The sequence below is a fragment of the Emydura macquarii genome, unplaced genomic scaffold (assembly GCF_026122565.2).
Source record: "Emydura macquarii macquarii isolate MOO-44397 ecotype Brisbane River unplaced genomic scaffold, CSIRO-AGI_Emac_v2 contig_1132, whole genome shotgun sequence".
Classification (NCBI taxonomy): Eukaryota; Metazoa; Chordata; order Testudines; family Chelidae; genus Emydura; species Emydura macquarii.
The window spans coordinates 65,968-206,167 of record NW_027131269.1 but is presented as its reverse complement, the minus strand read 5'-3'; the positions used below and the strand labels follow the sequence as shown (position 1 = coordinate 206,167).

General features: G+C 48.1%; 6 protein-coding genes and 11 non-coding genes across 17 annotated transcripts in view; 8 read left to right on the top strand and 9 right to left on the bottom strand.

Annotated features, from left to right (window-relative positions):
* The window catches only part of LOC137152013 (killer cell lectin-like receptor subfamily B member 1B allele C), a 16,375-nt gene extending 13,260 nt beyond the window's left edge, over positions 1 to 3,115 (top strand). The window contains exons 4-6 of the mRNA XM_067546490.1: positions 1 to 55; positions 402 to 511; positions 2,954 to 3,115. The exon at positions 1 to 55 is cut by the window's left edge and continues 100 nt beyond it. Of these exons, the coding sequence (XP_067402591.1) occupies positions 1 to 55; positions 402 to 511; positions 2,954 to 3,074 (286 nt within the window). The 3' untranslated portion in view covers positions 3,075 to 3,115. The remainder of the gene's footprint in view (positions 56 to 401; positions 512 to 2,953) is intronic.
* A 3,978-nt stretch (positions 3,116 to 7,093) lies between these two features.
* LOC137152009 (C-type lectin domain family 2 member D-like) lies at positions 7,094 to 23,352 on the bottom strand. The gene is made up of 7 exons (XM_067546484.1): positions 23,213 to 23,352; positions 22,676 to 22,723; positions 21,744 to 22,030; positions 19,723 to 19,821; positions 13,885 to 14,066; positions 12,750 to 12,853; positions 7,094 to 9,489 (listed from the first exon to the last, which is right to left on the bottom strand). The coding sequence occupies exons 2-7, from the start codon at positions 22,681 to 22,683 to the stop codon at positions 9,339 to 9,341; spliced, it is 831 nt and encodes a 276-aa protein (XP_067402585.1). The 5' UTR covers positions 22,684 to 22,723; positions 23,213 to 23,352; the 3' UTR covers positions 7,094 to 9,338.
* Positions 23,353 to 43,325: 19,973 nt separating this feature from the next.
* TRNAI-UAU (transfer RNA isoleucine (anticodon UAU)) lies at positions 43,326 to 43,399 on the top strand. Its single transcript has one exon. It is a non-coding gene; the product is annotated as a tRNA-Ile (tRNA).
* A 1,935-nt stretch (positions 43,400 to 45,334) lies between these two features.
* Positions 45,335 to 45,408, bottom strand: TRNAN-GUU (transfer RNA asparagine (anticodon GUU)). Its single transcript has one exon. It is a non-coding gene; the product is annotated as a tRNA-Asn (tRNA).
* Positions 45,409 to 46,409: 1,001 nt separating this feature from the next.
* TRNAI-UAU (transfer RNA isoleucine (anticodon UAU)) lies at positions 46,410 to 46,483 on the top strand. Its single transcript has one exon. It is a non-coding gene; the product is annotated as a tRNA-Ile (tRNA).
* Positions 46,484 to 48,412: 1,929 nt separating this feature from the next.
* Positions 48,413 to 48,486, bottom strand: TRNAN-GUU (transfer RNA asparagine (anticodon GUU)). Its single transcript has one exon. It is a non-coding gene; the product is annotated as a tRNA-Asn (tRNA).
* Positions 48,487 to 49,488: 1,002 nt separating this feature from the next.
* Positions 49,489 to 49,562, top strand: TRNAI-UAU (transfer RNA isoleucine (anticodon UAU)). The gene has a single exon. It is a non-coding gene; the product is annotated as a tRNA-Ile (tRNA).
* A 1,913-nt stretch (positions 49,563 to 51,475) lies between these two features.
* TRNAN-GUU (transfer RNA asparagine (anticodon GUU)) lies at positions 51,476 to 51,549 on the bottom strand. Its single transcript has one exon. It is a non-coding gene; the product is annotated as a tRNA-Asn (tRNA).
* A 1,003-nt stretch (positions 51,550 to 52,552) lies between these two features.
* Positions 52,553 to 52,626, top strand: TRNAI-UAU (transfer RNA isoleucine (anticodon UAU)). Its single transcript has one exon. It is a non-coding gene; the product is annotated as a tRNA-Ile (tRNA).
* A 1,919-nt stretch (positions 52,627 to 54,545) lies between these two features.
* TRNAN-GUU (transfer RNA asparagine (anticodon GUU)) lies at positions 54,546 to 54,619 on the bottom strand. The gene has a single exon. It is a non-coding gene; the product is annotated as a tRNA-Asn (tRNA).
* A 1,003-nt stretch (positions 54,620 to 55,622) lies between these two features.
* On the top strand, positions 55,623 to 55,696 carry TRNAI-UAU (transfer RNA isoleucine (anticodon UAU)). Its single transcript has one exon. It is a non-coding gene; the product is annotated as a tRNA-Ile (tRNA).
* Positions 55,697 to 57,615: 1,919 nt separating this feature from the next.
* On the bottom strand, positions 57,616 to 57,689 carry TRNAN-GUU (transfer RNA asparagine (anticodon GUU)). Its single transcript has one exon. It is a non-coding gene; the product is annotated as a tRNA-Asn (tRNA).
* Positions 57,690 to 58,692: 1,003 nt separating this feature from the next.
* TRNAI-UAU (transfer RNA isoleucine (anticodon UAU)) lies at positions 58,693 to 58,766 on the top strand. The gene has a single exon. It is a non-coding gene; the product is annotated as a tRNA-Ile (tRNA).
* A 15,501-nt stretch (positions 58,767 to 74,267) lies between these two features.
* On the top strand, positions 74,268 to 81,274 carry LOC137152012 (C-type lectin domain family 2 member D-like). The gene is made up of 5 exons (XM_067546489.1): positions 74,268 to 74,373; positions 75,064 to 75,162; positions 77,456 to 77,619; positions 78,587 to 78,690; positions 81,088 to 81,274. The coding sequence occupies exons 1-5, from the start codon at positions 74,286 to 74,288 to the stop codon at positions 81,236 to 81,238; spliced, it is 606 nt and encodes a 201-aa protein (XP_067402590.1). The 5' UTR covers positions 74,268 to 74,285; the 3' UTR covers positions 81,239 to 81,274.
* A 716-nt stretch (positions 81,275 to 81,990) lies between these two features.
* LOC137152008 (killer cell lectin-like receptor subfamily F member 1) lies at positions 81,991 to 99,873 on the bottom strand. Its single transcript, XM_067546483.1, has 7 exons — positions 99,837 to 99,873; positions 94,080 to 94,193; positions 90,673 to 90,771; positions 87,516 to 87,665; positions 86,544 to 86,698; positions 86,148 to 86,260; positions 81,991 to 83,035 (listed from the first exon to the last, which is right to left on the bottom strand). Exons 1-7 carry the CDS (start codon positions 99,871 to 99,873, stop codon positions 82,915 to 82,917), a joined length of 789 nt encoding a protein of 262 aa, XP_067402584.1. The 3' UTR covers positions 81,991 to 82,914.
* A 10,619-nt stretch (positions 99,874 to 110,492) lies between these two features.
* LOC137152007 (C-type lectin domain family 2 member B-like) lies at positions 110,493 to 117,735 on the bottom strand. The gene is made up of 4 exons (XM_067546482.1): positions 117,603 to 117,735; positions 115,600 to 115,790; positions 111,533 to 111,636; positions 110,493 to 110,707 (listed from the first exon to the last, which is right to left on the bottom strand). Exons 1-4 carry the CDS (start codon positions 117,733 to 117,735, stop codon positions 110,602 to 110,604), a joined length of 534 nt encoding a protein of 177 aa, XP_067402583.1. The 3' UTR covers positions 110,493 to 110,601.
* An 18,800-nt stretch (positions 117,736 to 136,535) lies between these two features.
* LOC137152011 (killer cell lectin-like receptor subfamily F member 1) overlaps positions 136,536 to 140,200 on the bottom strand; it is a 6,583-nt gene continuing 2,918 nt past the window's right edge. Inside the window, exons 3-6 of the mRNA XM_067546488.1 lie at positions 138,647 to 138,817; positions 138,366 to 138,520; positions 137,565 to 137,677; positions 136,536 to 136,659 (exon numbers count right to left, since the gene is read on the bottom strand). Coding sequence (XP_067402589.1) covers positions 136,536 to 136,659; positions 137,565 to 137,677; positions 138,366 to 138,520; positions 138,647 to 138,817 — 563 coding nt within the window. The remainder of the gene's footprint in view (positions 136,660 to 137,564; positions 137,678 to 138,365; positions 138,521 to 138,646; positions 138,818 to 140,200) is intronic.

The window sequence follows — 140,200 nt, the reverse complement described above, 5'->3', positions numbered from 1 at the left end:
GGACTGCGCAGCGAAGAGCTCTGAAATGCTTGTGATCCAGGACAAGGAGGAGATGGTACAGTAAATAAAAATGGCTTAAACTGCCCCTGGAGAGATGAGTGTCACTAGTAATAATATAACACAATGGGCTTGCAGCAAAACAACAACAAAGTTTAGGATTTTTCCCCAGCTCCATGACATTTGGCTTATGAAAAATCTACGCCAGCGTGCATTAAAATATCATTGATATGTACAGGGGAGGGAGGGGGTGAGACTGGAAAAGGGAAACAGCACAAATTGGGTATAAATCGATTGCAGAGCTGTGTAGCAGGGTCTTTTTCTTCATTTGCAGAAAGAGCAAAGAAGCCAGAGAATTATAGCAGGTTATATTCACCCAGACTTCTCTGTCCTGTCACTTACAGGGGTATATACTGAATATTACGCACATGAACAATGTTTGGCTTGGACTCAATGTTACATCCCCAGAGAGGAAATGGACCTGGGTGGACGGCTCCATGTTAGACGAAACACTGTGAGTTTTCATGGTTCCTAGTTTGCTTTGAAACTTTGCATGGTGCACAAGTGGGAACATGAGATTATTGCTGCCTCGTGCTTTTGGGAACAGGGACTGTGTGAGAGCACAAGTAAAGTGAAGCACCAGGCAGAGTCCTGCACATGGAGAGATGGAGAGAGCCTCAAGCCCCGTGTGTGCTTGCAGGAGCATAGGATAAAGGAAGGTCAGGGTGTGTTTGGAGAATGGGCATGTCTGGGAAGACACTAGTTTAAGCATAATCCTTGTCTTGATAAAGAGGCACTTAGCTGTTGGCTCCTATGTTAGCTCTTAGCTGTGCTACTCTGGCTGAGTTACGGGGCACTTGTCCAGCAATGTGCTCATTAATTCAGGGTCAGGGTCCCCTCTCCCGCCGAGCACATTTTACCTCCACCCCATGGCTGGAATGAGGGTAGGGAAAGTGGCAGTATATTCCCAAGCCCCATCCACCAACCAGACCCAGCCCTTCAGACACCACTCAGTACATATTGCACAATTGTACAAAATATGACTATCCCAGCGATGCTGGGCTCAAGCTTGGTTCCACTGTGTGAGAGAAGGGTTGAATACACACATGGGCAGGGCCAATAGAGTCACAGTAGTCACATGCCCTAGACCCTGACAGCCACTGTCATGGGGTGAGGTCACAATCTTCGTTTTCATTTTTAAAAAAAGATTCAAGCCCTCATGTTCATGTAGCAAAAGCTTGAAAATGTGACCCAGCTGTACCAGACACAACAACGTCTGCCTGAGTCTGCAGAGAGCCTGTGACAATAGCTCCGAGACACAGGGACATGGGAACACCATTCACCTTCCAAAAGTGGCAGCTGGGCCCCCTTTCCCTTGCCCTGGAGAAGCAGGAACAACAGCAGCAGGACCACTAGTACTTACCCCAGCAACTGGTGTGTTGCTGCTTGGGTAGGGGAGTCAAGCATCTGCCCTTTTTCCCTCTTGCCACACACAGAGACCCCTGCTGGGGTCGGGTTGGAGGGATGCCCAGCTCACTGGGGCTGGTAGTTTTCCTCCCATTGAGATGTATGGAGCAGTTCCCCCCTCCAAGAGCAAGTGGATTAGGCTCTCTACAGACTCAGGCACGCGTCCCTGTGTAGGTTACACTCATTTGACAGTTTGAAGATTTTCACAGTCATGAGACTTTTTAAACTGTAAGCCAAGTTTCTAGAGAACCAGAGAGTTGCCTTAAAAGAAGTACCATTCACTGTCCTAGCCTCACATAGCGATGCACTACACTTCCCCCTGGGATGGACAGCTCAAGCTTTATAATGTATCTTTTTTGGGGGGGAAGAGGAAATAATGTTGCCAATTCGGAATGTAAAAAGGTGTGTGCAGCCCTTCAACTGCCAGGAGTTGAAAGTCGTGAACTGTGTCATGCGAAAGATCACGTTACCTCCGGATTCAGATTTCATATGAGACTTGGAAAACTGTAATAATCTGAGCATTATTCACAGCTTTACACCTCCCACAGGTACTTCCACTAGTCAGTATATGGATGAGAATTGCACCCTAACTCATCAGAAGAAAATATCTATTTTTTCCCTTTTTTTCTTTCAAACACCATGCACAATATTAACACTGCACACTAGTATATAGAACGGAGGAAACTGTCTTAGGGAAGATTACATAATTAATCAACAGCACTTAATTGATCACCTGTCAAATAAGAAAAGAATGAAATGTTTCTTTTAAAATTTTACATGGTCCTCTTTCAGTATGCGATGATAGATCCTGAGGAACTAGACTTCCTTGCTAATTTTTGTTACCACAGCTGCACCCCTGGCCAGAGTTGTGTGAACATGTCATGGGTGACTGAGCTCCAATGCACTCATGCCAGGGGACCATTCAAACTACTATGAATGTATGCTCAGAGTGTTCTTTTTATTTTGGTAGGTAAATGCTCAACACCAATGTTGCATTAACATAGAATTTTGCTCTTGGTATAGCATTAGAATTACTCCCTGTTGGTTATCCTGTCAGGCAGCCATGGCACGGGTGACGAGGTATGAGGTAAAAAGAGGGGAACAGGGTAGAAGCAGGGTTAAATATTGGGTTAAGGCACCATTGACTGTTGCTATACAAATGACAATTTTAACTTTGTCTTAAAAATACACCCACATCTACTGTGTCTTTGTTCTTGGAGACCAGCTAGGTGTAGCCTTAAAGCACGATTCAATTACCCCAGCCGTGTGGCCAACAATCGTGATGGATTTTGCAAGTGGACAAGTGTTTTCCAGAACTGAACTGAGCCTGCCCAGCTTTTTTCCCCGTCTGTGAGGTGGGGCTCTAGAGAAAAACACAGATCAAGGAAGATAGCAGCGAGACAAGGCACCCATCCGAACGAGGAAGAACTGCTAAAGATCTTGGTTGATAAATCTAAACACACAGTGACTTTTGCTTTTTGTGCCACAGGTTCCAGCTAACAGGAGACAAAGAGATGGACAGCTGTGGGATGATCAAAAAGAACCACACTATTTCCGAAATCTGCAGCGATGTAGCTAAATGGATTTGTGAGAAAGTTGCCCTGAAATAATCAATGGCATTAATGATCTGTGCTTGTATAACTAAAATTAACAGTATCCTTCTTTTTTCCAAAACAAAGCTATTTTTAAATGAAAGAATTCTGAAGGGTGAGAAAACCCCATTTTCCAAGTGAGATCCATGCACTTGTTTCTCAGGAACTGGGTCTGATTCCATAAAGAGGTGGCTGTCTCCTGTCCTGGGCATCTTGTGGAAGCAGACACTGTTGGGGGCACTTAGGAACAGTTTTTATTTTCAAAGCTGTACAAATAAATCAGAAAAGGCTGTTAGTGCTAAGCACCAATGTCACTTTTACAGATCTAAGCGTCATTTGCTCTCCTCTCAGAAAGACCCATTGTGCTAGATTCACAAAGGGACTCCCGTATTATGACACTGAGTGTCGCAACGCCTAACTTTTAGGTGCCTAGAAAAGCCTTGGGATTCACAAAGCGTGAGTTTGGCACCTACGCGTAGGAGAGTAAAGAGTTAAAAGCTGGACAAATGGTCAGACCTAAATTACAGAGAACGGGGTCGAGGCAAGGGTAAACCTTGTTTCTGTTAATTGGTATAAATTCTAGTTAGAGTCTGTTATGTCTCCTCTTCAACTCCGTTCCTGGCTATCTGCACAGGGATGAGTATCGCCATTCCTGTGCAAGGCCTTTTGGTGGGAAGAAAACATTATCTTCCTTCTCCCCCGGACATGTCTTTACTTCAAAGAATGTTAGTGTAAAATTAATAGATTTTAAGGTGATGTGCCTGACCTCTGTATGGTAATCCTGCAAACAACAAACAGGGGCGCGTATAATTATATTCATTATGTAGTTAATATTCATTTTATAGGTGTGAATATAACCAAATAAGGGTCTATGGGGAGTTGCTGAAAATGTATACATTTACATACTGTTATGGATAAAAGAATTGTAAAGTAACCCCCTCGTTACTCACTCGCGGCGTTGAGGTGGAATGAGCAGGCAATAAAGGGTTCCATCTCCCCGATTCACCCCCGCGAAAACCTGTTTGATTATTTCTAACACTGGGCTCCCCCTACAATGGATGAGGAGAGAGGGGTAGTTCAAAATGGGGTCCACCGAAGCCAGCACTGGGGGCTGGGAGCTGCCTACGCCAGGCAGTGGGAGATGCCCTGGAAAGGGGTGTGTCCTAAGTGCTGATGTCCCTTAGAGGGGTGGGTCTTAAACATGAGCTGGAGGGAGGTAACTATATCTGTTTGGGATTAGATCAGCTGTGAACCCTCCTCTGAAGTCAGATGCCTACGGTGTTTCTTCTTGAAAGAGACCAAAGGAAAAGAGGTGACCCTCCTTCATAGCCCAGCAGTTAGAGAGCTTACCCAGGGTATAGGAGATGTAGGTCCAAGTCCCTCCTCTGCCTGATGAGAAGAGATTTGAACATGGATCCACCACCCAGCACAGGAGTACTCTAACCCATGATGTATGATGGTCTCCCTGTACCTCTGCTCTTTAAGCTGTATCCAGTTGGGATAACTACTTAACTAGCCCTTGAAGCAGAGAGACAGGGATAGGCTGTTTAGCATGGTGGTCAGGGTATGGAGGTGGGAGACCCAGACTCCAGTCCCCCTCTACTAATGACTATTTATTTAATCTAAAGTGGAACACCTTGAAGAAGAGAGACTGAGGTAGCCCAGTGTTGAGCTATGTTCAAATCCCTGCTCCTCAGGCAAGGGGGGGGGGGGATCTAAAGTGGGGTTTTCCCACAGCCTAGGTCCATACTTTAAGCACTAGCCTAAAAGTGGAAACAGCTCAGAGGTGTAATTATAGATGCTGCCTAGGAAACTGTCACAGTGACGATTTAGGTGATGAGTGAATTTAGGCACCTGCAGGGTTAGACAGCAACTGAGTAGGCATTTTGTGACTGCCAGTGGTGCCTAAGTCTGGGCCATAATTTTGAACATTCTTCCAAAGGAGCAACATTTGCAGAACTTGCCTCTACCTTTGTGTTGGATTTAGGTGAACAGAGTTTTCTCCTATTTTCATACACACCTATCACCTAATTCTTTAGTAAAGGAAGCTGCTATAAAGAGATCTAAAGGTAGAGCAGCAGATTCCACACCTTCAGACAGGGAAGGTAAAATGATTGATGCATTAGGAAGGAAGGTCGTTACATATTCTACACAATTAAAGTGTGGCTAATTATTTGGTTGTGAGGGCTTGCAACCAATTTTTATCTCTGGGATAAAGTGAGTAACTTTGTAAAACTGCTACTAGAGGAACAAAGTAAGCTAGTCAATGCCATTGTCTCAGAAAGTCAACAGCTCGCTAATCATTCCCTGCATGCTGTATTTGACTTCTTGGGCACAGCTGGTAGGACTGCAGCATTAGCTACTTCATTGCACAGATATACTAGGCTTAAATCCGTAGGAGTGTCCCAGAGACTATAGCCAAAGTAGATCTGCCAAAGGATAGAGAAGGTTTACTAGCTCTAAAACAGAAGGCAGCTAAGAAGCTATCCACGAGGTCCCAAACAAGTACCTTATACCTTAGTCTGGGTATTTCCCGAGACTTAAAAAAGATGGAGGTCTTTGGCCAGTTCTAGACCTGACAAAGCTTCAACAAGTTTATCAGGAAGTTCCATTTCTGAATGTTAAATCCTCACTTATTATTCTACCCTCTCACCAAGAGACTGGTTTGCAGCATTCCACATGAAGGATGCTTATTTTCACATTGCTGTAAGACAATCACACAGAAAATAGCTCTGTTTTATGGTAGAGAATGAACATTTTTAATTCAGTCCTTCCATTTGGTCATTCTACTGCCCCAGTGTTCATAAAATGCATTTCTGCAATGCCTGCTCACTTGAGGGGGCAGAAAATCTACGTATTTCCTTACTTCGATGACTGCCTAACAAAGGCTTTGTCTATAACAGCCCTCTCCAAACATATCATAAATACATACATGCTAGTCAGAAACCTAGGGCTGATAACTGAAATCACTACTTCAACCTCCCCACAAAATACCGTCATAGCAGCCATTCTGGACTCACAATTAAGCAGAGCGTTTCTGCCACTGACCATTTTTCAAAACATAAAATTGTCCATACAAACTTTGTACAGTGTGCTACCTCAAAAGATAGTTTTCCCTCTCCAGCTGATGGGATTCTTGGCTGCCAAAATGTATGTGATCCCAGTTGCATGCTTGAAGATTTCAATGAATTAAAACAAAGCAAAAGTTACCATTCCAAACTGTGTTCTAATGGCCTCAAGCAGGTGAACAGATCCAGGAAGTGCACTCAGAGGGAGTGATGGATCTTGGCTACTCAGTCACCCTGTGTCCAGCGTGAGGGAGGCCAGCGTATGGTAACTGGGAGTTAGCTCCTAAAACCACCAGCCTTTCAAGCCCTCCTCTCTGGGCTATCCCAGCCCTGTCTTTGCCTTGCTGCAGGTTACCAATAGGCGCATCCCAAGTAATTTAAATCGTTCCACTGTGATGACCAGCCCGACACTGGCCACTCATAGAAATCCCAGATCCTTTGCCCCCAAAGATTGCACACCCCAGTTTACCACTTTTACCATAAACCACCATGAGGCTTGCCAGGAAGGAACTGAGGTGGCTGAAGGGCAGCAGCATCCCCTTTCCCAGCCACAACCCTAGAAAGTACAGGAACACGTGAGTACTCCACCATCTATGCTGCATGAGGCTGGTGCATCTCCAAGAACTCATTACATATTAGGGTAAAGTCTGGACTGTTGAACAGCTGTGTCCCCTTAATTCTCCAGCAAGGGGAGCATTTTACACTGCTTTGCTGTCAGAACAGCCACTCCTGGCCTGCTCACACAGCCTTCAGTATGCAAATTAACAGAACGCCAAATCCATGAGCACTCTGGATAGTCACTCATGAATTACATTAGAGGGTCACATCTGCAAAATCTCAGTCCCAGATTTTCCCTCAGAAATGTGTGTCTTGTCCTGCTCAGTACCCTCCAGACCAATACAAGCTCATAGAAAGTCCATCGTTTCATCAAAGGAAAATAATAATGCACCAGCCTTGTTATCCCCAATGGTGTTTCCCCACAAGTTTTAATCTAAACACATGGGTTAAGATAAAACCATACATTAAATAATTACAGAAAGATGGATTTTAAGTAATTACAAGTGATGATGTGTAAAAGTCAGGATTGGTTACACAAGAAAATAAGAGTAATACACAAGCTAATACCTAATAGGCTGCAATAAACTTCACAGGCTGTCTCCTTTCAGCCTGGGACCACACCCCCTTCATTCAATTCTTTGAGAGCTGCCGATGTCATGAGCAGAGAGATAGTGGCCTCCACTTCACCTTGCCTCCGCCTATCTCTCATTTTTATACCACTCTCCCCTCTTTGAGGATTACCTCCCCCTTCCAGGTGCAGGTAACAAGTCTCTTGTGGACATGAGGATTGAAGAGTCATTGTGATGAAATGTAAATTCCTTGTTTACACGTAAGAATAGCCACACTGGATCAGAACAATGGTCCAACTAGCCCAGAATCCTGTTTTTCAACAGTGGCCAATGCCAGGTAATCCGTCCCATCGCCCATTCCCAGCTTCTGGCAAACAGCAATCCCTGCCCATCTCGCTAATAACCATTGATGGACCTATCCTCCATGAACTTAACTAGTTCCTTTTTGAACTCGTTATAGTCTTAACTTCCTCCCTCCTCCGTGAAAGGAGAGCTGCTTAAGCAGGTGATGGCTCTTGAACACATGGCTGGGGTGCAAGTGTACTTTTGTCTCTGAAAAACTTGTTTAGGCCTGCCTTTCTAACTCTGGAACATTACAGCAATGTCATACAGCAGAAACTTATAACTCTATCTACAATGTTGATACTCATATTTTGCCAGAACGATCATGTTCAGCAGATTATGAGTTTTCAAATTATATCTCACAAGGCCACTTTGTACAATGCTTATCATAGGCTGCTATAAGTGGTGACCTTCATAGTGCAGACTGTCACAATTTTATATATAAAACAACAGAGGACAATTTCAAATCCACCTCACAGATTGTCCCTTAGATTACACTAGTTGGGTGTACTGGGGGAGTTCATGCACTGTTGGGCTCTTTTGCCATCCCAACACCTTTGGGTGTGGACCTGGGATTGGGTCCTGCCCCTACCTCCTGCTTTTAGTCTGCTGGGAAGCGAGCAGGGCAGTGAACCCATATTCCTCGAGGTGTTAGCTGTCTTTTCTGTGGTCTAGGGCATCACCCCCACTACGGTGGGGCAGCAGTTGACCCCTGACCATTTAGGGGAAGTAGGATAGGTCTGTCCCCTGAAAAATTGATTTTAATCCTACTCTAATTCTGGGACTCTGATTTCTCAGTCAGGTGGAGAAGGGATGCAAGACTCTCCCTTTGGAGCTGTATGCAAGGAACTTCCTTCCCATTGTGGAGTTAACCTATTGCTTCTATCCAAGCCAGAGTTCCCTCTTGGCTCCCTGCTCCTGGTGGGCTGCGATTCAGGGTCCATGGCCACCCGCTGACATGGAATTGAACTAGCTACTTGAATGCTTTCCCCTTCTCTCACTCTATGAAGGGCAGACAAAATTTCAGCTATCCACTTTACCTGTCTGTCTCCTTACACTCAGCCAGGGTCTCGGCCATCACAGGGCTCAGCTCTCCCTCCGCTTCCCCGTTGAAGGGGCAATGAGCTAGCCCACTTGATCCCAGAACCAGACTTTAGGGAGTTTACACCTGAGTCAGGGTGACTCTCACTTCTCCTGAGGAGCTGGGTAGAGGCCAGCCCCCACCACACTAGCATTCAGGTGTCTGCTTACAGATGGGAAGATGTGTGAGCTTTACAGCCTTTCCTTTATGTCACTGAGAAAGGAGAAAAGCCCATTGCTCTCGCTCAGTTGCATTTTGGTTGGCACCTTCCGTCTCAGCCTTCTGGGTCCCTGTCAGCTCTTGATCCACCTGCTTGGCTCTTACAGGGAGAACTAGGTTTTGTCTTAAGGTGACGCAGGCATTTCAAAGAAAGACGTCAAAGTGGAAGTCTTGGAGTAGAATCCTTGTGGGAATGAAGAACTAGAACGAATGGAATTACACTGAGCAAAGAAAAATACCATTCAGCCCTGAGCAGCGTGCCGCTCTAGAGAACAATCTTCTCTAGTCAACGGCTGGGAGCCTCACTGTTTGGAATGTGCACAGCCAGGCATGGACAAAGTCATGGGGATGGTCTGGAAGGATTAGAGAACCAGATTCCATCATCTTGGAGTAGTAGCAGATGTACCCCCTAATAAAGCTTCACCAGGTCTAGTTCCCCTGAGTCTCAAACTTTTGACTCCATTGTGCATCCCTTCCCCATCGTATAGGCATCGGGTTTGCTGCAGATCCAGCGTCTCCATGTGCTACACCTCGAGCTGCCGAACCAGTCCTCATCCATCAGATACACACAGTTGCCTCCTCCTCTTACTGGAAACCTGCAACAGAGACAGCAGGAGTGGGAAACACAGAGGGGTTGGGCATGTCCCATCTGTCACAGACAGGGCAAGACAACCCCCCAGAACAGGTCTGTGAGGGGAGATGCTGCGCTCACAGACATTAGCCCCACTTCAGACTCCTCCCTTGCAGAAGGGGAAACATAAAGGGGTAGAAAACAATTAGCAGGTATTGCAGGGCAGGAAGAGGGGAAAGAGGCTGGGGTTGAGAGATAACAGCTAGGGCTTCCAGTCATGTCTTTATGCTGGGTAGATATTTGGCATGACTTGCCCGCTATTCAGCTTTGCCCGATGCTCTCACCTAGACCCAGCTCTCTCTCCAGTCCCAGTCAGCCCACAGGGGAGAAATTCCACAGGCAGCATCAGCTCTCCATGAAGAAAAGTTTGCCATGATCCTCCCCAGCTCTGGGATGGTCAGAGAGTCAAGAGATGTTTCAAACCCTATGGGGCTGCCAAGACAGATTTCTGTCTAGTAGCTTCCTATTGAGAGGACCTCAAGTTACACCAACAGCGCAGAGGGGACCCTGTTAGTCTCTGTAGCTGGGAGGTGTGGCCTCCCTCTGAGATTGAGGCAGAGGGAGAGCCATCCCCTCCCCCCCCGGGGGCTGGAACCCAGAAAGACAACACCTGACCGGAAGCAGGTAGGCAGGGCTAGGCCTTTAAAACCCAGGCCTGCTTGCTCAGTCAGGGGCCAGTGGCCAAGGGAGAAGGACGCCTCTCCCTTGGTGCTCAAGCCTAGGGCCATGCCCAACGTCCACCCAGAGGAAAAGCTGATGGATCTACCCAAGGTGTGGGGCCCTGCAGATCCGGAGGAGCTGCCTGAACTGTACGACCTGGAGGAAAGCCTGCTGGAGCTGCCTACTGCCTGGGGACCTGAGGACTTAAAGGAACTGCCTTCTGCAAAGGATCCCACACAATTTCCGGACCTGCCGCCGCTTGACGGTGAAGAACTCGTGTGACTCCCGCAAGCCTTCTAACCCGGTGACCCAGAGGGAGACAACTAATCCCAGGTACTCTAGGGAGAGGATGGGAGGAAGAAGCCCAGGGAAGCCAACTACGGTGCAGCTGAGCCGACACTCGCTGTGAGTCAGCGTGTTTCAGCTGGAGCCCCGCTGACCAGTGATGGGACACCCCATCACTGACAGGGCCCTGGGCTGGGACACAGTGGAGATGGGTGGGCCTGCATCCCCCTCCCCCGCTTCCCTCACCCTGACCTGGGGTAAATGTCGGCTGAGCGCCAGGACCGGTCCCTTACTGCCTGCCCTACCCTGCCTAAGGGCCGAGCCATAGACTGCTGCTCACCCCGCTAAGGGCTTGGGCCTGTGTGGGTTTGCCTGCCTGCCCTATAAAAGGGCCAGGCCATAGATTGCTGCCCGCCCTACCAAGGGCTCAAGCCTGTGTGTTTCCCTGCCTGCTCGCCCCATCGAAGGGCAGGCTATAGACTGCTTCCTTGCCTTGTCCGGGGCTCGAGACTGTTTGCTGGCCTGCCCCCACACCCTCAGGGAGGCTAGGCTATAGACTGCTTCCTCGCCCTGCTGAGGGCTGTTTCCCACTGCCGGCCCATCCCTAGCTGAGGGCCGGACCACAGACTGATAGCATGTCCCAAGGGGCAAGAGACTATTTCCCCAAAGGAGCGGCCTGACCCAAGGCTCGCCCTACTGAGGGCTGAAGGCGGCCCCTTAATTCGGACTCCCCGAAGAGAGTAGGCGCCAGGAAGTGTGACCTCCCTCTGAGACTGACACAGAGGGAGAGCCACCGGCGCCGCCCCCTACAGGGGATCTTCTACAGTCTCCAAACAATGCACTGCAGAAAGGGTTAAAGGGTCTAACTTCCACACGGACAGCCCTCTGGAGCTCTGGTTAACGTCTCCTCCAATGGAGCAGCAACCTCCCTCGTGCCCAGGACTGTGCTGTATTTTAAACCCCTTGGGACTTCTGTTGTGTTTGTGCTAGATGCTGTTCCATGAGGGCTTGGTCCAGGGCTCCCAGGTACTACCTTAATACAAATAATCAATAATTGATAACACTACAATCAAAGGCTGGCTGCATCTTGGTTTTAATCTATGAAACATACATACTATGACACTGAGCCAGCAACTGTGAAGTACTAGCAGGCTAAATGACCCAAATTCAACTTTTAGAGACATATTAGGAGATAATGATTATATTTGTCTGTATTTACATATATATTGTTAGAGGTTAACAATGTAACCAAGCGTTTCCTGTCTGTCACCATATTCTATTAATTCAGAGATCAAAAGGGGATATTAACATTCAGATGAAACTTGGATGTAGTAATATCATTGTCTTTATTGCTCTTTGAAGTTTGTGGTAAACTACCTGTGAATGGCTATAGATTAGCAGTTACCTTATGGTAATCAATACAGCTAATTACCAGTGTGTACACAGGAAACAGGTTTTACTTCAAAGCCACGGTGATTCATCATTTAAGGAATATCTGCTGTCAGGGGACTATCAATAACCTGCCAGATGTCTATAAAAGAAGTCTGGGCTCCTGATCCTGTTATCTCAGCTCTGCTTAAATTTAAGAGAAAGTTAAGTTGCAAAACTGAGGTCTTCAACTCCAGTCTGGATTACCCTCATACTAGATATGGACTAAATATTTAGATTATAAATTGATTAACTGATTCTGGAAAGAACTTTCTGCTATGAAACTGACCTATGGATTTATTGGTTAAAAGATCATTATACAAACAGATATGAATACTCTCCCTCTTTTCTTTTTTTAATAAATCTTAGTTTGGTTACTAAGAACTGGCTGTTAGCGTGTACTTGGGTAAGATCTGAAATATTCATTGACCTGGTGGGTAATGCGTCCAATCTCTTGGGATCAGTAGAACTTTATACGAGATGAACAAGATTTTCAGTAATCCTCATCACATTTGACCTGGCTATCTGGGTAGGAGGCCAGGACTGGATTGCTTTAAGGGAATTGTACTTTTGACTTCTGGACAACCAGTAAGGTATTGTAGAAGCTGTTTTGTTGCTGGCTTGGTGAATCTAATTATTAGACTAGCCACCAGGTTTGGGGATTAACTGCCCCATTCTTTGCAGTTTGCCCTGACTGAGCAATCTCAGAGTGGCTCCCCACAGAGACTACAGTCACAATACATAAAAATAAGAACACAGATTTGGCTAGATGAGGAGCTATTGATCAGTCTGCAGCACAGCAGACACCTGTGAGCTAACACAAACAATATTACTAGAGGGAAAGGGACTCACTGGAGGCCAAATTCGGTGCCATTGGGCCATCTCCAGGGCTGGCCTGGCTCCCTGTGAAGGCCGATCCAGCGATCAAGAAAGACCTTGTAGAGCAATAGGAAATCCTGAAAAATAAGACAAGTCAGATTATATTTAGGCTGGCCCCTGGCTGTGGTGACCACCTGCCTCTGTGTGGCACCTGGTGGTCAGAAGTTCAAGTTTGGATGGGTCACCTGTAGTTTGCCAGCTGAGAGCCCCAAGTCAGATGACAACAGCCACGCCCAGATCATGCCATGGGGAGGCTGAGGAAAAGGTCCAGTCTAATGAGTCCAGCCAAAGACAGGACTCTGCAACAGCTCTCCTCTACACCAGCCCCCTTCTAGGTCTGGAAGGGGATGGAGGAAGCAAGTGAAGAGCCATTACAACAGCAGCTGGCAGCTCTGCCCCTCTGACAGCACCTCAGCCAGTAAGCCAGTTGCTGGCTGAGAATCCCAGTTTGATGAAAGTCCCGTCAGACTGGAACCTGCTCAGCTGGGAGCCTGAGGACATGTGCAAGAAGTGAGGGCTGCTCAGAGGCCATCTTCCACCCCTCCCCCCATCTCATCCCCACATCTATATTCAGACAGACCTGCCCTTCTGCAATCTAAACAACATTTAGCTTTGCTGGCACTGCTACCTCCATGCCAGGCTCCTTCCCAGCATGTTACACATAGTGCCCCCCGCTCAGCCAAGTAGGTGGGGGCTTCTCTGAGGAATGGCCAAGTTCACTTCCCACAGAGCCCAAGAGCCTTAGTTCTGCCCCAGGCAGGGTCATGGAGCCCCCTTCCCACCATGGAGTCACTGGCTGTGGTGAACTAGAGAGGCAGGTTCTCGACAGGCAGCCCAGTGGCCAAGGCCAGCCTAGCCCTACAGAGAGGGATCCTCCAGCCTTGGGCTCTGGGGAAAAAGGGGATTGGGCTGAGAGTGAGTGGGTTTCCATGACCCCTGACTATGAGCCCAGCTCTAACCAGGGCTGGGATTCGGTTGCCAGAAACACTCTCAGGTTTCCCAGTATAAGAAACAACAGGGCAATTTCTGGGACCTAGGGCTGAGTCTAGCCTGATTCCAGCCCTGCCAAGCCCCGTCGGTTGGGCTGAAGCATCTGCCGCTCACTCACCTTTTCCTGCTCACTGTCGATCCCAGCCAGGGAGGCGCTGAGTGAAGAGCACTGGCTCTGGCTGTAGGTCCAATTCCCTTCAGTCTCTGAGAAATAATAGCATTTCCCTCGGTATCCAATCCAGCCCTCTGGGCAGCAGGGCACAGGAGTCCAGACCGGAGCAGCCAGTTTAGATTTTTCCACTGAAAATGAGGTAGGTAATACAGGGTCAGAGACTGTGTCGTCCTACCCTGATTTTTTATCTGAGAGAATGAGGGGAGAGAATCCCTCAGATCCAGACTGCTAGCTCCTTACATCCCTGGCAGCTGTGCTGAGGGAGGATAGGAAGTAAGCCATTTGAAACAAGATGGGGGGAAAAAAACCTTCTCTTTCATAGCTTAATTTCTGGTGGTCAAATTCACTGAAAGTGCAGCCGAGAAGCACCCAAAAACAGCAGTAACACCAGATTCACCATGAAGTCATGAAGCAGGCAGGTAGGGGGAGTGTTATCCAATCACTGGCACAAACGAATATTGACACCTAATAAAGATGTAGTTCAATATGATCATGCGGGTCGCGGAGTCTACTAACCCAGGGACATCCTGCTAACCCAGCAGGCTGGCTCCCCAACCAGGTTCTTTGCTTTAGAGATGTATCTTGGGATGAAGATGGGATTGGACTGACATCAGGGAACACACCCTGACTGCACTAATATGTGCAAGCGACAGGCTCCCCGAGAAGCAGACACGAGAGCCAGCCCAACAGAGATGTGTTTAATGCAAGTGCCTGTAAGAGTAAGAATTCCAGGGATGTTCCCAGCCTGGGTGGAGACACTAGAACAGCTCAGAGCATTTTATCTTGTGCTTAAAAGAAGCCTGTGCAAAGTGTCGTAACGGGTTAAAATCACCACATTGTGCATGTGCCCCGAGTCCATGTTGAGAAAGGAACAAGTATTTAATTTATAGGTGATGAATGGAAAAGTTCATTGAAGATTGTTCATTATATTTCAAGGTTTTGTAACCATCTGTTCTTATAATTGTTCCTAGTTTTTTGTTTTGTTTTTTTTGTAGGCGATAAGGAGAAGTTGTTGGTCTCGAGAACAGACAAAGAGGTACAAGTTGTAAACCCCATGGAAGAGGAGCTCAGAGGCAGCAAAAACCCTGACCAAAAGTAACCAGTTGAACTTGAAATAGGGGTAACTTGAGAGCACAGCAGTTCCTAGGCCCAAATTTGGAAGTTTGAAGTTGCTGCAATTTTTACTTGAAAGTTATACCTGGTCAAGGATAGACTTCTGGCCTGAGGACCTCCCCAAGGAGGGAGGGACAAAGTGACGTAGGAATACCCATAATTGGTTTGGCGGACGTATAGGCTGGAGTGGAGATAAAAGGGTCGTCAGACAAAGCAAAAATTAGAGAGTCTTGTCGTGAGGACCACCGAGCCTCCCCAAGGGGCACACCAGAATCGTGCCTGCAAGAGGGTCTGATCACCCCTCTGGCCTCTCTCCAGCTCGTCGCCTACATTACCTTAGAATAGTCAGGTAACTGAGCTGATAACCCGTTGGGACTTGTCCTGCGGATCAAAATACACTGGGTGCGAATACGAGAGGTTCCACCTGGAGGAATATACCCTAGGTGTGGATACGATAGAGGTCCCACCTGGATGAAGAAACAGAGCTCTAAATGGAAAGACCAGGTCATGAAACATCTGTTATCTTTGCTGCAGTTGAGTTCATCTCTGTATGTGGTGAGTAGTGAATGTGAATGTAAAACTAGCAATAATTCTACCTGTATTCTAGGAGTGATTGTGACTGTAATTGTTGGAATAACTGTTTTTTGTACGTGCTTTATAATTGTTAGGGTTTTTTTTAGTTTTATATGTGACTTGAGAATTTGTAACAGAAGGAGGAAACAAGATTTGTGGTAAAACAAATTGCTTAAGTTTTTAGTTGTTGTATTAAGTTTGTATCTAACATTTAATCATTGTAATCAATTTCTGTTGTTTGTAGTTATATATAAAGTGAATCAGTAAGAGAAAAGTTTGATTCAAGTAGTTGTACTAGTAAGTTGTTAAATAAAGACTATTAAGTGGTTAAGAATTTGAGTAGTTTTCCAGATTTTTTCAGGAAGTTTGCCAACTTTTTCTAAGTTATCTTTTTCAAGCCTCACACTCTGTCTTAAAGGGAACATAAACGAATCGTCTTAGTGCCTCAAAGCACCCTCCAAACTGCTCCTGTAATTTGGGGGGCCGTTCATCCCTGGTAACTGTTGCTGCACAAAATTCCAGCATATGGCCCCCCCTCGCATCTGCCCATCCATTCGGGCTAACAGTCAACCCACGACCTGACCTTATTAGGGCATTACCATGGATACGGCTACACCTTTGGCTCCCATGTCATCTATGAGGAATGTAACTGACCAGGGGAGACGAAACTCCCCAGCAACCAGGAAAACTGCAAGGGTCCCCCGGCCAATCCAGTGCTGGCACGAAGCCCATATCATGTTCCTGGGCCAATCAGTTAACCCTTCATGTCCCATTTAGCTCATAAAGAGGGGTCTTTCCCAAGCCCCCTCGGAGAGCAGTATCGAAACCAGCCTGATCAGTTGGTCTGTCCTCCCCACGCACGTCTTCGCCCTTCCCCCCGAGCGTGAAACGAGTTTTGCCGGCCCGTATCGAATTAATCGAGTAATGCTGTGAATATTGATAAGGAGTTTACCATCAGTCTGTATTTTACAGCTACATTGTCTGTGTAACTGTCTGTGTGAAATCTTTCTGTTTTGCCAGTAACTGTCTGTGTGAAATCTCTCTGTGTGTTTGTGTGAAAGCAATCTGTCTTAACTGCTTCTGCCACTGTGCCTTATAGTAACCGTCTGTGTGATCCCCCCCCCCCCCCTTTCGTTTCCTGCAAGCAGCTAATTGTCTTTGTAGCACACTAGTAAGTGTCCCTCTGCTTAGTGAGAGACCAGAGTTTGATTCCTGGCAGGGAACCACTGTCTGTTTAATATTAGTTTAGGTCTTTATAGTTAGTTGCCTGTTTAATACCTTGTTATATCAATATGTTTTGTGCTTAATTGTTTTTATATCCTTTCATATTATTTTATACTTAACTGTTTGTTTAGATGAGTATAACTAGTTACAAATCTATATTACTCCTTTGTTTATAATACAACTCATTTATTCCCTAACTGACTCCTTATTGACTCTGGGGGATTGTTAACCTGTCAGAACAGTAACCTTATCAAAACACGGCACTTAGGCACTTCACAGAGTATTAGGAGCCATGTGAATTAGTTTTACGAAAGTGCTGTAATTCTCAGCTACATGAAATAATCACAAGGTGGCACCAGAACTTGAGAAATGGGAACCATCTATGAGGTTAAAGTTAAAAAGATTCCGTGCCAAAGGCACCTTTAAAGAGACAGTTCAGCTGGGATTTCCCCAATGGCCTTAAACTAGCTAGTTTGCCACACAACTCGCAGGGAATTTCAGTGGGCACCAGACTCCTGCAACCTGCTTTTGGAAGCCCCACCCTGGCCTTCTTCCCCCAGTGCAGCAGCAGGGACAGGATTACCCAAAACTACTTGGAAAGCTGCCCTGAAATTTAAGCCTTTCAGTGAAGGAGCAGCAGTGGGGTCAGCCATGACTGACATCAAGGACACATATGAAGGGCCAGTGCAGTCATTGTCATGGCCAATCCCTCGATTCGAGGATGATCTTTACCACAGAATTTACATAGGTTCTGAGATGACTCATGAGTCCAATCCTGGAATCACAGATCCACCTGCAATAGGTACAGAGATTTCCCAGCACGTCAGCTGCCTACCAGAAATGCTATGATAGAAGCTTGCACATGATTTATTTTAATGTTGGGAGACTGGTACGCCTTCAGTGACCACATAATTATGACAAGCTGTAGGTCTGGAGCCCAGTGACAGAAGAAGGTCCGAGACAACCGAAGATCTCCAACTTGCATGTGCCTTCATCTGTTTTCACAGCCATTGAGATCCAGGAGGTCCTCCTCCACCTGATCCACTGTTGGGGGAAACTTGGGGGGGAGGAGGGGAGAGAAATCTGGACAGTGCTTTGTCTGGGACCTCTCCTCACATCTGTTAGTCTTCAGCGACCCTACCAGGAGCACAAAACCTTGCAGAGTATTAAAACTATTAACCTATTGCCAGTGCAGTAGGTTAATAGTCAGAGGTAGGGTTATTGTATCACTAAAAAGTAAGCCAGGAGAAGCCATTCTAGACTCCTTACATTCACTGGTTAGGAACTTCCCTGCCTCCCTGCTTGATCTCAGAGGAGTTCTCCCTTTTTCTCTTCTCCAGGGTAGGTGGAATTATAACTCAAACCCTTTCATCTATTTCTCCATTACCTAATCATTTTTTGCACCTCAGTGGCTGATTTTCCAAACTTCTCCATGTGCCTTCATACTCTATGAGGAACAGTCACAAAGTTAAGCCTGAAAATGACCATAAGAAGCAAGAAAGGAAAGAATCTGACCAAAACATGCACAAGATATACATTTCCTTGCAGCTTTAACAGTGCAGTCTCAGGCAGACCTGTGGGCAGGAGTGCATCTGAGCAATGAAGTCAAAGGCAGTACTAGATTGTGTCTGATTTCATGACTGATTTAAGAGAGCTCTCAAATTTCATACCTTTTAAAGAACTGAATGTGCAGGATCCAGTGGAGAGGCTGCCAGGCCTTTGTCAACGCCCCCTTCAAGTCAAGGGGCAACTTGATGGCATCAGAAGGAGCCTGTCAATTCTGGCAGCCTCTTTAAATGGGTCTATTTCCCCAATTACCTCCTCTGCCTAATAGCACAAAAACGCCCTGCAGCACGTAGCCCCAGAGCTCACAAGATCTAGCTTACAATGGGTGAGCCAGAGACCACACATCAACTGCACTACACTAGGGAGCTGGGATTGACATTTCTCCCATAGCTGCCTAATTTCTCTGCACCCCAGAGCTCAGATACCATGGTGACAGGTGTTATGGAACGACCCAAAAGAGACCAATCCCACTCCCACTGGCATGCTTCTAACTTCTCCATACACATATTTCACATGGAACAGTAATGAAGAGCAGCCCTCAAACAGCACAGACTATGTGCACAGACATGGCCAGTTAACATCCCTGGGAAACCATCACTTCTGATTTTCTTCACTTGTGGGTTTATGTTCTCAGCCAGAGTGGAGGTGTTTACACTGTATTTTAAGGATTGTTACAGTGATACCACAGCCCAAGCCAGCCCTGCCCTGAAGAGGGGATGCAGGAAGGCCAGCTCGATAACAGCAGAGCAGCACATCCCACCTGTGGTGTGCTGCTTAGTAATGGCAAGAGGGTAGGCACAAAATCCAGTCAATTAATGTCTACACATGTTTAATGAGAGCTCATGTGAGTTCAAATTTTGCAGAGGGAGCCAGCAAGTGGTGGGGCAAGAAACATCCTTTATGAATCTGAGAAAAGTCGGCCTTGCGGTTTAAGGTGCTGGCGTTGGACTCCAGAGATGGTGGATCAGTTCCCACTTCACGTCACTTTGAAAATCTCTAAGGAGCTTAGACATCCAGGACTTTCAATGAGAGTGGAACACCTAACTGCACTTTGTGCCTTTAACCCTAACCCCTTTGATCTCTCTGTTCCCCACCTGTAATACAGTTCCCCACCTGTAATGATAATTAGAGATGATAATTGTGGTAAACCTGATACCATGGTGATGGGGCCATATAAGCATCTAGACAGACTCCTTTCTGACCTCACTGCTCAAGCTAGAAAGGTTGGGGAATAAAGATTATGTAGCTGCAACAGCTCCAGGGGCCATGGAAGCCACTGACTGGGGTCAGGAAAGGCCATGCACTTACCTGCTAAAGATACTGTCAGAGCAATGATGATGACCAAAACTGTAAGTGCAATTAACACTTTAATCACAAGTTTCCTGATCTTGGAGTTAGGCCAATGACCTGAAAGAGACAAAGCCATGAATGCTCCTGGGGCTGGGGAGTAGACTTTCATCAGTATCAGTTTCTGAGCTGTCTTAGAGCAAAGATCTATTTATTTAGATTCCCCAGAGTGCTCCCGTTCACTCCCTGGGTACAAACAGCCAAGCCCCACTCCAATCAAACAGCTAAGCACAATAAACTCAAATAAATAAATAGCAAAGGTATCAGATGGACATCAGAAACATCTATTAATTGCCTCCCTGCCCCCACACAGAAGCCTCTGTACTGAGAGTCTGAAACAACCCCCAGGTCCCTCAGACTACAGATTGGCCTCTCTGGATCCTTCTCCAGGGTTTAAACAACAGAGGGCCTCATCTCATCTCCTCTGGGACTCTCTGGAATCCCATTCTCACTTCCTCTGAAGAAGCAAGTTTCCTTTAAAATCTTTATAATCAGGACAAAGAGAGGATTTCAGTTACCGACAGCGAAACATCTTGACACACTATTTCTCAGGGGAATGACCACAGGCAACTCCCACGGGGAGACCAACCTCCAAGCCCGAGCGTATCTGACCTTTGGAGGTCTCAGCATCCCCATCACCTTCTTCCTGCACATCAGCCTTAGCAAATGGCTCTGGGCCACATTCTACAGGCACAGCAGCTTCATCAGCAAAAAAATGTAACGACAGGTGGAGATGTGGGGCCAGTTACCTGATACGCCGTTACCTGTTCATGCTCATGCACACCCAAGGCCCTGCTTCTGCACAATGTTTTTGGTGTACCTCTAACACATTTTACACAGAAAAGGAAAGCAAAAGTGAAGTGGAACAAAGGGTGATGTGCACCAGGATTTCAGAGGGGTGACTATCCCCATTCATCAAAGATGGCCCCTGTAGCACTCCAGTGGCGTACGGAGGATCTCCGGTGCCTGGGGACCAAGCCTACATTTGTGCCCACTTCCTCCTCTGCATAGGACAGGAGGGGTCTTGGCGCTGCCCCAGGGAGGAGGGGGTCTGTACCTGCAGGGGGGGCATGAGGCGTGGGGGCTGGCGCAAATGAAGGCTTGGCTCTGCCACCCTCTACTCCCCGCACTTACCCGGCATGCAGCACCCACCTCTCCTGCTGCAGCCCAGTAATCGCTCAGATGAGGGCAGCCTGACCCACCCCCAGCCTGTGGAGAGGGGCTGGGCTGGCCCTTCATGACATGCAGGGGGGAGGCGCTGAGAGGTGCCCCTCAGTGCCTCCTGTGTCCCCCACCTGTTTCAAATGAATAGCTTGAACCCTCTCCCCTTGCACACTTACCCCCACTCCAGCAGCCTGGCGCTGGCTTGGATGGGGGCAGACTCACTACCCGTCCTGGGAGAGGAGCCGGGCCAGCCCTTCACGACGCGCAGCGGGTGGGAGGCGCAGGAGCAGAAGTGGAAGCAGCCGCCCCTCAGCCTCCTGTCCCCTCTGCATGTCGTGACAGCCCAGTCCATTTACCCACTGCTCCAACCCCACAGTCCAGCGCCAGCTCAGATGGGGTGCCAGGTCAGCCCTTCACGACAGGTGGAGGGCGCTGGAGGCTGAAGGGTGGCTGCTCCCACTTCTGCTCCTTCGCCTCTCCCCCACGCATCGAGAAGGGCATGCCCGGGTCCCTCCCCCAGGCCAGGGGGTGAGGTTACCCCATGTGAGCCGGTGCCAAGCTGCGGGGCTGCAGCAGGTAAGTGCGCTCTGGGCAGCCCTTCACGATGGGCAGAGGGCACAGGAGGCTCTGCGCCCCTCAGAGCCTCCTGCAGCCCCCACCACCTGCACGTCATGAAGGGCTGGCCCAGCGCCTCCCCGCAGGCCGGTGCCCAGGGGCCTGGCCCTTCCTCCCCCTCAATATGCCACTGCAGCACCCTCTCAAGACCTCTGGCTATGTCCAGGCACACAAAGTACAAGTAGCAGCAACAATGTGGGTACCTGCTCCATAGGAGTCTAGTGAGGCAATCGATTTTCTGCTGTATCCAGGGATGGCAGTTGGAACAGCTGCATCCACCACTGAAAACATGCCTTCTTCTGTACATGCCTCAGGGTCTCTCCCCAGCCTGTTCTCATAGTCTGGCTCCCCTCTTTCGTCCACATCTCCATACCAGCTAAAAGGCTCTTTTAGCTGCAGTTCCTTGTCAGTGGGACACACTCCTTCCTCCATCTCTCCTCTCACACCAGGAGCCTGGGGTGTGTGCTGTGCAGCTTCTCTGAACTCCAAGCTGTAACAAGACAGTGAAAGAGGCAGTGGCATTTTTCTGTAGTTCCCTCTTGCTATTAGTTATTCTCCTCTCCTTCAAAGAAACCCAGAACAAAAACTGAATACCTTTCCCTCCATCCCCATGCTAGTTTACCTGAACAACTGCCCCAGCCACTATCAGTGAGTGACATAACTAAAAACGATCCCTGCCAGTCAGCTCAAAAAACTGGAGAGATGGGGTACCCCAGAGATTTGTCCCCCCACTGCCCACAGGAAACCACCTCTGGATCTGAGTGAGGGGAGGGAGCTCCCCCACTTACTGACAGCCAGGTGTCCTCAATTGTTCTGTTCACTGTCAGAAACATGGAGCAACTAGCAAAGGCAATAACTAAAATACCTCTCATCCCCTTCCCACACCACGGGTCCATCCAAACCCTGCCCCCAGTCCTGTCCAGTGGGTACCGTAATTAAATCCCTTCCCCGCACCCATCCCAAAGAGCTCCACCCAGGTGTTTGGTCTCCCACTACTGATGTGAAAGCCCCTATGGGTGGGATTGGGGGGAACCCCCTTCCCTGACACAGGGGTGTGCGTGCGGAGGGAGAGCCCGAGCCTGTTACTCCCACAGGCCAGGTGTGGAGGGGGATGGGGAAGGAACGGCTCTCTCACACATTCATAAGCAGTGCGTCTGGGGGTCTCTGCAGCCTGAAGCGGCACCTAGTCCACAGAGATGGGAGATCAGCACAGCCAGAGGGGAAACCTCAACCTCCATTGCTCCCCGGGCTGTGTCTGGGAGTCAGTAGGGGTGGGGGCCCCCGGCCCTGGCAGTGGGTGGGGTCAGCAAGGGAAGGCCTGGCCTGGCCTGGCCTGGCCTGGCAGTGAGGGGGGCAGGGAGGGAGCTCGCCCCGCCGCACAGCGAACGCTGACGGCCGCAGGTGGGAGGACGGGACGGGACGGGGCGCGGCGGGAGGGGCAGCGGCGCGCGGACGTTTCCCCGTTTCCCGCTGCGCGGCCTAACGCCAGGGCGGGGCGGTTTGGAACGACAGGCTCAGATCCCGCCCAACGCCCGCACCCAGGGGGCGCGAGGCGAGGCGAGGCGAGGCCCGGCCCGGCCCAGCCCAGCCCACCCCACCCCACCCAGGAAGTGACAGTTCCGGCGCAGCCCGCCTTCCGGCCCGGGATCTGCGCACCAGCCGCAGCGCTTACCGTGCCGGGCCCGTCCAGCGCCGAGCCTCCCAGGCAGCGGCACCGAGAGAGCCCCGGGCCGCCTACGGGGGTTCCGCCTAATTTGGGTCAAATGACAGCCCCTCCCCCTCCGCGGAAAGTCCCGTCCACGCCTAGTTGGCGGGTGTTTTGTTTTGTTTTGTTCAGTCCCGCCAAGCCCCGCCCCTTAGCCAAGCCCAACCAATCAGGCACTCAGCTCCCCGCCCACGGCCCGATGGGTTCGGGCCCCGCTCCCCACGTCCTGGTTCTGGTCCTGAGGCCCGAGCGGGCGCTTGCGCTGTGTCGGTCTCTGCTCTGTGCTAACAAACATCCTGCCCCGCGCCCGGGCTGGAGCCAGCGGATGCCTGGATCCGCGCTAGGCGCTGCTGTAGACGTGGCCTGGTTTGGGGTGGGGCGTGGACACGCCTGCTGCTGGGGTTAGCGCAGCACGTACGTTCCCGATGTAGCGATGGCTCAGTGGAGAGCAGAATCTCGCTCGCTTGCTGCAGCGGTGATAGGACCGGGGGGAGGGGGGCAGTGAGAAGAAGAGGTTCTGGCAGTGGTGGGGCTGGGGACCCTGCCCTAGCAGTGACAAGGCACTGTGAAGGGGGAGGCTTGCTGCGTCAGTTCTGAATGTAAACAAATTGCTACTGCCCAGCACGTAATTGGTTGAACCCTAGCTCCTCCTGCATTACAATTAAGCCCTGCTGGGCACGCTCTTCCTTCGCCTTGGGAGGCCGGCATTGTGATGGGGTCCCCCATGCATCCCAACTGCCTGCCCCTGGACTAGAGGATGGGGAAAGGCAGCAGCATCAGCAAATTGCGACTGGACAGCCAAAGAGAACACCTAGCTGTCAGTAACTGCTACCAGTAGTGTTGGAAAAAGATTCCAAGTGTGGTTCGTTACCTTGCACTGGTAAGAGACCCACACAGGATTTCAGGCTGGACAGTCTCCAAAAGAGTTTATTCTGCAGAAGGTCAGTTCCCAAGTCCACAAGTGGACAGTGGAAAAAGACCCCGAACAAAGAATTACAGACAGTTTTATACCTTATTATTACTTAAACATTCGTGACAAGACCATATATATCCCCCTTACAAGGGCACAAACCTATTTTCTCTATAACTATTGGTCTATATTATTATTCATAAGATACTTTTACAGATGTTTTGCAGCTAACTACAACTTATCTATCAAGGTTGCAGAGCTTGCTGAATTCAGCCGAGGCTTATCTCTCTCTCTGCATTCCTAAGAACTTTCCATGATCTGTGCACAGAGTGAAACAGCCTTGCCTTATAAACAAAGAAGCTGCAAAAATGGAGTAACTATAGTCAAGCAAACAATTATTTTCTTTCAGTAGCAAACTGACACCAGCAATGTGTAAAGTTACCCAGAACCTGGAGCCAGTGCCTGATTGCTCACTGTGGACTGGGCTGGGACCACCACATCCCCACGATCTTCACCTGTACTTAGTTATTTTAGGCAGTGCCAGCAATTGTGAAAGGTAGCCCAAAGGGGGTTCTGTGCCTTTCCCTACTCACACCCCCAAGGCTGGAAAAATGGCCATTCTCTGCACTGCTAATCAATCACAAGGCCAGGGTCAGCCCTCACTAACTACAAGTAACAAAGCAGAATCCCTGTTAAAAAATCCCTGTTAATGTCTAGACTTACGAAACAAAAGCCCAGAGAAGCTTTTCTTTGTTTTAAATCTAATAGACTGCTCAGCTGTAGGTTTTCCATTATCTCTGCTTTTTTTTTTTTTGCCTGCAAGGTAACAGATGCCCCAAACCTCTAACCATGTCTGATTTCCATGTGGGCTATGGGGGACTGAACTCATCACTAGCTGCCGCCTCTTGGAGAGGTGGACCACATACTACAGCGATGGAAAAATCCCTTTTGTCAATGTAAGAAGTGTCTAGAGTTGGTGCTACAGGGTCACAGCTGCAGCACTGTAGTTGCTGTAGTGTAGATGTTCCTAGAGGGAAAACTGTTCTGTTAGGAAAATTCTTCCCCAGCTCTGTGTGTTCCAGTAATGTCTACAGGCCCCAACCATATCAGGACTCCCTTGTGCTGGGGTTTGTATCTGTACACTTTAGAATCATAGAATCATAGAGTTGGAAGGGACCTCAGGAGGTCATCTAGTCCAACCCCCTGCTCAAAGCAGGACTAACCTCAGCTATATCATCCCAACCAGGGCTTTGTCAAGCCTCAGCTTAAAAACCTGTAAGGATGGAGATTCCACCACCTCCCTAGGTAACCCATTCCAATGCTTCACCACCCTCCTAGTAAAAAACTTTTTCCTAATGTCCAACCTAGACCTCCCCCTGCAACTTGAGACCGTTGCTCCTTGTTCTGTCATCTGCCACCACCGAGAACAGCCTAGCCCCATCCTCCCTGGAACCCCCTTTCAGGTAGTTAAAAGCTGCTATCAAATCCCCCTCACTCTTCTCTTTTGCAGACTAAACAAGCCCAGTTCCCTCAGCCTCTCCTCATAAGTCCTGTGCTCCAGCCCCTAATCATTTTGGTTGCCCTCCGCTGCACTCTCTCCAAATTGTCCACATCTTTTTTGTAGTGGGGGGCCCAAAACTGGACACAGTATTCTAAATGCGGCCTCACCAATGCCGAATAGAGGGGAATAATCACTTCCCGTGACCTGCTGGCAATGCCCCTCCTAATGCAGCCCAATATTCCATTAGCCTTCTTGACAACCAGGGCACACTGCTGACTCATATCCAGCTTTTTATCCACCATTACCCCCAGGTCCTTTTCTGCAGAGCTGCTGCGCAGCTCGTCGGTCCCCAGTCTATAGCTGTGCATGGGATTCTTCCTTCCTAAGTGGAGGACTCTGCACTTTTCTTTGTTGAACCTCATTAGATTTCTTTTGGCCCAATCCTCCAGTTTGTTTAGGTCACTCTGTATCCTATCCCTACCCTCCAGGGTATCTACCACTCCCCCCAGCTTAGTGTCGTCCGCAAACTTGCTGAGGGTGCAATCTACCCCATCCTCCAGATCATTAATAAAGATGTTGAACAAAACCGGCCCCAGGACAGACCCCTGGGGAACTCCACTTGTGACCAGTTGCCAGCTAGACATGGAGCCATTGATCACTACACGTTGAGCCCTATGCTCTAGCCAGTTCTCTATCCATTTTATAGTCCATTCATCCAACCCATACTTCTTTAACTTGCTGATAAGAATACTGTGCGAGACAGTATCAAAAGCTTTGCTAAAGTCAAGGTATATCACATCCACTGCCTTCCCTACATCCACAAAGCCAGTCACCTCATCATAGAAAGCAATCAGGTTGCTCAGGCATGACTTTCCCTTGGTGAATCCGTGTTGACTGTTCCTGATCACCTTCCTCTCCTCCAAGTGCCTTAAAATGGATTCCTTAAGGACCTGCTCCATGATTTTTCCAGGGATTGAGGTGAGGCTGACCGGTCTGTAGTTCCCTGGATCCTCTTTCCTCCCTTTTTTGAAGATGGGCACTATATTTGCTTTTTTCCAGTCCTCAGGGACCTCCCCCTGTTGCCACGAGCTTTCAAAGATAATAGCCAATGGCTCTGAAATCACCTCAGCCAACTCCCTCAGCACCCTCGGGTGCATTGCATCCGGCCCCATGGACTTGTGTATGTCCAATCCTTCTAAATAGTCTTGGACCCGTTCCTTCAGCACTGTGGGATGTTTGCCTCCTTCCCATTCTGTGCCACCCAGTACAGCAGTCTGGGAGCTGATCTTGTCTGTGAAGACAGAGGCAAAAAAGGCATTGAGTACCTCAGCTTTCTCCACATCCTCCGTCACTAGGTCGCCCCCTCTTTCTTTAAGGGGCCCACTCTTTCCCGAATCTTCCTCTTGTTGGCAACATGCCTGTAGAAACCCTTCTTGTTCCCCTTCACGTCCCTTGCTAGCTGCAACTCCAATTGCGCTTTGGCTTTCCTGATTTCATTCCTGCACGTTCGAGCAGTGTTTATATAATCCTCCCTAGTCACCTGACCAAGCTTCCACTTCTTGTAAGCTTCTTTTTTGCGTTTAAGTTCGCCAAGGACATCTTTGCAAGAGAGAGTTCTTGCCCGCAAAGGCCTGCAATGTAAATAGGCAAGGCAGTCAAAGGAAGGATAATGATTCCTATTTTACAGATGGGGAGCAGAGACCCAGAGAGTTTAAGTGACTTGGCCAAGGTCATGCAGGGAGTCGGTCACTAAATCCAGCTTGCCTGAGCCCCAATTCAAAATCAGCCTCTCTCTCTCTCTCTCTCTCTCTGACTCTGCAAACATTCAACGTTACTTAATTATAAGTTTCACTGAAGACATATGAAATATTTAACAGCAAGAAACACAGATTCTGGTCTAAGATGGAGCCGTCCACCCAGATCCATTTCCTCTCTAGGGATGTAACATGAAGCCCAGTCCAAACAGGATATTTCCCTTGCGTGACATTCTGTGTGAACTCCTGTGGAGAAAAGCTGCAGTGTGAATTTAGCCTGCTGTAAAAATGATCTTTCCAAAGGACACCAGAGAACATAATGCACGCATCTTCAAAGAGGCCTTCAGTTGGACCCAAAACAAGCAGTGGAATCTAAATAAATAAATATTAAAGGAGATAAATAATAATATTTTTTTAATAATTTAATAAATAATAAATATGAAGGGGATAAATAATTAAGAGAACAAGTCAGGGATTCAGAGTCATCTGGATCCCTTGTTAAACTGGGTGCAAGCAAACAACATGTATGTTAATATGGCTAAATGTAAATGCATTCATCTAAGAACAAAGAATGTAGGCCATATAGGATGGGGCCTGTATCCTGGGAAGCATTGACACTGAAAAGTTTTGAGGATCATGGTGGATAATCAGCAGAGCAGTGTGACGCTGTGGTCAAAAGAGTTAATGCAATCCTGGGATGCATAAGTGGGAATCTCGGGTAGGAGTAGAGAGGTTATTTTACCTCTATTTGGTACTGGTGTGACTGCTTTTGGAATACTATGTCCAGTTCTAGTGCCCACAGTTCAAGAAGGGTGTTGATAAATTGGAGAGGGTTCAGAGAGAGAAGAGAATGATTTCAGGATAAGAAAACATGCCTTATAGTGATAGAAAAAGTTCCTTGAGTCCATTTAACTTAATTAAGAGAAAGGTTAAAGGCTGATTTGATCACAATCTATAAGTACCTACATGGGAAAGAAATATTTAATAATGGGCTCTTCAATCCAGCAGAGAAAGAACTAACATGATCTAATGGCTGGAAGTTGAAGCTAGACAAATTCAGATTGGAAATAAAGTGTAAATTTTTAACAGTGAGGGTGATTAATCATTGGAACAATTTACGAAAGATCATGGTTGGTTCTCCGCCACTGACCATTTGTAAACCCACATGTAAATAAAGAGGTATTTTTCACAGCCCTGAGCAACATAGCTAGGTTGACCTAAGTTTTAAGTTGAGACCAGGCCTCAGAGAAGAATCTCCTCAGCTCTGCAAGTGGCAGCTTCTAGCACATTAGTGATTTTTTAGAAGCAGGTCAAGCTGTGTCAATTCTGAAGCTGGTCTAAAACAATGTGTTTGTGGGTTTTTCCCCCTGCAGAAAATTTAGATTTTTCAGAAATTAGAAAACCAAATATTTTAGCTGAAAATTGAAGTTTCTATTTGGAAATGGTTCCCTGGAGCCCCATGGGAGTTGTAGTCAATGTGCATCATTATCCCCTATGGTTTGGCTCCTCAGCTAGACTGCATCTCCCATTGATGCACCGTGATCCTCAGTTCATCCTGGAAGTCTCTGGCTATGATGCATCATGGGAGATGTAGTCCAGCTAGGGAGCCGGGCCAATAGAAGAGAAAGGGAGCATGAGGCATCCTGAACTATAACTCCCATGAGGCCCCACAGCGGCAGCATTTCCAATCTGAAATACTTTGGCTTTCAAACATTTGTTTTGGGTTTTGTTTTGTTTTTTGACAAATGGAAATTTTCTGCAGAAACTGATACTTTTCCAGAAAAAATTAGCTTAATTGAAAACCTAGTTTTCCATGAACCTGAATGAAAATTTTTGAAGAACTATAGTTCACTCTAGCTTAAGTCTACAGCCATAGGAGTATTTAGCCCTCATACAGGGAGACAGGGTGGGGTGGCCCATTGTCAAGCTGTCTATCCATGCTACACACACATCTGTTTTGTCGATAACGAGGATAGAAATTCTTGTGTTAGCTGTGCACCTCACCCTGCAGACAAGGTGCCTCCAGAAATTTATCACATGGAAGGCACAATTGAACCACTTTCACCTTAGCGGTTGCAGCGTCACTCAGGTTTGGCCCAGGGACCCTCTGTCATGACAGAGGGGTGACTGAGCCAAATTTCAGTGAGCGGCATTATGACTTGGCGTGTAGGGTCACAGCACCACACAGGTGTGGCCCGGCGGCCCCTCCATTAGTGGGCCAGAATTGAGTGATGCTGCAACGCTGTGCACCAGGTCGCAACACCACTCGGTTTGGGGGCTGTCTCAGACAGGGGGTCCAGGGCAAACGGCCCCTTTTGCCCACTCCTCTGAACAGCCCTGCCCCTACCAATGGTACACACTGTGGGTAATGTGTATATGACTGCGGGTGCAGATGCCACTGCCAGCAGACCTTCCTCTTACACATAATTCTGTTTTATGTGCAGTGATGCCAAGGGGATTCTGATGTGAGTAAGGACCTGGGTTACAGCAAAATAATAACACTGAGCTCTTACACTGTGCTTTTCATCAGTGGATCTCAAATCACTTTACAAAAGGAGGTAAATATCATTATCCCTGTCTTACAGATGGGGAAACTGAGACACAGGGAGGTGAAGCGTCTTGCCCAGCAGGCCATTAGTAGAACCCAGCTTTCCTGAACACTAGACCAGAGGGCTAACCACTAAGCTACACTGCCACAATGAAGTGTCTCTCCAGCTGAAGTTTCCACACCTCTTCTTTTTACATTACCATCTCATCCCGGTCTTGGATCACCAGGATGTGAGATCTCTTCATTGGACAGTCATCACAGCTCCCATTCCAGTCCTTATTCTCTTTACAAAACCAGTAGCACTTTCCTCTGTGTGACAGCCAGTCCACGGGGAAGAGTTTGCACTCAGAGCCTCCTACTGGGGAAAAGGGACATGTCATTAATGGGTCTGAAGACACTTCACAATTCAGCATTTTCCATGCAGGGCACTAGACTGCGAGTCAGGTCATCTGGCTTCAGTTCCCGGCTCTGCCACAGCCTGTACCGTGTGACCATGGAAAAGTCACTGCAACCCCTGTGCCTCAGATTCCCCATCTGTCATATTGGATGGTACTACTTTGTTCATCTGTCTTGTAAGCTCTTTGGGGCAGGAATTGTCTCTCTCTGTGTGTGCATGCAGCGCCCAACACAACAGGGCCCTGATCTCAGCTAGGGCAGGGACTGTCTCTCGCTATGTGTGGAATGATGGGTAGACATCTGATGTCCCTTCATGCCATGACCCAGCTCAGCCTCTGCCTTCTCTCACTGTATTCTCTCTCTCCCCTTCCCCACTCACTCTCTGCTGTGCATTGTTTCCTCTGTGGCACTGTATATAGTGAGAGCTACCCTGACTAGCCACTAGGTGTCATTGCTGCTCCCCTCAGTCCCAACTGAAATGCCTCTGGTGAACAACACCCCCAATGAAGAGAAGCTCTTGAGGATGGGTGGTGGTACCTGTGTGCCTAGAGTAGCCGGAAGGGATTTCTGGAGGAGGAACCTGATAAATGTCCCACAGCAGCCCAAAGAGCTAGACAGAACAGCGTACAGCTCCCATCATGGAAGGAGCCGGGGTTACCTGCTGGGCTGTTGTGTGTTTGCTGCTTGCACAGATTCTGTTTCAGACAAGTAAGGACATCCTCTGGGCTGCTGCTGTCTTCTGCTCTGTTTAAGTTTCTCTGCCTCAGGGGCATTTGGGGCTGTTCCGATCTGTCTTTTGAGAAAGCTGCACTGCAAAACTTCACCGCACAGCATCCGCGTGAACAGGGGTTAGATAAAGTGTCTAATAAAGTACTGAATAATATGGATCCCAGCCAGGCAATTTGGAGAAAGAAACTGAATTGTTAAAAATCCAGAGGCAAATTCTATTATGTTCCTATTTAAATACAAAAGTGAAACTGACATGTATCAATTTTTACCACCTCCTTTCCTATTATATGTAGTAATCTCTGAGCACTTCCACGTTTCTCTCACCTGGTTTTGTCTTTTTCCATCTGGCCCTATTTTTTTATTTTAAATTATTTTCCCTGGGCTCACAAGCTAATTTGCCTCTGCCTCATTAATTTCCTTCTTTGGCATCAGCATTTTATCTCTACAGATAGCATAAACAGGTTTAAAAAAAATTGACAGAACAGTTTTCTGTTGGAAAATGCAGTCTAATCAAAATTGAAACATTTTGCGGGAATATGTCCATTTCAATGAAATTTTTGTTGGGGGGGAAACTAAAGGAAATGTTTTGACATCATCATTTTGTTTCAATAATGTCATAGTGTTTCAATAAAGTCAAAACATTTTGTTTTGACTTTATTAAATTGATTCATTTCATTCCAACTCTTACATTGCAGTAAATATTAATTTTAATATATTTATATTTAATATTCAATATGACTCTATCAATTATATATATTATTATAATGTTTCAATATTGTCAAATGACTCAATTTCCAGTTACCTTTTTTTGGAATTTTGATCCTACGGGAAATTTCAAAATTTTGGCTTTTCATTCCAAATTGGTATAAAAAAAACAAAAACGGTCAGACTTTCCGACAGAACCAAAATTCCAGTGTCTGGCCGACTCTAATTGTTCTTCATGTCCTCTGAAGGTAGGTTAGTTCAGCTCTGGAATAGATTTCCAAGAGAGGTTGTGGAACCACCATCATTGGAGGTTTTTAAGAATCGGTTGGACAAGTGCCTGTCAGGGATGGTTTAGGTTTATTTGGTCCTGCCTCATTGCAGTGGGTTGGACCTGATGGCAGTTGTTCCCCAGTTTGTAGTTGTTCATTTGTTTTTGTTTTTTGGTTTGGTTTTTTTCCTTCCTAAGTGTAGTAATTTGCCCTTGTCTTTACTGAATTTCATCAAGTTGATTTCGGACCAGTTCTCCAATTAGTCAAGGTTGTTTTGAATTCTAATCCTGTCCTCCAAAGTGCGTACAATCCTCCCAGTTTGGTGTCATCTTCAAAATTTATAAGCATATTGTCTACTCCATTATCCAAGTAACTAATTATTTCTGAAAATTGTGGTCTCGGGTTTCACGGGGGAGGAAAAACACTCTTAAAAATGTAGGAAAATGGGATTGTAAATAGAGCTGATGGAAAACTTTCTTTTGTATTAAAAATGTTAAAAATATAAAAACTGTTTGTGTTATAAAATTTTTCATGGTTTTGAAAACAGAAACCCACCTTGTGTGAGACACAATGGGAGAGTATCAGGTATTGACATGCACATTCATCCTGTCAAGGAGTTGGATTAAACACACCTTGTGCCAACATTTTACAACCTGTACCAATCAAAATCTCCACAATGGCAAACTGAAAACTAAAATAATTTTGAAACCGAAAACTAAAATAATTTTGAAAAATGGAAAAAAGCCCAACACATTTTTCACAAACAAAACAAAGCATTGAAAAAATTTCAGTGAAAATGTTTGTATGACTGGCAAGTTGTCGGAACCAAAAATTTGTTTCCAAATATATGTGATTTTTTTTAATGAAAAAAATTGTCCACACAATTTTGACCAGCTTTAATTGTAAATGGTCTAACTGTCAGGAGATCCAAGCAGCAGTGATACTTTTAACTTGTTTTTTTTTTCTTTTTTTTTAAACTGACTTGATTTAAAGGTAATGGTTTCTCTTTAAGGACCCTCTTCAGGAAACCACTGACATTTATGCTTTTAAAGTTAAGCATATAAAAGTGCTTTCCTGAATTGGGGCCTAACCATTTCCTGGTCAGGAACCATTTCTTCATGATATTACTAATGATGTGGTATCTGAATATAGAACAGCAGTTCTCAGACTGTAACCCATGAAAAGTGAGCGCTTGTTAGTAGTAAAAGCTGGTCACATAGGGCTAAATCTCTCACTTCTTTACACAGTAGCAACAATCACATGATTTTCCTAAAGTTACTCTTTCCACATAAGCAACAGCTGTCAGTGGCACAGGGATTATAAATGTAAGAAGTGATTTGGGACCAGGGAATAGAGTGGATCTGTAATTCCCTGCCCTGTAGGGGATTGTCAGTAGCAAGGACTGAATCTGGTGCTTCTAGATCTTAAAGACTAAGTTACCACTACCTGAGCTAAGAGCCCCAGCTCTAGCAAATAACGCTGAAGCAGATTCAGCAATAGAGCTGGTTTGAAATTTTTCTTTGAATCAATTTTCTGTTGTAAAAATGCCATTTTTAGTAAACTGAATTTTTTGCAAAATTGTATTGATTTTTTTTATTACATTTCCTACAAAAATTTTTTGTCCTGAAATAAAGTTTTTCAAAACCAAAACATTTAAACATTTCTTTCAGAACAAAATTTTAGTTCCAAATTTTAATTTTGCAGTTTTTCCATTTTTGTATTTCTACATTAGTTCATGACGTCCGTGGTAAGAGAGCATAATTTGACATGTCATAGTATAGCTGTATACTAGCCAAAATATTTGATTATTTTCCTTTATTTGTATATTTATTTTACTTAACAAAACCCTTTAAGGCAGCTGCTGCTTAGTACAGATTGAAACATCTTATTTTTTCAAAGTGTCTCTGTTTATGTTGCAAGGAAACAGTTTGATGCTTTCACAGATCAGCTCTGTACATTCCCCAGCCACCACCAGATGGGGACAAAGTGCCACACTGAATGGGTGTGGGTTACACATGAACTACACTGCACCCTACTAGCAGCAGCACAAAGGGAACATGTAGACACACGCCACAGTGAAAAGCAGGCTGCGTCCACTCTACAGAGCACAGCTACATGTGTCAGGGAAAAGTTCTGTCAGGGAGAAGGCAGTAGCAGGGAATTGCCGGAGGGTGCTGCCTCCCGCTGCCAAAGTCTTTCCTTGCAACGGGGAAAGGCTCTGCTGTGGGGAGCTGCCGGAGCCTTTCACCACAGTCTTCCCTTTGCCAGAGTCTTTCCCCACTTCTGAAGCCTTCCACTGTGGCGGGGAAAGACTCTAGCAGCGGGATGCTACACTGCTAAAATAGCTGTGTAGGTGGGGGAAGCACTGCTTGAGTGAGTAGAGAGCTATGCAGGGTACATAGCTGGGTATGTAACTACAGGGGTAAGGCATGTCTTAACTCCATTCGCTTATGCCATGCTTCACCATCTACACTGCTACATCTACTACATTTATACCTGAGCTGGGGGGCGGCGGGGGAAGCAGGGGCGTGTAGTGTATGTACTCTTCATACCTCCAAAAAGAGTGTGCAGTGTAGATGTACCTTCAGATGTGGACTGCGCCATGGAAAAATTTGAGAATCCCTGGGAGATCAATAGAAATTATCTAAACTGAATTACTAAGGCATAAGAAACTTCACAACCTGTGTATTTACAAAACAGACGGGATCCACACACTTACCCAAGATAGTCAGAATGATCACCGCTAGAGTCAGAATGATGCATACACCCCCAAAATCCCTAGCATGATTTTATAGCGCTGGGAACGCAAATGAGAATCTGCAAAAAATGCAAAGTTTGGTGACAAGGCTTCAACCTTATCTTTGCCTTTTAAAATGTGGTCTCATGTTATGTCATTAGAAATTGTTAGTTGGATAATATATATAATGCAATACAAACTGAAATTTCTAGTGGAACCCTACATGTGGTAATTTACAGTACAGTTATGTAGTCAGTCTTGGCTTGATTTTTTTTTTTTTTTTTTTTAAGGCTCAATGAAATATACCAAAGCCAAGTTTGAAGAAAACTGCTTCAGCAATTTTTCAAGTTATGGGTTAAGATTTTCAAAGGTAACTAGTGATTCTGGGTGTTCAAATTTAGATACCTTAAAGGGGCCTGATTTTCAGAAAATGCACCCTCTGAACCCTCTTCAATTTATCGAGATCCTTCTTGAATTGTGGATACCAGAATTAGACACAGTATTCTAGCAGCAGTCACACCAATGCCAAATATAGAGGTAAAAAACCCTTTTTGTTCCTACTCAATATCCTTCTGTTTATGGATTCAAGAATCATGTTAGCATTTGGTTGCAGCATCAAACTGGGAGCTCATGTTCAGCTGGTCAGGAATTTGACAATAAAACTCTTTTATCAGAAAAATGTTGATTTATTAAAACATCTCATGGAAGCGTATCAGTTTCATCAAAGCTTGCTCATATTCAGGAGCAGTGAAGGCATTCACCTGAGTTGTGGGGTAACCAGGCTCAAGTCCATGCTACACCAAAGCCAAAGATATTTTTGTTCTGCTGCAGACTTAAAACAAATGTCGAGACCTCTCCATTTTTCACAAAACAGAATTCCTGTTTGGCCAGCCCTAAAAATAAGCAGCTTTGAAAATCATAGCCTATGGGAACTGGGTGTCCAAATCTCTTAGGCAACACAGAAAAATCTCAGCCATAAAGTGCAAATATCCGTTTCTGAACAGGAACAGGGAATGTCTGGTCACCGGGTCAAAGAAAACTGTGTCTGACATGCATCAGAATTATAGTGCTCTGCACTTATGCTCTTCACTCATTCTGTCTTTGAAAAATAGTCAAGAAGCATAACTTTCTAAAATCCATACCTTTGATCCTCCCTTGTGACAGGCACGTGGTGGTTTTCTCTCTGGGTCGGAGGTTTAATACCATGATATGAAATAGCCAATAGGTGGCACCAGAAGCTCAGAAATGGGAACAGTCTATGCGGTTAAGAGGCAAGTTAAAAAGGTTCAGTGCCAAAGTCACCCTTTAAATCAGGGGTGGGGAACGTCAAGCCCACGGGCCGTATAAGGCCCGCGAAATCATTTGGTCTGGCCCTGGCAAGGCAACTGCAGGGGGGAATTCGGCGGCGGCGCAGTTTCACGGCGGCGGCGGGGTTCCGTGGGGGGAGGGGGGGCATAGTGCCGCTGAAACCCTGCCGCCGTTTGCCCCTTTTCGGCGGCGGGGGGGAATTCGGCGGCGGAATCAGCGGCAAGGTGCGCCTCGTGTACCACCCAGCCGTCTTCCGCGTACCACCATCAGGCTAATTTTTAAGTTGATAATTTTGTATGGCCCGCGACTGATGTTATAAATATCCAAATGGCCCTTGGCAGAAAAAAGGTTCCCCACCCCTGCTTTAAAGAGACGATTCAGCTGGGACCATCCCCAACAGCCTTCAGCAAGTGAGTCTGTCCCAGCTCACACAGGGAAATTCAGTGGGCACCTGACTTTGGCGACTTCCTTTAGAAAACCCCAGCCCCGCCTTCTTCCCCCAGTGCAGCAGCAGTGACAGAGTTACGCAAAACTCTTTGGACAGTCTCTCTGAAATTTAACCCTTTCAGGGAAGGAGCACCAGTGGGGTCTAACACCAAGGACACATTTGAAGGTCCAGTGCAGTAGGTTAATGCTCAGAGGCAGAGTTATTATGTCTAACAGCTAAGTCAGGACAAGCCATTTTAGACCCACTGGATTCACTGGTTAGTCACTTCCCTGCCTCCCCAGACACAGAGGAGCAGAGACTGGGTGGGCCAGGCTCTTACTTGCTGGAAATGCTGCTAGGGTAGCTATGATGATCAGAACTGGGACTGTAACTGGGACTAGGACTTGCCAGGAAGCGCATTTCCTGAGCTTGTCATTAGACCTGTGACCTGAAAGAGACAAAGCCTGAGAGCTTCTGGAGAGCAGACACATTAACGGGATCAATGGCTGAGTGTTGATCGAGCAAGTATCTATTGTGATTCCCAGGGTGCTTCCTTCCCCACTGTGTACAGACAGTAACTACACCCCCCAGTCCGAGGGCTAAACACGATAATAAACTTGCCCAGTCCCAAATCACCCCCACACTTGCCCAGCCAGCACATAGTTAATGGCTCCTTGGACTAGAAGATACCACTGGACTGTTGAATTTCTCCCACTGCTCCTGCACAGACTCTCAGGGCTTGTCTACACTTACCTTGGAGATTTGGCGGCAGTCAACCGGAGTTACGCAAATTACGCAAAAAAGTTGTGTAACTCCCGTTGGCTTCTGTTCTGCGCGCCGTCTTCAATGCACTGCACCAACGGGAACCGCATTCCCATCAATGCAGCACCACGCCACTTGAGGAGGTGGTCTTAATATGTCAATTTCTGGATCGACTGAGCGGGTCTTCACTGATCGCTCAGTCAATCCAGATAAGTCGATCTGACGGTGGCGAATTAGCTGCCATCAGTGAAGACAGCCTCAGATCTGCTACCCAGCCTGACTCTCGGCTCCTAGTTAACCAGAGAAAAGAAGGGATGGGAACGTGGCACACACTCAACCTTTTTTCTGTCCCCTACTGGGGAGAAACAGATGGAGAGAAAAAAGCAGACTTTCCCCACACACTCAGGACTCATCTACACTTAAAACGCTGCAGCTGTATCTCTGTAGCATTTCAGTGAAGACACTTCCTACGCCAAAGGGAGTGCTTCTCCTGTCAGAGGACATACGCCACCTCCTTGAGAGAAGGAGGGGAGAATTCTCCTGTCTGCTTAGTGCTGTCTACCCTGGGGGTGAGGTCCATTTAACTGAGTCATTCAAGGCTCTGGCTTTTTCATACCCCTGAGCGACGTATTTATATGGACCTAATTTCTTTGTATAGACCAAGCCTCAGGGTATGTCTATACTGCAAAGTGAAGTTGATTTAATTTCAGTCGAGATTCATCCGCCAAACTAATGAAGTCGGTCGGGCATGATGACAGCACACTCATGTCGGGGGATGAACAGAGCAGTGCACCGTGGGTAGCTATCCCACAGTGCAACTCCGAAGGGGCTTTTGGGAAGGTATTTGCGTCCCATGATGCAATGTTCTCCCTCTCCTGATGTCAACCGCAAACAAACAAACACTTTTTCCTGCCATTTTTCAAAACCCTGGCTCTGCTATGCATACGCCATTTCCCGAGAAGCATGGAGCCCATTTAGCTCTGCACTATCATTGTGAGCATCGCAAACATCTCGTGACTTCAGAGCCATTGGCTAGTATCTTTGAAAGCTCGTGGCAACGGGGAAGTCCCTGAGGACTGGAAAAAAGCAAATATAGTGCCCATCTTCAAAAAAGGGAGGAAAGAGGATCCAGGGAACTACAGACCGGTCAGCCTCACCTCAATCCCTGGAAAAAATCATGGAGCAGGTCCTTAAGAAATCCATTTTAAGGCACTTGGAAGAGAGGAAAGTGATCAGGAGCAGTCAACACGGATTAACCAAGGGAAAGTCATGCCTGACCAACCTGATTGCTTTCTATGATGAGGTGACTGGCTCTGTGGATGTAGGGAACGCGGTGGATGTGATATACCTTGACTTTAGCAAAGCTTTTGATACTGTCTCTCACAGTTTTATTATCAGCAAGTTAAAGAAGTATGGGTTGGATGAATGGACTATAAAATGGATAAAGAACTGGCTAGAGCATAGGGCTCAACGAGTAGTGATCAATGGCTCCATGTCTAGCTGGCAACCAGTCACAAGCGGAGTGCCCCAGGGGTCGGTCCTGGTGCCGGTTTTGTTCAACATCTTTATTAATGATCTGGAAGATGGGGTAGATTGCACCCTCAGCAAGTTTGCGGAGGACACTAAGCTGGGGGGTGTGGTAGATACCTTGGAAGGTAGGGATAGGATACAGAAGGACCTAAACAAACTGGAGGATTGGGCCAAAAGAAATCTAATGAGGTTCAGCAAAGAAAAGTGCAGAGTCCTCCACTTAGGAAGGAAGAATCCCATGCACAGCTATAGACTGGGGACCAACGAGCTAGGCAGCAGCTCTGCAGAAAAGGACCTGGGGGTAACAGTGGATAAAAAGCTGGATATGAGTCAGCAGTGTGCCCTGGTTGTCAAGAAGGCTAATAGCATATTGGGCTGCATTAGGAGGAGCATTGCCAGCAGGTCACGAGAAGTGATTATTCCCTTCTATTCGGCATTGGTAAGGCCGCATTTAGAGTATTGTGTCCAGTTTTGAGCCCCCCACTACAAAAAGGATGTAGACAAGTTGGAGAGAGTCCAGCGGAGGGCAACAAAAGTGATTAGGGGACTGGAGCACAGGACTTATGAGGAGAGGCTAAGGAAACTGGGCTTGTTTAGTCTGCAAAAGAGAAGAATGAGGGGGGATTTGATAGCAGCCTTTAACTACATGAAAGGGGGTTCCAGGGAGGATGGAGCTAGGCTGTTCTCGGTGACAGCAGATGACAGAACAAGGAGCAATAGTCTCAAGTTGCAGTTGGGGAGGTCTAGGTTGGACAGTAGGAAAAAGTTTTTCACTAGGAGGGTGGTAAAGCACTGGAATGGGTTACCTAGGAAGGTGGTGGAATCTCCATCTTTAGAGGTTTTTAAGCTGAGGCTTGACAAAGCCCTGGCTAGGATGATATAGCTGAGGTTAGTCCTGCTTTGAGCAGGGGGTTGGACTAGATGACTTCCTGAGGTCCCTTCCAACTCTAATATTCTATGATTCTATGACTTATCCTGTGGTATTTCCAAGGCTGAGAGAGGAGTTGGAGCATGGAGGATTGTGATGTTACTCAAGCAGCCCTCCTACAAACCATAGAAAGAAACAATTCCCGGTTGCTGCTGGCTGTCATACAGCAGATGCAGTCAGTGGAGTGCCGCTTCTGGTCCCAGGAAACAAGCACTGACTGGTGGGATTGCACTGTTATGAAGGTGTAGGATGATGAGCAGTGGCTGCAGAACTTTCAGATGTGAAAGGTCATTTTCCTGGAGCTTTGCGCAGAGTTGTACCTAGCCCTGAAGGGCAGGAATACTCATTTGAGACCACTTCTGACAGTGAAGATGCCAGTGGCCATCACTCTTTGGAAGTTAGCAATGCCAGACTTCTACCAGTCAGTTAGGAATCAATTCGGAGTTGGGAAATCCACCGTGGGAGTAACTGTGATTCAAGTGTGCAAGGCCATTACTAGACTTCTGCTAAGAAGGATAGTGAGTTTGGGAAACATGCAGGACATAGTGGATGGTTTTGCCGCAATGGGGTTCCCTAACTGTGGTGGGGCGATAGATGGCATGCGCATCCCTGTCTTAGCATCAGACCACCTTGCCACAGAGTACATAAACTGAAAGGGATACTTCTCAATGATGTTGCAAGCACTGGTGGATCACAGGGGAGACTTCACTGACATTGACATGGGGTAGTCTGGAAAGAAAGATGCAAGCAGGGACTTCCTTTCCAGACCAAAAAGTAACTATTGATGATGTTGAAATGCCAGTAATTATCTTCGAAGACCCAGCCTGCCCCTTGCTCCTGAAGCTGTACACCAGGCACCTGGACAGCGATTAGGAGCGGTTCAGTAATAGGCTGAGCAAGTGCAGAATGGTGATGGAATGGGCCTTTGGGCATTTAGAGGCTCGCTGGTGCAGTTTGCTCACTAGGTTTGACCTCAGTGAAACCAATATCCCCATAGTTATCTCTGCCTGCTGTGTGCTCCCTAATATCTGTGAAACAGAGGGAGAGAAGTTTCTGCTGGATTGGGTCGTGGAGGCAGATTGGCTGGCCGCAAACATTGAGCAGCCAGATACCAGTGCAATGGTCAGAGCCCAACGAGGAGCTCTGCACATCAGGGAACTTAGAAAACCCATTTTTGTAATGAGCCATGGTAATGGGCATCACTTATCTGTGCTGTGCCTTCCCATTCCATCCCCCACCCCCTTGCAGCAGTGTCCCTACACCTCCCCTTCCCCCATCATCCTTCCCCCTGCTTGTAATAAATAAAGCGTACTTAATTACAGAGGAGTTAACTTTTATTGCACAACCGTAACAGTGGAGGGAAAAGAAAATAATTTAACTGTTAGCAACCATTGTCATGGAGCTGGGAGGGGAGAAAAAGATGCTGCTTGTCTGTGCAAACACCAAAGCCTGCACAATAAAAGTTTTTAGAAAGGCCACCTTCTCTTCCTGTTCCCTGCCCCCGGTGTTGAGTGGAGCATGTATCGCACCCTGCCCACCTTCCTTCTGGAACACTTAGGAGTCGGGGCTAGGGAAGAAGGCACTTGTTACTGGCAATTCTGCAGGGGCTGCAGAGGGAGTCCATCCTAACCACATCAGCCACACCATCAGGAGCTCATTCACCTGCAAATCTACTAATGTAATATATGCCATCATGTGCCAGCAATGCCCCTCTGCCATGTACATTAGCCAGACTGGACTTTCACTACGCAAAAGAATAAATGGACACAAATCAGACATAAAAATGATAACATCCATAAACCAGTCGGAGAGCACTTCAGTCTCCCAGGACACTCTGTAGGTGACTTGAAAGTTGCCATACTTCTACAAAAAAACTTCAAAAACAGACTTCAAAGAGAAACTGCAGAGCTGGAGCTCATATGCAAACTTCACACAATCAAACTGAGTCTGAATAGGGACTTGGAATGGTAATCTCATTACAAGAAATAATTGTCACTGTTCACACATTCTCACCTTCTAATCAATGGTTGTGAAGGCCTCATCTACTCTAACTGAATGGACTTTGCTAACACCTACCCACCCCATTGCAGTTTCTCACCCTTGGATGTATATATATATATATATATATATATATATATATACCTCCTATCTGATTTCTATTTCATGCATCTGACAAAGAGGGTTGCAGCCCACGAAAGCTTATGCCTTCAGAAATTTGTTTGTCTTTAAAGTGCTACAGGACTCTCGTTATTTTTTCTGTATACAGACTAACATGGCTACCCCTCTGGAATTCTTAAGGTGGCATATTGTGATTGTAAAACTTGACACACCAAGTACAAACTTTGCAACATAGCTACCTTAGTCTGTGCTTTATTAAAAACTTTTTTACATCCAAAATATATCCAAAATTCCCTCCATTAAAATTTTGGAAAAACAAAAGTGCAAGGAGTGGTGGTCAAAAACAACCATTTAGTTCTGTGAAATCATTTTAAAGTACAGGCTAACCTCAACAACATTCCTTAACATTTGAACTGTGGCTTTAACCCTTAGGATTTAAAAAAGAAGAAAAAGTGATAGGAAGGGGAGGGAGGAGAAGAAGCATTTTCTTGACACCCACGCAGGGCTGATGGGACCTGTCCCTCCAGGAGTCAGGGGTTCTCTCCTTCGTCAGCGACCGCCATCCTGGGACAGTCAGTTCAGCCTCTTTACGAGAATAAGATTAAGTTTTTGGAAGTATGTCTTCGGAGGTCTCCTTTGCAAACTCCTAACTTGCTGATCATTGTTTGAACGGCTCATCCGGTCCTCTCCTCCGGCTCGGGCGAAGCCGGGAGGTGAGCCGCACGGGCCTGGCCGAAGCATTTGCGCTGGGGCTGGAGGATTAATCCTGAGCCCCCGGAGCAGTTTCTCGGAGCTGGGGTTTTGCGGTGCGGCCCCCTGAGTCTTGCTTCCAGCGGGTCAAGCCATTGAGCCCCCGGGGCCTGTCTTGGAGGAAGCGAAAGGGAGACGCTGGGGCATCCAGCAGCTTCAGGGGAAGAGAGAAAGCAATGCCGGCGAGCAGCATCGCCGCTTGAGCTCGAAGCAGCGCCCTCTCAGCCCACAGCGGAAGACGCCGAGCAGCCGCGCCCGCAGAGCTTGGCCGCAGGCCTTGATCTCCCCCCACTTCTGTCACGCAAAGCAAGCGCTCCTCCCTGCGAGCTAATTGCCTGAGCCTGTGCCTCCGGCCGCCACAAGGAGGAGAAAGGCCAGGGGCGAGTGGCTCTCCAGCACACAAGGGCTTGCATTTTGGGAGGCCAACCGGGAAGAGGAAGACCACTGGAGGCGCTCAGCCCCCCGGCTGGCAAGGCCTTCTAAAGGAAAAGCAGCGTAAGGGCTCACGCGCAGCTGGAGAATGCGGGCATCGATCCCACTGCCTCTCGCATGCGAAGCGAGCGCTCTACCACTTGAGCTAAGTCCCCAAGCCATACCCGGCTCGCCCCCAGCCATCCCTGTCGTTCAGGAGGCCAAGAAGTCTCTGCCACCGCCAGTGCCTCCTTTCCGAAAGGGCCGCGGGAAGCCTTTCTTTCCCTTCCCTGTGGGGGCCTGCTAGCTCAGCTGGTTAGAGCGTGGTTCTTATAATGCCAAGGCCGTGGGTTCGAGCCCCATGCAGGCCACTGGGTGGCCTCGGGAAGGTTCCCTCCGTTTCTTTTGCGTGAGCGCTGCTGCAGCGGGGAGGCCAAAGTGGGAAGAGGAACGGGACTGAGCTCTTTTCAGAGGGCTGATAAGAGTCTTCCCGGGAGGAGGATCCAGCCAGCGGAGGGGCTGGGCCGGGGCCGGGGCCGGGGCCGGGGCCGGGGCCGGGGCCGGGGCCTGGGCCTGGGGAGCCTGCTGGGTGGGGGCTGCGCTCACCTCCTTTCCTCCCGTCTCTGGCCTCCCGGCTTGACCGGCTGGCTGAGAGGCACTTCGGCCAGGACTCGTGCTGCAGGCTTAGCCTGGCCAGCTGCCTTCCCCGCTTCTAGCACGGGAGGCTTGAGCCGGCGGCTCCCAGGGCTGCCGTTTCGCCACCATTGTCCACAATGGGTTGACCTGGTGGCCCGAATTCCTGCCGCTCGCGATGCCCCCCCAAATCGATACTACACGGGCTCGGGCTCGGGCTCTCCAGCCCAAGCCACAGAGGACGGCTTAATAGTCGGCGCCCGCAGCTAGGGAAGAGGCTTAAGACGCCGCCTGCGCGGGCTGGGGCTGGGCCTTCCCTCCCACAGCCGGCCCCCCAACACCACGCTCCAGCCCACAGCTCGGCTGGGAAGGAACAGCACTAGCACTCTTCCAAGGGGCACCAGCGCTCGAAGGCAGCTTCACTTGCTGTCTCCTCTACCCAATCCTTCCGGCCTCAGGGGAGCCCTCCCTGGGACACAGGGAAGAGGCGGGCACGGGGATCTACGTACCTCTAGCCAAAGGCGCACGCCGAGACTTTGCGCTTGCCTTCCGCTCCCACGCAGCCACCGTGGCTGCACGGTGTAAATTGCCCGCCTCTCTGAGCACTGACTACCCCTCATTTTCCTGGCCCCCGGGCAGTGCTGATGGGACCTGTCGCTCCAGGAGTCAGGGGTTCTCCCCTTCGTCAGCGAGCGCCATCCTGGGACAGTCAGTTCAGCCTCTTTACGAGAGTAAGACGAAGTTTTTGGAAGTACGTCTTCGGAGGGCTCCTTTGCAAACTCCTAACTTGCTGATCATTGTTTGTCCTGGGAAAAATATGGGTGGCAACACAGGATGTCAAGCTCTAAGATGCTACTCTAGGCCATTGCTCAGACACGGTTCCCAATGGAGAAGAGGAGGCACCAACCGGTTCCTGAGAGGCAAAGTGATGCCTCAGCCGGCTGTCAAGAAAAGGAAATGGACTCTGACCTGCACACGTGGCCGTTCTTTGGCAGGAGAAAGGGCGTGAGTGAGGCGTGTACTTTTGGGGGAAGAGCTCGGCGCCAGCAGCAGAGTGGCGCAGCGGGAGCGTGCTGGGCCCATAACCCAGAGGTCGGTGGATCGAAACCATCCTCTGCTAGCGGCTCAGGCGTCCTCGGCGCCCCTGTTTTGAGGCCGGGGTGGCCTGGAGACAGGCCCGCGAGGGAGTAGGCGGGAGGCGGTGGATGCTGCAGACTCCCTGGGAGATCCCCCCCCTGGGTCTGGCTGGCTGGGCACAAGTGAGGGGGGGAAGCCCTGCGGAAGGTGAGCGTGCCCTCTCTCCTCCTGAGGATGCAGCGCTTCCTCCCCCTGCTTCTTCTTGCCGCGGCTGCTGAGGGAGCACGGGAGGGAGGATTTCCGGCAGCCGGGCAGCTCGGCGTGGCTGGCAGGGGGAAAGAGCCCAGCCTCCCGTCTCGGCCTCTCATTGCCCCGCGTGGCTTTGCGCTTCGCCAGTCTGGTCTGAGGGGGCCACGGCTCAGGCTCAGGAGACAACGCGTTGCTTCCCTGGCAGGGCACGAAGGAGAATAAGAACTTGGTGCTACCAAGCAGCACGCAGCAGGGCAAACCTTTGAGCGCAAAGGGGCGTCTTGGAGGAAGCAAAACGGGGAGCGGTGGTGGGGCATCCAGCGAGAGGCAGCAGGCTTCCCCAGCAGCGTCCCTGGGTGGGCTCGAACCACCATCCTTTCGGTTAACAGCCGAACGCGCTGACCCATTGCGCCACAGAGACCCGGGCGTGGCTGCGGGGAATTGAGCCCCAGCCTCTTGTCTCGTACTGGCATTGCCCCGCGTGGCTGTGCGCTTCGCCACTCTGGTGAGAGGGTGCGCGGCAGCGGCTCAGGTTTCGGCAGTCTAGCGGCGCTTCTCTGGCAGGGCGCGATGCGGACGAAGATCTTCACGCTGCCAGTCTGCACGAGGCCGGGGTGGGATGCGTGGAGCATGAAGGGCTCATCCGGTCCTCTCCTCCGGCTCGGGCGAAGCCGGGAGGTGAGCCGCACGGGCCTGGCCGAAGCATTTGCGCTGGGGCTGGAGGATTAATCCTGAGCCCCCGGAGCAGTTTCTCGGAGCTGGGGTTTTGCGGTGCGGCCCCCTGAGTCTTGCTTCCAGCGGGTCAAGCCATTGAGCCCCCGGGGCCTGTCTTGGAGGAAGCGAAAGGGAGACGCTGGGGCATCCAGCAGCTTCAGGGGAAGAGAGAAAGCAATGCCGGCGAGCAGCATCGCCGCTTGAGCTCGAAGCAGCGCCCTCTCAGCCCACAGCGGAAGACGCCGAGCAGCCGCGCCCGCAGAGCTGCCGCAGGCCTTGATCTCCCCCCACTTCTGTCACGCAAAGCAAGCGCTCCTCCCTGCGAGCTAATTGCCTGAGCCTGTGCCTCCGGCCGCCACAAGGAGGAGAAAGGCCAGGGGCGAGTGGCTCTCCAGCACACAAGGGCTTGCATTTTGGGAGGCCAACCGGGAAGAGGAAGACCACTGGAGGCGCTCAGCCCCCCGGCTGGCAAGGCCTTCTAAAGGAAAAGCAGCGTAAGGGCTCACGCGCAGCTGGAGAATGCGGGCATCGATCCCACTGCCTCTCGCATGCGAAGCGAGCGCTCTACCACTTGAGCTAAGTCCCCAAGCCATACCCCGGCTCGCCCCCAGCCATCCCTGTCGTTCAGGAGGCCAAGAAGTCTCTGCCACCGCCAGTGCCTCCTTTCCGAAAGGGCCGCGGGAAGCCTTTCTTTCCCTTCCCTGTGGGGGCCTGCTAGCTCAGCTGGTTAGAGCGTGGTTCTTATAATGCCAAGGCCGTGGGTTCGAGCCCCATGCAGGCCACTGGGTGGCCTCGGGAAGGTTCCCTCCGTTTCTTTTGCGTGAGCGCTGCTGCAGCGGGGAGGCCAAAGTGGGAAGAGGAACGGGACTGAGCTCTTTTCAGAGGGCTGATAAGAGTCTTCCCGGGAGGAGGATCCAGCCAGCGGAGGGGCTGGGCCGGGGCCGGGGCCGGGGCCTCGGCCTGGGCCTGGGCCTGGGCCTGGGGAGCCTGCTGGGTGGGGGCTGCGCTCACCTCCTTTCCTCCCGTCTCTGGCCTCCCGGCTTGACCGGCTGGCTGAGAGGCACTTCGGCCAGGACTCGTGCTGCAGGCTTAGCCTGGCCAGCTGCCTTCCCCGCTTCTAGCACGGGAGGCTTGAGCCGGCGGCTCCCAGGGCTGCCGTTTCGCCACCATTGTCCACAATGGGTTGACCTGGTGGCCCGAATTCCTGCCGCTCGCGATGCCCCCCCAAATCGATACTACACGGGCTCGGGCTCGGGCTCTCCAGCCCAAGCCACAGAGGACGGCTTAATAGTCGGCGCCCGCAGCTAGGGAAGAGGCTTAAGACGCCGCCTGCGCGGGCTGGGGCTGGGCCTTCCCTCCCACAGCCGGCCCCCCAACACCACGCTCCAGCCCACAGCTCGGCTGGGAAGGAACAGCACTAGCACTCTTCCAAGGGGCACCAGCGCTCGAAGGCAGCTTCACTTGCTGTCTCCTCTACCCAATCCTTCCGGCCTCAGGGGAGCCCTCCCTGGGACACAGGGAAGAGGCGGGCACGGGGATCTACGTACCTCTAGCCAAAGGCGCACGCCGAGACTTTGCGCTTGCCTTCCGCTCCCACGCAGCCACCGTGGCTGCACGGTGTAAATTGCCCGCCTCTCTGAGCACTGACTACCCCTCATTTTCCTGGCCCCCGGGCAGTGCTGATGGGACCTGTCGCTCCAGGAGTCAGGGGTTCTCCCCTTCGTCAGCGAGCGCCATCCTGGGACAGTCAGTTCAGCCTCTTTACGAGAGTAAGACGAAGTTTTTGGAAGTACGTCTTCGGAGGGCTCCTTTGCAAACTCCTAACTTGCTGATCATTGTTTGTCCTGGGAAAAATATGGGTGGCAACACAGGATGTCAAGCTCTAAGATGCTACTCTAGGCCATTGCTCAGACACGGTTCCCAATGGAGAAGAGGAGGCACCAACCGGTTCCTGAGAGGCAAAGTGATGCCTCAGCCGGCTGTCAAGAAAAGGAAATGGACTCTGACCTGCACACGTGGCCGTTCTTTGGCAGGAGAAAGGGCGTGAGTGAGGCGTGTACTTTTGGGGGAAGAGCTCGGCGCCAGCAGCAGAGTGGCGCAGCGGGAGCGTGCTGGGCCCATAACCCAGAGGTCGATGGATCGAAACCATCCTCTGCTAGCGGCTCAGGCGTCCTCGGCGCCCCTGTTTTGAGGCCGGGGTGGCCTGGAGACAGGCCCGCGAGGGAGTAGGCGGGAGGCGGTGGATGCTGCAGACTCCCTGGGAGATCCCCCCCCTGGGTCTGGCTGGCTGGGCACAAGTGAGGGGGGGAAGCCCTGCGGAAGGTGAGCGTGCCCTCTCTCCTCCTGAGGATGCAGCGCTTCCTCCCCCTGCTTCTTCTTGCCGCGGCTGCTGAGGGAGCACGGGAGGGAGGATTTCCGGCAGCCGGGCAGCTCGGCGTGGCTGGCAGGGGGAAAGAGCCCAGCCTCCCGTCTCGGCCTCTCATTGCCCCGCGTGGCTTTGCGCTTCGCCAGTCTGGTCTGAGGGGGCCACGGCTCAGGCTCAGGAGACAACGCGTTGCTTCCCTGGCAGGGCACGAAGGAGAATAAGAACTTGGTGCTACCAAGCAGCACGCAGCAGGGCAAACCTTTGAGCGCAAAGGGGCGTCTTGGAGGAAGCAAAACGGGGAGCGGTGGTGGGGCATCCAGCGAGAGGCAGCAGGCTTCCCCAGCAGCGTCCCTGGGTGGGCTCGAACCACCATCCTTTCGGTTAACAGCCGAACGCGCTGACCCATTGCGCCACAGAGACCCGGGCGTGGCTCGGGGAATTGAGCCCCAGCCTCTTGTCTCGTACTGGCATTGCCCCGCGTGGCTGTGCGCTTCGCCACTCTGGTGAGAGGGTGCGCGGCAGCGGCTCAGGTTTCGGCAGTCTAGCGGCGCTTCTCTGGCAGGGCGCGATGCGGACGAAGATCTTCACGCTGCCAGTCTGCACGAGGCCGGGGTGGGATGCGTGGAGCATGAAGGGCTCATCCGGTCCTCTCCTCCGGCTCGGGCGAAGCCGGGAGGTGAGCCGCACGGGCCTGGCCGAAGCATTTGCGCTGGGGCTGGAGGATTAATCCTGAGCCCCCGGAGCAGTTTCTCGGAGCTGGGGTTTTGCGGTGCGGCCCCCTGAGTCTTGCTTCCAGCGGGTCAAGCCATTGAGCCCCCGGGGCCTGTCTTGGAGGAAGCGAAAGGGAGACGCTGGGGCATCCAGCAGCTTCAGGGGAAGAGAGAAAGCAATGCCGGCGAGCAGCATCGCCGCTTGAGCTCGAAGCAGCGCCCTCTCAGCCCACAGCGGAAGACGCCGAGCAGCCGCGCCCGCAGAGCTTGGCCGCAGGCCTTGATCTCCCCCCACTTCTGTCACGCAAAGCAAGCGCTCCTCCCTGCGAGCTAATTGCCTGAGCCTGTGCCTCCGGCCGCCACAAGGAGGAGAAAGGCCAGGGGCGAGTGGCTCTCCAGCACACAAGGGCTTGCATTTTGGGAGGCCAACCGGGAAGAGGAAGACCACTGGAGGCGCTCAGCCCCCCCGGCTGGCAAGGCCTTCTAAAGGAAAAGCAGCGTAAGGGCTCACGCGCAGCTGGAGAATGCGGGCATCGATCCCACTGCCTCTCGCATGCGAAGCGAGCGCTCTACCACTTGAGCTAAGTCCCCAAGCCATACCCGGCTCGCCCCCAGCCATCCCTGTCGTTCAGGAGGCCAAGAAGTCTCTGCCACCGCCAGTGCCTCCTTTCCGAAAGGGCCGCGGGAAGCCTTTCTTTCCCTTCCCTGTGGGGGCCTGCTAGCTCAGCTGGTTAGAGCGTGGTTCTTATAATGCCAAGGCCGTGGGTTCGAGCCCCATGCAGGCCACTGGGTGGCCTCGGGAAGGTTCCCTCCGTTTCTTTTGCGTGAGCGCTGCTGCAGCGGGGAGGCCAAAGTGGGAAGAGGAACGGGACTGAGCTCTTTTCAGAGGGCTGATAAGAGTCTTCCCGGGAGGAGGATCCAGCCAGCGGAGGGGCTGGGCCGGGGCCGGGGCCGGGGCCTCGGCCTGGGCCTGGGCCTGGGGAGCCTGCTGGGTGGGGGCTGCGCTCACCTCCTTTCCTCCCGTCTCTGGCCTCCCGGCTTGACCGGCTGGCTGAGAGGCACTTCGGCCAGGACTCGTGCTGCAGGCTTAGCCTGGCCAGCTGCCTTCCCCGCTTCTAGCACGGGAGGCTTGAGCCGGCGGCTCCCAGGGCTGCCGTTTCGCCACCATTGTCCACAATGGGTTGACCTGGTGGCCCGAATTCCTGCCGCTCGCGATGCCCCCCCAAATCGATACTACACGGGCTCGGGCTCGGGCTCTCCAGCCCAAGCCACAGAGGACGGCTTAATAGTCGGCGCCCGCAGCTAGGGAAGAGGCTTAAGACGCCGCCTGCGCGGGCTGGGGCTGGGCCTTCCCTCCCACAGCCGGCCCCCCAACACCACGCTCCAGCCCACAGCTCGGCTGGGAAGGAACAGCACTAGCACTCTTCCAAGGGGCACCAGCGCTCGAAGGCAGCTTCACTTGCTGTCTCCTCTACCCAATCCTTCCGGCCTCAGGGGAGCCCTCCCTGGGACACAGGGAAGAGGCGGGCACGGGGATCTACGTACCTCTAGCCAAAGGCGCACGCCGAGACTTTGCGCTTGCCTTCCGCTCCCACGCAGCCACCGTGGCTGCACGGTGTAAATTGCCCGCCTCTCTGAGCACTGACTACCCCTCATTTTCCTGGCCCCCGGGCAGTGCTGATGGGACCTGTCGCTCCAGGAGTCAGGGGTTCTCCCCTTCGTCAGCGAGCGCCATCCTGGGACAGTCAGTTCAGCCTCTTTACGAGAGTAAGACGAAGTACGTCTTCGGAGGGCTCCTTTGCAAACTCCTAACTTGCTGATCATTGTTTGTCCTGGGAAAAATATGGGTGGCAACACAGGATGTCAAGCTCTAAGATGCTACTCTAGGCCATTGCTCAGACACGGTTCCCAATGGAGAAGAGGAGGCACCAACCGGTTCCTGAGAGGCAAAGTGATGCCTCAGCCGGCTGTCAAGAAAAGGAAATGGACTCTGACCTGCACACGTGGCCGTTCTTTGGCAGGAGAAAGGGCGTGAGTGAGGCGTGTACTTTTGGGGGAAGAGCTCGGCGCCAGCAGCAGAGTGGCGCAGCGGGAGCGTGCTGGGCCCATAACCCAGAGGTCGATGGATCGAAACCATCCTCTGCTAGCGGCTCAGGCGTCCTCGGCGCCCCTGTTTTGAGGCCGGGGTGGCCTGGAGACAGGCCCGCGAGGGAGTAGGCGGGAGGCGGTGGATGCTGCAGACTCCCTGGGAGATCCCCCCCCTGGGTCTGGCTGGCTGGGCACAAGTGAGGGGGGGAAGCCCTGCGGAAGGTGAGCGTGCCCTCTCTCCTCCTGAGGATGCAGCGCTTCCTCCCCCTGCTTCTTCTTGCCGCGGCTGCTGAGGGAGCACGGGAGGGAGGATTTCCGGCAGCCGGGCAGCTCGGCGTGGCTGGCAGGGGGAAAGAGCCCAGCCTCCCGTCTCGGCCTCTCATTGCCCCGCGTGGCTTTGCGCTTCGCCAGTCTGGTCTGAGGGGGCCACGGCTCAGGCTCAGGAGACAACGCGTTGCTTCCCTGGCAGGGCACGAAGGAGAATAAGAACTTGGTGCTACCAAGCAGCACGCAGCAGGGCAAACCTTTGAGCGCAAAGGGGCGTCTTGGAGGAAGCAAAACGGGGAGCGGTGGTGGGGCATCCAGCGAGAGGCAGCAGGCTTCCCCAGCAGCGTCCCTGGGTGGGCTCGAACCACCATCCTTTCGGTTAACAGCCGAACGCGCTGACCCATTGCGCCACAGAGACCCGGGCGTGGCTGCGGGGAATTGAGCCCCAGCCTCTTGTCTCGTACTGGCATTGCCCCGCGTGGCTGTGCGCTTCGCCACTCTGGTGAGAGGGTGCGCGGCAGCGGCTCAGGTTTCGGCAGTCTAGCGGCGCTTCTCTGGCAGGGCGCGATGCGGACGAAGATCTTCACGCTGCCAGTCTGCACGAGGCCGGGGTGGGATGCGTGGAGCATGAAGGGCTCATCCGGTCCTCTCCTCCGGCTCGGGCGAAGCCGGGAGGTGAGCCGCACGGGCCTGGCCGAAGCATTTGCGCTGGGGCTGGAGGATTAATCCTGAGCCCCCGGAGCAGTTTCTCGGAGCTGGGGTTTTGCGGTGCGGCCCCCTGAGTCTTGCTTCCAGCGGGTCAAGCCATTGAGCCCCCGGGGCCTGTCTTGGAGGAAGCGAAAGGGAGACGCTGGGGCATCCAGCAGCTTCAGGGGAAGAGAGAAAGCAATGCCGGCGAGCAGCATCGCCGCTTGAGCTCGAAGCAGCGCCCTCTCAGCCCACAGCGGAAGACGCCGAGCAGCCGCGCCCGCAGAGCTTGGCCGCAGGCCTTGATCTCCCCCCACTTCTGTCACGCAAAGCAAGCGCTCCTCCCTGCGAGCTAATTGCCTGAGCCTGTGCCTCCGGCCGCCACAAGGAGGAGAAAGGCCAGGGGCGAGTGGCTCTCCAGCACACAAGGGCTTGCATTTTGGGAGGCCAACCGGGAAGAGGAAGACCACTGGAGGCGCTCAGCCCCCCGGCTGGCAAGGCCTTCTAAAGGAAAAGCAGCGTAAGGGCTCACGCGCAGCTGGAGAATGCGGGCATCGATCCCACTGCCTCTCGCATGCGAAGCGAGCGCTCTACCACTTGAGCTAAGTCCCCAAGCCATACCCCGGCTCGCCCCCAGCCATCCCTGTCGTTCAGGAGGCCAAGAAGTCTCTGCCACCGCCAGTGCCTCCTTTCCGAAAGGGCCGCGGGAAGCCTTTCTTTCCCTTCCCTGTGGGGGCCTGCTAGCTCAGCTGGTTAGAGCGTGGTTCTTATAATGCCAAGGCCGTGGGTTCGAGCCCCATGCAGGCCACTGGGTGGCCTCGGGAAGGTTCCCTCCGTTTCTTTTGCGTGAGCGCTGCTGCAGCGGGGAGGCCAAAGTGGGAAGAGGAACGGGACTGAGCTCTTTTCAGAGGGCTGATAAGAGTCTTCCCGGGAGGAGGATCCAGCCAGCGGAGGGGCTGGGCCGGGGCCGGGGCCGGGGCCGGGGCCTCGGCCTGGGCCTGGGCCTGGGGAGCCTGCTGGGTGGGGGCTGCGCTCACCTCCTTTCCTCCCGTCTCTGGCCTCCCGGCTTGACCGGCTGGCTGAGAGGCACTTCGGCCAGGACTCGTGCTGCAGGCTTAGCCTGGCCAGCTGCCTTCCCCGCTTCTAGCACGGGAGGCTTGAGCCGGCGGCTCCCAGGGCTGCCGTTTCGCCACCATTGTCCACAATGGGTTGACCTGGTGGCCCGAATTCCTGCCGCTCGCGATGCCCCCCCAAATCGATACTACACGGGCTCGGGCTCGGGCTCTCCAGCCCAAGCCACAGAGGACGGCTTAATAGTCGGCGCCCGCAGCTAGGGAAGAGGCTTAAGACGCCGCCTGCGCGGGCTGGGGCTGGGCCTTCCCTCCCACAGCCGGCCCCCCAACACCACGCTCCAGCCCACAGCTCGGCTGGGAAGGAACAGCACTAGCACTCTTCCAAGGGGCACCAGCGCTCGAAGGCAGCTTCACTTGCTGTCTCCTCTACCCAATCCTTCCGGCCTCAGGGGAGCCCTCCCTGGGACACAGGGAAGAGGCGGGCACGGGGATCTACGTACCTCTAGCCAAAGGCGCACGCCGAGACTTTGCGCTTGCCTTCCGCTCCCACGCAGCCACCGTGGCTGCACGGTGTAAATTGCCCGCCTCTCTGAGCACTGACTACCCCTCATTTTCCTGGCCCCCGGGCAGTGCTGATGGGACCTGTCGCTCCAGGAGTCAGGGGTTCTCCCCTTCGTCAGCGAGCGCCATCCTGGGACAGTCAGTTCAGCCTCTTTACGAGAGTAAGACGAAGTACGTCTTCGGAGGGCTCCTTTGCAAACTCCTAACTTGCTGATCATTGTTTGTCCTGGGAAAAATATGGGTGGCAACACAGGATGTCAAGCTCTAAGATGCTACTCTAGGCCATTGCTCAGACACGGTTCCCAATGGAGAAGAGGAGGCACCAACCGGTTCCTGAGAGGCAAAGTGATGCCTCAGCCGGCTGTCAAGAAAAGGAAATGGACTCTGACCTGCACACGTGGCCGTTCTTTGGCAGGAGAAAGGGCGTGAGTGAGGCGTGTACTTTTGGGGGAAGAGCTCGGCGCCAGCAGCAGAGTGGCGCAGCGGGAGCGTGCTGGGCCCATAACCCAGAGGTCGGTGGATCGAAACCATCCTCTGCTAGCGGCTCAGGCGTCCTCGGCGCCCCTGTTTTGAGGCCGGGGTGGCCTGGAGACAGGCCCGCGAGGGAGTAGGCGGGAGGCGGTGGATGCTGCAGACTCCCTGGGAGATCCCCCCCCTGGGTCTGGCTGGCTGGGCACAAGTGAGGGGGGGAAGCCCTGCGGAAGGTGAGCGTGCCCTCTCTCCTCCTGAGGATGCAGCGCTTCCTCCCCCTGCTTCTTCTTGCCGCGGCTGCTGAGGGAGCACGGGAGGGAGGATTTCCGGCAGCCGGGCAGCTCGGCGTGGCTGGCAGGGGGAAAGAGCCCAGCCTCCCGTCTCGGCCTCTCATTGCCCCGCGTGGCTTTGCGCTTCGCCAGTCTGGTCTGAGGGGGCCACGGCTCAGGCTCAGGAGACAACGCGTTGCTTCCCTGGCAGGGCACGAAGGAGAATAAGAACTTGGTGCTACCAAGCAGCACGCAGCAGGGCAAACCTTTGAGCGCAAAGGGGCGTCTTGGAGGAAGCAAAACAGGGAGCGGTGGTGGGGCATCCAGCGAGAGGCAGCAGGCTTCCCCAGCAGCGTCCCTGGGTGGGCTCGAACCACCATCCTTTCGGTTAACAGCCGAACGCGCTGACCCATTGCGCCACAGAGACCCGGGCGTGGCTCCGGGGAATTGAGCCCCAGCCTCTTGTCTCGTACTGGCATTGCCCCGCGTGGCTGTGCGCTTCGCCACTCTGGTGAGAGGGTGCGCGGCAGCGGCTCAGGTTTCGGCAGTCTAGCGGCGCTTCTCTGGCAGGGCGCGATGCGGACGAAGATCTTCACGCTGCCAGTCTGCACGAGGCCGGGGTGGGATGCGTGGAGCATGAAGGGCTCATCCGGTCCTCTCCTCCGGCTCGGGCGAAGCCGGGAGGTGAGCCGCACGGGCCTGGCCGAAGCATTTGCGCTGGGGCTGGAGGATTAATCCTGAGCCCCCGGAGCAGTTTCTCGGAGCTGGGGTTTTGCGGTGCGGCCCCCTGAGTCTTGCTTCCAGCGGGTCAAGCCATTGAGCCCCCGGGGCCTGTCTTGGAGGAAGCGAAAGGGAGACGCTGGGGCATCCAGCAGCTTCAGGGGAAGAGAGAAAGCAATGCCGGCGAGCAGCATCGCCGCTTGAGCTCGAAGCAGCGCCCTCTCAGCCCACAGCGGAAGACGCCGAGCAGCCGCGCCCGCAGAGCTTGGCCGCAGGCCTTGATCTCCCCCCACTTCTGTCACGCAAAGCAAGCGCTCCTCCCTGCGAGCTAATTGCCTGAGCCTGTGCCTCCGGCCGCCACAAGGAGGAGAAAGGCCAGGGGCGAGTGGCTCTCCAGCACACAAGGGCTTGCATTTTGGGAGGCCAACCGGGAAGAGGAAGACCACTGGAGGCGCTCAGCCCCCCGGCTGGCAAGGCCTTCTAAAGGAAAAGCAGCATAAGGGCTCACGCGCAGCTGGAGAATGCGGGCATCGATCCCACTGCCTCTCGCATGCGAAGCGAGCGCTCTACCACTTGAGCTAAGTCCCCAAGCCATACCCCGGCTCGCCCCCAGCCATCCCTGTCGTTCAGGAGGCCAAGAAGTCTCTGCCACCGCCAGTGCCTCCTTTCCGAAAGGGCCGCGGGAAGCCTTTCTTTCCCTTCCCTGTGGGGGCCTGCTAGCTCAGCTGGTTAGAGCGTGGTTCTTATAATGCCAAGGCCGTGGGTTCGAGCCCCATGCAGGCCACTGGGTGGCCTCGGGAAGGTTCCCTCCGTTTCTTTTGCGTGAGCGCTGCTGCAGCGGGGAGGCCAAAGTGGGAAGAGGAACGGGACTGAGCTCTTTTCAGAGGGCTGATAAGAGTCTTCCCGGGAGGAGGATCCAGCCAGCGGAGGGGCTGGGCCGGGGCCGGGGCCGGGGCCGGGGCCTGGGCCTGGGCCTGGGCCTGGGGAGGCTGCTGGGTGGGGGCTGCGCTCACCTCCTTTCCTCCCGTCTCTGGCCTCCCGGCTTGACCGGCTGGCTGAGAGGCACTTCGGCCAGGACTCGTGCTGCAGGCTTAGCCTGGCCAGCTGCCTTCCCCGCTTCTAGCACGGGAGGCTTGAGCCGGCGGCTCCCAGGGCTGCCGTTTCGCCACCATTGTCCACAATGGGTTGACCTGGTGGCCCGAATTCCTGCCGCTCGCGATGCCCCCCCAAATCGATACTACACGGGCTCGGGCTCGGGCTCTCCAGCCCAAGCCACAGAGGACGGCTTAATAGTCGGCGCCCGCAGCTAGGGAAGAGGCTTAAGACGCCGCCTGCGCGGGCTGGGGCTGGGCCTTCCCTCCCACAGCCGGCCCCCCAACACCACGCTCCAGCCCACAGCTCGGCTGGGAAGGAACAGCACTAGCACTCTTCCAAGGGGCACCAGCGCTCGAAGGCAGCTTCACTTGCTGTCTCCTCTACCCAATCCTTCCGGCCTCAGGGGAGCCCTCCCTGGGACACAGGGAAGAGGCGGGCACGGGGATCTACGTACCTCTAGCCAAAGGCGCACGCCGAGACTTTGCGCTTGCCTTCCGCTCCCACGCAGCCACCGTGGCTGCACGGTGTAAATTGCCCGCCTCTCTGAGCACTGACTACCCCTCATTTTCCTGGCCCCCGGGCAGTGCTGATGGGACCTGTCGCTCCAGGAGTCAGGGGTTCTCCCCTTCGTCAGCGAGCGCCATCCTGGGACAGTCAGTTCAGCCTCTTTACGAGAGTAAGACGAAGTACGTCTTCGGAGGGCTCCTTTGCAAACTCCTAACTTGCTGATCATTGTTTGTCCTGGGAAAAATATGGGTGGCAACACAGGATGTCAAGCTCTAAGATGCTACTCTAGGCCATTGCTCAGACACGGTTCCCAATGGAGAAGAGGAGGCACCAACCGGTTCCTGAGAGGCAAAGTGATGCCTCAGCCGGCTGTCAAGAAAAGGAAATGGACTCTGACCTGCACACGTGGCCGTTCTTTGGCAGGAGAAAGGGCGTGAGTGAGGCGTGTACTTTTGGGGGAAGAGCTCGGCGCCAGCAGCAGAGTGGCGCAGCGGGAGCGTGCTGGGCCCATAACCCAGAGGTCGGTGGATCGAAACCATCCTCTGCTAGCGGCTCAGGCGTCCTCGGCGCCCCTGTTTTGAGGCCGGGGTGGCCTGGAGACAGGCCCGCGAGGGAGTAGGCGGGAGGCGGTGGATGCTGCAGACTCCCTGGGAGATCCCCCCCCTGGGTCTGGCTGGCTGGGCACAAGTGAGGGGGGGAAGCCCTGCGGAAGGTGAGCGTGCCCTCTCTCCTCCTGAGGATGCAGCGCTTCCTCCCCCTGCTTCTTCTTGCCGCGGCTGCTGAGGGAGCACGGGAGGGAGGATTTCCGGCAGCCGGGCAGCTCGGCGTGGCTGGCAGGGGGAAAGAGCCCAGCCTCCCGTCTCGGCCTCTCATTGCCCCGCGTGGCTTTGCGCTTCGCCAGTCTGGTCTGAGGGGGCCACGGCTCAGGCTCAGGAGACAACGCGTTGCTTCCCTGGCAGGGCACGAAGGAGAATAAGAACTTGGTGCTACCAAGCAGCACGCAGCAGGGCAAACCTTTGAGCGCAAAGGGGCGTCTTGGAGGAAGCAAAACGGGGAGCGGTGGTGGGGCATCCAGCGAGAGGCAGCAGGCTTCCCCAGCAGCGTCCCTGGGTGGGCTCGAACCACCATCCTTTCGGTTAACAGCCGAACGCGCTGACCCATTGCGCCACAGAGACCCGGGCGTGGCTCCGGGGAATTGAGCCCCAGCCTCTTGTCTCGTACTGGCATTGCCCCGCGTGGCTGTGCGCTTCGCCACTCTGGTGAGAGGGTGCGCGGCAGCGGCTCAGGTTTCGGCAGTCTAGCGGCGCTTCTCTGGCAGGGCGCGATGCGGACGAAGATCTTCACGCTGCCAGTCTGCACGAGGCCGGGGTGGGATGCGTGGAGCATGAAGGGCTCATCCGGTCCTCTCCTCCGGCTCGGGCGAAGCCGGGAGGTGAGCCGCACGGGCCTGGCCGAAGCATTTGCGCTGGGGCTGGAGGATTAATCCTGAGCCCCCGGAGCAGTTTCTCGGAGCTGGGGTTTTGCGGTGCGGCCCCCTGAGTCTTGCTTCCAGCGGGTCAAGCCATTGAGCCCCCGGGGCCTGTCTTGGAGGAAGCGAAAGGGAGACGCTGGGGCATCCAGCAGCTTCAGGGGAAGAGAGAAAGCAATGCCGGCGAGCAGCATCGCCGCTTGAGCTCGAAGCAGCGCCCTCTCAGCCCACAGCGGAAGACGCCGAGCAGCCGCGCCCGCAGAGCTTGGCCGCAGGCCTTGATCTCCCCCCACTTCTGTCACGCAAAGCAAGCGCTCCTCCCTGCGAGCTAATTGCCTGAGCCTGTGCCTCCGGCCGCCACAAGGAGGAGAAAGGCCAGGGGCGAGTGGCTCTCCAGCACACAAGGGCTTGCATTTTGGGAGGCCAACCGGGAAGAGGAAGACCACTGGAGGCGCTCAGCCCCCCGGCTGGCAAGGCCTTCTAAAGGAAAAGCAGCATAAGGGCTCACGCGCAGCTGGAGAATGCGGGCATCGATCCCACTGCCTCTCGCATGCGAAGCGAGCGCTCTACCACTTGAGCTAAGTCCCCAAGCCATACCCCGGCTCGCCCCCAGCCATCCCTGTCGTTCAGGAGGCCAAGAAGTCTCTGCCACCGCCAGTGCCTCCTTTCCGAAAGGGCCGCGGGAAGCCTTTCTTTCCCTTCCCTGTGGGGGCCTGCTAGCTCAGCTGGTTAGAGCGTGGTTCTTATAATGCCAAGGCCGTGGGTTCGAGCCCCATGCAGGCCACTGGGTGGCCTCGGGAAGGTTCCCTCCGTTTCTTTTGCGTGAGCGCTGCTGCAGCGGGGAGGCCAAAGTGGGAAGAGGAACGGGACTGAGCTCTTTTCAGAGGGCTGATAAGAGTCTTCCCGGGAGGAGGATCCAGCCAGCGGAGGGGCTGGGCCGGGGCCGGGGCCGGGGCCTGGGCCTGGGCCTGGGCCTGGGGAGCCTGCTGGGTGGGGGCTGCGCTCACCTCCTTTCCTCCCGTCTCTGGCCTCCCGGCTTGACCGGCTGGCTGAGAGGCACTTCGGCCAGGACTCGTGCTGCAGGCTTAGCCTGGCCAGCTGCCTTCCCCGCTTCTAGCACGGGAGGCTTGAGCCGGCGGCTCCCAGGGCTGCCGTTTCGCCACCATTGTCCACAATGGGTTGACCTGGTGGCCCGAATTCCTGCCGCTCGCGATGCCCCCCCAAATCGATACTACACGGGCTCGGGCTCGGGCTCTCCAGCCCAAGCCACAGAGGACGGCTTAATAGTCGGCGCCCGCAGCTAGGGAAGAGGCTTAAGACGCCGCCTGCGCGGGCTGGGGCTGGGCCTTCCCTCCCACAGCCGGCCCCCCAACACCACGCTCCAGCCCACAGCTCGGCTGGGAAGGAACAGCACTAGCACTCTTCCAAGGGGCACCAGCGCTCGAAGGCAGCTTCACTTGCTGTCTCCTCTACCCAATCCTTCCGGCCTCAGGGGAGCCCTCCCTGGGACACAGGGAAGAGGCGGGCACGGGGATCTACGTACCTCTAGCCAAAGGCGCACGCCGAGACTTTGCGCTTGCCTTCCGCTCCCACGCAGCCACCGTGGCTGCACGGTGTAAATTGCCCGCCTCTCTGAGCACTGACTACCCCTCATTTTCCTGGCCCCCGGGCAGTGCTGATGGGACCTGTCGCTCCAGGAGTCAGGGGTTCTCCCCTTCGTCAGCGAGCGCCATCCTGGGACAGTCAGTTCAGCCTCTTTACGAGAGTAAGACGAAGTACGTCTTCGGAGGGCTCCTTTGCAAACTCCTAACTTGCTGATCATTGTTTGTCCTGGGAAAAATATGGGTGGCAACACAGGATGTCAAGCTCTAAGATGCTACTCTAGGCCATTGCTCAGACACGGTTCCCAATGGAGAAGAGGAGGCACCAACCGGTTCCTGAGAGGCAAAGTGATGCCTCAGCCGGCTGTCAAGAAAAGGAAATGGACTCTGACCTGCACACGTGGCCGTTCTTTGGCAGGAGAAAGGGCGTGAGTGAGGCGTGTACTTTTGGGGGAAGAGCTCGGCGCCAGCAGCAGAGTGGCGCAGCGGGAGCGTGCTGGGCCCATAACCCAGAGGTCGATGGATCGAAACCATCCTCTGCTAGCGGCTCAGGCGTCCTCGGCGCCCCTGTTTTGAGGCCGGGGTGGCCTGGAGACAGGCCCGCGAGGGAGTAGGCGGGAGGCGGTGGATGCTGCAGACTCCCTGGGAGATCCCCCCCCCTGGGTCTGGCTGGCTGGGCATAAGTGAGGGGGGGAAGCCCTGCGGAAGGTGAGCGTGCCCTCTCTCCTCCTGAGGATGCAGCGCTTCCTCCCCCTGCTTCTTCTTGCCGCGGCTGCTGAGGGAGCACGGGAGGGAGGATTTCCGGCAGCCGGGCAGCTCGGCGTGGCTGGCAGGGGGAAAGAGCCCAGCCTCCCGTCTCGGCCTCTCATTGCCCCGCGTGGCTTTGCGCTTCGCCAGTCTGGTCTGAGGGGGCCACGGCTCAGGCTCAGGAGACAACGCGTTGCTTCCCTGGCAGGGCACGAAGGAGAATAAGAACTTGGTGCTACCAAGCAGCACGCAGCAGGGCAAACCTTTGAGCGCAAAGGGGCGTCTTGGAGGAAGCAAAACGGGGAGCGGTGGTGGGGCATCCAGCGAGAGGCAGCAGGCTTCCCCAGCAGCGTCCCTGGGTGGGCTCGAACCACCATCCTTTCGGGCGTGGAGGAGGGATCCACCCTTATTTATTGGATGGATTTATTAGTGGGATGGATTCAACTAGCTGCACAATAATCCTCCTATGTCGTGCTTTAAACATTCAACCCCTTTCCACACCCTACATCACTATCAATCCCACCGTTTATGTTTTGTCAGTTGTCTAGTAATTACAGCAAGGGGACTGGGGAGTCCAGATTCCTGGGTTCTATCTCCAACTCAAGGAGGAGAGTTGTGTTTAGGGGTTAGAGTGGGGGGATTAAGGGAGCCAGGATTCCTGGATTCTATCCCCGGCTTTGGTAGGGGAGTGGTGTCTATAGGGTTAGCACGGGGGGCGGGGGTAGGAGCCAGGACTCCTGGGTTTTATCTCCAGGTCTGGGAGGTAAGCGGGGGTCTGGTGGCTAGAACCAGGGGTTTTGATTCTGTGTCCAGTTCTGATCCCTTGGGCAAGTCACTTCCCCTTTCTTGGGCCTCCATTTCCCCCTCTATTAAACAGTGATACTGACCCACTTTTATAAAGTGCTTAGAAAGCAGAGCTTTTTTTGGACACAATATGCCTCTTCAACCAAATCCAGATTTGCTGTGAACATTTTCAATTCTGCCAGTGTTCTCTGATTTTTTACTTTGTTTCATTCTACAATAGTATTTTTCAATTTGTTCTGGTTTTTGAAAGCTGAAAAAAATTCTCTGGTTTTGATATTTGGTTTTGGGGATTCACTCTCCCCTTTCTTGTCCGTCTCCCTGTTTATTTCCCCCAAGGAAAACAGGATGAAAATATGGGACGGGTGGGGGTGGAAACTCAGCTCATTGTACTGTATCCTGCCAATCAGTAACAGCCAGGTACGTGGAATTCCATCTCTTCCTTATTCCTCCTCCACCCTATATAATAAACCACAGACACTCATCGCCATTTGCTGTTCCAACTGCAACTATGAATTTCACTTGCCTTTCAGGTTCCTGCTTGCGGAGATCTCCCATCTCTCGCTGCCCGGGTTGCTGCACTCCCTTCCCTCCCACCACACCCTTTAAATGCTATCTTCCCTAGAATTTCCTGACATGGAAGATTGCAGTGAGTGAACAAGGGAATTGCAGGAAAAGAGGGTTATGCCGAACGGATAGTGGCTATATTCAGTTCATGTTTCCATTGGGATCCTTTCACTGGCAATAACTGCAGTGAAAGGAGGGTGGGCATTGATTTTACACCTCCTTGTTCTCAGCATCCTATAAACGGATTACCCCCATGTGTAGAGTTCGGTGTCTCTTTGCTGGTTTTTCCTCTTTTGTGCTTTTCCACGCTGAGCCTCTCTAGCTCTCATCTTGACTCCACCTTATGGACCCTAATTGTTTATCTCTACTGCCAGACTGTTCTTAATGCCTGGAACATTTCCACCCATCTACTTTCTTTTTCACCCTCCTTTGGCAGGCGTGGGTTTGATTACTGGCCTCCTGTCTTCTTCTTTTTCTGAGATAGCAGCAGGGTTTAGTCTGTCTGTGTGGGGGTTTTCTTTAATACGCATCACCACAGCATCTGAAGAGTATCGCTATTGCTTTGCAGGCTGAGTTCTCTCCTTTCACTGGAGCCCTCTGAGATGCCTATCTGGGTTGATGGACTTGTTACCTGTCAGCTCTGTGTTCCTAGGGAACCCCGCAGTACCTAGCCTGTCTGACTCACAAAGGACTCCCTTCCCCTCCCCCCCCCCACCTATGCCTGAACCAGAACTGATTAGAGGAAAGACTTACAAAAAGCAATGAAAAGGCAGTGGGAGACACACCTAAACCCCTCCGGACAAGGGTGACAGGATTAAGACAACTCCCCTAGTCTTATTTGCATCAAAGATGGGACAGGGAGGCACCTCCATTAGCATTCAGAGCAGAAAACAGAGATTCCAAGGCAAGGACCCACTGAACTCTGGGACCAGAGAAGCAGGGGAGCAGTTGATGATGGGGGATCTCTGCTCCAGATGTTACTGAACCCACGCCTGCACACACCCAGCTCAGCAGTTATCAGACCAATTCTAGTAATGAACCTTTTATTGGCATCCAAAATATTGAATCTTCGTGATTGCATTGTGAGCTGCCTCAAAGTAACATCGCCCATAGCCAGCAATGATCAGTTCCTAGTGTCCAGCCCAAACAAAACAACTCTGGTATCCTCCTATGAGCCGTCGTTTACCCATAAACAAATCTAGTGTTCTCCCTTGAACCATTGTTGTTTCCCTGCAAAAACCCCTACCCAAGTTTAAAATTCTGTTCTGGTGCCTGGATCCAAATGCTGCCAACTAGGACTTCACCTTTTTCTGACTGAAATACCTTCAGTGATTGTGTTGGGGGCTCTGCCTGTCTCCAGCACTCCGGACCCTAAGCTGAACAGCCTGTCTACCTGGGAACCTCGACTGGTTCGATCTTCACTGAGTGGTGAGACCCCAACTCTCTCTCTCTCTCTTTGGTTAAGCCCACTTTCACCCCTCAGACCTAATTTGATCTCTCTCTCTTTCTCTCTGCCTCTCCTGCAGGTATAAATTTCTTAACCTGACTTTTGTACTCAAACTTGGGCGTTGGGCTAGATTAGATTTCCCTAATTCCCCAATAGAAACGGTGTACTATTGTAACTGTTCGCTTTGTTTAGCTCTCGTTGTATGGCTATTACTTTATATACCTGGCAATAAAATAACTTTTATGGTCAACCTGGTTGCCAGATTCGCTCTGAACTTTGGTTACTATTTCGTTTTTTCAGTTTTCCTATTTGCTCTGCAGCAACGCTCCTCTTACCTAACCCAAAGATCCCTGTAGTGCCCAAAAATCCTGTGGGGTCTGCTCACCAAAGAAGTTACTACCAGGACAAGGGTGAAATAAGATTGGGGGGTGGTGCTGAATCTGTGGCTTGGAAGTGCTGATTGACCCTGCCTCCTCAGTTGTACTTTGCTCCTATGCTGAGTCTGGGGCATATGAGGGTGTCAGCTTGACTCTGCCTGCTCACATGCTCTGTTAACCTGTGTGCATGTTTTGGACTGCATTTTATTGTTGCCCTGAGGAACTCAGCCCTCTTGAAACAAGCCCTGCTGGGTAGCTCCAGTGGGAGGGGCAGGGACTTGCAAAAGGGAGAAATAGAGCTCCGTATAGAAACACAAGTGATACAAGCAGCACATTGATAAAATTACAGAAACACCAGAATGTAACCCTAATAAATAAGCACACCCCATGGTGATCGGCAAATCTGATAACAAGCAAAAGTACTGAGTTGTTTACAGCCGTGTTAGTCCCAGGATGTGAGAGACAAGGTGGATGAGACCAACTCCTTCCCCTGAAGAAGTACTCTGTATGGCTCAAAAGCTTGTCTCTTCCACGAACAGAGGTTGGTCCAATAAAAGATTACCACACCCACCTTGTCTCAGAAATATTTAGGTACAAGCTCTCTGCTACAGCCACTGGCAATAGCCAGAGGGAAGGCTACAAAAATGGAGGTTGGGGATCACTGATTCTGAAGGCTTCTCTACTCTGCACAGACTAAGGCTATGTCTACACTACAGACTATGTTGGCATAATTTATGTCACTCAGGGGTGTCACTAAACCCCCTTCCCCCCGAGTGACATAAATTACATGGACCTAAGCATTTGTGTGCATGGTGCTATGTCAGTGGGTGGGCTTCTGCTATTCGTGGGTATGGACGTGCCCCTGGAACCGGGGAGCAGCGTCCGGGTTTTCCCCTCTCTGGGTCCTCCTCAGAGGGGGACCACCCCTCCCGGCTACCTCCCACTGGGAGCAGTCTTGTGCCCTTTTCAGGGCAAGCAGTCTTAAGGCCAGGCCCTCAGGCGGGGCAAGCAGTCTTAAGGCCAGGCCCTCAGGCGGGGCTGGCGGGTGAGCAAGCCGCTCTCTGGAACGGCACGGCGGGGAAGGCTTCCTCACGGAGGATAGGGAAGGGGGGAGGGGGACGCAGGCCCGCCCGTCTCCACTGCATCCCAGCCCAGGGCCCTGGCAGTGGCAACGGCGTTTGCCACCGGGTCAGCGGGGATCCGGCCGCAACACGCCGCCCGGGTTGCCCCTGACTCAGCCACCAACGTGCGGCTATCCCTGGGCTTCTTCCTCCCCGAAACCCCCGGTACCTGCCTCCTCTGGGTCGCTGAGGTGGGGTAGACCGGCTAGGCCCTCGTTGTCCATGGGCGGCAGCTCGGGTAGCTCCATGGGCTCGTCTTCGGGGTGTAGCTCCTCCAGGTCCTGCGGCCCCCAGGCCTCGGGCAGAGCCGGTAGATCCTCGGGGTCCCAGGCTCGGCACTGCTCTGGCAGGTCTGGTTCTGTCTCCCAAGCCCCGGGTGTCTCCGGGGGGTTCTCCTCCGGCTCGTAGTCCGCTGGGAGCCCCGACGGGCCTTCTTCCGGCTCCCAGGCCGAGGGGGTCTCTGGCGGTCCCTCCAACTCCCAGGCCGTAGGATACCTGGGGGAGGCCTTGGTCGATCCCCAGGCTGGGTTTAAGGCCGGCCACTCCCTCTCAGCCTGGCTGCCCGGCCCAGCCCAGCCTTGGCTAGGAGCTCCAGAGGAGACACGTCCTTCCCCTTCGGCCACCTCCCACCAACTGAGCTCACTGGCCTGGCTCTTAAAGGCCTAGCTCCGCCCCCCTGCTTCCGGTCAGGTGGGGCCACTGGGGCCTTTAAAGGCCTAGACCCGCCCCCTTGCTTCCGGTCAGGTGTTTCCCTGGGGCAGGCTTCTGTCAGCCAGGGTGGGTCTGGCTCCCTCTCTGGGTCCTCCTCAGAGGGGGACCACCCCTTCCGGCTACAGTGGGGTTGGTCCTTTTCTCCCGTTGGCATACAGCATCTTCACTAGATATATAGACATGGCCTAATTGACCAGCAGGAAAAGACAGACTGCAGCCGTGGTCTCCTTCCCTGGGCAGCAAGAGGACATGGGCAGCCAGCTTTGTGAAGCTGATTAAATCAGGGCAGGTTTCTGATCTCAGTGACACCAGTTTAAATTCACAGTGACCTCATTGCAGTCACTGCAGTCAGGGCTGGATTCTGATCTCCGTGGCCCCAGAGTTAATCCACAGCAACCCCCCTGATTTACTCCAGGTTTGCACTGACTTGAGAGCAGAGTCTCCTTAAGCATTTGTGCCTGGAGATGGTCTAACTGAACAAAGCACTGGAACAAATTGCCTAGGGAGGTTATGGAATCCCCACCACTGGAGGTTTTTTAGAACAGGTTGGATAAACACCTGTCATGGATGATCTAGATGCCACTTAGGCCTGGTCTACACTGCAACGATAGGTCAATGGGAGCTGCCTTCCATCAACCACATAATGTATGCTTCTCCACTGCCCAGTCCATTCTGCCAGACTAACTCGCTGGAAACATTGACTTAATAAATCCACCTCCACGAGAGTTGTAGCGCTAAAATCAAAGTGGATGGGTCGAATGAGAGGCAGTGTAGGTGGAGCATTGCATAAATCGACATCATTGGCCTCCAGGAGATGTCCTACAATGCTCCGCTGTGACCGCTCTGGACATTGTTTTTAACTCTGCTGCATCATGGCCATATACACAGGAAATAGCCCTTCCCCTTGTCAAGCCCTGGGAAATTTTGAATTCCCATTTCCTGTTTGGTCAGTGTGGAGAGCTCACCAGCACAATTGATCATGGCAACTGCACGCCTCAAACACACTCCAGCCTGGAGTAGACCTGAGGTGTTGAATCTCATCGATCTGTAGGGAGAAGAGTCTTTTCAGGCTCAGCTCTGATCCAGCAGAAGAAACATCGATATCTATGAAAAGATATTGTGGGGAATGTTGGAGAAGGGGCACAACAGGGAAACGCAGCAGTGCCATGTTAAAATCAAAGACCTGGGGCAGGCATATCTAAAACCAAGGGCGGTGATCAGAACAGCCGTTTCTACAATGAGCTGCATGCGATTGTTGGCGGCGACCTCCACAGTCTCCAGACAAATTGTAGATACCTCAAGAGAATTTGAGTCCCAGGCCAATGATGATGAGACTGGACGAGGAGGAGGAGTAGAGTGGGGGGCAGGCATGTGGGGTATCCATTCTCCCCCTACAGCCAGGAAATGTTTTTAACCCCTTAGCAGCCTAGCCAGATGCAGGACAGCATCTTGACCTATGAATGAATTTTGGGAGACTAAACAATGTTTTCTGGTCATGTTGCTAGGGAAAGGGGGGCCTTGTCCACTGTACATTCTGTGGTCTGGAGATTTCCCAAAACTGAAATTACAAGCCCATTCCTCACCATGGCTGGTACACCATGCTGACCTGTGCAATAGGTAGGGATTGCGATTCAAAGCTACCATTCACTTGAAAATAATAAGAGGAGTTATTTTTACATTGCAACCTTGCATTTCACCCACGGTATGAACTAACAATGGTCGCCTTGTACTTTTCGTGCCTTACAGTGGGAAGTGTGGCCTTCAGCGCATCCTCCACTCTTGCGGAGAGGCTGTCACAGATTAGAAGGCAGAAAGAGAACTCGGGATGACATGTTCAATGAGATAATGAACACCTCTGGGGCAGCTGACATGGAGCTAAGAACCTGGAGTATTTCATTGTCTGAAAATCTGGACATGGGGAGTAGAACAGCCCAGGACCATGAGCATGACACACAGGACAAGATGCTGTGGATAATGAGGGATCAATCAGACAAGTTCAGGCATCTGGTTGAGCATCAGGAACAGCAGCAGCAGGATAGACTCCCTCTGCAGCCCCTACAGAACTGCAAGTAACAAGTGTCATCTTCCCTAGCTCCCACCCCCAAGCGTTCCAAGAAGAGGATGGGCAGGGTGCAGTATGTGCTCCACTCAACACCGGAGAGGGGAGCAGGAAGACAAGGTGGCCTTTCTAAAAACTTTTAATGTGCAGGCTTTGGTGTTCGCACAGACAAGCAGTGTTTTTTTCTCCCCTCCCAGATCCATGACAATGGTTGATAACAGTTAAATTATTTTCCTTTCCCTCCACTGTTATGGATGTGCAATAAAGTGAACTTCTTTATAATTAAGTACTCTTTATTTATTTCAAGCATGGGGAAGGGTGGTGCGGGAGGAGGATCTACAGGGACACTGCTTCAAGGAGAGATGGAATGGGAAGGCACAGCACAGGTAAGTGATGCACATTACTGTGGCTCATTACAAAAACGGGTATTCAATGCCTCCCTAAGGCACAGAGATCCTCTTTGGGCTTTCAGTGTTGCACTGATATCTGGCTGCGCAAAGTTTGTGGCCAGCTGATCTGCCTTCACGACCCAACCCATCAAAACTTCTCTCCCTCTGTCTCGTACACACTAGGGAGCACACAGCAGGCAGAGATAACTATGGGGATATCAGTTTCACTGAGGTCAAACCTAGTGAGCAAACTGCACCAGCAAGCCTTTAAATGTCCAAAGGCCCATTCCACCACCATTCTGCACTTGCTCAGAGGTTATTGAACCTCTCCTTATCACTGTCCAGGTGTCTGGGGTACGGCTTCATGAGCTATGGGAGTAAGGGGTAGGCTGAGTTTCCCAGGATTATTACTGGCACTTCAACATCATCAGTAGTTATTCTTTGGTCTGGAAAGGAAGTCCTTGCTTGCATCTTTCTGAACAGACCTGAGTTCCTAATGATGCACCCATCATGCACCTTTCCGGACCACCCTACGTCAATGTCAGTGAACTGTCCCCTGTGATCCACACGTGCATGCAACACCATGGAACGATATCCTTTTCGGTTTATGTACTCTGTGCAAAGGGGCTCTGGTGCTAAGATACGGCTATGTGTGCCATCTATTGCCCCACCACAGTTAGTGAATGGGTTCGCTGCGATGGGGTTCCCTATGTCCTGCATATTTCCCAAACTCACTACCCTTCTTAGCAGAAGTCTGTTAATGGCCCTACACCCACAGTGGATTTACTGACTCTGAATTGATTCCCAGCTGACCAGTAGCAGTCTGGTTTTGCTAACTTCCACAGAGCGATGGCCACTCGCTTCTCTACTGTCAGAGCAGGCCTCAATTGAGTATTCCTGCACTTCAGGGCTGGGGACAACTCTGTGCAAAGTTCCAGGAAAGTGGCCTTATGCATCTGAAAATTCTGCAGCCAGTGCTTGTCATAACGATGCTATCCCACCGGTAAGTGTTTGTGTCCTGGGACCAAAAATGGTGCTCCACCGAATTCACCTGCTGCGCAACAAACAGCAGAAATCGGGAATTGTTTCATTATGCCTTGTAGCAGGGCAGCTTGAGTAACATTACTATTTTCTGTGTTGCAGCTCCTCTCAGCCTTGGAAATACCACAGGATAAGTTGCATGGTGTTTGTGATGCTCACAACGATAGTGCAGAGCTGAGTAGGTCCCATGCTTCTCGGGCAATGGCGTACGCGCGGCAGTGCCAGGAGTTCAAAAAATGGCGCAAAAAAGTGTTTGTTTGTTGTTGACATCAGGGGAGGGAAGAGCTTCCCAAAAGCCCCTGTGGCTAGTTGCACTGTGGGATAGCAACCCACGGTCCACTGCTCTGTTCATCAATAAAAGGGCTGGTGGGGATGCACTGTAATCACGCCCGACTGACTTCATTAGTTCAGCGGCTGGATGTCAACTGATATTAAATAGACGTCACTTCACCATGTAGACCTACCCTTAGTCCTGGTAAACTGGACACAAACACACAACATGTGTTTTAATACAGCCAAAGGTAAAGTCATACAAAGAATGCAGTCCATACTCACAGGATGGGGGACTCTTTCCTGGGAAGCAGTAACTCTAAAAAACATTTGGGGTCATGATGGATAATCAGCTGAACACGAGCTCCCAGTGTGATGCTGTGGCCAAAGGAGCAGATGCAATCCTGGGATGCATGGACAGGGAGGGGAATCTCAAGTAGGAGCAGAGAGGTTATTTTACCTCTGTATTTGGCACTGCCCCTGGCGCGACTGCTGCTGGAATAGTGTGTCCAGTTCTGGTGTCCACAATTCAAGGAGGTTGTTGATAAATTGAAGAAGGTTCAGAGAACCATGAGAACGATTAAAGGATTAGAAAACCTGCCTTATAGTGATAGCCTCAAACAGCTCAATCTATTAGCTCATCAAAGAGAAGGTTAAGGGGTGATGTGATTGCAGTCTATAAATACCTATAGGGGGAACAAATATTTAATAATGGGCTTTTCAATGCAGCAGAGAAAGGTCTAACATGATCCAGTGGCTGGAAGTTGAGGCTAGATAAAATCAAACTGGAAATAACAGTACATTTTTTAACAGTGAGAGTAATTAATTGCTGGAGCAATTTACCAAGGGTCCTGATGGATTTTGTCACTGACAATTTTAAAATCCAGATTGGATGTTTTTCTGAAAGATCTGCTCTAGGGATTATTTTGGGGCAGTTCTACAGTGTTACACAGGAGGCCAGACTAGAAGATCACAGTGATCCCTTCTGGCCCTAGAATATATGAGGGAATCTGCTACTCACACTTATGGCCAAAGCTAATGTTGTATTTGGATTGTAAACTCTTTGGAGAAAGGATTGCCTCACTTGGTGTGACACACAGCACACACACAGTGTGTGCTGATCTCAGCAGTGGCCTCTAGGTGCTCTGAATACAAAGATAAGAGCGTGCTGCGTGTCTGCAGTAGCTCACAATCTTGTCCTGTGGCAGGTTTTCTGTTGGTGTTTTTGGAAAAAAGAATTTAAAATTGCTTCCCCCCCTTAGGTTTCCTCACTGAGCTGGGCTGTTCTCCACAAGTAACAATGACACCGTATCACAACATTCCCTCTTCCACAAACTCTGCTCATCCACACATCTCCATCTATTCTATGGTACGTTTCTTGCCCCTGCTGGTATCTTGCAATCTTTATGTAAGCGGGGGAATGGGCCCGCTATTGTGGGGATCTTTCCTTGCTTGTACAATACCTCAGTAGAGTTGGTTACCAAAACGATCTGAGTCCCTGCTCCCACTCCCTTTACCCAGAGGCCCCACTTGACCTCGAGGGCTCCCCACCCACTCCCCTGTGTGGTGGGGTACCCGTAGAATCATAGAATCATAGAATATTAGAGTTGGAAGGGACCTCAGGAGGTCATCTAGTCCAACCCCCTGCTCAAAGCAGGACTAACCTCAGCTATATCATCCCAACCAGGGCTTTGTCAAGCCTCACCTTAAAAACCTCTAAGGATGGAGATTCCACCACCTCCCTAGGTAACCCATTCCAGTGCTTCACCACCCTCCTAGTAAAAAACTTTTTCCTAATGTCCAACTTAGACCTCCCTCCCTGCAACTTGAGACCGTTGCTCCTTGTTGGTCATCTGCCACCACCGAGAACAGCCTAGCCCCATCCTCCCTGGAACCCCCTTTCAGGTAGTTAAAGGCCGCTATCAAATCCCCCCTCACTCTTCTCTTTTGCAGACTAAATTTCTCAACCCCCAATCTTGCCGTGGTCCCTTAGGGCAGGGGCTAGGGTGTCCCCACTCTGGGGTACTAACTCTGCGCTGGGCACTTCCCTGACCCACTGATCAGTGCATACAATACAAAGCAATACAATTTATTACACAAACGGCAATCAAATCAATTTAAAAATTAAGAAAAGAGTAAAAAGGTTAAAGGAAAACATCCCAACACTGCCCCTGGCCCGGGGCACCACAAACAGTGTCTCTGGGGTTCACAGTCTGTGTCACACGTTGCAGGCCCACTCTCCAGGCCCTGGCTATGCTGCAGGAATGCAGAGTCAGCCCCCAGCTCTGGCAGTAGCCACACACTCCCAAAGTCCCTTTTGTTCTCCCCAGCTGCTCACCACACCCAGCTCCAGAGGGCTCCTGCCCCAGCTCACTCTGCTCCATGCAGTTGTGCTTCGCTTTCTGGGATGCCCTTCTGCTCTGCTGCTGTAGGTTGGGTCAGCTTGGCTCCCTTCAGTTTTCTGTGCTCCTCTTCCAACCTTCCGGCTGCTGGCTGCTTTGTCCTTAGCGCTGGTCAGTTCTGCCCCTGCACGCCCCAGCAGGCAGCTCCAGCTCACACAGAGGGCTGGGCTCCCCCCACCCTCCTGGCTCTCTCATTAGCCTGCCCGCCCTGTCAATCAGGCTGACCTGAGTTGGCCTCTCTCCAATGGCCCTGGGGACTGTCCGTTCCAGGGTCCTGCTTCCTCCGGAGATGGCCAATCAAAAAGACCCACTAGTTTCAGTGAGGGGCTAATAGACCCCTTACATTTATTGCATTTACCCTGTGAGGCAGGACAGAGCTGTCGTCCTCACACAGGGCTAATGGTCACACAGGGAGTCTGTGATAGAGCTGGGAACCAAACCCCGGTCGCTGGTCAGTGCCCTACCCACTGCACCAGCTTTGTGCTTCACTCCGCTGTTTTCCTTTCCTTCCCTCCCCTCCCCACATATAAAATGGAAGCCTTTCTCAGCTGCACCAGGCAATTTCCAATGGCTAGACCGCTGCTTTGTACGTCATCTATAGTATTCTGTAAAGGGGTGGAGTTTCCAGTATATATTTCTGGTGCCAAGAGTTGTTCTTTCTCTTTCAGTCCCAGGACTTGGTGAGTTGGCTTCTCCGGGATCAGGGCAGGGGGAAGTGGAGAGCACAGAGCAGACGCCCGGTTTTCATACTTGTTAATTATTTCGGGAGGAGGGAGAGTGATTTGAATCGTATTGCAAAATCTGTAGGTGACCCGCCAGAGCCCCTGGAGGGGTGGGAGTGGGCATGGGGGTGGGGGAAAGACAGGGGTTGGGGGAGGGAAGGATCTGAGCACACCCAGGCATACACCAAGAACAGGACTGAGCCAGGTGTGAGTCTCTAAACTGCACCTATTTTGGGGACTGCAACTAGTTTCAGACCGAAGAGAAGTCAGGTTTTAAAAGGTGGGGGCAGGGACCGGTGTATAGCTTGTGATTCAAATCAGTAGTAAAACCGAAAGCATTTTGAACTGAACTGTAAAGCTACACTCACGCACAGACCTTTGCTTTTGATTTGCAAACTTTTTAGGCTACACCCTTTCCAAATAACTTAGTGTACTGTCTACCACAAACCCCCATCTGAGATTGCATCATAATACACCTATGTTTAGATTGACAAATCTTACTAAATAGATTGCATTGTCATCCATTACAGAATTTTTCATGAGTGCTCATGTGCCCCTCGGGAGACGTGTACCCCAGTTTGAAAACTCTTGGTCAATCCGTTCACTGCCCCTCAACTGACATTAACCTCTGCAATTCCCACTCTTGTGCCTTGTCAGCAATGTATCATCTGTTATGAAACAAGTCTGGGAGGGTGAAAAACATAAGGTTCCCTGAGCTTAACCAGGGATACACGTACCTCTGGGGTACGCAAAGGTCTTCCAAGGGGTACATCAACTCGTCTAGATATTTGCCTATCTTTACAAGAGGCTACAGAAAAAGCATTAGTGAAGTTAGTACAAACTAAAATTTCATTCAGACAATGACTTGTTTATACTGCTTTATACACTGAAATGTGAGTGCAATATTTATATTCCAATTGATTTATTTTATAATTATATGATAAAAATGAGAAAGTAAGCAATTTTTCAGCAACAGTGTGCTGTGACACTTTTGTATTTTTATGTCTGATTTTGTAAGCAAGTAGTTTTTAAGTGAGGTGAAAGACAAATCAGACAAAGACAAATCAGACTCCTGAAAAGAGTACAGTAGTCTGGAAAGGTTAAGAGCCATTGCCATGGATACAATCAACCTGAAACCAAACAAATTTTAATAAATAAGTTAAAATCAGCTGCAGTTTTCTGTGTTTAACCCAGAATCAGCCTGCCAGGTTTTTTTTACAGCCAAATTGCCTTCTGTCATTAGATGGTTTTTCTCTCCCTTTTTTGCTGAGTGAGACACACATAAAACAACATAGGAACTTGACTGAATATACAGGGGAAAGGATGGAACTGATGATGTGCTAATTACAATAATCAGAGCAATCTCAGGGCTCCTCCCATCTTGTTGGATTCACCTGCTGGCTCTTGTCTTATCGGTAGGCTCTGATCATCCAGAATTAATGCATATGCTTAACTTTATGTGCTCTGAGTAGCCCTGTTGGCTCCAGTAGGAGTGCTTGGTGTGTGAAGTTAAATAGACATGTAAGTCTTGGCACAATAGGGGCTTTAGGTTTGGCCTATGCTACAGACCTGTATTGGTATAACTACATTGCTCAGGGGTGTAAAAAATCCACCGTCCTGAGTGACATAGTCATTCCGACCTATTTCCCCCCCCTGTAGACAGCGCTATGTTGATGGGAGAGCTGCTCCTGTCAGAGAGATGGATTAACTACAGCATCTTCATTAAAGCGCCACAGCTCCGCCGATGCAGCATTTTAAGTATAAACCTGCCCTTAGATTGTAAGCTCTTTGGGGCAGAGAACATCTTTTTGTTATTTGTGTGGGCAGCGTGTAGTACAAAAGGGTCCTGAGCACTACTGTAATGCAGATAACAAATAACAACACAAAGTGTTGTCCAATGCACAAAGGAAACACACCATAGATAATTTTTCCCTCTCATTGTTCAGTTACAGTCATCTAAATGGTTACTGTCACTAGTAGGTACAAACAAATTCAGTTCTGATTTTTTTTTTTTTTTTTTTAAAGAGCATGACACAGAAAGACAAAAGATGTGCGATGGCCTGGATACTTGGAAAGAACAACAGTTGGAAGTACCGCTTAGTAGCCTTGGAGATGAACAGCAAGGAAGGAAACGAGGTATTCTGAGCCCCTCTGCCTGCTTACATAAATGAAGCCATAATTTCAGTTTTGGGTGCAGTGGCCCAAATGCCTGTCTGCAAATGCAGCAGGGGTCTGGTCACCCCATCAGCTTCCTATCAGCACCACAACTTGCTTTACATCTACAGCAGCTGCAATTTTCCCTGCAGACAGGGGTGATTGTGGCTGTGTGGTGGGGTGCAAAAGCATTTTGTAGGCCTACAAACTGCACCCCTGTTTGGTACTGAGGCCCTTGTTCTCTCTCCCTCTGGTTTTATCTTCAGGGCCAAATATTCCAGTTTGTTTCTCTGGGACACACAGCACATCCAAAGCTCCACGTCTGCACAGGCAAAAGAGCAGCTGTGCAAGGAGCAGGTTGGCTTGTTCCATGCAGTTCTCTAATTGGTGCTTGTTTAAATCTCCCACCGAGTTACTACTGTGATAAGTGCTGTCGAAAAGCCTAGGCAGAAATTCATAATTCCATATTCAGTGCAGGGTAGAGCAAAGACAGCTACAGACATAGACCAACCAAGCAACTAGTTGCTTTCCATTTGCTATGATTGGGGAGTGTTGACTAGGGACTAGTGCAAATTGCTCTCTGTCTCTGCACTACACCATGGTTAATAACTGACTCAGATTCCCCATCCCCGGCGGCAGCTGCAGGAGTGTTAATATGTTGGTCTCTTTCAGGTTATGCATGCAGGAAAGCTACAGTATTTACAATCGTAGCAGTCATCACAGTCACCAGCCTCTGCTCAGGTTTAATTGCTACATCAGCTGCCCTGGCAGGTGAGTGTGCAGCTGCCATGCATTCACTCTCTGCAATTTCTGTTCAGATCTGGAGCTGACACAAGCACACATTTCCAGGGCAGTAACTCACATCCTCATGAGTTTTGGGAGAGCCAGCATAGAGCTCAGCCACTAGGGAAAGTTTAGTCAAATGGCTTCCCGGTTCTTAGCTCCTGCAATTGCTTCCTACTTCCTTTACTCTTCTGGCTGAAAAATGGAAAGGGGGCTGGATTCCTGAAAAATATCAAACATTTCAAGTTGTTTCTTTTTTATGGGGCATGAAACAGAAACATTTTCATTTCAATTTTTAAGTTAAATTCAATTTTTATTATAATTTTGAAATTAATTCTGTTTGAAGTTATTTTTTGGAAAATTTCAAAATTTTGAATTTTCATTTTCTCCTTCCTCCACTACTTTTCCCTTTTTGTCACTGAGCGCAATAAAAGGAATAACATCTGCAGTTGTTTATTTTTTAATTCATTTTTTCTTTTTTCTTTTGTCAAAACTTCTTTCCAAACTTTTAAAAGCTTCTCCAACTTTGGAAAAGTTACCAAGTGGCAGAGTCACTGAGTTCATTTTGTGCTTTTGCAACTCTAACTTTTCCAAAGGTGGAGAAGTTTTGAAAAGTTACAGAGTGGCAAAAGGGAAAAGGGGGGAAGGAAAAATGAAAAAGCGAAAACAAACCCTAATAATTTTTCATGCTTTTATATACAGTGGCAAAAAGTAAGGAAAAAAAAAGGGGGGGAGGGGAGAATAAAAACACCTGAAATACCAACATTTAAAAAAAAAACTTTGACATTTTTATTTCAATTTTGTTGAAAAACTGAACATTTTGAACAAAAAAATTGAAACAAAAGCTTTTCACAGAAATTTTTGGTTGGGGGAAAACAAAGCCGCTTTTCATTGGAAGAAAATTTAAAATGGCAAGTTTCTATTGGCCCTACTGCAGGGAAGCAGAGGGGAAAGATGAAATGCTGTCACTGGAAGCTTCAGCAGAATGTGGAAGTGAGGGTATGTCTACATTTTGAGCAGAGGTGTGATTTCCAGCTCAAAGAAAAAAGCCCATCCTTGCTCTGAGCTAGCATGCTAAAAGTAGACTGTAGCTGCAGGAAGGGTTAGCTGTCCTGAGTAGGAGTTTAGTGTCTTGGACAGGATCTACTCCCACACTGTTGTCATGGCTACATGCTATTTATAGTGCACTAGCTTGATGCCAGCTAGCATGGGTATGTCTCCCTGAGCTGGGAATTACACCCCATCTGGAAGTTTAGATGTATCCTGAGAGGATGGAATTTGGCAGAGGTCTCCCGAGCACCTGAGACCTGAATTTCTAACTAGGCCTGGGAAAAGATTTTCATCTGAGCTTTTTTACACAAAAATAAAGCAGATTTGGTGATGCTGAAAGATATTTTGCAAATTTGTGTCTATTTCACCAAATTTTTTGGTCAAAAAAAACCAACAATGAAAAGAACATTAAGAAAAAGTTTAAATGTTTTGGTTTGAAACACTTTTGGATTCAAAAACTCCTTTCATTTTTATTAAAATACAATAAAAACGGTTTCACGATAATCAAAATTGGAACAAAACAATTGAAGTTTGTCAAAACAAAATGTTTCGATCAATGTGAAACAAATTTCTTTTCTACTTTCCAATTCACCAACATTTTTGGAAAAAAAATTGTTTTCGGTTCGACCTGAAACACTTTTCCCCCGTTTTTTTATGGAATTACCAGGGACCCAAAACATCTGTTAGCATAGCTCTATTTCTAACTGCCTCTTCCATCCAAATAAAGGACTGCCATCTACATGCATGCATTGATTGCCCCGGGACTGTCTGTGCTTGCAGGACAATTCTGTCCAGCCCCTGAATGCACATGGAGGATGCCATTTTGTTGTGACTTCACACACACCATAGTGTGAAGTCATACTGCACAAATAAGGCTATTTGGTAGAACGAAATGGCGTCCTCCACTCAGCGGGACCTCGTACGCTCTACATGCATGAGGCCACACTGCATGGAGGACACCATCCCATAGGAAAAAATGGCATCCTCCACACAGGGTGATCTCACACTCACCATATATACATGGTATGTACATGGTCATGCATGCAAGTGTAGAATTGCATCCCTTATTGAAAATTTCATGGCCCGGTGCCACTGAATCCAGGCAATTGCCAGAGCTTTTTAAGGGATTCTCTGAGGCCTTGATTTGAGGGGATTATTTCTACATGATCCTCTTGGATACAGAGATGCGGAGGGGACAGCCTCTTACCCTGTGTTACATTCTCTGTTTCAGTCATCACAGCCAAGCCTTGTTTGGAGGATGTGGAGGGTGGCTGGGTAGGCTACCAAGGCCTGTGCTACTTCTTCTCTGAGAATGAAAGGAACTGGACCGCCAGTCAGAGCCATTGTTTGTCACATGGTGCCTCCCTGGCTGGTATTGCGAGTGATGTGGAGATGGTGAGAGACCTAGGTGTTTTGTGAGTGCAATAGACTGGGCTTAGAACAACAACCAGTGTGCCAATGGGACAGTGCCCAGGCCCTGCAGCTTGAGGAACCCCTGTGTGTCTCATGCTGGGAAGGCAGAGTGAACGACGGTTCCCAGGTCCCTGGCTGGAGCTGATTGCATGACAGGAATTCAGTGGGAAAACACAGCTCCAGCCCTGCTCATCCCCTGGAAATAGAAGGGCTTCATTCCCCACCCAGATCAGTACAGCCAGTGGTTCGTTATGGATGGACATATGGGAGAAGTGGCTGGCTGAAGAGAAGGCCTGATTTTACCTGGCTCTGGGCATTGTAGGCATTTTCCCTTTACTAAAAAGCCACTCTTTGCCTTCCCATGCCACAGCCTCTACACAGAACAAGATGCTTTCCCTTAAATGTCCCCTATACAGGAAAGACATCAAGGCTTGTGACCTATTTTACTTTGTGGTGATAGAGGAAGGTTGCCTAAAAAGTTGGTTTTTTTAGATGCCCCCCCATTCTCCACCCCCTGATGGTTTTTTCATGTTTATACATTTTGTCTGGACTGGAAGATATTCTGGACAGAGTGTCAAACATACAGCATTCATAAATGAAATACAATGGTCCCCCAGATACTGCAGGGGGTTGCAATCTTTGCCATAACCCACACACTCTGACACCTGCAATTTACAAGAATTCCCCAACCGCCTGTAAAATGTAACTTAACCTAAAGCCCTGAGACAGATAACTGTCTTTGGGTTAGGTTTCAATGTAACTCCTGTTGCTAGGTGGTCAAGCCACATAGCACAAAACTAATAGCCATTAATGGACCTATCCTCCATGAATTTATCTAGTTCTTTTCTGAACCCCCATTATAGTCTTGGCCTTCACAACATCCTCTGGCAAGGAGTTCCACAGGTTGACTAAACAAAAAGATAGAGGCTTTTCCTTTGTTTGTTTAAAGACATTCCTGCTGAGGTACAAGGGCAGCCTTTACCATTGGATCGGCCTCAGAAGGGAGCCAGACCAGCCATGGAAGTGGCCCAACAGCACCGAATTTGACAACCGGTGAGTCTATTCCCAGCTATAAAATGTCTCCATCTTAAGTCACTGAAGGTGCTGAGTGTAGGCAGATCAGCAACGGAGATTAATTGGACAAACCGACCTGTGTCAAAAACAGGTGAAAAGTCAGTTTTTCCACCAGTTGTGGGTTTAGGCTGCCATTTGTTACAGGGCCTCCCCCCAAAGCTGGCGTCAGCACCCTGGTTTTTTCACTATCATTCCCTAGCTGGGTCCAAACCAGCACAAGCCCCTGCTTTGAGACTTCACCCCTTTAGGGAGGGATGCAACCAACGTGTTTTAGTCAACTGGAATATAGTGTTTTAGGGTCCTTAGGGTTATAATGGCAAAACAAAGCTTATACACATGACCACACTGGCAGCTTTATCTGCCTTTCTGGCCCAGTGCATCCAGGATTTCATCTCTCTCCCACTGATTGTTTGCTCCAATCCTGTCTCTCTACCACTCTCTGTCAGAGGGTATGTCTATGCCATGGATGAAGGTGTCATTGTAGCGTGGGTTGCACGCCAGGCATTCTGGCTATGCACCCAGGTTGCTAGCCCACACTGAAGTCCATGCTGCCACCTCAGCACTGCTATTGTTACCTGCACAAGCTAGATTAAAGTTAGTGCAGGCATGCCTGCTGGTGATACCAGTACTCCTTCATTTGCAGTGTAGACGTACTTACGGGTGCCTCATGCCACCCCGGCCCCTCTTCTACTCTGCCCTATCCCACTTTCCCCCCTTCCATTTAGCTGAACTCCTCCTCCCTAAACCCACCAAATAAAATAAATAAATAAAAAGCATTGCACTAACACATCCTTTGCCACCATCCCATTGCTCATGCTGCTGGTGTGTTGCACCCTTTCCCAGTGTCTGTCAGATCTATGTAGATTGTAAGCACTGAGACTTTGTTTGTACAGCACCTAGCACAATGGGGCTGCACTCTCCCCTGCTCCTTGGGTTCTACTGTAATAAACCTGATTAGTAATAAATAATGCACTGGTCGGCAGCCTCCTTAACCCGGTCTGCTCCCACCTCTGGGCTTTCTTTCAACTTACTGCCATGCTGTTTTCATGTCCTGCCTCCCTGGCTGGCAGTCGTTAAGGGTTAATGTCTAGTTGTTGGTTCTCCATTCTCTCTCCAAGATACTCTGTTATGTGCTTCACGTACAACAGTGGTTCTCAACCTTTCTAGATGTCTGTGCCCCTTTCAGGAGGCTGATTTGTCTTGTGTACGCCCAAGTTTCACCTCACTTAAAAACTACTTGCTTACAAAAATCACACACAAAAATACAAAGTGTCACACACTATTACTGAAAAATTGCCCCTACTTTCTCATTTTTTACCATATAATTATAAAATAAATTGATTAGAATATAAATATTGTACTTACATTTCAGTGCATAGTATATAGAGCAGTATAAACAAGTCATCATCCATATGAAATTTTAGTTTGTACTGACTTCATTAGTGAGTTTTATGAAGCCTGTTGTAAAAGTAGACAACTATTTAGATGAATTGTTTTATCCCCTGAAAAACCTCTGTGTACCCCCTGGTTGAGAACCACTGGTGTTCAGGGTAGGTGGCAGGCTTCCCCAGCAGGTCAGACTCTGGTATTGGATATGGACTGGCTACAGAGCTTCCTTAATAGAGAGATACACACCAGATAGGGTCACTATAAGATCGATCCTTTAATGTTTGGGTGGTGGGGGGAAGGTATGGCTGGGGTTAACTTCAATAAGGTACTTGGCACATGGCACCACCTAGTGGCTGAACCGTGTAATACAGTGTAGCATTTCATTACAAACTCCATTCATAGAATCATCAAAATCATAGAAATGCAGGGCTGGAAGGGGCCTTGAGAGAGGTCATCTAGTCCAACCCCCTGTAGCGAGGCAGGACCAAGTAAACCTCCTAGACCATCCCTGACAAGTTTTTCTCTAAATTTCCAACTGTAAGGGGTAGTTAAGCACTGGAACAGATTACCAGGGAGGTTGTAAAATACCTGTCACTGGAGATTTTTAAGAACAAGTTAGATACTTCCTCTAGGACTTCACTTCGGTGCAGAAAATTCCACTGTCTCACTCTGGGCTGGTTTACATGCAGGGTTGCTCCAGTTAAACTCAAGGTGTGGCTTGAACCAGTTTAATTAAACCAGTTCAATAGGCTGTGTGGACGTTCTTCTTTCAGTTTAAGCATCTTATTCTGATTAAGCATCAATCAGCTGGAATTGGCATAAGCTAAACCAAAATAAAATGTTCTTAAACCGGAATAACAGCATCCATCCACACAGGGGGCTTGCCCAGTTAACAAAATCAGTGCAAGTTTGTGCCTCTCTATAGGTGTGACTGACACCCAAACCTTGGCTACTGACTGATTCTAGCTCAATGGCTTCTGGTTGCAGATTCAAAGTAAGGGGAGGAGGAGACTGTGCATATCTGAATGACGTAGGTGTCAGCGCATCAAGCTGTGTGACAGAGAAGAACTGGGTCTGTGCCAAACCTGATCGCTACATGAAACAAAAACCTCTTCTGAGTAAGCAAATTGTAGAATAGAAAACATAATAAAATTTTTGCAGCTGAACATGCAAATTGTTTTACTTTCATTTGTAATGCATAGATGATCAGTGTGCATATATTACAAGGAAAAAATAAATAAAAGCAAATCAAGAGAACAACCAATGAAATTGAAAGACAACACATTTAAAACAGATGAAAAGAAAGTTTATTGACACAATGCTTAATTATTCCAGTGGAACTCATGGCCACAAGAAGTAATTGAGGCCATGAACTCGGCAGGATTCAAAAAAAGACTGGACATTGAGATGGAGAATGGGAATATCACAGGGTGACTGGCCCTTTAAGCAGAGACGGGTCCCAACCTCACCTGTTACAGTCTTAGTTTGCTTCCCCAGGTGGAGGAAATAAGCAAAGACACATGACAGGCAGGTCATGTGGCTAAATGAGGCCTCTGCGGGTGGAGAGAAGATAGAAGCTTGCAGAGCAGAAGATGGGAGACGCCAGATAGGAAGCCCTGGGATTGGTGTATGGTAGAGACTCAAAGATCCCAGGAGGGGCTCTGGGGAGAGCTGTGAATGGGGAGAAGAATTAGAGGCAAGAAGACAGACCTCAGAAGGGAGAGGCTGTGCCCAGCTTGAGGCTGGGATAACAGACTCTTTCGTGTTTGTTTCTGGACTCACAGGCAGTGGAAGGGGTTGGCTTTTCTTTTATGTCTTAATTGCAGGGGCAGGTCCCTGCAACAACCAACCGAGGCTGGTAGGTTGGGAGATTCCCATCTGAGAGAGGGGAAACTGAGGCAGCAGGTAGCCTGAAACTAGATCAATGAGGCAATGTAGCAACAAGGAACTTTCACAGCTTAGAAAAAAGTTACAAGGGCCATGAACCCTCCTGCTTCAGAGCAATCAGCCTTCCCAAGCTGATAAGGCTAGTGAGAAACTTCCCCCAGAAGGGAACATTTTGGAATAACTGTTTCTGTAGGAGATTTATTCCTTTTTCTGGGGTGGTGGCTGCTGTCAGAGAGAGGATCCTGGTAAGACAGACCATTGAACAGAGCTGATGTGGCAACGTACATGGGTGGTGAAGGGAGACTCTTCAGCCAATATATATTTTTTTTTAGAGTGAAGAGGGATGGGGTGTGAGTTGAATGCACCTGAAGAGATTGTGACCCATAAACAACAGGGGGGTGTTTGGGGTTGCAGGGGATCCACAACTGACTGACACGAGTACCATTGCAAACACTGCACCATCTAATCCTGCTCAGAGGTGATTAGTGAGCACAGTGCTTCAAAAATCTGGTTGGCCAGCGGCAGGGCTCCCGACAGCGCTGCTGTCCGCAGAGCTGGACTGGTGCTGGGAAGCTGCGACAAGCCAAAAAGGTTGCCACTTGCAGTCAAGTTCACAATATGAATCTCAGAGAGAGAGGAAGAGAACCAGGGACAAGAGCAGACCATAAGAAGAAGAAGCAGCCAGAGCAGTGATTTAACATTGAGGGCTACATCAGCGACATCCCCATCTTGTGTAAATTGGCCCCAGCTCTGCTGACTTCAACGAGGCCGGGCTGATTTCCATCAGTTGACGATCTGGCCCCAGATGTGTCAAACCATGGAACAAAGAAAGTTACGTAGCCCTGGGAATAATCGTCACGTAAGAGACCAAGACGGAAGGCCTTTTCTCTGCCAGCTGTACCAACAACAGGTCAGGAACATCCTTTTTCATATCAGGAGAGCTTCTTTCTGGCAAATCCATTTTAATTCAGCGCTGCAGGTTTCCCAAGCAATCTGATTTCTTTTTAACACCCCGCAGTCCCTTTCATTGGGCCTCACTGTGAGGAACCTGCAGAATCAAAGCAAAAGTCATTGCCGATGTGTTTAGACTTCACAGTGAGTTGAGTCTGTTGCAGCTCTGTGGGGCAGGAAACTGTGGCTTCTTTTTCCCCCCATTTCAGAGGGAAGGACAGTTTTATTATTAATGCACTGGGCTGGGATCCAGGAGATCAGCACTCCGTTCTAGGCTCTGCCACAGATTTCCCTGTGTGACCTTGGGCAAGTTACTTATACCTAAATCCTCAAAGGTAACTTCAATGAAAGGTAGGACCCTAATACCTTCTACCTAAGTACTGAAATCAGTGGGCGCTAGGAGCCTAGATACCTCTGGGATTCTGGGCCTTAGTCTGATTCAGCAGGGTGTGTTTGAGGGGTAGAGATGGCATGACCTCACATTCACCTGAGATGGGGGAAGAGAGATGGATGTTTTAAATAGCAGGGTTGAAAATCTTCCTGGATTCCCCGCACTTATATTTTGTGATATCCCTCTCCTAGCTTCCAAAGCTTCCCCATTTTTGATTGGCTGGCTCTGGGCCGGACCCAGAGGCAGAGAAAGGAGACCCTCCTCCCCCTTCCTTGTCTCCTCCCAAAACTCCAGAGGAAATGGTAACAGAGAGGAATGGGCTAATAGGGAGCAGGGAGAGCCAAGGAAAGGGGAATCTGATGGAGGAGGCAAAGAGATAGGGAGGGTGGGAAATGGGGGAATTTGAGGAAGAAAGGAGGAGAGCCATGGGGGGGAGTATGGGGACAAGAGGAGCCTTAAGAGGAAATGGGGGAGTTGCAGGAAGTGGAGGGGGAACCGAAGGGGAAGCTGAAGGGCATCTGCCAAGGTAGTTTTTATTTGCCTGCAAGTTTGGGGTGAAAAATTCCTCCATCATCTATCACCCTCCAATTTCCTCCCAGGCCCCTCGTTCCACAGCTGTTCAAGATCAGAAACTAACTAAGCGCTGCGGGGTGGGGCAATACTATAGTAAATGGAAAGAAACAAAGCTGTTGTTGCAATATTACGGTTGCAATTGTAAGCGCCCAAACCTCTGGAAATGCAGAGGCCCTGGCACCCGACTGGGTTGCACTGGAATTCTGGTCTTTCATTGGGAGCTCACATATCACTGACCAGTGGCACAGACACCAAGAGCCACTTGTTGGCCAATAAAATGTAACTAGGATCAGGTCCCATGTGAGGATGTCTCTTGGAGCAGGAACACCCAGCCTCTGCTTTATAATGGGGGAGAAAAACAAGGAAACTATAGAAAAAACACTGGCAACAGGCAAGTGGTCAAGGAAGCTGCATTCCTCCCTGCCCTGCTGGGCTTCAGGTAATTGAACAGACCCACTTTGGTACCCTGAGCAGGGCCGGATTTACACCTTATGTGCCCCTAGGCACAGCATCTTCTGTGCCCCCTGCCTACAGCTGACCTTTGTGTTTTCTGCATGGGACAGGATCGGGGAGAGAGGGGCTGGCCAGGCCAGCTCCATGCGGGGCTGGGAGAGAAGGGCTGGGGCGAATGGTTTGGCCAGCTCCAGGCAGAGGGAATATGCTCATCCTCGAACTGGGCTCCAGCTTCTGGCCTGGCCAGGGGGCGGGGCCTCGGAGAGGAGGAGGAGAAGAGAGGCGGGACCCCAGGACAGAGGAGGAGGAGCAGGGGTGGGGCCAGGGTCCCAGTGCTTGTGCAGTGACCCCAAATTGGCCAGTGCCCTTGGGCATGGGCCCCCTGGGCCAGTGCCGTAATCCGCCACTGTTTCGGTGCCCCTAGAATGCCAGCGCCCCTAGGCACGTGCCTACTGTGTCTAACTGGAAATCTGGCCCTGACCCTGAGTGGGGATATGAAAGTTTAGTCTTTTGTTCAAACAGCTGGCTAATGCTGGCAGATCAGCCTTATTGTTTGATCTTGTTAGCTGTACATCGGCTCACCTGGGCTCTATCTTGTAGCTACATACAAACTCCTGTCTGCTTTATCTTGGGGTTGTTTTAAACATAAAAAGTTTTGCCAGTTTTGCTACATAGATTCTCCCACTCCAGTGGATCCAATTATACAGGGCTGGTCTACATTAGGGACATATATCGGTATAGCTACGGTATAGCTACATCTCTCAGGGGTGTGAAAAATCCACCCCCGAGTCGTAGCTATGCCGACTTAACTCCTGGTGTAGATAGCACTAGGTTGACAGAACAATTCTTCTGTCAACCTGTGTACCATCTCTTGGGGACATGGATTAACTATGTTGACGGGAGAACCCTTCCTGTTGGTGTAGTTAGTGGCTATACTGAAGGTAAGCAGCTGCATTGTAGCGTTTTGCGTGCAGATGTACCCACAGGAATAAAAGTGTTTATACTGGTATAGCTATTCCTGCATGGGAATAAGATATACTGGTTTATGGCATCTTTATATCAGTGTAGCTGTGTCCATGGCACAGCTTATAATGGTGCCTTTATATTAGTAAAAATTCACACCTATGACATAATTATACTGGGACAACTTTCAAGCATACATCAGGCTTTGTTAGCTGCACATAGACTCCCATGCTTGATTACCTGTGAAGGGAAAGGTACATCATTCAGGATGATCAGGGTTTTAGTTTAAGTTCCCAGAATCGGCACGTGTGGCTCAAGCCAAACTAGTTTGGAAGGGACTCCTTGCTCTCACCCAAATATCATATTACGTTGAACCTGGCTGTCTGATTATCATGAAAACCCAAACCTTTCAAGTGATGCCTGTTGTGACCTTGCAGCGTGCTGAGCTCCTGCAGTTTTACTGCGAGTCTCATGGTATTTTGAGCTTTTCTTTAAGTCCCAGAACTCGGAGTCAGGTGATTAGGGGAGAATCTCAGCTTGCCATTTAAAAAACAAATTTCTACCCCTCCTGTTGGTTGAAAACATGACCCCGAAAACCAGACAGAAAAGACAAAGAACCCTAAATGCATGATTATTTTTTAAATCACATGATTTTTAAGTAAATATCACCATTTTGGGGACCTGACTCATGGTTTTTGAATGCTTGGGTTTTCCTATACTGTAATAATTTCAAAGGAGATGAAGAGTTACATTTTGTATCTTCTGAATCCACAAGTGCAGCAGTAAGACTGTTTGCAAACATAAACAGTACGAACGTTAGGAAACTCACAATTTTTCATTGAAGGGGGAGCCATCTACCCAAATCCAGGTCCTCTTGGGAATTTTAAAGTTTAATCCAATCCATACAGAATTTTTTTCTGTTGTGATAGTCTGTACATAACCCTGTAAAGTGTCCAAGAGAGGCATCTGAGTGAATAAATTGTGCTCTAATTCTCTGATGTCTGCCTCCAGTGTTGACAGCGCCATGCTCAAATACCACAGTGAGGAAAATCACAAGGGCAATAAAAAAACAACACAGCATACTGTACCTGGGATCTTAGCACTCCAAGCAGCTGACCTTTAAACAAAATATCTGCTTGCTTACTGGTAGGGTTGGAACTATATTTTCACATATTGGTTTATCACAGAGCAGCGTGCTAACATCCTACAAGAAAATTAACTTTACCAGCTCCTCCGGGTCCTGGGTCACCAGTAAATGAGATCTCTTCATTAAGCAGTCTTCATGGCTGCTGGTCCACCTTTTAGTTTCTTTAGACACCCAGTAACATTTTCCTTTGTACGGCAGCCAGTCCCGGGGACAAAGTACACACTTGGCACCCTCTGGAGGGGAAACTGGAAAGAGCAAATCATTAATGAGTAAATTGTATTACCTAAGTTCCCTAGCCTAGACATAGGAGAGAATCCTGTTGTGCTAAGTTCTGTATTCAAATGCAGGTGAGGAAGGAGGGGACATCAGCAGAGCTGCGGGGGTGGAGAGCCCAGGGTTGGGCTAGCAAAGGGCTGCGGGTTGGGAGCGAGGAGAGCTAGTGGAACTGAATGTGGGAGGAGAGTCCAGATCTGGGTAGTTTTCCATTGTAACATATAATTTTGTGGGAATTAAAGCGTTTTGCAGAAACATGTCAGGGAATTCAAAACATTTTGTTCTTGACTTCGTCGATTTGATTCATTTTATTTTGACTTCTATATTATAGCAAAATATTAATTTTCTAATAACATTAGATGTATATATTTTCATATTGTGTGGACATGTTATTTAGATTTTTATATTGTATTACAGTATCAGACAAAGGCATTTGAAATGATGAGAAGGAAACGAAATGTTTTGGCCACATCAAACTGAAACGTTTCAATGTTTCTGAATCAAAATTTGTCAGCATTTGCATTTCCCAAAAAATATCAAGAATTCAGTTATTGATTCTGATTCAGAAGAAAAAAAATGTCCAAACTGTTGGACTTTCCCACCAAACAGAAATTCTGTTTCACGCCAACCTCTAATACCAGCATAGTGGACTTGCGGCTGGGTAGGAATGGCTAAAAGCAGGTCCCACAAACAGCACGGAGGAAAACAGGCTAAATAACAGCCCATTGACGCTGCTGGTGTGGAGACAAGGTCAGAGACACAATGAGCTGATGTTACCTGTGGAGCTGCTCTGAGGTGGGTCACACAGATGCTGTTTCAGGTCAGACAAGTTCTCCAGGCTGGTGATGCATTTGCTTTCATTTCTGGGTCTCTCAGAGATGCCGCCATCCTCAGGGGCCACCCCACTGTCTGAGGAGCCCTGAAAAACTTCAGAGCAACATCCGTGTGAGTGAGCTGTTTGTGCTTTAGAACATTGTGAACGTGGAGTTGTAAATAACACATCAGTCAGTAGACTCTAGTGACTATATTAGGGAAAGAGATAGTGGGGACTGAAAGAAACAGAGGGACCGGGAGTTTCCTTCGCTAAATGTTCAGCTCCTTCTCTCTTTCCCTATCTGTTTAACAAAGGTAAGGCCCTCACGCTTAGATCAGGTGAATTTCATGCATGGGTTGAGAAAGATGAAGTACCAAGCTGTCTATTGGCACGTGTAATGAACTTGAAAACAAGCAAGAAAACTCATACCATGCCAGAGCTTTTTCTATGTGAAAAGAACACGAAGGTTGCAGAGAGCAGCACTCAAAAGTGCAGGAAATGACTCAGCTCAGCTTGCCTGTGCAACTTCACCTCTGCTCCCTTGTGCATCTACATTACCGTGATATGCAGGCTGTCCACACAGGACCTTTGCTATATTCAGTGCACAGATTGGATGGGGAACGTAGCAGGGATCTGGGGTGGACTTTGCTTCATTGAAGGGGTTGGATGATGAGCAGTGTAAGAAGCAAGGGATTGCATATTGCACAGCTGCCTCTTCCACGCAGCACCAGAGCATTCAGTTTCCCGGATTGCCTGGAGCACTCCTGATTTTGGTCACCCCCCCAAGCACCTGCTTCTGTCTCCCACTTTCAGTGAGCTGGGAAGCTGGGTGAATGGATATTTATGTGGGAGGTGCTTTGGGCATAGTATCAGCGCTTAGAGAATTGGAAAACTATTCTAGGATTTTAACCATAGACTCCTTGGAGTCTTTCAGGATTCTCTCCATAGCCTGCCACCCACAACCTGCCCACAGTCATAGAGATAGCCCTGGTCTCTCTGGTCATAGCACTATGGCCTTGGCAATGGCCATGGGCTGGTTGGAGACTAAACTCTAGGAAGGATGAGGGAGCAGATGGAAATTCAAGGCAGGGACAGAGGTGCCAGAGACGGAGGGGGAAATTTAAGAGAGGAGAGGACAGTTAGAAAAGGGTGTGGGGGAATAAGTCACTGGGGGACAGCGAGGATTTATGCAAATCAGGGCCTTGCACTATTTGCATAACCTCTTCCAATTTCTGGACCTATACCTCTACCGCAGGTACTGTGCGCACGGTCCATCCTGTGCACCGAATGAAACGGGGGGCGGGTTCTGTGGGAAAAAATAGCATGTGCTCCTGTAATTAAAGACTGGATCATAATGTATATGCACAAGGAGGGCAGAATTAAGGTTTGCACAGGCATTGCGGGCATTTTCTAGTTTCTGAGTGCTTGACTTTGCAACCTCAATAATGTTCTTGTAGTCTTTCTATGGCATTGCCCAAGTTTTAAAAAAATAGCAATGGCCCCCTGAAATGAAACAAAGATATTCTATCATGTGATACAATTTCCTTCCACCTTACACAAAATGGGCACTGTGGCAAGAGCTGCGGTGGAGCCTTGCCTCATTGTATGCACAATTTTAAGCATTAAATGAAGCTGGGCTCCTAGACAACCTTACATAATTCAGTGCACGCATTCATCGATCGTGGAGATTGAACCTCTACTTTATACCAAGTGCATCTTCACATCAGAAACTAAATGTTATTTAGTCTTCTTGCAAATTCATTTGTAGAGCGGATACAATGTTTACAGATTATACAAGCCTCCTTGGCTACACACAAACTTGCACTGGTTTAATTAGTGGGGATACTCTTATTTCAGTTTAGTTTAAACCTGTTCCCAGTTTATTTAAGTCATTGGTTTAAATTCACACCTTTAAACTGGTGAAACCCTCCATGTCGGCATCTGAGAAATTCCGTTTGAATTGTATCTGCAAGCACAATGCTAAGGGAGCAGATCCACTCTTAAAACACATCCTCTTATTGTATAACAAAAAATACTCAGCATGTGCTTTGGGCTATTAAAGAAACAGCAACGACAAAACCTTAGAACTTCCCCAAATCAAAATAGATTTTTAAGGAACCACAGAAAGGAACGTTGGTGACTCATATGTTCAAGCCCTCAAACTTTCAAATGTCTACTCCAAGCCGCCAAGTTGGGTTGGTCGAAACGCAGGATTTCTGCACTATGATGACATTTTCTGTGAAAAATATTGTTCCAATTTGGAATGAAACATAGAAATTTCAGAATGTTCTGTTGAGTGGAATTTTTTTGAAAATAAATCATTTAGAAAAAAATCAAACCAATGTCGCTGGAAAATTTCTAAATGAAATACTGAAAAAATTCAAATTTTGAAATCAAAATTTATCAAAATAAAATTCTAGAATTTAAATTTGTGTTTGTATCTTTCAAATTGTTTTTATTTTCATTTTATTTTTAAAATGTTTAAAAACAGCTCTGTCTTAAATATCCTGAGTGCTTATCTTATTTTCTTGTTGGCTGCATCTCCTGTTTGATGTTATGAAACAGTCTGACACATTGAACAAGAAAATAAGAGAAACACTGATTACTAACGATAATTGCAGCTCTTTTCAGTATCTTGTGTTAGACTGAAATCATTGCTCTAGGACATTAAAAACAACTGCTGCTTAGAATAGTAGCTGTTTTAAACAATTTTAAAAATAAAATAAAATATAAATTGCAATAAAATAAAATGGCGAGTTCTGGGCTGCCTGACTCCCAGAGCAGCAGGTTCTTTGGTTCCCTCACTCATTTCTATGGAAAATTCTCAACCAACTCTACTGATAAGCTGTCACAGCTGTTCAAAAAAAAGGTCACAAGGTTATTTTCCCCTCCCCCACTTTCTTCATCCCCGAGAAAATCTGAGCTACTTTTTGCTCAAAGTTTTTAAAAAATATTGTGAAGAAAACACAGGGGAAAATTTACCTCAAAATGTCAAAACGGTGGGAGAAATTATAAGAAACAAAAAAAGGCACTTTGTAATGGACGTGCCTTAACCATAGGTATTACTGCATTCTGCCTGTGAAACGCTTGCAGTTGAATTACTAGCTTGGAGCTACTTACGCAAAACACTCAGCACTAGGACTGCCACCAGCAGGACGACATACCCAGCTACTCCAATTTTCAAGATGAGTGGATGCCAACGTGGACACTGACGGAAATCTGGACCATTCGATGTTGGGGGAAATTATAATAAGAAAGGAAATGTTGCAATTACTTCATTATTTACCTTCTTTTTTAAAGCTTGTCTATAAATCTACACAAGAGGATTGACCATCGATCTATATGGCATCAGCAAATACACTCACTACTATGGCTCACAGCACCCCAATGTAGTAGAGAAGTACTAACACCTTGATTTTACAGCTGGGAACTCAAGATCCAGAGAGATGGAGCAGCTTGCCCACAATCACATAGGAAGTCCATGGCAGAGCTGAGGATAAAGCTCAGATCTTCAGAGTCGCAACGCAGCATCTTAGCCATTAGACCAGCCTACCTTAGCTCATCAAATTATAAATAAATCATGATCCAGGGGAATGTCCATTTTAAGAACATCCCATAAGCTGTCTATGCAAAATTATGCACCCCCTAACATCATCATTACATAGTAAAACAATTACAATTGTTTCGCAGCATATTGCAGGAGACCTTGTCTGTTGCAAAACCTTGGTATGAGCATCTGATCAGTTAGCAGTATGCTGGGTTGAGGCTTCCCCAAATGACATCACTGTTGGAGCTGACTGTGTGGAATGTGGGGTTTCAATGCTGTCTATAAACTGCTAGATGACTCCCAGCACTGAAGAGAGGTAGGATGGCAGAAATATACAGCCCTGGGGGATTGTGAGAAGCACTGGAGGACTAGAACCTGGTTTACAGCTTGCATCCACACTGTAAAATAGGCAGGTTAAAGCAGAACCTGCATTCTAACCTATATCCCCAGCTGGGTAAGCAAACCTGTGTTCTCCAAACCTGGGGTAAAAGCTTTTTGTGTGTGGACGGTAGGTGGGTTAAGGCTAAAATCTGGATAGGAGCCCAGGTTAACTCTGCAGTGAAGATCTACCCTTAGACTGTGTGAACAGAATTCACTCTTTCTGAATTAATGAGTGAAACTCCTCATCCATGGAAATATCAAAAAGTCAAGAAATATTTCAGGACTGCCTCTCTCTTAGGGGAAGGTATCCATCCATTTCCTTTTCAAAGCCTGGCCTCCTTTAGAAGGAGGCAGAGGAAAGCGGACCTGGCAGGCTGTGAATATGGCTACCTCTCTGCCAAAGGGGTAACATTTTTATTTGAGTCCAAAGAAAACCACAATGAGTAAACATAGCGTCCTCATGAGAGAGGCAGCAGAAGGAATCTCTTGCTTTTTAAGATCCTCCCTCTCAAATCCCTTCATACCCCAGCCACTCTTCTTTCATTTAACAGTCCAGAAAATGAGATTAGAGCAACAGACAGCATGCAAACTGAAAACTAAGCAGCTCTATCTGTCCCCTTATCACAGCTGATTAACACTGTACATCAAATCAGCAGATGACACCGAAATTGGATGGGGATATAACTGATTAAAAGAGATCAGAGCCCTGAGGGCTGCTGGCAGCTAGAGAAAATTTCAGAGCTAATAAATGTAATGCCCCGGCAGATGGAGAGGAAATCAACTGCTGAGAGAGAATGTGGAGGGGGTGGGTATAACCCATAGCATTAAACCGAGTTCACTTTCATTTTGTTTTATTGGCCTAATGGATGGGCCAGTGGAGTGGATACAAGAAACCATGATTCGTTCCCACATCTGGCACTGACCTGCTGGGTGATGCTGGGCAAGTCACTTTCTTGCTGTTCCTCAGTTTCCCCCTGTGTAAAATGGGGATAATAATAGTGACCTCTGTAAAGCACTTTGAGCTCTAGGGATGAAAAGCTCCAGATAAAAGGGTTAGGGATAATTATTTATTTCAGAACTAGTATTAATGATTCACGTAACCAAGTGCGAAAGTGTTGACCTGGAATTGGATGGGGACCAAATACATCAGTTTTTGAAAAAAAAAAAAAATCTGAGAACCACAGTGCTGTACTGTCTGCCATTTCTTCTCAAGGAAGGATGGCCCATCTCCATTAGCCCATGTCATTCTCTCCTAGCAAAGTGAAATGTCTCTGTTGCAAATGTAACATTGTGAGGGAAATAAGAGAGCTATGCCATAACAGTTATTTGTGGCTCTATATTTGGCCTCAAACTCATGGACCTTGAGGCACCCACATTTTGAAATGAGTTAGATGAGTTTATTAGAACACACTGACATTTCCACATCGCGTGGCACCTCATTTCAGCAACAAGGGCCTTCTTCATTAACATTTCACAGGGGTTATCCTTTGAAACTCAGCAGCTAAGACTGGATGCAGGGGAAGGAAGAGTGAGGAAAACGTTTTCAGAGAGAGGTTTCCAATTGTGGATGTGAGGTTTATTTAACATGAACACTTATAATTTATTAATCTCCTGCCAAATGCACTTGTTGTGGTTCCATATCTGTTATCGATTCTTCACAGCCTGCTTTGAACTTTGATTCCCTGCTACAGACCCAACTCTCTTCACTTCAGCTGCTCCGCTGTGGGATAGCTCATTTCCTCACTCATAATCTGATATTGTCCCTATCATTGGAAAGAGTCACTGGCTTCATGTGCATTACAGAATCCAGGATTAAACCACATTCCTCTTCAGGATGCCATGGTCTAGGCTTCCTCTCATTTCTTCCTAGTCTACGGCCCATCTCCTACATCTCTGGACCACTTACTAGATTTCTTTATCTCTCCCTCCTTTGTTCTGTACCTCAGGGCAGTGTATATAACCTCCATCATGGGGAACAACTCCCATGAAGACCCAGTCTTGGAGTCCATGGACTGCTGTGGAACTGTGTGAACCCTTGGGGTCTGGCACACTACTCAAGTCACTGCCAAGAGACTGGTTAAGGCAGGGTCTGGACTGGACCCTGTCAATCCATGATAGCCTTCACCTACCTCAGTGTTTCTAGAGACACTCTGTAGGAAACCATGGTCACCTACCATATTAACTTGTTTCCACCCCAAGCTTGTAAATAAGCACTAAGGAGACTCTTACAAATTGTACTATGCTTGAATTTCAGTGCTAGGACTATAATTAGCCATGAAGCATCCTGTGAGACGTTTACATAGATGTGGTGCAAAGTTTAAAATATACCTTGCATATCAATCAATCAATCAATCATCATTTACCAGCCTAGAGCCGATGCCAAGATTTGATCTTGTCCAGCATGCGGGGGAAGAGGGTGTTGGACCAGATGACCCCATCAAGGTCCCTTCCACTCCTACATTTCTATGATTCTATATTTCACAAACATGTGCCTCTATTTCAGACCATCTCTCTATGCTCATCTTCAATTAGAAACCTGGAGATCTCACTGAAAACCCAATCTTAGCGCAAAACTAGAAGTAAGAAAGAACACACTTACTGTGGGGTTGAGATGAACAAGGTAACTGGGCTTCAGGGATGTTTAAATCAGCGTAGATTACGTTCCCTGCCATGGCACATACAGCCCGAAATGAGAGCAAACCAGCCAGTGGGGCTGTGAATAAGGAGAACCACCTATTATGCGTAAACCAAAATGAACAACACATCCAACGCCAGGAAGTGTCATCTATCAGAAGCTGCTGCATTTCTTTCCTATCACTGCTCTGTGGATTTCCTTCATCGCTTAAAGCTAATGCCTGAACCAATCGTGTAGTCTCGAAGGCAATTGCACTTGCAGAGGTGGGATGCATCAAACTGGTTGATTTATAAACACCCCCAGGTTTTCCTGTAAACAGCAGCTCTGTGAGCTAGAGGGGACCAACATTTTTTGTTACATAAAATGGAGAAAGAGTGAGGAAATTAAATTACATTATTTCCCAAGCTTGCAGGGAGAAGTTGTGTGTAATCCTAATCTGTTCCCCTCCCTTTCCAACAGCTTTGGGATAGTCAAGCTCTTGTACTGATGCTCCCTGTGAAAAGAGACGGTGTTGGGTAGCTGGCACATCATGGCTGGATTTCCCCTTTCCTGTCTTTGTCTATGCTGCATTTTGCTAGGGGATGTTTAAATTGAAAGTCAAGGATCTGTGCACAAGTATCATGGAGTTCCCAATACAGAGGGACCAGGCCAGTAAGTATAGAGTTGGCAGGGGGATGGGGTGTATGTATCTGCAAACCTTAGTGAGCAAGGATGCTCTTGTGATTAAGGCCCAAGCCTAAGGCTTGTGAGCTGTGGGGTTCAATGCCCACCTCTGTCACACACACTCACTGTGTGACCTTGAGCAAGTCACTTAAATTTTTGGGATCACTTCTCCATCTGAACAGGAGGGATAATAGCCCTTCAATTCTCCCGCCCATTTAGAATGGAACTTTTTGGGGCAAGGGCTTTCTCTTACTATATATTTTTACAGTGTCCAGTACAATGGAGGCCTGATTTCAGTAGTGATCTGTTAATGCTACCAAAATGCACATAAACAATGTTGATTGGCTTGTTGTTTTATATATATATATATATATATATAAACGGCTGCGGAAGTTTATCTTTTGTTCCATTGCAGCAACCTCAGCCCTCATATTTGCTCAGCTACTACCCAGATATTTGTGGCTTTGACCTGAACACGTATCAAACCTATACAGAAAATAACTCGACCTACCCCTGTGGTGGTCAGACACCAAATAGTCTAAATATTTTGTTGCTTCTTTTGCACAAACCACTATATTCCCCCAAATGCTTGACAGGGGTTAAAAGGTGCAAATACGTAATCTGCCAAATGCCAATTGTAACTTCATTGTCAAAGTATTTTCCAGTTTTTATGGAGAAAGAAGAGTTTCTTGTCTCTTGAGCATTCAGAACTACTGCTGCAATAAGAGCAGACTGATTTAAATCAAAGTGATTATTTCACAGCAGAGTTTTACAAACCGTTTTAAAGTAAAATCAATTATTATTTTCAAAGATAGTGCGTCCATTGTCACAGCATGACCTGGTAAACGTGACCAATTCATAAAGGCACACAGACCAAAAACCCACCACCAGAAACAATATCAGAAGGAGAAAGAAATGAAGAACTACGGGTAAGGTTGAAAAGATATTGTCTGCATGTATTTCAATGAAGCAGCTTTTCAAACACAGAAGGCAAAATATATACTTTTGAGTTAACCTTTTACATACAGTTAGTCAGCAAATGTCCCCCCCTTCCTCTCCATGATAATAATTGGTGAAAATGAGACATTTTTAATCTTCATTGACACTTTTCTTAATGTGCGTGCGTGTATGTGTTTGGAGGAAGATGGAGAAAAGTTTAATATTATGCAGAATTTTGATAGGACAGCTAATACATAGGTTACACAACTAAAATGCAAGAAAAACAGAAGTTTGGACCTAAACGTGAGATGAAGGACTTTAACTGATGCAAGTAACTGAAAAGACAAAAGAGGAAGACAAAGAAGCATCAAACCACAATTTGTGATCAAGATCACAAAGCTGAAAAAAGTGACTGGTAGCAGATCTTGTGAATGCAGCTTTAGGGACTTTCATAGGCCAATTTCTAATTGTGTATTTGGGTATAATACTAAGTATCTTTATTTAAGTTGTAAAACAAGTATTATAAGGTTTATGTTATAAAGGAATGGCTCTGTTAACAAAAACAAATAAAAAAATTGAAAAAATATTTTTTTGGTTTTAAACTGAATTTTAAATTTGTTTTTCAATGAAAATCCAGTTTTAATTAAAATGATTTGTATTGAAAGAAAATTTATTTTTCACATAATCCCTTTTCCACTGGAAAAAGAACATATCTATAGAAAGATGTTGACTAGCCAAATAAAGTGCAAAGCAGGTTAACCCAGTGTGCCTTGTTGTCCCCCTCTAGTGGCTGAACGAGGTTTAGCGGTTTTTGAGTCTGTGACTGCCCCTGGGTTAACAGAGTTGTCCTTTAGCTCAGGCAACAAAACTTCAGGTCTTATAAATTTGAGAGAATCCCAGATTCAATTCTCCCCAGCAACCCTGCCAAGATCTTCAGAGTTGACACCAGAATTGAACAGACTCTCTGGTAATGGTCTCATTAATGCTGTATATAGATGTAACACCTAGTCCTCCTTGATATTCTCCTGATACATCCAAGGCTGTCTTTAGCCCTCTCAGCCACAGTGTCACATGTGGAGTTGATTTCCACCACAACCCTTACAATGTTCTTAGTGTCACTGTTTTTTTCTCTGAAACACTGCAGGGGCTTTGCCAAAAGGTCTCCTTCATAACTGAACAGTGTGTCAGCTCTCTCAACTTCTGTGAGCAATAAACTCACATACACGTGTTTTCAAAAATAAATAGCAGATTCTTCCATATTCAGCACCGTCTGTCATTAACCAATAAGTTCTGATTCGTTCTCCTACCCAAAAAAACCCATTTATATATATTTCCTGTGTGTTGCTGACTTGTTGAGACAAGTCTGGTGTCAGCTGCCTCAATAAAAGTACTTTTCTTAGGCAGGAATGCTGAAGTCACAGAGTACGATGATGGCAAAAGGTGTGAACTTCTGAGATTCCTGTGTGCACAGTAGGAGGACTAGTAACCAGGCCATCTCTTGAGGCCATCTTAGATGAGCAGCTTTCACAGGGTCACTTATCAGGTGTAAAATCAAGGCACCAAGGAAGGAAAAGGACCACAGAGGTGTTTAAGACATTAGATTCGTGCAAGAGTCCACAGGTTACATCATCACTGCAGAGCTGATTCATGTGTCCTGCACAGGAGTGACTCCTCTCAAATAGAGGGGGGAAATTTTCAACTGAAACTTTTTTGGGGGTGAAAAAATGCAGCTTTGGATTGACTGAAACATTCCGTGCATTCATGCTGAATTTACCAAATTGTTTCAGTTAAAAAAAAGGAATTCTGAAAAAATTAAACCATTTTGATTTGAAACAACTTTCCATTTTGAAATTTCCTTCAGTTTCTTTCAAAATAAAATAAAAGCTCAAAATCAAAACAAAAGCATTTCATTGTGGGTCAAATGAACCATTTTGTTTGACCCCCAACATGAATTTTTTCTGTCTTTTTGGTGCGCTGAAAATTTTCATTTCAGGTTGATCTGAAACTAATTTTTTTCCTGATAGTTCGGGAGTGCCAGTGAACTAAGAAATCAGTAGGCCACAGAGCTCTACTCTTGAATCAGCCTAGCTTGAGTGAGAATGTCCCTGCTGCAAAAATAACACTCATGTTGCTGTGTCCACAAAGGCGCTGTCATCACCTGACTGTGGTGCTAGCACTTCTCAGGATGTATCCCATGGCTCTGCACTGGGCTGAGCTGCTCTGAATTCTTTCCCAGTGAATTGTTGGAGAATGTCTGTCCTTTTGGGGGCACACAGGGGAATTCTGGGAAGGCATTGGAGGACTAGTGGCATTGAAGTTGTGCTATCCTGTGTCCACACTACAGAGCAGCTGGGTTAGCAGCTGTGCTTGCTCAAGTTTTAACCTGTACTCCCTGATGGGACAACAACTTGAGGTAAAAGTAACACTACACTTGAATTAAGGGGTTTTGTGTGTGGACAGGACTTAGTTTAGGGGCAGCATTTGAGTTATAACTTGAGTTGATTTTGCAGTGAAGACAAACTCCAAGAAAGATAGAGCTGCTTCTTGGTGACAGGGCTTTAGGGTATGTCTACACTGAAAAATAAAAGGTGTATTCTTAACAGGGGTTCCCTAACTCAGATTAAAATAGCAAGTGAAGACACATCAACTCGGCTTTTAACTCAGGTTAGCAGCTCAAATCAAAGCCTATAGAAGAGTCTGGGGTGGAACTTGAGCTGCTAACCTGAGTTAAAACTCAAGTTGCTGTATCTTCAGTGCTATTTTAATCCCAGTTAGCTATTGTGAGTTAAAAGACACCTTTTTTGCAGTGTAGACATACCCTTAGCAGATGTTTCTGCAAGGGTTGTCTGTGAACTGTTAGCAACCTCTTTTGTTTAAGAAACAGGACTGCAAGAGCATTTCTTTGCTTTGTGGGTGCCCCTTTATCTCTGGTCCCAGGGCTGCATAGGGTCCTCATGTCTGGTACCCCACCACTGGGCTCTCCCACAGATGTGTAATGGCCTTTCTAAGCTTGCATGTTCTCCCAACTCACCCTGTGAGTGTTCGCCTTCGGCCAAGTCACATCAGTATCCCAGCTGACATACACAAAAGGTCCTTCATCCCTCCTGGACTTCTCTCAGTTTTCCTCACTCTTGTCAGAGCACTGACTCCCCAGGTTTTTCCCCACTGGGAGTCCAAATTCCACATCAACTGCTCTCCCACCCTCCTGGGACTCTCTTCTCTTCCCTGATGTAAGGCCGTACTCAGGGCTACCCCACAGGAGCCAATTCTACATCATGTGGGTCTCTCTGTTTGACTTCCTCAGGCTTTTCCTAAGGGGAATCCCCTTTGCTCCTTTCTCCAGCATCTTCCTCCTTTACTGAGTTCCCAGTTCTAATTAAGTAGGGCTCTGGCTGTTTTTCCACCACAGCTGGGCTTGGTTTCTTATTAAGCCCCATTACATCCAAATGGGGTCATTAATTAGCCCATATGTTGCCAGCTCATCAGTGAGGCTGAGAGACAACTGTTAAGTCCCGGGCCCAGGCATTTGTAAGTTCTGCAAATAAACAAACCATACCAACAAAACCCTTTGATTTTGCACCACCCTTTTTACTTTGAGGGGAAGCTAGCCCTCAGCTTTGCCACTACTGTGCACTATTTTTATGTAATTTGGTGTGAAGCCTGCCTTCTTTACTGGAAAGTCTCTACTTCAGACGCCTCAATGGCGTAACAGACATTGCCTGAGCTGCCTCTGACCTTTAGCCTGCCTTTCCTGTGTGATCTCATTGTTCTGCTGCTTGCAAAAGGTGTCAGATGTGCTCTCACAGCAAATAGGGCTTAGGAGGGCTCCTTCAGGCTGCAGCTCCCTGTTACACAGAACCATCCTGCTGTGGGATAGGTTTATGGCTGGGTGGGAGGATGATTACACAGGGCCTTTGGATGGGAGTTGGATGAAAGATTTAGGGCAGTGGCTCCCACCTTTTTGAGTGAAAGCTGCATTTGTTAACACATGGTAACTCACACGCCCCCCCTCACACCCGCCTTCACTGGCCATAAACATAAATAACCCCTATAAACACATATTATTATTATTATCATTATAACACTAAAATACATAAATAATAATAAAAAATAACTTACCTGGTAAGAAGCGAAGTCTTCCCTGGTGCAGCCCCATGGCCCCGCCTCTTCCCATCCCTCATGGAGTGAGGGTAATGGAAGCAGCCCTGGTGGGTGGCTGGGGCTGCTCCAGGCCTCCACCAGCATGGGGCTGCCCCTCTGCTCTGACTGGAGCAGAGCTCTAGGCTGCTCCTCCCTGGGGGCGGGGGGGCTGCACCTCTGCTCATGGACCTCCTGTAATCTTTGGCACCCCCCCCCCCCCACTCCCTCCAACGGGAGTCCCACCCCCCAGGTTGGGAACCATTGATTTAGGGGATCCTCGTTGGTGCTGAGGAACTGTAACTCCCATTGACTTCAGCCGTCCCCCCCTCTTCTCTTTTCCCATCCTGGCGGCCCTGCGTAGGGTTCTTCGTGCAAGCATATCCTTGACTGACACCAGTCTGAGTCTCAGTCTGGCCACTGCATGGCAGCGACAGATGGATCTGCCTCCAAATACTGTGGGCTCCGTGATGGAGCCCATGTGGCCGTTAGTTGGTGTGTCAGACACGTCTGTTCCGACGCAGGGGAAAGCACCATTTACTGAGCAGATACAGCCAAGCAGGGAAGCACTGTGTCCCCTACTGACCATTGATTGATTACCTGGGGAGAGCCTGCCCCCGCTATGTTCCCATCCCACTTCTTGCAGCACAGCACCTCCTAGCACAGCGCTGGGGCATTGGGGTCAGCACTGATTGCAAAGGGAGAGTGCCCCCTACTGAGCCCCCCACCCTGCTCCCTGCAGGACAGCACCCCCTAACACCATCAGCCTGAAGTCGCTGTGACATGTGAAGGAGATGACTCCACATACAAGATTTTTTTCCTTTAAATTCCATGACAGACGATTGGGGAGGAGAAATGGGGGGAATAGAAAAGGGCAAAATATGTTAATGCAACCATGTGTTTTTCTGGTTGATTTTGCTCAAGCTCGCAGGATAAACATTCTGCATCATAAAGTGCAGAAATTAGAGCAGGTCCAAAAAAATGAAAGACAATTTTAAAAAATTGCAAAACTTGGGAAATTATTTTTTGTTTCATTTTGTTAAAAAACTGTATGTTTTTAACAAATTTGTTTTCTTTCTCGCTCCCTCTTTGCTCCTCTCTCCTTGTATCCCATTTGTCATTTAAATAAAAATATTTTCCACTTTTGAAATAAGAAATATTTTAAAAATTATTTTTATCAGCTTAATCAAATGGTGGGATTTAACTATTTCCTTAACTATTTATTAACTATTAATGTTAATCCTACATTTAAAAAAAACATTTGTGACATTTTCTTATGTCAAAAACAAAATATGATAAAACAAAACCTTCTTGATTAAAAGTTTCACACACAAAAATCACCAGAAAGTTTAATTAAACAACAATTGTGTAGCCTGACAGCTTCAACTTGACCGACTATCATCTGTAAAGTCTGGATAAGGCACTCAAGACTCAGAGAGATCTGAGTTCAGTTTGCAGTTCTGCCACGGATTCCTGAATACTTTTGAGGATGTGGGTCTTAATCCTTTATGTCTCTGTTCTCCCACCCATAAAATAGGATTGACAATGCTGACCTACCTCAGTAGAGTGTGCTGGGTGTTCAAAACTAGCACACTGACTCAACTAGCAAGAGAGGGAATTCCAAAACTGTCCACTAGGGGCTGAGTTCATGCTTCTTTCTCTGAAACTTCCCGGCCTGAACACAGACTAGATGGACCGCTGGTCCGATCTGGGCTGGACATTCCTATGTTTCCACTTACCAACCAGTCAGGATTCACAGCCATGTAACAGAGACCAATTTTTTGTCTTTGCAGACGTATGAATAAGAAACTGACAGAGATTCTAGCAGGAAACTCTCTCTGATCAATGATCCCTGTGGTAATTCGGTGGCATAACTACCAACAGGTGTTACTGATGATATTAACAGCTATCAGAGCTCAGTCCTTCCTGTAACTACTCTGTGATCTCTGTGCATGATCTTCAGTACAGCTGGCTTCTGCATTTGTCTGAAAAAACAATGGAAGGGTGCAATTACTTGTATCTCCAGCGGGTGCATTTTTCTATCTTCAGCTTCTACAGCAGGCTTAGATGCTTTAGAGGCAATTCCTCTCTGAAAAAAATGACTATAAAACGGTCCTATCTTGCTCAGCAGATCTGCTCCCTATATGTATCCAAGTCACATTTACTGATTTCAGAGGCTCAGCTAACTTGTCAGTGCTTTCACCTTCCTGTGGAGTAAGCCCAGCTCTGGGAGAGGTATTGATTCAATTCAGGCTCCGGCATCAGCCACAGAATTATATAGTAAACTGCAGCGAGTTACAGTTGTGCAAAACCATGGATGGCAACGGGACTGCATGGGGTCACTGAGGGCAGGATGGGAAGGCAACAGGGGCTGGACGGGACCATAGATTTCACTGTGTGCCCACAGTTGTAGACAGTAGAGCGGAGTGGATATTTGTAACTTTACATGAGGCTGAAGCGAAGGCCATGAGGATAAGAGTATTTGCAGGGTCCAAGTCAGCCATCTGGACACGTGGAAGCAGAAATCCTCCATACGATGATGACCCATTGCACTTCCTATTGCCATACCCAGACTCTCTGTCTGAGAAGCTCAACACTTAAACATGCACACACACCCCACCCCCACAGTACCACTTCTCTCCTTCTAAGCAAAACTTAATAATACCTATAAAAACTCAACAGGAATATAAAACACAATTACTAACAATGTTCAACTAGACTCTGAGGTACCCTGTGCTGTCGTTTAGACCCACAGGTCTCCCCTGGAGTACCAGCTCTACAGCTGTTAGGAGGCAGCACTGGGATTCCATAGTATGGGTCCATCTGGCATGACAATCCATCTGGCATGACAACCACAGGGAAACCTCTTGTGACTCCATTGCTATTTGCGACCATTGTTTCCCATCATAGACACCCACAGCATCATTTTTAAGAAGTGGTAGCAGCTCCTGGGACCCCAAATCATCTTCAGTTTTTTGCTTTGCCTTATCTATCTCTTTATAGATCTTGAAAAGCCCCAGTGACTCTGACATCAGTTTCTAACAGTGCAGGCATTCTAGTTTGCAGTTTTTTTGGTGAACAAAATATCTGCAGGTGATAGCTCATGGTTCAGTGGTGCTGTTCTGCAATTTAACAGAGTCTGACTCTGCAGCCTTTTCCAGTATTCACTTTATTATTTTGAAACCATTTTCTGCCAATCTGTAGGTTTGGGGATAACGAGGACTAGTGGTTACATGTCTAAACCTGTACTTCTCTGTGAACTGTTTAAACTTATGCCCACTAAACCGTAGCCAATTGTCAGACATCACTATGTTAGATATACCATGTCTAGAAAAAATGGATTTGAGATGCACAATCACCTGTTTAGCTGTAGTATGTCTAGTAAGGCTATCTCAGGGAAGTGATGATAATTTAAGACAAGCACATAGTTTTATTCCCGCCAGTATAAATAGAGGCTGTTCCAAGTGGCCAATTTGTCCTGTGCCACCAATCTGAGAGTCTTTCACTTGATTTGGCCTGTATTTTTGTAATACACAAAAGTCTTAACAGCTTCTTCAATGTCACTGTTCATTTGAGGATCTGGCAATAGTGTCTACATCTGCAAAGGAAACGGCAGAGCTGGGGAATGAATTAATAGAGGAAGAGACAAATGGAAATAAACAGGAGCCATGGAAGCTTAATAGGGTTGCTGGATCCTTTCTGAGTCTTATTAGTCTTTGGTCAATTTTAATCACATCACCAACCCCAAGCAGTTAAAATCATGAGCCAGGCCCCCCAAAAATACTGGATTGGCTTAAAGATCATGACATTTAAAAAAAAATAATTAATGTATGTTTATTTTTTCCATTTGCCCACTGGTTTTAACAGCCTGTAAGCATTGCATTTTCAAGCTTTTCTCTGTCATCACAAGGGATAAAAACTCCCCCACCCCTTTGTTTTTTTAATTAAAGCTGAGATTCTCATGAAACCACAGGACTCCAAAAGCAGGGGATTTAAGAAAAACACCAACTATCACAAGAAATGGCAACACTGTCATGATATCATACAAATATTGGGCTGCAAAGGACCGTGAGAGGTCATCTAGTCCATCCCCCTGCACTGAGGCAGGACCAAGTAAACCTAAAGTGTTGGGCTAAATTGTTCTTAAAAACCTCCAGTGATGGAGATTCCACAACCTCCCTCAGAAGCCTGTTTCAAAGCTTAACTATCCTTAGAGTTAGAAGTTTTTTCTCCTAATATCCCACCTAAATCTCCCTTGCTGCAGACTCAGCAGATTTCTTATCCTACCTTCGGGGAACAGGGAGAACAATTGATCACAGCCCTCTTTATAAGAACCCTTTACATATTAGCAGACTATCATCATGTCCCACTCAACCGTCTCTTCTCTAGACTAAACATGCCCAATTCTTTCAACCTCTCCCCATAGGTCATGTTTTCCAAACTACCCATAATTTTTGTCTCTCTCTTCAGAACTCTGTCCAATTTGTCCACATCTTTCTTAAAGTGTGACCACAGTCCTCCGATATCATGTCTCTACATCTCAAAGCACTGAGAGTTTCTTGGTACAGTTCATTTATTTGTAGAACTTACAGTCCCTGCTCCAGCTGAGATCAGGGCCCCGTTGTGTCAGGAGCTGCACAGTCCATAGTGAGAAACAGTCCCTGCTACCAAAGAGCTTGTAATTTAAATATACAAAGGGAGGAACATCAGATCTAGGCTCCTGGTCACTAGGATAAGATGGCAGGAGAAATCAATGATCCAAGTCAGGTCTATTTTTGGCACTGTCATGGTTATTTACAAAGTCCTGTTTCCATGAACACTGTAGGAATCACACAGCCTCAGGCAGTTTCGTGGCTCAGAAATCCCCACATCAGCCCTGCCAGTGAACGCTATGCTCAAGAAGCTTTCTCATTCTGCTTCTGCTCAGCGTCACAACTGCTTCCCCTGACTTTCCGCCTCCTACACACAAAGGCTGCCTGTAAACCAATGCATAGGTGCTGACTTTTGGTTTTGCTGAGAGGTGCCCTACCCTGCCCCCCAAAACCCCACATCTGTTCCACCCGAAGGTCCCACCCCTGTCCTGACCCCAAGACCCTGCCCCTACTCTGCACTCACGCTGCACCATGTAGCTACCATCTCCATTTAATGGGCAGGGAAACTGAGGCACAGAGCAAAAGGTATTTGAATTCCCTCCCCACAAGGCTATACCCTGCATCCATGGTAGAGCAGGGAATAAAACCCTGGAATCCTGACTCCCAGCTCCCTGCTCTAACCACTAGACCCCACTCCCCAACCAGAGCAGCAAATAGAATTCAGGAGTCCTGAACCCCAATCCCATTCTCTACTCCACTCCATGGCCCCTCCCTCTCCTCTCTTAACCCCAAGAGCTAAGCTGGGGTCTGTCTCACCTGGAAGAGCTTCTGATGTTTGGGGACTCTGGTGGTGGATGGTGGTGATGAAGGAGTGGAGGGATCCCAAGTGGGAGGTCTGTGACACAGCTGTGAGGCAGGTGGAATGGGGTATGGGAGAACAAAAGTGATGAAGGGCCTACAGAATAGAGTGAAATCAACCACCCCCCCAGTCCTAGTCACATCTAGTGGCATTTGCATCACGTTCCCAGGCCAAAGCTGCTTCCAAATCCAAGGTGAGTTCAGAGTGTGAGCCACTCATCAACTCCAGAGATGGCCAAGTGGGCTGGTGCTGTTATCATGGCCCTGATGCAAGTGAAATCATGCCTGATTGATACCAGGCTGAGTGAGAGTGGAATCAGCCCCAGTGACACAAGTGGAGTCACTCCTGATTTACACCAGGTAGGAGCAAGATCAGAATGATCATGCTGGGTTCTGGATTAATCCCTGCCTTGCCTGTAAGGCCTTCATTTATTTCCAGCAAGTATTGGGGTCCTCCCACACCCTGGCAGGAGGATTAGGGTCTAATGGAGTAGTGCAGGGGGACTGAGGAGTCTAGAATAGTTGGGCCGGATAAATGGAGGAGGACGGGGTATAGCAGAGGCTGGCTCAGGAGCATCCCCTCTCCCACCTGAGTTGCTGTGCTAGGCTTCTGTTGGAACCAGATGTCCCATCTGGTCCCGTTATACTGCCCCTCCCCCCATGTCTTCCCCAGGCACGGACAGCTGGACCTGGGATTTATACCTCCCACACCTGCTCTGGTTCTGCTGGGGCCAGTGGGGTTGGGTCAGCTCCATGCAGGCAGGGATAAGCTAGATGCAGCAGCAATTAAGAGAGTTAAACTGCTCCAGGTCCAGAGCCTTCTGATCTGTGCAGAGCTGGGGCGGGGTTGATGTCAGGGTACCCCTTTCCCCTCACCAGTGTACCTGTCTGCTGAGCTGGGGTGAGGGACAGGGCCTGTCTGTGCACCAGTCTCTGGCTCAGGAGTGACTGCTGCCAGCTGCTGTCTGAATGAGTGTTCACAGGGCCAGACTGGTGAGTGCTCTCCTTAAAGAGACAGCGTGCTGACACTCTCAGTCAGACACACACCCCCACACACTTCTTTGGACTTCTGGTATTACTGTTCAGCAATGTCAGTTTGGTCAAATTACCAAGTGCTACTTTAAAAAGTGATTGAAAAATGTGCTACTTTTTGGGCACATGCAGTGATCAGTGCAAGGTTCATAGCAGGGTGCAACCAAACAATGCCAGGGCTGAGCACACAACAGCAACACGTTACTGTGGTTCAGTGTTAAATACAGGATCCATGCTTCCCTGAAGAGCAGTGCTGGATCCCTCTCTCCCGCTTCCCCAGCCAGTTAGAGGCATTGGGGCTTTTGCCCCCCAGGGCTCTAGACTCTCCCCACGTGGCTGGGGGGCTCGCTGGGGCTTCTGCCTGGCCAGGGTCAACACTACACACCATCCACCTACTACCTGCTCTGCTGCTGGGAGTCTGAAGAATGCCCCACCCAGCCAGGGCTAGTGCTTCTGTCACACACCTTCAAGGCTTTTGTTGTTGTTGTTTTGTTGCTGCTGCTAACAAAAGAAGGTGGCTGGCCCACTCTCCTTGTTAGCACCTGACTGCTGCCCCCCCTGGCTGCTGCAGCAGCCCCAGACAGGGCTGAGGATTCAGCCTCTGCAGAACAGGGACGTGCTAAGGTAATGGAAGCCTGCGGGCAGCAGACTGAGTGAGCCAGCTGTTGCTTGCAGGCGTAGCAGCCCTTTGGAGAAAAGCTGATAGGAGAACGCCAACAGCTGTAATCACCCTGGTGGGTGCAGAGCACCCATAATTTTCCTGGGGGTGCATGAGCTCCTCAGCCCCCACTGATGTTCTAGCCCCTGCATTTTCAACCAGGGAAATGCCCTCAGTGCTCTCTGCTAAGCTCTGACCTACCATGAGACTGATACCTTGGGCAATAACCACCATGCTTTACAACTGTTTTACCACATAAAGGGGCTGGCTTGCTCCTTCTGCTAAGCCTGATGGAGGATGCTTGGTTGTTTGCTGTGGTGTTGTAGTTGTGTTGATCCCAGGATATTAGAGAGATAAAGTGGGTGAGATAATATCTTTTATAGGACAAACTTCTGTTGGTGGAAGGGACAAGCTTTCAAACTATACAGAGGTCTTCCTAAGGTCAGTAGAAGGTAACCACAGCTAAATACAAGGTGGGACAGATTGTTAAGCATAAGGGGTTGTATGCTGTAGGAGACTGCTTAAAATGCAGTGGACCATTAAGAGTTAGCAGGCAGTTGGGTATGTTGCAAATTGTTATACTGAGCCCTAAAACCATTGTCCTTGTTGAGTGTGTGATTTGTAGTGTCCAGAAAAGTTATGAATTTAAGCTCCCAAGTTTGTCTTTTGAAGGTATCGTGCAGGTTTCCTTTGAGGATAAAGACTGAAAGGTCAGATATGGAATACTTGCTTTGGGAAAAGTGTTCCCCTACAGGTGACAGGGCATTTTTGGCTTTTATCATTTTCCTGGGAGAGTTCATTTGAGAGTGTAGTGGTTATTTGGTTTCACCCACATAATTGTTGTTGGGGCATGTAGTGCATGGGATGAGATACACCACATGTTGTGTAGGACCCATGGATCTTGAAAGGTGTATTGTGGGGAGTATTGCTTATCGTAGCAGTGGAGATATGTCTGCAGGTTTTGCACCTTCGAGTTGGTGTGTACTGGGCTGTGGGGAGAGCTTGCTTCTGATGATGAGCTTGGTGAGATTGGGGCTTTGTTTGATTACCAGAAGAGGAGAGTCAGGAAAGATTCCATGTGGGATGTGGTTCCCACTGAGTATTTATTTGATGTTACCCCCTATGGGTTCTAGTGTGGGGTGGTAGGTCACCACGAGGGGTATGCAGTCAATGGGTTTTTGGGTATCGAAGCACTCCATGATGCATTCGACTTCTCTGGTGGAATGTCCTTGTTTAGTGAAAATGGTTTTAAGTGTATTAAGATGCGTGTTTCAGACTTTCTCCTCTGAGCATGTTCTTTGGTATCTGAGTGCCTGGCTGTAGGTAACCGATTTCTTGGTGTGTCTGGGGTAGCTGCTGGATCTGTGGAAGTAAATGTGATGATCTCTGGGTTTCTTATATATAGTCATTTGGAGGACACTGTGTTATCCTGAAAAACAGGCCCCTAGAATCAGTCACCTATTGCCCCTTAATCTGTCTTTCCTTGGGTATGGGTCTTCAGGATAGGTAAGGAAATACTTGGAGGACACACATACAGCCTTCCCATAGATGATTGACACAAGCAGTTTTTTTCCCCAAAACAAGGCACCTTTTTATTGGTGCAAATGATAGTCCCTAATATATCATTAATCTAAAACCACAAATCCCTTATAACATGTTAAAAGGCATCGAAACCACAAGGCATACCCTTCATTGTCTTATTGCTATATTAGCCACCACTACATCTCCCATTTTAGTGAAGGCAGTCCAATACACAAAGTGTCTCTCCCATTTTCTTTTCTGATTAAGACAATAATTCCTGTTTGTGCAGTGGGTAGATCAAACATTCTCAATCTTTTTCCACATCTGGAGTAACTTCTCATTTAACGCCATGGGAAGTGTGGTGTTAGAATTTTTTAAACAGTCTGTTTGCAATGTCCAGGATGAGAACCCAGGTAGAAGAGAAACTGCTTCAAGAGGAAGGAAAGAATGCAGTGTTTTCTTTGATGGGTTTTTGTCACTTGTCATATTTTAAAATATATTACTATTCAGAAAAATAACTTTTACATTACTGAAAGCCCTAATTTTGACATTTTGAAACATCAGCTGAGACCAGAGCTGGTCAGAATGTAAGGGAGGGGTTTTGTGTAGAAAACTTCAATTTTGGGGTCACAACTGAAATACTTTGATTCTAAAATGCTGCTCTGGTGCCTCATGAGAGATGTAGTTCTGTTTCCTCATGCTCCCATTCTCCTCTACATGCCACTCCTTGGTCAGACTACATGTCCCACAATGCACTGCAGTCTCCCATCTAGGAGGGGGGATGTGCTGCATCATGGTGGTTCCTGCAATTGATGCATCATGGGAGCATGAGGGAATATTGAAGAAGACAGGTCACTGATTCAGAGTAATCTTGATTGCTTGGTAAACTGTGCACAAGCAAACATTATGCATTTTTATATAGCTAGGAACAAAGAATATAGGCCTTACTTAGATCACGGGGGACTCTATCCTTGGAAGCAGTGACTCTGGAAAAGATTTAGGGGTCATAGTGGATAATCAGCTGAACATGAGCTGCAAGTGTGATGCTGTGGCCGAAAGAGCGAATGTGATCTGGGGATGCATGAACAGCAAATCTCAAGTAGGAGTACAGAGGTTATTTTACCTCTATATTTGGCACTGGGTGACCCCCACGAGAATACTGTGTTGAGTTCTGGTGCCCACAATTCAAGAAGGATATTGATAAATTGGAGATGGCTCACAGAAGAACCATAAGAATGCTTAAAGGATTAGAAAACCTGCCTCAGTGATAGACTCAAAGAGCTCAAATGAATTAGCTTTACAAAGAGAAGATGAAGAGATGACTTGACTATAGGTATCTACATGCGGAACAAATATTTACTAATGGGTCTTCAATCTAGTAGAGAAAGGTATAACACAATCCAGTGGCTGGAAGTTGAAGATTAAAAAATTGCACCTTAATTCCATTCTGAATTTGTCTAACGGTGACATTAATTAACCATTGGAATAATTTCCAAGGATTGTGATGGATTCTCCATGACTGACAATTTTAAAATCAAAATTGGATGCATTTCTAAAAGATATACTCCAGGAATTATTATGGGGAAGTTCTCTGGCCTGTGTTATGCAGGAATCAGACAAGATGACCACAGTGGTACCTTCTGGCCTCTAAATCTATGAGAAGCATCTCCCATGATGCACCGCATCTCCCCTCTGGGAGAGGGGATGTGCTTTATCACGGACGCCCCATCCATGCTGCATCATAGGAGATGTAGTCTGGCTTGGGATCGTGGTCAACAGAAGAGAATGGGGGCATGAGGAAACAGAACTACAACGCTCATGATGCACCATGGTGGCATTTCCAAATCAAAATATTTTGATTTTCAAATGTTTTATTTTTTCAAAAAATATAAAACATTTCCCAATCCAATTTTGCGTCAAAACACAGTTTTAATGGAAAGGTTTTGACCAGCCCTAAAAGTGAGTTTATGATGGTCAATGTCTCCAGTTCAGAAAGCAAACTGAGGACTACTGTGAGAGTAAGGTCCATAGAGGGTGGTTTTCATCACTCTTTCTCATTCAGAAGGCCTTGCCTTGGTTTTGTGCATCAGCCTGGCCTGCTGCAGACCCAATGTCTAGGTGTGCTACATCTTGAGCTGCTGATCACTCTGTCACTCAGATATGCGCATTCACCTCCTCCCCTTATTTGAAACCTGCAACACAAAAACCATGGGATTTAACAAACAAAACACAGTCCATGCCCAGGTGTTTCCATGAGAGGGGAAACAACACACCAGAGAGGAAGCGTGATTTTATGATTGGACTGAGCCCCATGAGATGGACATGAGTTTTTCATATCCCAGCTCTGCCTGAATGTTTTAAAGGGCAAATTAGATTTGCACCCACTTTAAGACCTCTTTACACTGTCAGTAAATGAGAATCTGGCCCAATATTCCTTCCCTTCTCCCACGTGTCTCTGTCTTGTCTATTTCAAGTGTAAGTTCTTGGAAGCAGGACTGTCCTACCTCAATAGTCCACATAATCAGCCACAGTTCCACTCGAGTAAATGGCTATGTCTACACTGCAGACTCCCTCCCCTGCGGCAGTAAGCCTCAAAGCCAGGGTCTACAGATAGCAGGGTAGATGTTCCCACTCCAACTGGAGTTCAAGCTCTGACACACACACCTCCGCCGGGTTTCACAGCCCGAGCCAGAATGTCTAGAGTGCTACTTTTAGCCCAGAAGTACCAGCCATGGGAGCTTGAGTCTCTAGACCCAGGATCGGAGACTCATGGTCACGTTTATTTTTGCGTGTATTACAGATGTACGCATTGGGGCCAGATCCCCAGATGGTGTGAATTGGCCATAGTTCTGTTGGAGTCAGGGGGGCAGATTCCTCATTGGAGTAAGGTGTATAGGTCCACTTAAATTGAAGAAGTCAATGGAGTTACTCCAAAGCACATCAGCTGAGACTGTCTCCCTGCATGTGGGTCACCTTAGACAAAATTATAGAAAGGGAATGTAAATAAAGGGACTCACAGGTTGTTGAACAGGGTGCCATTTACCCATTTCCAGGTTTTGTCTGCCTCCTTGGTAAGGCCAATCCAGGTTTCTGAGCGTCTCTGATAGCGCAGCATAAACTCCTTATAAAAATAAAAGTGAAAATGAAAATAGAGCTTTATGTAACAGTGAGACGCTAATGGAGAAGATACAATAAAGATGCAAGTGTCTGAATCACATTCTACACATGTAACTTGTTTACAAGATCAGCCTATTCAATAATACATACCAAAGAATGGGAAAAAAATATCCAACAAGCTTTTTTTTTTTTTTATAACTGAAGACCATGTGGACAATTTTAACATGCCAGAGGTATTCACTGAAAAATATATATCTAGGACCTGATCCCATAAGGGACAAAAGGGGGATCACAAATTTAAATGAGTCAACAGTGGGATGCTGTGGGCAAAAAAGGCAAATGCAGTTTTGGGGTGTGTTAACAGGAGTGCCACATGTAAGACACAGGAAGTAATTGTCCCACTCTACTCAGCCCTGGTGTGACACACTGCACCTCCATGTAACCCATATAGTGTGAATGTGTATCATTCAGGTTCACCCTTATAGTGTAATTGTGTACTGTTTAATGCAAAGTATGTCATGTAAGATGTTTCTGGAAGGCTCATGACATACTGAACATTATTGTTATAGTGATATGTTTGTTGCAGTGTCATATGTATAGTTATGAGGCTTTGCTATGTAATGCTCCCAGAGATGTGTTTCATAGCTTGAAGCAGATTCAGGTAAAACTCTCTAAGAGCAGAGAGGAAGTCTGCACCTCACTAAGTCATGCATAAAAACAAACCAGCTCTTCCAAGAACAATGGACTAGCCTAAGCATCAATAAGGGGATACTCACTGACTCAAGTATGGAGGAAACCATACAAAGACATTGTTTGTTACCTGACCCTGAAGGGGGTGGAGACAAGGCTCCAGAGGGGGGCAAAGGAACATGTTAAAAAGGAGAGAGATTTTGCAATCTCTCTCTCTCACCTTTATCTACAAACACCACCAAGCAATTGAAGTGCTAATCACAGAGAGATGGACTGGCTGGAGGCAGACCAGCCAGCTTGTAGTGAAAATCCTCTGAGACTGTAAGGTTCCTGAAAGTGTTAGGCTTAGTTTAGAATGCAGTTTACCTTTTATTTACTTTTGATCAAATCTGACCTGCTTTCCTCTGACTTATAGCCACTTAAAATCTTTCTATACTTAATAAATTTGTTTGTTTTATCTAAAGCAGTGCATGTGGTTTAAGATATGTTAAGACTCCATTTGAAGTGACAAGGCTGGTGCATATCAATTTCTTTGATAAATTGACAAACCAATGAGCTTGCAGTGTGCAGTGGGCAGCACTGAACATTGTAAGATGGCAGTTCCTAGGGTTGCATTTGGGCCTGGTGGTGTTGACTGGGGTCATACCGGTGCATGATCCCAAGAGTGGCTGGTCAGAAGCACTCACTCACTTAGTTGAGAGCAGCTTACTTGCTGGAGGCTGTGCGTGAGCTGACCCAGGAGTGGGAGTTCACACAGTGGGACAGGGTAAGGCAAGCCCTGGGAGTGAGGGATTGGGGTGACCCAGCAATACACCAGTGAGATTGCAGAAGGGAATGTCACACCTGGTGAGGCCTCAGCTGGAGTACTGTGTCCAATTCTGGAACCCACACTTTAGAAAAGATGTTGACAAATTGGGGAGAGTACAGAGAAGAGCAATAGAAATGATCAGAGGGTTAGAAAACTTGACCTATGAGGAAAGGTTCAAACAATGGGGCATGTTTAGTCTATAGATGAGAAGGCTGAGTGGAGACATGACAGCAGTCTTCAAATATGTAAAAGGTTGTCATAAAGAGGACAGGTGATCAGTTGTTCTCCAAGTCCACCAAGAGTAGAACAGATCTTAGTTTGCACCAAGGGACATTTAGGCTGGATATCAGGAAAAGCTTTCTAACATGAAGTGGAGTTAAACACTGGAATAGGTTACCAAGGGAGGTTGTGGAATCCCTGTCATTGGAGGTTTTTAAGAACAGGTTATCAGGGACAGTCTAGAGTCTAGACATACTTAATCCAGGATCAGCACAGGGGGCTGTACAAGATAGCTTCCTGCGATCCCTTCCAAGACCTACATTTCTATGATTTGGGAATGCATCAGTTTTGGGATACCCATCTTGAGATACCTGCAAGCAGTCTGATTTTCACAAAGCACTGAACAACCTAGCCTGTGAAAATAAGGCTCATTTAAGGAGCCCATTTAACAATGCTTTGAAAATCAGCTCACTTATTTCATTTATTTAGAAGCCTAAATGAGGATTTAGGAGTCCAATTTGAGGCTCTAATTTCTGAAAATAAAAGTCAATGTGAATAGAACTGGGCAAGAAATGTCTTTCTGTCCCATAAATATATTTAAGAGTTCAAAAAATTTCCTATTTTGAATAGGGATGAAAAGTCGAAATCTCAGAAATATTTTTTTGTTTCAGGTCAATCAAAGTGTTTTATTTTTGACCTTTTGCTCTTTTTAACTTTTTTTTTTCTCAGTCACATTAACTTAAATTTAAAATGAAAAGTCATTTTGACCCAGAAAATGGGCATTTTCCATTTAAAAAATGTTCAAACAAAGTATTTCAACAATTTCAAAACTTTTTCTCAAGTTGGGAGATTTGTGAAACCTGACCCTGTTTTGTTAAGTTTTGGATTTCATGACTCAGTACTTTGAAATGAAAAAATGATTAGGCAAAATTCTCAGCCAGCGCTAAATGCTTTTAAAAATCAGGCCACTTTAGGTACCTAATTTTGAAAATATTGGCCTAAAATTTCTTGGCTGGTCAGCATTAGGCAAATGTAAGCAAATGCCTTCCCCAAGCTGCTCCACAGGCATAATGTACTCACTATGCAGATTTCAAACTCAATATGATTCCTGCAATTTTGTTTTATCAGTACAAAAATCAACAAGGTAAGATCAGCTCACATCTCCACTCCACCCCATCCTCCATGCAAGACCGCTCCTAGAATTCCTCCTTCTGGATACTCAGCCCTCACCCTAGATCACCTCTTAAGAAAATCATTCTCACTTCAGTTATTTGTGGGATAGGCTAATGAGCCACCTGCCTCAAGGAGTCAGCATGATCCATACACAATAGAACCTCAGAGTTAAAAACACCAGAGTCACAAACTGACCAGTCAACCACACATGTCATTTGGAACTGGAAGTATGCAATCAGTCATCAGCAGAGACACACAAAAAAAAAACCCATATACAGCTCAGTGCAGTGTTAAATGTAAACTACTTAAAAAAAAAAAAAGATTTGACAAGCTAAGGAAATTGTTTCTGTGCTTGTTTCATTTAAATTAGAATGGTTAAAAGCAGCATTTTTCTTCTGCATATGTAAATTTCAAAGCTTCATTAAGTCAATGTTCAATTATAAACTTTTGAAAGAGCAACCATAATGTTTTGTTCAGAGTTACGAATATTTCAGTGTTACGAACACCCTCCATTCCCGCCCGAGGTGTTCAGAACTCTGAGGTTCTACTGTGACTCTTGGCTGCATCAACTCCAGCCAACCAGGGGCAAATGCTGCCAGTTAAAAAATAATTGTATTTCACTCTCCAGTTGTTTCTGTGCTAGTGTTTTTTTTTAAATGGTGATGCACAGCAGTCAAGTAGCTTGCATAATTATTACATAAATTACTTCAGAAACTTTAAAGTGTTTTGCTTGGGAATATGGAGTCAGTGTTGGACATTGATTCCCAGAATCTTATTAACCCCAAGATTCAGCTCAGATACTACAGCGATGAGTGTGGTATAAGAACCTATCTAGACTGGACCAGAATCGACTCATCTTGGGCAGACAGCTGACTGCATGGAGCTCATGTCAGGATTGCGGCCTTAATCTGTCTTCTTATCATGAGACTCAGTACTGAGGAATCTCCTTGATGTAGAGTGGCTGAGGCCAAGCATAACATATTACTCAGGTTTAACTACAGAGTTCCAAGCAGTGCTTGCACAGTTATTACCTCTCTATTGCCCATCCCAGACGACTGTGATCGCAGAGCTTCTCACCTTTTCCTCCAGAGTGTCAACTGTAGCCAGGGAGGCAGCAAGCGAAGAGCAGTTGCTCTGGGTGGAGTTCCAATCCCCTTCCACCTCTGAGAAATAGTAGCATTTCCATGGGTATGTTCTCCCTTGGGACCCGATCCAATGTACTGGACACGAGGCAGTAGCCTGATTTAGAGCAGCCCGAATGATAAACACTGAAAATGAAATTAACACAACCATTAGGATTTTCCCCTTCCCCTCTTTGTATAGGATTCAAAGGCAAAGAGTGATATTCCACCCGGGGCTGAGAGCCTGTGTACACAGACTATACACCACACCCATGTCCTATTTTGAGAATTTATATAAGTGGCCCTAAGATCGTGTCACTTGGGTGAATTTTATCCTCATGGACAAGAACATAAGAATGACCATACTGGGTTAGAACAATTGTCCGTCTAGACCGATACCCTGTCTCTGACAGTGGCTGTTGCCAGATGGTTCAGAGGGAATGAACAGAACAGGGCAGTTATTGAGTAATCCATCTCCTGTCATCTAGGTCAAGCTTCTAGCAGTCAACAGTTTAGGGACACCCAGAGCATAGGCTTGCGTCCCTGACCAGCTTGGCTAATAGCCATTGATGGGCCTATCCTCCATGAACTTATCTAGTTCTTTTTTGAACCCTGTTCTAGTTTTGGCCTTCACAACATCCCCTGGCAATGAGTTCCACAGGTTGACTGTCTGTTGTGTAAAAAAGTACTTTCTTTTGTTCGTTTAAACCTGCTGCCTAGTAATTTCATTAGTTAACCTAGTTCATGTGTTAGGTGAAGGGGTAAATAACACTTCCCTATTAACTTTCTCCACACTATTCATGCTTTTACAGACCTCTAGCATATTCCCCTTTAGCCATTTCTTTTCTAAGATGAACAGTTCCAGTCATTTTAATCTCTCCTCATACAGAAGCTGTTTCATACCTTTAATTATATTTGTTGCCTTTTTTTTTTTTACTTAGAATATGCTATTGGCAGGGTTCAAATACCCAGTCTGTGGCGGGGTGCTTATACTGTTAGATATAAGACTGACACTGGAGTTGAACCAGAATAGCTCTGCCACAAAGCTTTGATGCTGTATCATTAAAGGCTACAGGAGCTTTGCCATTGATTTCAATGGGAGAAAAGTCAGGCCCCAGATTCCCAGTATATGTTCCGTCATAGCACTTTAGCAAGCAATAGAGGTGAGTGGCTTAATGTGTAATAAGAACATAAGGATGGCCTACTGGGTCAGACCAATGTCCATCTAGCCCAGTGTCTCACAGTGGTCGATGCCAGATGTTTCAGAGGGATTGAACAGAACAGGTAATCAACAAGTGATCCATCCCCATTACCCATTCCCAGCTTCTGGCCAACAGCAATCCCTGCCCATCTGACTAATGTAATGTACATGGGAGTTAAAGATCAGACACAAGAACATCAGGCTGATGGGAGGGTTTTATGAAACAGGCATGCAAATACTGTGGAATAACATTATCACAGAATGATCAGTCCTTTCAAGAGCAAGAAGGCCAGTCCTGTGTATACCATAAATAATTAGCCGCTTCTCAGCCTGAAAGGGCGGGACAAAGGAGGTCAGGTAACAGCATAATGGACCCATAGGCCTTATTAAAAGGGCTGAGAGAAATCAGTCTGGAGGGGGTAGCTGAGGCTATTAGGTGGTGTGAAATCACATTTAGACACCACAAGAGATATTTGCATGCCTAAATGCTAGGTAGACATCTAAAGGACGATCTCAGATGCTGGGATACGCCATGTGCATGGTGTCAGGGACACTCAAATTGACCCCAGTCGCCTGGCTCCTGGTCCTGTTGCACATCCAGTCTCCAAAGATTAGAAGAGCTGCCCAGATATCTCACTTTCTTAACTATGTCAGTGCAAACGGAAGGCTTCGTTTGCACGATGACCTGAAGAACCGCCTAAGACAAGATTAAAACCCCACAGCCCTCTATGGAACCTCATCAAAACTCTGACACTCACCTTTGATGCTGAAGCTCAATAGAGAGCCACATGGAGTGTTTCGACTGCTCAAAACAGACAGCTCATCATTGACTCTGCCGAGGTTTTGATTTATGTCAGAAAGACTGGTGCAGATTGAATTGCAGCCGGACATCTCATGGGAAATATGGACAAACCCTCTTGAAATGGAAAATGAGGCAAACACCTATATGCGACTGGGGTCACCAATCGCAAATGATGGAGCACATCATATCTGAGTGTCCCCTTCCTTCTTTCACGGGAGGCCTGAAGGACATTCACCAGCTCACCACTGTGGCAATGTGCTGGCTATCAAACCTAGATATGAATTTGTAATTGTTGCTACCTACCCAAATGTGACCATTCAGAGATGGAAAATGACCCCAAACCACTATCAATTTTGCACATTCTAGGAAAATCTGTTGTCATGCCCCATTTATCATAGTTATATAGTGATGGAGGTGTGCACACAATGTTACAGGTAGGGATTAAGACCTGGTTATTCTCCAGAGGAACCTACAGTCTAATACCAACAAAAAATACATGAAAAGAATGTTAAGGTTGCAAAGTCAAACACTCAAACATTAGGCTAGGGTGCCAGTCACAATGCCAGCCTGTAACGAATCTCTACCGAGCACGTATGACTGGAAATTTTCCAAAGCCTTATAAATTGTGGGTGGTTTTTCATGGGAACCGCTAGAGGCATGCCCTTGACACAAAGGTTATGTCTTCACTGAATTGTTAACCCAGGCTCTTCCTCAGGTTTTGCCCCGTCCACACAAGCTAAAGCAATGACATTTGTTTGGAAGTGCTTTAAGCCCACACGGGCTGGGGGATGGGTTAGAATCCAGACTCTGGCTTAACTCAGGCTGGAATCCACAAACTTTGTAGTGAGGATGCAGGCTAAATCACTCAAGTGAATGAATCTATGAAAATCATTCAAGTGCTGCTTGTCGTCCAATGACTTTCCCACAACATCCCTTGAAGGACAGACAAGTTCTCCCATAATTGACTGGGAATGAATCCTAGAGCGTCTTGGCATAAAGAACCATGGGATTTGCCATCAGAAGGCCTAACGAGACATGGGAAGCACATCACTAGTGAGGACACAGTAACTCAGGTAGGACTTTGCTGTGGGGATGCTTGCACCTGGGTGAGGGTAGCCTGGGTGCTCAGACCTGGGTGTCAATTACCTGGGTTACCTGTGCCATGTAGACATACCCAAAGACAACTCCCCAGTCAAATTTCCAGTCCCCACTCCAAGGCATGGAGACCCTAGAGATTCTCAACTAGAAGGTTGTAAGAATTATTTTGACAGGGTGAAACAATCAGTTCACAATTCAGCAAGAGAGATGAAGTAAAGCAGAAATGTCAGGTGTCAGGCTCTTTGCTTTGCTATCTCATGCTGGTTCAGCACCAGCACAACTACAAAGGTTGAGGAGGATGGATTGTGCATCTTTAATGATTCTGACTGAGAGGGGTAAACAAACACCAAAAATTCATTTAGGAATTGCTGTCTACTCACCTGCCAAAACAATAATAATGACAGCAAATATAAGCAGGACTGTGAATAGTATCATACATTTCCTGAACCAGAAGTTAGATTCCTCTGAAAAAGGAAAATACATTAATGAGAAGAGGAACCTCATTTATGAACAATCTTCGCAGCCAGTCTCCCAGTGGTCAAGTATTGTTTTGCAATCACCAGCTGTAATGAACAGTACTTGCTAATAAATCCTGGGGAATGTAATATTGTGGACAATAGCCAGGGCCCTTTGTATTCTACAATTCTATGGCTGCAGGATTCATAGCTTGCTGTAAAATTGTACTCCAGAATCTGACCTTTAATTTCAAAATACATTATTCTAGTCCTCGTGGTTGCAAAGAACAGATTGAAAAGGTGACATGAGTGCAACCGATGCAACAGCGTATGCCTGAGTGTGCAGGGAGCCTGGACCAATTGGATAGTTGTCCTTCTGAGAGAGGGCAACTACCCAGTTCATCTCTATGGATTGTTAACTCTGAAACCTGGAGATAACAATGTGACCCATAGAGGAGCAGAGTAAAATAAGCTAAATTTAATATAATTAGCACAGGTGAAAAAATGAACAATTGCACAAAAATTGTGAAATTGTTTTCATTTTGCAGGGTTGGACGTTCTTTTTTTTTTTTTTTAATTTTGCAATTTTTTCCAAATAATTTCAATTTTCAAAAAAAGGAAAATCCCCAAGATGAAAAACATTACATTAAAATATTTGCTAAAAACTTCAATAAAATTGTATTTAAAAATCAACTTTTTATTTAAAAACATTGACAAGGACCAGTCATATTAAATAGTACAGGGGATGCTGCACTGATTGCATTATATTTTCATATTTAATTCCACAAATACTCAAATTTTTAATGTATCTGATGCCACCAGAGAATTTCCACCACATGCAATAGAATCCAAGAAGACAAGCAGAATTTAAATCCAGATTGCCACAGAATACATAGGGCTGGACTCTAATGTTATGTTATATGACAATTAGTTTGGAAATTTATATGATCTTCTTAGAAGTGTGATGGAGACACACTAATGAGCATCTTTGCAGTTATTTCTTGTTCTCTCACAACCTCCAATTGTTAATAAATAAACAAGAACAGGGCTCAAGATAGGCCAGAACACTCCAGCACACAGTTCTGGCACTTTTGTTGGGCAGAGAACAACGTTCTGGTACTGCTTATAAAAGTACAATTATCAGAAGTGCTGTGAATGTTGTTCTGGCTTTCCAGAAAAGTGTCAGAATGTCATTACAGCACTTCATTTTTCAGGACTTGAGCTCTAGACGAGAAAACCTTTCGATTAAAGGCTCATTGGTAAACTTGTAAACACAGCAATTCTTTCCATAATTCTTTATCATACTTCCATCTGTCTAATCAGTGAAACTTCACTTACCTGATCTCTTTTCTCTTTGTAAATCTGCAGGGTTAGTGTTAAGTGCCTTAGTTATCTTTTCTCCGTTCTCTGATTGTTCCATGTAGGAATGGGGGGGCATTGCTCTCCCCTATCTTCTGGCTGCAATCAGTAATGCCTGGCTGCAAGGAATTGTACGTTATTCAAATGTGGCAGAGCTAGTTTCTCTTGTTTATTGAGTGTCTGATAGTACCACCTAAAGGCCCTGACTGAGATCAGGGCCTCAACAGCTAAGTATTGTAAACCCAAGTAGTAAGAGACAGGCAATGCTGGCCCTGAGCTTTCTCCCACAGTCAGGATCTCCCATTGGTTTATGACAGCACAGCACTAGCAATAGGAGTAGTCAAGGCTGCCTATATGTTTCTATTATAACCCCATGTTAAATCACTTCCCGGCATTTTCACCCATCCCTCTGAAATTTTCCACGTCAAGTCTGGCTCAAGGTAAAATTTTTTCCGGATTTTGAGCAAAAGTGATTCAACATTTTTTTGGGGGGGGGGAGGTGAAAAGAGAATAAAAGAAATATACATGTTCCCCATAAATTAATTATATTATTATTGACCAACACAATTGTCAATAGCGACACACATTCACAAAACGTTTTGGGGTCACCGAATCTGCATTTTTCACTGAGAAAATTAAGGATGTAAAATTTCATCCAGTTCTCCCAGGTGCAGGCCCATCCTACATTCTGATGTCATGGGGAGAGTCAGTTTAGGAGCTGTGTATGAGGGAGATAGTTGTGATGGCAGGGATGCGGTAGCCCAAGCTCGATTTCAGGGTGTGTGTTAAGGATGATTGCCTTGGAGTTGGGTGGCTCCGATCCGCAGATTTCGTAGGTTGGTTGTTTTCCGCTGCAGAAAGAATTGAACACGCTGCTCACCCTTTCAGGAAGCTGTGAAAGTCATTGTGGGACTTAACTAAGAGCTCAGGGAAGGAAGAGAGAGCTGGCAGGGTGCCCAAGTTCCTTACTGCACCAACTACTCAGTCTCCACCCTATGCAAGTGAGAGTGGGAGAGAATGGACTTCTCCGTGGGAGAGTGTGATCTGGGATTCTGTAGACAGCCAGGTGGCAGGTGTTCCCAGGATATCTCATGGTGTTGTGCTGAGGAGCTTGGGGAGGAGTGAATGGAAGAGGATGATGGAAGGGCAGAGTGGGAGCGGACACAGGGAGGAAGAGGAGAATTCTCAGCCAGGAGTTAAAGTGTAGAGGAACCAGCGTTTCCTCCCCTTTTGATAAGAGCAGAGTGAGAGTGCCCCTTCCTCACCCCTGGAGCATCCCACCCAACCGCCCCTCCTCTGAGACTGGTGTATTTCAATCCATCTCAATCCCTGCTGTCAGCCACGCAAAGCCACATGACACATTCTCCCTATTATATTTTGACATTTATTGTCATCAACCCGATTGATCAATTAACTGCAGTTAAAACAATTGCATAATCCTGGTTTACAGAATTTCCCTGTTACAGAATGGGAAACTATATATATATACATAGAGAGAGAGTCATACACTCTATATATATATATACATAGAGAGAGAGTCATACACTCTCATTTCTTTCTTCCTCACAGTGCCCCACCATATCTATCTATCTCCTTGTTCTGTCATCTGCCACCACCGAGAACAGCCTTTTATCTTTAAAGCTACCTCCTTCTCTTTTGCAGACTAAACAAGCCCAGTTCTCAGCCTCTCCTCATAAGTCCTGTGCTCCAGCCCCCTAATCATTTTGGTTGCCCTCCATGCACTCTCTCCAACTTGTCCACATCCTTTTTGTAGTGGGGGGCCAAACTGGACACAATATTCTAAATGCAGCCTCACCAATGCCGAATAGAGGGGAATAATCACTTCCCGTGACCTGCTGGCAATGCCCCTCAGCCCAATATGCCATTAGCACAACCAGACACTGCTCTCATATCCAGCAGTTCCCCCAGATCCTTTTCTGCAGAGCTGCTGCCCAACGTCTATAGCTGTGCATGGGATTCTTCCTTCCTACTCTGCACTTGTCCTTGTTGAGATTTCTTTTGGCCCAATCCTCCAGTTTGTTTAGGTCAAATAGCTACCAAGCTTAGTGTCCTTGCTGAAGGTGCAAACCCCATCCTCCAGATCATTAATAAAGATGTTGAACAAAACCGCACCACAGTGTGACCAGTTGCAGCCAGACATGGAGCCATTGATCACTACTCGTTGAGCTCTATGCTCTAGCCACTTCTCTATCCATTTTATAGTCCATCTTGGGTTTTATCTTGCTACCTCCTCTGACTATGGCACTGACTCATCCCAATAACTCCCATGAACATTTATCAGGATCTCAGACTGCTCCACAGAGAGAGGAATGTGACACTGAGAAAGGATCAAATAGCAAAAGGTCTCAGAAAAGAGTGAGCACACACAGTGTAACAGTCGTAAACTCCTGCCAGTTGAGAGCTATATAGCACTAGGTAATCAAAATCCCATGAATTTATCAGGGTAACCACTGGATGAACTTCATCCAATCACAGTGTAGAGAAATTCTGGAAAGTGGTTTCTTCGCAGAGACACATTGCTGTTGTTACAGTAACGGGTGTGACTGGAAGTCACTGTACATGAGCATGAAAGATGCAAGTCTTCATAGAAAGATGACACAGCAAGTTCAGATCATTTTGATGGGTTAAATCACTCTTCCAGGGGCACGTAAACCTTCCCAAGGTTCCTGTTGGTTGCAGAATAGCTGCACGAAAAATGGTTAATGGCCAGGCCATTTTAAGGCCATGTGGACCTAGGTGAATGGGGAGAGAGGTGCCTTCAAACAGGATACACAGCAACCAGCAAGTTGGAGGCTCCTTGCCTAAATTAGCCAATAGGAGATGCCCATGAGAGGGGTGTGTCCTAAACCCCATCCTTCTCTCTGAGTTAGAGGCTTAAATCTGGGCTACAGGGAAGCATCGCTCTCTGCTTGCAGTTGGGCATCTGCTTCACTATATAAAACAATGGGAGCGAAGCTGTGTGCAGCTGCCTACTCTCTGACTTTTAGCCCTGTGGTTAGAGCACTCTCCTGAGATGCACAAGACGCAGCTTTGATTCCCCTCTGTGCCAGATGACAGAATGAATTTGAAGGGGGGCGTCTTCTGCCTCTGAGGAGAATGCCCAAACTGCAGAGCTATTTTCATGCGGGGCTCGCTCAGTCTCTCTTGCTGAAGCTGTTCCACTTTGGATAAATAATTAAAGAGTCACTGGAGTGTGGAGGGGGAGGGGCTGGACTTGGGTTTCCCGCCTCTCAGGTGCGTGCCTGTCATTCTCACTAGCTCTCTGTCTGGCTCAATAACTTCATCTGAAGTGGAACAGCATCAACAGGACAGGCTGAGGGAACCCCCCCAGCCCCCGTCAGACTAGCCCATAGCTCAGAGGTTAGTGCACTCTCCTGAGAGATGGGAGACCAAGCCTGCTGAAATCCTTCCACCACCTCCTGCTCCAGCCAGATTTTGAACAGGAGCCCCCGGTACACATGCTCAGGGCAAGCCCCATAGACAAGATAGCTAGATTAATGCCTATCTTTCCCTGGTTCATGGATCACACTGGGACTTAGGTGTCCAGATGCTGAGAGTGAAGCGTGGTGCATGTGCCCAGAGGCAGAAATTTAGGCACTTAGATCATGTCTACACTACAGTTTATGCCAGCATAACTTGAAGGGTGGCAGTGTGCTGAGGAGCAATTGCAGCCCTGGGCACCACCAGCAGCAGCAGGAAGAGGAGAAGGAGATGGAAGAGCACCACATCCACCTGTACCATGGCATCAACCAGTGCAGCAGCCACCTCCCACTGCCCAACTCTGGTTTGGCTGGCCAGGGGCAGGGCCTCAAGAGGCAGAGGTGGGGCTGACACTCAACTGAGGAGGCGCAGGGAGTAGAGCCACAGAGAGGGGCGGGGCCTCGTGCCAAGAGGAGGGCACAGCCCTCTCTATTGTCTATTTTAGCCACCTCGGCCCTCCCCTTTCTGGGAAGAGGCTGGCGCCGCCCTTGACCGTCACCATTTTCTCCTCCTAACTGGAAATCCCCCGGGTCCCCAACTTTAACTAGCTACTCAGGTCAAAAAGGGGCAACAGTAACGGAGGCAATCATTTGTACTCAATGGAAAAAGCTACACAAGTTTCAAGGTACCAAATCACTGGATGTGGTGTGTTTATTTCATGGCAGAGAAAATTAGTTGGTATTCTCAGCCCTTCTTGTTAAACTCAAGGGAATCAAATGCACATAGTTGCATGAAAATAGAGAAGCACTGCCTTCTGCTGACACTGAACAAGGCACTCGAGGTCAGACAAAGGAAATGAGAATACGGAACACAGCATTATCCCTAAAACTTCTCTATTTCTCACCCACCTGACGCCATTTGTCGAGCTTCTGCCTAGAAGCTTTCCTAGCTCCCATCTCGGCCTGTCTTCCTGCTACAGCTGTAAAGGAGCAGTGTGCAAAATGTCACACCGATCACAAAGGAAGCAGAAATGAGCATATACATAGTATTGCCCTTTTGTCAGACAGGAGCAGATTTCCAGGGCCCGGCAGGTCAGTTTCCCATTTGGAAGAGAAATCAGTGATGCAGAGTCTGGATGTTTTCTTAGTGCAACTTGTTTCATTTACAGAACATACACTCGTTCTGCCACCAACCGCACCCAGATGTGTCTCTCTTTTACAAATTTCACTGCCCTGGCAGGTTCCCTAGGCCTCTGACCCTCTTGAACTTCCCTATAAACTAAGTGATTAGCACACAGCCCCCTCTTTCACGTCTCCCTGCTAAAACACAACAGCCCAGATCCACGAAAGGACGTAGGCATCAAGGTCTCGGTTTTAGGCACCACTGAGATCCACAAATCCCCTGCTGGGCTGCCGCCTAACCCCATAGGTGCCTAAACTCACTCAGGGCATGTCTACATATATAGTGCTTCAGCAGGGCTGGCGAAGACGCTCTATGCCGATGGGAGAGAGCAATAAAGAGCAGAAGCCATGTCAGTGGGGAAGCCGACATAGTGCTGTGCACATGAGCATATATTTCAATGTAACTTATGTCACTCCGGGGGATGATTTATTCAGCTCCCTGCCACTCTTCAACTGCTCACAGACCATAAGAGCTGCCCGAGTGGGGGGACCTGGCTCTGGGGCCAGCAGAGCAATTGGAGAGCAGCGATTACAGGAGGCAGGACTGAGGAATCTGGGTCAGAGTGGGTCAGTCTGGAGGGCTGTGGGGAACCTCGGACCCTCCACCTGCTCTGGGTGGCACAGACAGTGGGTGGGGACATGGACCAGGGGCTGCTCTTGGGCACTCTGCCCTCACCCCCCACCCAGGCTTACTTCTGTGCTCCGGCTGGCAGCGGCACTGCCTTCAGGACTGGGCAGCCGTAGAGCGGTGGCGGCTGGCCAAGCGACCAGCTGTGAAGGCAGCGCTGTTGCCAGCAGCAGTGGAGAAATATCTGCAGAATCTTTGACCTTTGCACTGGGAGGGGTGGCTATGGGGAGCTAAGCTATAGCCCCTGCAAGCCTCCCCCACCCAGCACCACCCCAGTGAAACTCAGGTATTTCTCTGATGCACACTTGTTTATTTAAAAGGAATTTACAAGTCCTGGGTATCTGAACCCAGAAAGAAGCAAATAGCAGGAAATAGCATCTTCACAGACAATCTTTTCATCCTGTACCCCTGACCAAAAACCCCATCCCCAGCTTTCTTCCCAGGTAAGGCACCATGCTTCAGCTGCTCCTTCAGGCTGTTTCTTTGACTCTCTGCTCCTTTTGTGTTCTGCCTTCCCTCCACACACACACCCCCTGACCCAAACACCCACCCGGCAAAAACCAAACTGCCCACTCAGTCCAAAACTCCTCAGCAAGTTCACAGTTGTCTTTGGTGGGGGGTAGGGGGGAGTGGCTTGTGATTAATTTATCGTGACGATTAATTGAAGGATGTGTTCACACCCTTCAGTCTCAGAGGTGTGTGATTCATTCAGTCACCAGTAACTCTCAGCAAAATGATGACCTTCAGATTTGGTACAATGGGAATGAGTTCCAAAGGGGCAAGGAAATGCAGGATCAGGATTTTCATTGTTCTTAACAGATTCTAGATGACCATGAAATGAGAAGTTACCACTGTACCCTTCAGTAGTATAGGCGGGGATTTGGAGGGGTTAGATTTGCTACATTATCCCTAAGCAGAAGCGTCTTTCTGACTTTCATTTTCCCTCCTCCTGGATTCACTGGGGAGGGGAAGATTGGTAGGGTGGTTATTCTACTAAACTCAATCCAATTAATGATTTACAACAGATTTGGCACTCACCACTCTTATCCTGAAGAGGTAAGAGATTCCTTCCCTATGTCATTGCGGTATAAAAGTAGACATTAGCTGATGGCTGTGTTGTGACATGGTATAATCGACTTCACTGTCTATAAACTATATCTGCAGGGTGGTGGGGAGGGTGAATCCAGAACACACACACACACACACACACAGAGTGGGGAAAAAAGTCCTATGAATCAGGAATATGGAACGAGACCAAAGGGCGTTGACAGACTGTTAATAGGACAGGAATCTTATTGCATAAGCACTTCCTCATCTATTCCCTAAACTGATGCAGTGACTATATTTGTTCACCGCAGTGCAGTGTCTCATTGCACTGAGCTAGTGAGGACTAGACTTTGTACATTATGCTCTTGACTGAAGTAATACCATGTTCATAACTGTATTTTGCAGCTTTTGCAAACTCTGTGCTGCTGTCTCCAGCTTCCCTTCACACTTATCTTTCTTGGTGTCCCTTCCACCTGGGAGATTTTGATTTTTTTGTTTGCTTGTGGCCGCAATAATGAAGATATGACCCATGGTGAGCAAGGCTTCTGGATGATGAGGGCATTCAATGAGCAGGTATGTGGACAATTTAAATCTTGTACATGTAGAAAAGGGGCTGATGTGGGGAAGGATAATGTTGCATTTAATTACTTGGACCAGAAAGAACAGTGTGAGTGAGTCTGAGAAGGACGGTAGGTGGGATCTAAATTTCCTGTTTAAGCTTTTTCCTGGTCTAATAACTCCCCAAATTGAAATGATTTAGGCTGCCACATCTGGATTAGAGAGTGACTGTTTGTACAAGGCAAAATATGCAATTCAGGCACTGCTCAAAAACAGTGGCACTGAAAACTTAAAAATTATGAGTGGTCAGCCTGGACAAGTTTGCAATGTAGCTGCCTAAACCTTTTCTGAAGTCACTGACAAAGCAGGGAAGAGAAACGCCACCTGTTTGGGACTGTAATCAGGGACAAAATTAGAGTGCTGAAGGATAAACCCCCCCCCCACTACCCAGTTTCTGCTTTCTTGCTCTGCATGTGTTGCAGATCCGAGTACAAGGCAAACCTTATGGAATCTTTGTTTCGACAGAGCTGAGTTATACCAGGTGGCGATCTGGCCCCATAAATATTTTGTGCCTTGAGGAGAGCTAAGTATGATGATGGCACTTAAGTTATTAACAAATTTTTTTCTAAAAAAAGAATCACAGTTTAAATTAGATTTTAAATTGGTTTCTGAAAATATTTCTGAAGGCAAGACAGATTTTTTTCTCAGATCAGGATAGACAAATTCTTACATTTTCTGGCCTCTAAGACAAGGCTAAATATTTAGTGTTTGTATCGCAGCACAGGCTAGAGACCAGAACTCCGGGGTGGTAGGCGCTCTCTAAACTAGAGCTGGTTAGAAAATGGGATGTTCTTCTACAGCAAATGAGCACAAAACCAAAGTTTTCAATGGGACTCTTTCCATTGACTTCAGGGGCAATGAGATCAGGCCCTAAAAATATAGGGTGTAGTCCATCCACCAGCACCATCTTAGAAAACTTTTGTTTATTTCAAAATTTCAAAAGCCTCAGAAATATTTGGCCAAAATCAAAAAAATAGTTAGTTTTTGGTCAAAAATTCAGTTTTTAATCTTTGAAAATCTCATTCTTAATTTCTCATCAACTCATCAGCTCCACAAAAATGTGTTTAAAAAGAGCTGTGTTGAGACCCATTAGCTACAAGACTTGATTAAATATTAGATCTCAATAGCACTAAGAGATACCCCTGTTAAGATCATAGTCCTACTGAGCAATTTATTTTCAAACTTGCCATGTCTTTATTTTCCCCTCCCCACCCCCAGGAAGGAGAGTGAAAAGTTTCCAGCACAATGGGGCATTTAAAACCATTTGAAACATTGCATACAGGCAAGAAAACCAATATTTTGGTCTTTCTTTTATGCACGTCGGCTCAGACTTACCGTATGGTAAAGTTCTTTTAGCTCCGAGGATCTAAAAGGGTGGTCTGCAGGCTGCTCAGTGACGCTCAGCAGAGAGCTAACTGGTCACAGAGCACTGGCCCTTTCTCCTGGTTTCAGCTGTTAAAAAATTGTAGATAAAAATATTATGTATGTTCTTAATGGTACTTTGCAGAGTCAACAGTTGCAGTTGTTAGCCACAAGCATGCTGCATGATAGTAAATAGGAGGAGAGGAAAATCCACAGGTTGATCTGCATATTTAAATATGGTCCATAGAATGAACAAGTCTGGGAACACCTGATTTTACCCTCAGTGTTTTGCGGTGTGAAATAGAGGCTTTAAAAGGGTCCCATTTGAGTGCAAGATAGGGGTTTACCTTGGCTCACTGGGATGTATAAGGAGACTGGGACAAAGAGGCTTTGCTGTTTTTCTCTGAACCTAGTGTGGCTCTGAGAGGGTCCCAGCTTGAGGTGGAATTTATTGTCAGTTGTTACAACATTCTCCACTGTAAATTGCAAAAGAGATGAACACCGAATACATGGCTTATTAGCCAGAGTGCTGATGCAGCACGCATGCAATTTCATGGATTCCAAGATGGTGCCGACAGCCTGGCTGCACCCTAATCTTGTTGGGTCTTATCCAATTCCCGCTCAATTCAATAGTTCCAATATGGCGCCAGACACACCGTAATCTTGTTGGGTTTTATCCAATTCCTGCTCAGTTAGAAGGAGGAATAAGAAGGAGAAAGGAAACTGGTATTAATTTGAGAAAATGCCACAAGCAGGATTTGAAAACATATGACCATGAGCAAAACACCCACCTCAGAGTACGGTGGGGCAGTGTCCTTTGCCTCAATTCCTCATCTTGTGGTGAGGAAGTCCAACAAACAAATGTTCCTTTAACACACTAGTTCCCTCTCCCTCCACCGCATCTCACTCACCGTGGTTGTCCTTTGCGAAGACCCAGAGTGTGTTCGTATGATTTCTCCTTGCCTTCCCAGGGGCGGGTGAAGTAAAGGCACTGAGCAATGCCTCAGTGGCTGCCGACTCACCGTTCATCTGCTTCACTATCGCTCTCTGTACTGCAACCTCTACTATGCTGGGAGGTCCCACCACTTAACCCAGCTCTCAGTGATTTCAGTTCTTAGTGGGGGAGCCTCATTGTTAGTGCAGGCTGGAAAGTCTCATTCACCAGAGACTTAGCACTTAGACCTCCTTATCAGCGATTTCAGCTCTAGCATCCATAACAAAAGACTCTCAAGTAAGGGTATGTCTTCACTTAATTTGCTGCCGTCAGATCAATTTATCTGAATCAATTGAGCAGAAAGGAGGACCTGCTCAATCGATCCAGAAGTTGATTCAATAAAACTATCTTCCCAAAAAGTGCAGCGTAGTGGAGAAGGCGCGCAGAAGAGGATTTAGGACGTCAACGTAAATTACACAAGCTACTCTGAATAACTTGCGAAACTCCTGTCAACTGCTGTCGAATTTCCCCCAAAGTATAGACCAGGCCTGAGTCTGATCAGCTCTGTCATTAAATACTGGAGAGAAGAAAGGTCAAATCGTATCTACAACCCATACGACGCTCAGCTGCTGTGCTTGAAATATTCTGCAGTATTAGAGTCGGATGCCTGATGTTTGCCAAAATAAGAGGTGTGGCTTATGAGAGTGAGGCTCTGGTATGGGTGGTTTGGATGTGTATCAGCAACTCACTATTGATGACCAGGGTTTGAGGGAGGAGGGAGCGGGGAAAATAGTAGTGGTATCTGCCTCCAAACCAAGTTCCATTTACTTGTGATGCCAAAATTAGATGCTACTTAGAGCTGGTCAAAACTCAGAATTTCTGTTTTGCAGAAAGTTTTCACGTTTCAAAATGTTTTTATTCCACATCAGAACACACGCAATTATATTTGAAGTTTTCCTCCGGATTGGAAATTCAGAAAAATGTTTGGTTTTGGATCTAGAAAACATAATATGCATCTCCCATTTGTGTTTATAAATGAAACAGTTCTGATATGAAAAAAAAAATCAATGAAAAATGTCTGACCATTTCTCTTGCTATTCAGAGTAGATTGTTCAGATGTTAAAAAATATGACCATGGGACGTCTCTGGCTTCTGCTGTTTTTTGGGGTGTGGCTTCTTCTGAATGGGGGAAGGGAGGGGAGAATTGGCAATAATTTCCCTAATTTCCCTTCTGTGGCATCAGAATGAGCTGTCATTCATATAGATCTTCATAATATGACCCACCTCCTTCTGTTTTCTCACATTCTTTGAGCAGATTGTCTCTGGGATCTCCGCTTTGCATCTGGTACATTTCCCTGTAAGAGTCCAAACAGTCCAGAGAAGCAGGATCCTTCTTTGAATTCATACTTATAGCTCCTTCTCACCGAAAACAAACTGACAGTGTCACTACCTACGTTGGCTTTTTCTTTGATGACAGTGAGTGAAGAATGAATGCATTTTGAGTTTTTGACCTCCAGTCATCACACACAATCACCCCTTGCTTTGAAATGAGCACTTTTCTGTTAAAGTTCTTCATTTGCATTTCACAAAGCTTCTTTCTCGTTTGCTGAGATAGTTACAGGGGTATACACAATGTGAATGATTGCTGCTACATTATAATGGGATACAGATAAGTGAAAACACTCCAAGTAACATCCCACTAGTTTTCATGACATGTAAACACCAGATACACTTGTATAACCCTTCTGCCAGACCAAGTCGGCAGCAGCAAGGGCCGGGTTCTATATCTGGGGGTCCCTGTAAATGATGCAACACCAAACTGGCTTGAGCCCCCACCCAGTCACCTGGGAAATTACACACTATCCCCTGGGTGCCCTCCAAAGGGCAATACTTCCCCTCTCGCAAGCACAGAGTCTGAGTGTGGAAAGAAACCTTTTAATAGCAAAACAGAGATAACACCGCACTGGTTTGGGAAACAGTGCAAACAGAGTTCATGAACTCAATGAGCCCAAACCCATCCCAGAGTACAGGGCGTATCCTGCGCCTCTCCCTTCCTTCTTGCCCCGCTACTGACCGTCGTAGTTGCAATATCCACCTCTCAGGTGTGGCTCCGCCCCATATGCCGCACCAGTCCAACACAGGCCTGTCCAGGCCCCCTCTGCTGCTGTCTCCTATCACCTGTGGGCCTCACTGAGTCCCCCACTGTTGGCAACGACCACGCCGATCTCCCACCGACTGCTGGCACCAACCGCACCTGGCTCCTGCCGACCCCTGGGCTGGCACCAACTGTGCCAGCCCCTCCGCCGACCGCTAGCCGCCCTGGGCTGGCACCAACTGTGCCGGCCCCCCTTGTTGACTGGGCTGGCACCGACTGTGCTAGCCTCCCACCAGAGTTGCCCATTGCCCACTGAGCTCTGTTAGTGGTCAGGCAAAGTTTAGCTCTTAGTGACTTCCGCTCCTAGGTAAACCTTCTGCTGTCATACAGGAAATGTCTCTGCTTTCAAGACACAACAGACTCCAAGGTGAGTCATTAAGCCTACCTTTTAACAAGGAGAGGTGAGAGTCACTCCCTGCCTGGGGCAGCCCTTTTGCTTGGCCCCTACAATCCCCATAGGAGACTCCTCTACCTTCCCCTTTTCCAGGCTGGAACATCAGCCTGCCACCCTTGGGAGCTCTGCCTAGTTTAGGGTGAAGTGTTCTATCATAACAGACTAAGCACAGTTTTGCTGACATCTGTTCATACAATTGAAGGACAACATTTCATTACCCCAGCAGTTAACACAAAAGTGGTTTGTAACCCAAACCCAGCCCTGCTAACCATTTCCCATTATGCTCCACACCTAGGTAAATTATGCTAAGTACTTAATCTCTCTCTCATGCAGATACAAAGCCCATGCAAATAATGTACCCCCCTTTACTCAGACACTCAGACCTTGCTTACACTTGTATACATTCAACAATGACTTTGATCTATACTAAAACATAAGTGAATTGGCCTGGAGCTCTGGGCTGGCATCTGGTCTGCCAATGTCACACCAGTATCCACCAGTGACCATGTGGGAGGGATTAATGTCTCCCATTAAGGTGAGCTATCTAAAATGGCAGCATTTCCAGCCCTCCTCCAACAATGTCCTATGGGGCCAGCATCAGGCACCTACAGGAGACAGTAAACAAAGGCAATTGGATTAATTTTGCCTCCAAAGGACCCGCCTCCACCATGATTTCAACAGAGTTCGGCCCTCGTGTAAAGTACTGATCACAGACTCAGAGCCCTGGTTAATTTAAGAATGACTCATAAATGTCCTTGCTGGGTCCCTTGGCTTTGAGATTAGCTATATAAGAGCTGAGTATTATTAACTATTATTATGTGACAAAGGAAGTTGTTTTCTAAAGTGATTTCATCAAGTCTTTTTTATTTATTTAAAATAAATATATTTTTTTAAAATAAAAAATATTGTTTGTGGAGTCTTTTTAAAATAATAACAGGAAAATACGGCCCATTCAAGTGGATGATATACCTGAAGAAGAAACATGCCACAATGCAAACAAGAACAAAGAGCAAGAAAAAGTCAATGGGACTGTCTCTGCCTGTATGTCTGTGCAGTGCCCAGAACAACGGGGCCCTGCTCTCAGCTGGGGCAGGGACTGTCTCTTCCTGTGTGTCTGTGCAGCATGACGTGGCCCTGATCTCAGCTGGGTATCTAGGTGCTACCACTATATACATGATGATAGTGAGGAAAAAAAGGACAATGTGATTAACTAGACTTCTGTGAGACTTGCTGTGGACAGATGAACAAATCTGGACTCTTGTGTTCTACTCCTTGTTCTGCTGTGAACTTCCCATGCAATCTGCTACACTAGGATGGGTGGGAGAGGGGATCAACCACCTGCATGCTACATGCCTCAGTTTTTAACTCTGTAAAATAGGGATAATAATACTTAGTAGTACCACACTGTGGTATGGGAGGCAGCAGCATGGCCTACTGGACCTCTTGCTCTGCTTTCTGCAGCAGAGTACCCCCAGGTGCCACCCTGGGGCATTGGAGTCAGCAATGACTGCGAGGGGAGAGTGCCCACTATTGTGTCCTCTGTCCAGCTCTCTGCAGCACAGTGCCACCTAGCTCCATGCACATAGTGTCTAGGAGGTGAGCCAAGGGCTGGAATAATTAACGAGACTGCATTTTTAACTTCTTGTTAACCAGTGTTGTCAGACAGAAGTTTACTTTTGTTACTGGCTCAGTATAGTCTAATAGTAGAATAAGCACCACTTTGGGGTGAGTCTGTCCTATTTCTCAGCAGTTTGTCCTGAATTTGGCATTCTTAGCTGTGACCCACTGAAGCAAGGTGACTGGTACCACACAGCACTTCCTGTGCAAGCCTGTTTTATTCGAAAGATAAAACATTACAAACCATATTAAAAACAATAAAAGAACCAGCAGGCATGCAAATAAGCTTACTAGACATCACCCCAATCTTAACATGGACCCTGGAGGGAGAAATCCTTGAGAATCCTATCCAAAAGGTTTCCTTGCAGTTTCAAATTTGTGACAGCTTCTGCTCAGAACTAGCACACTCATAACATGTTTAGTCCACCGTTTATACAGTTCAGGAAGTCTTTGATCTGGATTTTCCAGAAGCAGGTAATTACTAGGCAATGGGTCCATCCCTAGGGCCTTGTTTCAAAGGCCCTCCTAGGAAAGCCACTTCACAGGTATTTTCCTAAATAGTTTTTGAAGTTCCAAACATTTATATTATTGTTATACATGATTTTTAATATAATGGAGCCCAAAATTATTAATCCTAATTCAGTAAGGTCAGCAGTTTTCAAGTTTTTTAGACTGCATACCCATTTCCAAATAATGTAGGCTACTGTGTACCCCCAGCTGAGATAGGGCTGATCATAATATACTTTGGAAAACAGGGGGAAAGAAGCTTTGTAAGGGATATTGTCCACCATTACAGGATTTTTCTCGTGTACCCCCTGAAGAGAGCTCATCTACCCCAGTTTGAAAACCACTGAATAAGATTTAACTTAATTCAAGAAAGTTTATCCCAACTCCCTCAGGTTTGTCCAGGATACTGCCAGTGTTGGACAGACTAGAGTGGCAGGAGAGACGGTTACATAGCCATGAAGGTAAGAGGAGCAGGGCGTAGATAAGGGTCTAACAGCGAAGAAAGGTCAGATGGTGGCGATATTAAAGTGACAGGATGGATACAGCAGGTTAAGGAGTGTGTGATAAGGTCACCATCTCCAGAGCATCCCCCCTTCATGGCATGGGGCAGCCCTCTGTTTCCTTTTCTCATCCTGCTTCGGCAGCTGCAGTGATTTGGCCCTCCGACTAAGTCATTAAATAAAATTCCATCCCTTTCAGGGGACCCAAAAATAAACTTAAAATAAAGACCCCGTGTCCGATTGGACCCAGGACCTCCTACCTGAGGGACTGTCTCCTCTGCTCTGTCACAGTCATCTTCTCCTGGCAGAGGCATCTCACAGTCCTGCGCCTCTCACTACTGCCCCCCTTGCCCTGTAAAAATGCCGTTCCTGTTGCCTACTTTTTATCTCTTCAGGAACTCTCAGGCCTTTCTATCTGGAGTCAGAAGAATGGTCATACTGGGTCAGACCAACAGTCCATCCAGCCCAGCATCCTGTTTTCCGACAGTGGCCAATGACAGGTGCTTCAGAGGGAATGAACAAAACAGGTGATCATCAAGTGATCCATCCTGTCGCCCATTCCCAGCTTCTGGCAAACAGCAATCCCTGCCCATCCTGGCTAATAGCCATTGATGGACCTATCCTCCTTATTAGACTTATTAGACTAGACTTATCTAGTTCTTTTTTGAACCCTGTTATAGTCTTGGCCTTCACAACATCCTCTGGCACAGGTTGCTGTGCCGTTGTGTGAAGAAATACCTCCTTTTGCTGTTTTTAAACCTGTTGCCTATCAAGTTTCCAAAGGAGAGAATCCAAGACTGGCTCTTCCTAGGCTTTCCATGGGCCACTGGCTGTCATTCTCTGGCTCCTCTCTCCTCCTGCTTCCCCACTCCTCTCCCTTATCTATCCCAGAGGCCTGATTGTCATGTGACAAGTGGGCCATGTGACACAATCTTCATTATTTTTTCCCACTTCTGGGGAGGAGAGAGAAGTTTAAGACAGGTGGAACCGAGACCCAATTCCCCTTAAAGGGCCAGCCACATTATGACACAAAGTGGGGGTGTCTAAAATGACACTGATTGGCATTGGGGATAGGAAGGAGCTGTAGAGTGGAATATAGTGGGATGGACAGGAGAGTGGGAAGGAAGCCTACTTCCCTGGGTGGGGGAAGAGAAGAATGTGTTCATAGGCAGAAGGAGGAGGGGAGTGATAAAAGACAAAGCAGAGAGGAGGACTAAGTGGAAGCACAAGGGAATGAAAGCATGGGCATGAGAGGCAGAAAGCAGAAGAGGCATCGGAGATGGAGAGAAGAGGGTGAAGGAGGAAGGGGTAGAGCCAGGGTATCAATGATGGTGGAAGTGGATTCATGTGGAGGAAGAGGCGTGTTCTTGCTGGACAAGGCTCAGTGGTGCAGTGTTTATGTCCATTAGATGTGTCTATACCCAAGGGCTTGATTTGCACATGCATTTACCTGAGTTGCACATATAAACAGCTGGTTTGAGGATCCACATACATGTGTCTGCAGGCACATCCACTCCTGGAAGTCTGGCTCAGAGACTGAAACACAAGACTGTACATATCTATTAGAGGAATGAGTGTCTCCAGTGCCACTGTTCATAGCATCACAGCTTCCGTCTGGCAAATCCATTTGAATTCAGCACTGCAGGTTTCAGATTTAATCTGATTCCCTTTTATCACCCCACAGCTGTTCACATCAGCAGGACCTGTTACCCTGAACCTGTAAAACATAGGACAAAGGAAGTCAATGAGCCAAATTGAGATCCTCTGTAACTTTGCTGAAATCAGCAGAGTTGATTGCAGCAGGGAAAAATTTGTCCTTATGTGCTTAGATTAAATGAAAGGAACCTAGAGCAAGGTTTTCATTCTAATCCAATGGGCAGCTTGAATGAATTCTTCCATGAGCTCTGTGTAAGTCTTGCTAGCACGGCATAGCTCTTTGTCAACCTCTAGTGGCTACACTATGAATAGAGCTGAGCAAATTGATATTTTCAGTTCTGGGGAAAAAAATTGAAAAATAAAATACAAAATAAATTTAAAAAATGGGTTTAGTTCAAACCAAAACTGATTCCCCCCCCCCCCCCCCCCGGTTTTTCTTACTGCATGAAAAACAGAAAAAGAAAAAGAAAATTATGACTCTAAAAACATCCCTACATTAAATGAAATGAAAATAATATATGTCATTTTTGTTTTGTTTTGGGAAGTTTTTTCATCTTTTCTTTTAATACACAAAGCTATATTTTGAAACAAAGCATCATTTCAAAATGAAAAGTTGCAACATTGCATTTCAAATAGACAAGAAAAATATTGTAACTTTTTTGGGGGGGAGAAAATTGGCAGACAAAATTATTTGCTCATTTGGGTTGACTTCACAAATAGTTTCATTACCCGGAAAAATGCATTATTTTTTTCAATAAAGTCACTAGTCACCAAAAAAAAATCACCCTGTGCTAGTTGCTAGAGTCTCTGAGCTCTCAGAGCTGGTCCTGTAGCTCTAGCAATCTTGCTGTTTGGTTTGTTTAGATACAATGATCAATATATTCAAATCCTGTTAATAGCTCAACCAGCAGGTGTCATTACATATACTTTCTTTTTATAAAATAGGAACCCCCAGGCAACACTCACAGATTTTGATCTAACGGGGAGCTGTTCACCCAGGTCCATTTCTTCTCTGGCGATGTAACACTGAGGCCGAGCCAGACAGGATATTTACCCTGTGTGACGTTCTGTGTGAACTGCTGTGGGGCGCAAGACAAAAGGCTCAGGGTGAATACAACCTGGCTGAGTACTAGGATTCTTTGTTTCAGCTAAAAATCGTGACAGACTATTCTCAAAACAGGCGCTTGAGTGTTTAGGCCTTGTCTACACTAGATTTTTTTTTGGTTACAATGTCCCAGCATTTCTACTATCAGTGTAGCAGCACCAGAGAGAGCGCTAATGTAAACAGGGCTCAGGGCTAGAAGACACAGGGTGGGAGTGTCAAGTATCTAGGGGAATTAGGAGGACAAGTAACAGTTTCAGTCTCTTGTCACCCCATTAACAGGGACTTAATCTCCTAACTCCTTTTTTTGCTTTTGAAAATCATACCCATAGCAGTTAATATGCCTTTCTGTCTCCTGTCTTGCTGTTTCCCCTGCTTGGATCCTGATGGGGAAGGAGCATCGATCAGGGTGAGGCAGGAAGAGGAATAAGTGGAGGCAGTGGGGACAGACAGGGATGGGGGAACAGGTTCAAGGCTCTGTTGCCACACAGCTCTCCTGGCTCTCCCATCCTCCTCTCGATGGGGAGAAAAGTGTGTGGAAGGTACTCCAGCCCGTATGCTGCATTAGCCTCCTCAGTAAGAAGTCTCCTTGCCCTCTTGCACATCTGGTTATATAACCAACGACCACCTCCATTGGAAGTTTGGCCCCTTTTGTTTTATTTTACCATCTCATCGCAGTCCTGGATCACTAGCATTCGAGACCTCTTCACTGAGCAGTCATCACGGCTCTTGTTCCAGATGTTGCGCTCTTTAGAAAACCAGTAGCACTTTCCCCTGTGTGACAGCCAGCCCATGGGGCAGAGTTTGCAGCTGGAGCCATCTGGAGAGAGATGATATTATTAGCGGCTAACAGGCTGGCCTGCCTCCTTCAGACAGGCCCCCCTCCACCTACCCGGTGTTTGGATCATGCCAAGGTGCTCAGAGATACACAATGAGCTGAAGTTACCTGCTGAGGTATTCTGGGCTGAGTGACACAGACTCTGCTTCAGACGAGACACCAAGTCCTCCAGGCTCGTGTTGCATTCTCTGCCGGGAGAGTTTCTCTGAGTGACACCGCCACTCTCGGGAACCATTGAGGCTGTTTCAGTGTCTGTCTGCAGCGAGCAGTCCTGGAAAACTTCAGAGCAGCACTCAGGTGAGTGGTTATTGTTGTTAGGGCAGCAGGGGCTAATGTCATGTGCTTTACAGGTCACTGATGTGTAAGTTCCCAGGATGCTACCCGCTGCATCCAGACAGTCCTGAAGGGGCAAAGCTCTTGCCTTTGTCTGGGCAGTGACACCTTTCCTGAGATCCCTGTGTGTTGCACAGCAGCTGCCCATAGGGAAGGCTAATGGCCAAGGCACCTGTCTAGACCATGCAATTCTAGGTGAGCTGTGTGGACTAAGGGAATTTCCCCAGGGCTGAGGCAGGAACAAGGAACAGTGAGAAAGTCCAAGAGACACAGAGGTTAAGGACAGCTGCTTCTTGGTGACTGGCACTGGGGCTTCTGCCGAGGGAAGGGGGTTACCAGGGTGCAGTTTATGACCAGGAAACAAGATATGTATATATCTATAGTATATACTATAGATATATATATAGTAAATAAACAAATTGCACTAGGCAACATCCTGGGATCTGCATTATTGATTTCTCCTCCTGACAAGACACTGACCTGCCAGACCCTGAAATCTGCTACTGCCCAGAGAAGGGGTAAGAAATTGGAATCATCGTTACTATTTAGGGATTTGAAAAGTGAGAATGTGATGATGTAAAAAAATCATCAAGGAGTGTCTGTGGACTCTGGTAGGGGCAGAGATGATGGAATGAGGCAGGAAAGAAAGGGAGGAGAGGGCGGAAAGAAGGAAGAGCCTTGTTCATTATGAATATTCCGATCCATTCCATTTTGTTCCTCATAGGATGATGTTGAAAGTTCTCATCAACGATGTGTTTGACCCAAGGACAATCACTGGCCTAATGAAAGCCAGTGGGAGCCAAGCTCAACAAAAAGGAACAATTAAGCCCCTTTATGTGGCAGAGAGGTCCAGACAGCGGAGGTTACCACCCACTGCAACAGGCCACATGGCAGATCAGAGCTAAGCTAGGGGGAATGCGAGGTTTCCTGGTTGGAAACACAGGGGCTAGGTGATCAGCAGCAGCCTGCGTGTGTTGGAGAGGGGGAGCCAGGGGAAGCAGGTGTGATTATGATCCTGAGAGGAAGAACACAGACAGAACTTCCTGGGCACAAAGCTCAGTGGAGAGGCAGGTATCGGGGTAAGCCAGGAGCCTTCCTGCTGCTGTCTGTTTGTTTTTCCTGTGATCAAAGAAACAGGACTTGATGTAGGTATGTTTTTTTGTAAATAAACAGGATGACATTGAGAATAGACCTGACTTATATTGATGTCTCCTAATGGCAACAGGCTTGCAAGGCTGTGAACAGTGACAAACCATATGGACCAGAGGGGCAACAATATTCAACAAAGATGACGTTCCCCCCAACTGAGTCACCTGAGTTTCAGGAACC

Bases quoted from the DNA above. Each gene is read 5' to 3' on its own strand.
- LOC137152009 (XM_067546484.1), bottom strand. The intron at 19,822-21,743 runs GTACCCACATTG...TGTCTCTTTCAG, and splicing joins ACTAGACTCCTATGGAGCAG to GTCATTGGCCTAACTCCAAG. The intron at 9,490-12,749 runs GTGAGTCCCTTT...TCTCTGTTGCAG, and splicing joins GGCACCGAATTTGGCCTCCA to GTTTCCAGTAAGAGGAGGAG.
- LOC137152007 (XM_067546482.1), bottom strand. From the start codon at position 117,735: ATGTCCGGCTGCAATTCAATCTGCACCAGTCTTTCTGACATAAATCAA. The intron at 115,791-117,602 runs GTGAGTGTCAGA...TTTCATTTTCAG, and splicing joins ATTGAGCTTCAGCATCAAAG to TGTTTATCATTCGGGCTGCT. The intron at 110,708-111,532 runs GTGAGTCCCTTT...TTTGTGTTGCAG, and splicing joins GGCACCCTGTTCAACAACCT to GTTTCAAATAAGGGGAGGAG.
- LOC137152012 (XM_067546489.1), top strand. From the start codon at position 74,286: ATGTGCGATGGCCTGGATACTTGGAAAGAACAACAGTTGGAAGTACCG. The intron at 77,620-78,586 runs GTGAGAGACCTA...GTTTGTTTAAAG, and splicing joins TTGCGAGTGATGTGGAGATG to ACATTCCTGCTGAGGTACAA. The intron at 78,691-81,087 runs GTGAGTCTATTC...TTCTGGTTGCAG, and splicing joins AGCACCGAATTTGACAACCG to ATTCAAAGTAAGGGGAGGAG.
- LOC137152008 (XM_067546483.1), bottom strand. From the start codon at position 99,873: ATGGGGCTGCACCAGGGAAGACTTCGCTTCTTACCAG. The intron at 90,772-94,079 runs GTAAGTGTGTTC...CGAATGGTCCAG, and splicing joins TTGTTCATCTCAACCCCACA to ATTTCCGTCAGTGTCCACGT. The intron at 83,036-86,147 runs GTGAGTTTCCTA...TTGATTCTGCAG, and splicing joins TCCCCCTTCAATGAAAAATT to GTTCCTCACAGTGAGGCCCA.